Source organism: Aspergillus ibericus (assembly GCF_003184845.1).
Source record: "Aspergillus ibericus CBS 121593 unplaced genomic scaffold BO80scaffold_26, whole genome shotgun sequence".
NCBI classification, from domain to species: Eukaryota; Fungi; Ascomycota; class Eurotiomycetes; order Eurotiales; family Aspergillaceae; genus Aspergillus; species Aspergillus ibericus.
In genome coordinates, this window is record NW_020292124.1 from 1 (window position 1) to 123,265 (window position 123,265).

At 53.5% G+C, this 123,265-nt stretch overlaps 52 protein-coding genes across 52 annotated transcripts; 29 read left to right on the forward strand and 23 right to left on the reverse strand.

Annotated features, from left to right (window-relative positions):
• Window positions 1-227: 227 nt before the first annotated feature.
• On the forward strand, window positions 228-844 carry cwc25 (U2-type spliceosomal complex subunit CWC25; the record flags this gene model as incomplete). Its single annotated transcript, XM_025721536.1, has 2 exons — window positions 228-341; window positions 509-844. 2 exons carry the CDS (start codon window positions 228-230, stop codon window positions 842-844), a joined length of 450 nt encoding a protein of 149 aa, XP_025574057.1.
• Window positions 845-1,100: 256 nt separating this feature from the next.
• On the reverse strand, window positions 1,101-3,444 carry BO80DRAFT_358280 (putative AP-2 adaptor complex subunit beta; the record flags this gene model as incomplete). Its single annotated transcript, XM_025715876.1, has 5 exons — window positions 1,101-2,136; window positions 2,181-2,609; window positions 2,656-3,020; window positions 3,072-3,147; window positions 3,197-3,444. 5 exons carry the CDS (start codon window positions 3,442-3,444, stop codon window positions 1,101-1,103), a joined length of 2,154 nt encoding a protein of 717 aa, XP_025574058.1.
• A 719-nt stretch (window positions 3,445-4,163) lies between these two features.
• On the forward strand, window positions 4,164-5,180 carry BO80DRAFT_113588 (ER membrane protein complex subunit 4). The gene is made up of 3 exons (XM_025713437.1): window positions 4,164-4,414; window positions 4,487-4,839; window positions 4,901-5,180. The coding sequence occupies exons 1-3, from the start codon at window positions 4,283-4,285 to the stop codon at window positions 4,974-4,976; spliced, it is 561 nt and encodes a 186-aa protein (XP_025574059.1). The 5' UTR covers window positions 4,164-4,282; the 3' UTR covers window positions 4,977-5,180.
• On the reverse strand, window positions 4,997-7,083 carry bna5-1 (kynureninase). The gene is made up of 4 exons (XM_025716946.1): window positions 6,777-7,083; window positions 6,372-6,715; window positions 5,833-6,316; window positions 4,997-5,781 (listed from the first exon to the last, which is right to left on the reverse strand). The coding sequence occupies exons 1-4, from the start codon at window positions 6,961-6,963 to the stop codon at window positions 5,339-5,341; spliced, it is 1,458 nt and encodes a 485-aa protein (XP_025574060.1). The 5' UTR covers window positions 6,964-7,083; the 3' UTR covers window positions 4,997-5,338.
• A 2,244-nt stretch (window positions 7,084-9,327) lies between these two features.
• On the reverse strand, window positions 9,328-10,897 carry BO80DRAFT_358460 (putative eukaryotic translation initiation factor 3 subunit EifCl; the record flags this gene model as incomplete). Its single annotated transcript, XM_025715884.1, has 2 exons — window positions 9,328-10,449; window positions 10,589-10,897. 2 exons carry the CDS (start codon window positions 10,895-10,897, stop codon window positions 9,328-9,330), a joined length of 1,431 nt encoding a protein of 476 aa, XP_025574061.1.
• Window positions 10,898-11,443: 546 nt separating this feature from the next.
• Window positions 11,444-12,636, reverse strand: BO80DRAFT_426108 (Tvp18 family protein). The gene is made up of 5 exons (XM_025719678.1): window positions 12,518-12,636; window positions 12,430-12,445; window positions 12,082-12,177; window positions 11,691-12,028; window positions 11,444-11,577 (listed from the first exon to the last, which is right to left on the reverse strand). Exons 1-4 carry the CDS (start codon window positions 12,552-12,554, stop codon window positions 11,728-11,730), a joined length of 450 nt encoding a protein of 149 aa, XP_025574062.1. The 5' UTR covers window positions 12,555-12,636; the 3' UTR covers window positions 11,444-11,577; window positions 11,691-11,727.
• Window positions 12,637-12,954: 318 nt separating this feature from the next.
• BO80DRAFT_358182 (uncharacterized protein) lies at window positions 12,955-14,472 on the forward strand (the record flags this gene model as incomplete). Its single annotated transcript, XM_025715872.1, has 4 exons — window positions 12,955-12,997; window positions 13,065-13,113; window positions 13,165-14,212; window positions 14,278-14,472. 4 exons carry the CDS (start codon window positions 12,955-12,957, stop codon window positions 14,470-14,472), a joined length of 1,335 nt encoding a protein of 444 aa, XP_025574063.1.
• A 93-nt stretch (window positions 14,473-14,565) lies between these two features.
• Window positions 14,566-15,797, reverse strand: BO80DRAFT_113402 (uncharacterized protein). The gene is made up of 2 exons (XM_025713436.1): window positions 15,595-15,797; window positions 14,566-15,521 (listed from the first exon to the last, which is right to left on the reverse strand). Exons 1-2 carry the CDS (start codon window positions 15,693-15,695, stop codon window positions 14,660-14,662), a joined length of 963 nt encoding a protein of 320 aa, XP_025574064.1. The 5' UTR covers window positions 15,696-15,797; the 3' UTR covers window positions 14,566-14,659.
• Window positions 15,798-16,148: 351 nt separating this feature from the next.
• Window positions 16,149-17,114, forward strand: BO80DRAFT_465763 (hemolysin III family protein; the record flags this gene model as incomplete). The annotated part of the gene is made up of 1 exon (XM_025722745.1): window positions 16,149-17,114. The coding sequence occupies one exon, from the start codon at window positions 16,149-16,151 to the stop codon at window positions 17,112-17,114; it is 966 nt and encodes a 321-aa protein (XP_025574065.1).
• A 1,068-nt stretch (window positions 17,115-18,182) lies between these two features.
• On the forward strand, window positions 18,183-20,966 carry BO80DRAFT_358388 (3-oxoacyl-reductase; the record flags this gene model as incomplete). Its single annotated transcript, XM_025715877.1, has 6 exons — window positions 18,183-18,518; window positions 18,569-19,305; window positions 19,630-19,811; window positions 20,008-20,195; window positions 20,340-20,491; window positions 20,591-20,966. 6 exons carry the CDS (start codon window positions 18,183-18,185, stop codon window positions 20,964-20,966), a joined length of 1,971 nt encoding a protein of 656 aa, XP_025574066.1.
• Window positions 20,967-22,334: 1,368 nt separating this feature from the next.
• BO80DRAFT_358234 (serine/threonine-protein kinase) lies at window positions 22,335-23,631 on the reverse strand (the record flags this gene model as incomplete). The annotated part of the gene is made up of 2 exons (XM_025715874.1): window positions 22,335-22,978; window positions 23,043-23,631. 2 exons carry the CDS (start codon window positions 23,629-23,631, stop codon window positions 22,335-22,337), a joined length of 1,233 nt encoding a protein of 410 aa, XP_025574067.1.
• A 5,643-nt stretch (window positions 23,632-29,274) lies between these two features.
• Window positions 29,275-31,437, reverse strand: BO80DRAFT_426117 (putative serine/threonine protein kinase (Prp4)). Its single transcript, XM_025719679.1, has 4 exons — window positions 31,308-31,437; window positions 31,191-31,231; window positions 30,921-31,138; window positions 29,275-30,841 (listed from the first exon to the last, which is right to left on the reverse strand). The coding sequence occupies exons 3-4, from the start codon at window positions 31,006-31,008 to the stop codon at window positions 29,367-29,369; spliced, it is 1,563 nt and encodes a 520-aa protein (XP_025574068.1). The 5' UTR covers window positions 31,009-31,138; window positions 31,191-31,231; window positions 31,308-31,437; the 3' UTR covers window positions 29,275-29,366.
• Window positions 31,438-32,534: 1,097 nt separating this feature from the next.
• On the forward strand, window positions 32,535-32,866 carry BO80DRAFT_446080 (translation machinery-associated protein 7; the record flags this gene model as incomplete). Its single annotated transcript, XM_025721537.1, has 3 exons — window positions 32,535-32,556; window positions 32,616-32,705; window positions 32,772-32,866. 3 exons carry the CDS (start codon window positions 32,535-32,537, stop codon window positions 32,864-32,866), a joined length of 207 nt encoding a protein of 68 aa, XP_025574069.1.
• A 73-nt stretch (window positions 32,867-32,939) lies between these two features.
• On the reverse strand, window positions 32,940-35,490 carry BO80DRAFT_409366 (uncharacterized protein). Its single transcript, XM_025717883.1, has 2 exons — window positions 35,051-35,490; window positions 32,940-34,991 (listed from the first exon to the last, which is right to left on the reverse strand). Exons 1-2 carry the CDS (start codon window positions 35,215-35,217, stop codon window positions 33,422-33,424), a joined length of 1,737 nt encoding a protein of 578 aa, XP_025574070.1. The 5' UTR covers window positions 35,218-35,490; the 3' UTR covers window positions 32,940-33,421.
• On the reverse strand, window positions 35,477-35,984 carry BO80DRAFT_494475 (uncharacterized protein; the record flags this gene model as incomplete). The annotated part of the gene is made up of 2 exons (XM_025723878.1): window positions 35,649-35,984; window positions 35,477-35,560 (listed from the first exon to the last, which is right to left on the reverse strand). Coding segments are annotated over exons 1-2 (258 nt in total), but the record flags the coding sequence as incomplete, so codon positions are not given.
• A 58-nt stretch (window positions 35,985-36,042) lies between these two features.
• Window positions 36,043-37,427, forward strand: BO80DRAFT_426119 (cytochrome b5-like heme/steroid binding domain-containing protein). The gene is made up of 4 exons (XM_025719680.1): window positions 36,043-36,398; window positions 36,455-36,482; window positions 36,558-36,795; window positions 36,886-37,427. Exons 1-4 carry the CDS (start codon window positions 36,386-36,388, stop codon window positions 37,114-37,116), a joined length of 510 nt encoding a protein of 169 aa, XP_025574072.1. The 5' UTR covers window positions 36,043-36,385; the 3' UTR covers window positions 37,117-37,427.
• ish1 (double-strand break repair enhancer MSC1) lies at window positions 37,367-39,915 on the reverse strand. Its single transcript, XM_025719681.1, has 6 exons — window positions 39,568-39,915; window positions 39,378-39,512; window positions 39,244-39,294; window positions 39,027-39,174; window positions 38,180-38,971; window positions 37,367-38,120 (listed from the first exon to the last, which is right to left on the reverse strand). The coding sequence occupies exons 2-6, from the start codon at window positions 39,460-39,462 to the stop codon at window positions 37,580-37,582; spliced, it is 1,617 nt and encodes a 538-aa protein (XP_025574073.1). The 5' UTR covers window positions 39,463-39,512; window positions 39,568-39,915; the 3' UTR covers window positions 37,367-37,579.
• Window positions 39,916-40,093: 178 nt separating this feature from the next.
• BO80DRAFT_409375 (PQ-loop repeat-containing protein) lies at window positions 40,094-41,768 on the forward strand. Its single transcript, XM_025717884.1, has 3 exons — window positions 40,094-40,466; window positions 40,531-40,788; window positions 40,862-41,768. The coding sequence occupies exons 1-3, from the start codon at window positions 40,399-40,401 to the stop codon at window positions 41,424-41,426; spliced, it is 891 nt and encodes a 296-aa protein (XP_025574074.1). The 5' UTR covers window positions 40,094-40,398; the 3' UTR covers window positions 41,427-41,768.
• Window positions 41,609-42,948, reverse strand: BO80DRAFT_426122 (nuclear transport factor 2 family protein). Its single transcript, XM_025719682.1, has 6 exons — window positions 42,886-42,948; window positions 42,700-42,717; window positions 42,477-42,541; window positions 42,336-42,407; window positions 42,163-42,261; window positions 41,609-42,062 (listed from the first exon to the last, which is right to left on the reverse strand). Exons 1-6 carry the CDS (start codon window positions 42,890-42,892, stop codon window positions 41,952-41,954), a joined length of 372 nt encoding a protein of 123 aa, XP_025574075.1. The 5' UTR covers window positions 42,893-42,948; the 3' UTR covers window positions 41,609-41,951.
• A 189-nt stretch (window positions 42,949-43,137) lies between these two features.
• On the reverse strand, window positions 43,138-45,762 carry BO80DRAFT_426124 (SWAP/Surp domain-containing protein). Its single transcript, XM_025719683.1, has one exon. It carries the CDS (start codon window positions 45,708-45,710, stop codon window positions 43,263-43,265), a length of 2,448 nt encoding a protein of 815 aa, XP_025574076.1. The 5' UTR covers window positions 45,711-45,762; the 3' UTR covers window positions 43,138-43,262.
• A 1,270-nt stretch (window positions 45,763-47,032) lies between these two features.
• BO80DRAFT_426126 (terpene synthase family protein) lies at window positions 47,033-49,221 on the reverse strand. The gene is made up of 9 exons (XM_025719684.1): window positions 48,931-49,221; window positions 48,700-48,823; window positions 48,623-48,641; window positions 48,385-48,573; window positions 48,177-48,333; window positions 48,013-48,102; window positions 47,885-47,918; window positions 47,588-47,814; window positions 47,033-47,516 (listed from the first exon to the last, which is right to left on the reverse strand). The coding sequence occupies exons 1-9, from the start codon at window positions 49,080-49,082 to the stop codon at window positions 47,435-47,437; spliced, it is 1,074 nt and encodes a 357-aa protein (XP_025574077.1). The 5' UTR covers window positions 49,083-49,221; the 3' UTR covers window positions 47,033-47,434.
• An 803-nt stretch (window positions 49,222-50,024) lies between these two features.
• Window positions 50,025-51,356, forward strand: BO80DRAFT_446088 (uncharacterized protein; the record flags this gene model as incomplete). Its single annotated transcript, XM_025721538.1, has 5 exons — window positions 50,025-50,189; window positions 50,273-50,518; window positions 50,585-50,717; window positions 50,783-50,968; window positions 51,037-51,356. The coding sequence occupies 5 exons, from the start codon at window positions 50,025-50,027 to the stop codon at window positions 51,354-51,356; spliced, it is 1,050 nt and encodes a 349-aa protein (XP_025574078.1).
• BO80DRAFT_426131 (alpha/beta hydrolase) lies at window positions 51,060-52,389 on the reverse strand. Its single transcript, XM_025719685.1, has one exon. It carries the CDS (start codon window positions 52,319-52,321, stop codon window positions 51,560-51,562), a length of 762 nt encoding a protein of 253 aa, XP_025574079.1. The 5' UTR covers window positions 52,322-52,389; the 3' UTR covers window positions 51,060-51,559.
• A 494-nt stretch (window positions 52,390-52,883) lies between these two features.
• BO80DRAFT_358129 (cytochrome P450) lies at window positions 52,884-54,953 on the forward strand (the record flags this gene model as incomplete). Its single annotated transcript, XM_025715870.1, has 8 exons — window positions 52,884-53,100; window positions 53,161-53,243; window positions 53,303-53,354; window positions 53,417-53,826; window positions 53,922-54,254; window positions 54,344-54,454; window positions 54,548-54,714; window positions 54,782-54,953. 8 exons carry the CDS (start codon window positions 52,884-52,886, stop codon window positions 54,951-54,953), a joined length of 1,545 nt encoding a protein of 514 aa, XP_025574080.1.
• BO80DRAFT_114419 (class I SAM-dependent methyltransferase) lies at window positions 54,892-56,622 on the forward strand. The gene is made up of 5 exons (XM_025713438.1): window positions 54,892-55,259; window positions 55,325-55,376; window positions 55,440-55,464; window positions 55,533-56,334; window positions 56,385-56,622. The coding sequence occupies exons 1-5, from the start codon at window positions 55,222-55,224 to the stop codon at window positions 56,419-56,421; spliced, it is 954 nt and encodes a 317-aa protein (XP_025574081.1). The 5' UTR covers window positions 54,892-55,221; the 3' UTR covers window positions 56,422-56,622.
• A 1,000-nt stretch (window positions 56,623-57,622) lies between these two features.
• Window positions 57,623-58,762, forward strand: BO80DRAFT_465779 (uncharacterized protein; the record flags this gene model as incomplete). Its single annotated transcript, XM_025722746.1, has 4 exons — window positions 57,623-57,683; window positions 57,781-57,982; window positions 58,046-58,271; window positions 58,352-58,762. The coding sequence occupies 4 exons, from the start codon at window positions 57,623-57,625 to the stop codon at window positions 58,553-58,555; spliced, it is 693 nt and encodes a 230-aa protein (XP_025574082.1). The 3' UTR covers window positions 58,556-58,762.
• Window positions 58,763-60,128: 1,366 nt separating this feature from the next.
• BO80DRAFT_494480 (uncharacterized protein) lies at window positions 60,129-61,259 on the forward strand (the record flags this gene model as incomplete). Its single annotated transcript, XM_025723879.1, has 1 exon — window positions 60,129-61,259. The coding sequence occupies one exon, from the start codon at window positions 60,129-60,131 to the stop codon at window positions 61,257-61,259; it is 1,131 nt and encodes a 376-aa protein (XP_025574083.1).
• A 1,828-nt stretch (window positions 61,260-63,087) lies between these two features.
• Window positions 63,088-65,661, forward strand: BO80DRAFT_114858 (uncharacterized protein). The gene has a single exon (XM_025713439.1). The coding sequence runs from the start codon at window positions 63,235-63,237 to the stop codon at window positions 65,344-65,346; it is 2,112 nt and encodes a 703-aa protein (XP_025574084.1). The 5' UTR covers window positions 63,088-63,234; the 3' UTR covers window positions 65,347-65,661.
• Window positions 65,662-65,978: 317 nt separating this feature from the next.
• On the forward strand, window positions 65,979-66,411 carry BO80DRAFT_435748 (uncharacterized protein; the record flags this gene model as incomplete). The annotated part of the gene is made up of 2 exons (XM_025720922.1): window positions 65,979-66,153; window positions 66,206-66,411. The coding sequence occupies 2 exons, from the start codon at window positions 65,979-65,981 to the stop codon at window positions 66,409-66,411; spliced, it is 381 nt and encodes a 126-aa protein (XP_025574085.1).
• Window positions 66,412-66,700: 289 nt separating this feature from the next.
• Window positions 66,701-67,815, forward strand: BO80DRAFT_384386 (dolichyl-phosphate beta-D-mannosyltransferase). Its single transcript, XM_025716947.1, has 2 exons — window positions 66,701-66,899; window positions 66,975-67,815. Exons 1-2 carry the CDS (start codon window positions 66,796-66,798, stop codon window positions 67,606-67,608), a joined length of 738 nt encoding a protein of 245 aa, XP_025574086.1. The 5' UTR covers window positions 66,701-66,795; the 3' UTR covers window positions 67,609-67,815.
• Window positions 67,755-68,797, reverse strand: BO80DRAFT_409398 (uncharacterized protein; the record flags this gene model as incomplete). The annotated part of the gene is made up of 2 exons (XM_025717885.1): window positions 67,755-68,720; window positions 68,768-68,797. 2 exons carry the CDS (start codon window positions 68,795-68,797, stop codon window positions 67,755-67,757), a joined length of 996 nt encoding a protein of 331 aa, XP_025574087.1.
• Window positions 68,798-69,305: 508 nt separating this feature from the next.
• BO80DRAFT_384393 (transcription factor TFIIIC subunit TFC6) lies at window positions 69,306-71,824 on the forward strand. The gene is made up of 2 exons (XM_025716948.1): window positions 69,306-70,856; window positions 70,901-71,824. Exons 1-2 carry the CDS (start codon window positions 69,458-69,460, stop codon window positions 71,749-71,751), a joined length of 2,250 nt encoding a protein of 749 aa, XP_025574088.1. The 5' UTR covers window positions 69,306-69,457; the 3' UTR covers window positions 71,752-71,824.
• A 1,599-nt stretch (window positions 71,825-73,423) lies between these two features.
• BO80DRAFT_456184 (uncharacterized protein) lies at window positions 73,424-74,393 on the forward strand (the record flags this gene model as incomplete). Its single annotated transcript, XM_025722154.1, has 4 exons — window positions 73,424-73,442; window positions 73,530-73,759; window positions 73,919-74,100; window positions 74,159-74,393. 4 exons carry the CDS (start codon window positions 73,424-73,426, stop codon window positions 74,391-74,393), a joined length of 666 nt encoding a protein of 221 aa, XP_025574089.1.
• Window positions 74,394-74,559: 166 nt separating this feature from the next.
• On the forward strand, window positions 74,560-75,087 carry BO80DRAFT_114945 (uncharacterized protein). Its single transcript, XM_025713440.1, has 2 exons — window positions 74,560-74,756; window positions 74,815-75,087. Exons 1-2 carry the CDS (start codon window positions 74,725-74,727, stop codon window positions 75,044-75,046), a joined length of 264 nt encoding a protein of 87 aa, XP_025574090.1. The 5' UTR covers window positions 74,560-74,724; the 3' UTR covers window positions 75,047-75,087.
• A 3,478-nt stretch (window positions 75,088-78,565) lies between these two features.
• BO80DRAFT_446100 (uncharacterized protein) lies at window positions 78,566-79,669 on the forward strand (the record flags this gene model as incomplete). The annotated part of the gene is made up of 1 exon (XM_025721539.1): window positions 78,566-79,669. The coding sequence occupies one exon, from the start codon at window positions 78,566-78,568 to the stop codon at window positions 79,667-79,669; it is 1,104 nt and encodes a 367-aa protein (XP_025574091.1).
• Window positions 79,670-80,106: 437 nt separating this feature from the next.
• On the forward strand, window positions 80,107-83,627 carry BO80DRAFT_114989 (vacuolar protein sorting-associated protein 35). Its single transcript, XM_025713441.1, has 5 exons — window positions 80,107-80,546; window positions 80,619-81,256; window positions 81,309-82,258; window positions 82,308-82,856; window positions 82,911-83,627. The coding sequence occupies exons 1-5, from the start codon at window positions 80,410-80,412 to the stop codon at window positions 83,226-83,228; spliced, it is 2,592 nt and encodes an 863-aa protein (XP_025574092.1). The 5' UTR covers window positions 80,107-80,409; the 3' UTR covers window positions 83,229-83,627.
• A 673-nt stretch (window positions 83,628-84,300) lies between these two features.
• On the reverse strand, window positions 84,301-88,533 carry BO80DRAFT_115050 (putative stress response protein Nst1). The gene is made up of 4 exons (XM_025713442.1): window positions 87,203-88,533; window positions 85,278-87,134; window positions 85,110-85,223; window positions 84,301-85,053 (listed from the first exon to the last, which is right to left on the reverse strand). The coding sequence occupies exons 1-4, from the start codon at window positions 88,332-88,334 to the stop codon at window positions 84,584-84,586; spliced, it is 3,573 nt and encodes a 1,190-aa protein (XP_025574093.1). The 5' UTR covers window positions 88,335-88,533; the 3' UTR covers window positions 84,301-84,583.
• Window positions 88,534-88,859: 326 nt separating this feature from the next.
• Window positions 88,860-89,269, forward strand: BO80DRAFT_426143 (uncharacterized protein). The gene has a single exon (XM_025719686.1). The coding sequence runs from the start codon at window positions 88,885-88,887 to the stop codon at window positions 89,158-89,160; it is 276 nt and encodes a 91-aa protein (XP_025574094.1). The 5' UTR covers window positions 88,860-88,884; the 3' UTR covers window positions 89,161-89,269.
• Window positions 89,270-90,458: 1,189 nt separating this feature from the next.
• On the reverse strand, window positions 90,459-92,652 carry BO80DRAFT_115056 (acetyl-CoA synthetase-like protein). Its single transcript, XM_025713443.1, has 3 exons — window positions 92,070-92,652; window positions 91,598-92,014; window positions 90,459-91,546 (listed from the first exon to the last, which is right to left on the reverse strand). The coding sequence occupies exons 1-3, from the start codon at window positions 92,388-92,390 to the stop codon at window positions 90,539-90,541; spliced, it is 1,746 nt and encodes a 581-aa protein (XP_025574095.1). The 5' UTR covers window positions 92,391-92,652; the 3' UTR covers window positions 90,459-90,538.
• Window positions 92,653-94,992: 2,340 nt separating this feature from the next.
• Window positions 94,993-97,381, reverse strand: BO80DRAFT_494488 (amino acid transporter). Its single transcript, XM_025723880.1, has 7 exons — window positions 96,814-97,381; window positions 96,725-96,756; window positions 96,627-96,666; window positions 96,427-96,565; window positions 95,552-96,370; window positions 95,219-95,497; window positions 94,993-95,165 (listed from the first exon to the last, which is right to left on the reverse strand). Exons 1-7 carry the CDS (start codon window positions 96,981-96,983, stop codon window positions 95,004-95,006), a joined length of 1,641 nt encoding a protein of 546 aa, XP_025574096.1. The 5' UTR covers window positions 96,984-97,381; the 3' UTR covers window positions 94,993-95,003.
• Window positions 97,362-98,386, forward strand: BO80DRAFT_426147 (haloacid dehalogenase-like hydrolase). The gene is made up of 2 exons (XM_025719687.1): window positions 97,362-98,026; window positions 98,095-98,386. The coding sequence occupies exons 1-2, from the start codon at window positions 97,431-97,433 to the stop codon at window positions 98,219-98,221; spliced, it is 723 nt and encodes a 240-aa protein (XP_025574097.1). The 5' UTR covers window positions 97,362-97,430; the 3' UTR covers window positions 98,222-98,386.
• A 723-nt stretch (window positions 98,387-99,109) lies between these two features.
• Window positions 99,110-100,577, forward strand: BO80DRAFT_426148 (FAD-dependent oxidoreductase). The gene is made up of 2 exons (XM_025719688.1): window positions 99,110-99,131; window positions 99,181-100,577. Exons 1-2 carry the CDS (start codon window positions 99,114-99,116, stop codon window positions 100,423-100,425), a joined length of 1,263 nt encoding a protein of 420 aa, XP_025574098.1. The 5' UTR covers window positions 99,110-99,113; the 3' UTR covers window positions 100,426-100,577.
• Window positions 100,578-101,981: 1,404 nt separating this feature from the next.
• rho2 (putative Rho GTPase Rho 2) lies at window positions 101,982-102,908 on the forward strand (the record flags this gene model as incomplete). The annotated part of the gene is made up of 4 exons (XM_025715879.1): window positions 101,982-102,016; window positions 102,160-102,238; window positions 102,379-102,570; window positions 102,621-102,908. 4 exons carry the CDS (start codon window positions 101,982-101,984, stop codon window positions 102,906-102,908), a joined length of 594 nt encoding a protein of 197 aa, XP_025574099.1.
• Window positions 102,909-103,450: 542 nt separating this feature from the next.
• BO80DRAFT_446108 (mitochondrial 54S ribosomal protein mL40) lies at window positions 103,451-104,099 on the reverse strand (the record flags this gene model as incomplete). The annotated part of the gene is made up of 2 exons (XM_025721540.1): window positions 103,451-103,785; window positions 103,904-104,099. The coding sequence occupies 2 exons, from the start codon at window positions 104,097-104,099 to the stop codon at window positions 103,451-103,453; spliced, it is 531 nt and encodes a 176-aa protein (XP_025574100.1).
• Window positions 104,100-104,324: 225 nt separating this feature from the next.
• Window positions 104,325-106,143, reverse strand: BO80DRAFT_426151 (RING finger domain protein). The gene has a single exon (XM_025719689.1). It carries the CDS (start codon window positions 105,946-105,948, stop codon window positions 104,497-104,499), a length of 1,452 nt encoding a protein of 483 aa, XP_025574101.1. The 5' UTR covers window positions 105,949-106,143; the 3' UTR covers window positions 104,325-104,496.
• Window positions 106,144-106,902: 759 nt separating this feature from the next.
• BO80DRAFT_446110 (acetolactate synthase catalytic subunit) lies at window positions 106,903-109,261 on the reverse strand (the record flags this gene model as incomplete). The annotated part of the gene is made up of 5 exons (XM_025721541.1): window positions 106,903-106,961; window positions 107,023-108,708; window positions 108,780-108,847; window positions 108,918-109,016; window positions 109,095-109,261. The coding sequence occupies 5 exons, from the start codon at window positions 109,259-109,261 to the stop codon at window positions 106,903-106,905; spliced, it is 2,079 nt and encodes a 692-aa protein (XP_025574102.1).
• A 1,827-nt stretch (window positions 109,262-111,088) lies between these two features.
• BO80DRAFT_465797 (galactokinase galE) lies at window positions 111,089-113,412 on the forward strand. The gene is made up of 3 exons (XM_025722747.1): window positions 111,089-112,188; window positions 112,250-113,131; window positions 113,185-113,412. The coding sequence occupies exons 1-3, from the start codon at window positions 111,533-111,535 to the stop codon at window positions 113,219-113,221; spliced, it is 1,575 nt and encodes a 524-aa protein (XP_025574103.1). The 5' UTR covers window positions 111,089-111,532; the 3' UTR covers window positions 113,222-113,412.
• A 16-nt stretch (window positions 113,413-113,428) lies between these two features.
• BO80DRAFT_115544 (uncharacterized protein) lies at window positions 113,429-115,039 on the reverse strand. The gene has a single exon (XM_025713444.1). It carries the CDS (start codon window positions 114,898-114,900, stop codon window positions 113,689-113,691), a length of 1,212 nt encoding a protein of 403 aa, XP_025574104.1. The 5' UTR covers window positions 114,901-115,039; the 3' UTR covers window positions 113,429-113,688.
• Window positions 115,040-115,233: 194 nt separating this feature from the next.
• Window positions 115,234-118,467, forward strand: BO80DRAFT_409439 (Mcm10/DnaG-type zinc finger protein). The gene is made up of 2 exons (XM_025717886.1): window positions 115,234-115,496; window positions 115,570-118,467. Coding segments are annotated over exons 1-2 (2,418 nt in total). The 5' UTR covers window positions 115,234-115,495; the 3' UTR covers window positions 117,987-118,467.
• A 442-nt stretch (window positions 118,468-118,909) lies between these two features.
• On the reverse strand, window positions 118,910-120,732 carry BO80DRAFT_115578 (uncharacterized protein). The gene is made up of 2 exons (XM_025713445.1): window positions 119,854-120,732; window positions 118,910-119,795 (listed from the first exon to the last, which is right to left on the reverse strand). Exons 1-2 carry the CDS (start codon window positions 120,600-120,602, stop codon window positions 119,192-119,194), a joined length of 1,353 nt encoding a protein of 450 aa, XP_025574106.1. The 5' UTR covers window positions 120,603-120,732; the 3' UTR covers window positions 118,910-119,191.
• A 370-nt stretch (window positions 120,733-121,102) lies between these two features.
• Window positions 121,103-122,299, forward strand: BO80DRAFT_384435 (DASH complex subunit DUO1). Its single transcript, XM_025716949.1, has 2 exons — window positions 121,103-121,661; window positions 121,732-122,299. The coding sequence occupies exons 1-2, from the start codon at window positions 121,365-121,367 to the stop codon at window positions 122,200-122,202; spliced, it is 768 nt and encodes a 255-aa protein (XP_025574107.1). The 5' UTR covers window positions 121,103-121,364; the 3' UTR covers window positions 122,203-122,299.
• Window positions 122,300-122,512: 213 nt separating this feature from the next.
• Window positions 122,513-123,258, forward strand: BO80DRAFT_358431 (uncharacterized protein; the record flags this gene model as incomplete). The annotated part of the gene is made up of 4 exons (XM_025715881.1): window positions 122,513-122,880; window positions 122,941-122,983; window positions 123,037-123,139; window positions 123,188-123,258. The coding sequence occupies 4 exons, from the start codon at window positions 122,513-122,515 to the stop codon at window positions 123,256-123,258; spliced, it is 585 nt and encodes a 194-aa protein (XP_025574108.1).
• Window positions 123,259-123,265: the final 7 nt, after the last annotated feature.

Below are 123,265 nucleotides of genomic sequence, written 5' to 3' on the forward strand. Positions count from 1 at the left end.
GAGGGAGAGGGAGAGGGATGGGCATGGACATAGGGAGAGGAGGAGTCATCGGGATAGAGAGTCCAGGCGGTATCGGTCGAGGTCGCCTGAGGAGAGGAGGGAGAGGAGGGAGAGGAGTCATCGGGATGACAGGGATAGAGATAGGGACAGAGAGAGGAGGAGTGATCGCGATCGCCGGGACAGAGACAGAGAGGGTGACAGGCACAGGGACAGGGACAGAGACAGAGATGACAAAGAGTACCGGTCCAGACATCGGGATCGTGAAGAACGCCATGATCGGTCCAACCGTCGGGGATCACTACAGGACCGCTCGCCGTCTCCTCGCCACTACTCGGACAGACGTCGGGATGATCGGAGAGACAATGATGGATACAGAGACACACGAGACAGAGATACGCGGGACAGAGATACGCGGGACAGAGATACGCGGGACAGAGATACGCGGGACAGAGATACGCGGGACAGAGACACACGGGACGACCGCCGAGACCGACCTCGCTATCACCAGGACCGGAGGGATTACCGTCCCCGAGACTCGTACAACCGCGACAGAGCCCCGCCCGCCAGCAGCGAAGACGCAGAGCAGAAGCGCAAGGCACAGGAAGAAGAGCGCCAGCGGAAGCTAGCAGAGATGCAGTCGAACGCAAGCGAGATGGAGGATGCTCGACGACAGCGCATTGCGGAAGTCACTGCCCTGGAGGAGAAGCAGCTCGAAGAAGATGAGAAACACCGTTCCGACAAGGGTCGCTTTGTGGGTGGTCTCCATCGACAACTGCAGGAAGACGGTCTGGATGATCGCATCAAGCGCAGTCGTGGTGGATTGGCCCGGCTGGATGAGGATTAAACCGACGTGATATGCCGGTGCTCTGGAAGCACTCTCTACAGCTCGTATTGCATGATGGCAGTTCCTCCGTGATTAACAAATTGATGTACCCATATACCAACCAGTGTCTTTTAGTCAGCCCAACAATGCAATAATTACCTGCAACTAATAGAAACAAGAATAAAACACAACTAAAGAAGTATCACCCTGCCTGCGAATGATGGACCGCTCCAGATATTAAGAAAGGTAATCTATGACAGAAGAACAGAAGGAACTATTACAGCAACAACAACTCGCCGGTAGCCGCTCCACCCGCCAGCTGCGGCTGATACACCTGCTGCTGGTTCTGGTTGACGACATACTGCGTCTGCAACGCGCCGCCGCCGCCAGACCCGTCTTCGCGACCGCCCAGGTCCAGCGCAGCCATCTGCTGGCTACCGACGCTGTTGAAGTAGCTGTCGGCCGCGTTGACGGCCGCGTTCATGTCGCCGGGTGCAGCCGTGGGCGGGAATGCGCTGGCCGCCATGGCGGCGGTCGGGCTGTTGGACTGCGACGGCGCCGGGAACTGCCAGGCCGCGGTGCTGGGGTCCTCCTGGGGCTTCTGCAGCGCGGGGCTGTACTGTAACCGTCTGGTGCGCGCCGAGCGGAAGACCTGCTGGACGGGCTTCAGGTAGACAGTGGCGAGGGTGCCGACGTTGAGACATAGCTCCTCCAGGGTGCGGGCGTCGAGTTTCTCGCTTTCGGCACTGATGGGGGGTTTCTCGCCCATTACAATCTGTTTGGCTGTCGCCGGGTCGGTGGACAGCAGACGCCAGTACATGTAGCCTCTGTCGCGGAGGTCCGGGTCGTCGGTTTCCTCGGTACACCATTTCAGCACCTGAGGCACCAGTTGTTGGCCCTTGGTTGGACGTTGGATGAAGAACTTGACGGTGGCGGTGAGAAGAGCCAGTTGCACTTCGACCGTCTCGTCGTGGAAGGTGGCCAGGTAGTCTTGGAGCAGTCCATCGGAGTTCTCGATGCGGTCGGCATACTGTCCGATGATCCAGATGATGGCAGCCTTGGCTTCCGGCTCGTCGAGCTCATCAATGTTCTGGATCACGTTGCCGATGATGTTCTCGTATTGGTTGGGGTACTTGCGGAAGATGTTACGGATGACAACCGTCGCCTCTTGTACAATGTAGGGGATCTTTGCGTTGACCAGGTCCAGGAGGGTATCGATGCACTGTTTTGCGGCGGATTCAATCTTGATGGCGAGCTTTCCGATGGCGCGCACAGCTTTACGCACGAAGTGAACATCGATTTCCGTCGCATATCTGGCTCCGTTAGTGGTTTTTTACGAAAGGTGTGCGGCACATACTCTCTGAGTTCTGCCAGGACCACGGAAATGTTCTCCTCGGTGGTCAGCATGAAGATCAACTCCAGCTTGGTCACTTTGACATAGATCGGGTCGTTGTAGTTGCAGAAGAAGCAGCGGATATCGTTCCGGAGAACCTCTGGTCTCTTCTGCAGTATGAGAATCGCATTTCGAAGTGCCAGATACTGGACCTCTGGTGGCTTGGAGAGAAGGGTGACAAGTGGAGGAGATAGCTTCTTCGCGAGAGAGGTGACATGTCTCTCGTCGGCAATGTAGTTCATGAGGTAGAGGATAACGCGGATCGCAGTCAGGACGACCGCAGAATTGGAATGCGACAGGCGAGGGGCTATTCGTTCAGCCAGCAGCAGAGCTTCTGCGGAATCTTGAGGGACGTAGGACATCAAAGCCTCGAGGATATAAGACTGGCCCCATCTGTGGACGTCAGTGACTGGCATCAGACAGAGACAGGGACCCATACTCAGAGCAGTCTGGCAAGATCGAAACCAGCTTCGAGGCGCTAGTGTAGTCGATAGTCAGCGAGATCGACTCACTGCGACCCCAGATGTCCACCAAGGAGGCAAGGACGCTAGACACCACCGTCGGGTTCTCGTCCTTGAGCATGCTGTTCAGCCGATCAATCAGATCCGACGCCTCAACCATCTTCTTATCGTGCTCGTAGAGCTTCGCGACGCAGAAAGCGGCAGTCTTGCGAACATAGGGATCCATATCGCTCATCAGTCGCTTGACGGGCTGGACCGTCGCCTCGACAAACTCGCGGACATGGATGTAGGAGATAGTCCGTAGCGCCAGGGCACGCACGAGGGGGTTGGAGTCATCCATATCCTAGGTCGTCGGATTAGCTGGCTAACCTCCAAAGGTAGGAGCCGTGCTCACATCAATGAGAATCGGCAGCGCCTTGAGCGCAATCTCGGGTTTCAGCCGCGAATAGTTGACCAAGAACAAAAAGCACCTAGAGACGATCAGCCACCACGCAACGAGATACGATGTCTCGGGCATACATCTTCTTGATCTCCAAGCTGGGCAGGTTCATACAGCCGATCACATCCGGAAACAAAGCGACCATATCATTATTGCTCATGGTCATGTTGGCGACGATTTTCTTGAGCGCGATCTTCTTGGCCGAGTGATTTTTGTCTTTCTTCCCACCGCTGTTCAACTCCTGTCGCAACTCGGCGACTTTGCCCTGTTTGGAACGAGAAAATGGTGAGCCATATTGCGCTGTATAGGGAACTACGCTGAGGAACATGGTGTAGTTATGGATTATGGGATCGGCCAGGAGGGGGAGGGGAAACCCAGTAGCATGGCGACCAAGCCCCCCGCAGATGGAAGACAAAGGCAATGCTCGCTCAGGTGAACAAGGAAAGGATGGCATGAGGGGAAGCGCGGGAAGATAAGCACACGCCAGAGGCATTGCTTGCCATGGAGATGAGCCAATAACCCCGACGGACGTACCCTGGCGAACAACTTCGCATCTCCCCCGCTGGAACTCATGATGGCGGATCACAATCACTGGCGACAATCCAATCTTCGATCTTCACCTCTCCGTTCGTAGTTGTCACGCCGAATCGTAGGAAATCGGTCCCAAGACGCCAAGGGGGCCGTTCGCGGCAGTCGAAGAGCTTCAAGGGGGAATCGGATCTTAGCTGGCTGGTTGGTCTCCTGCTCCGAAGCTTCTATGCAGCGGAGGGGAAGCCTAGGCATGTTAGCGTCTGGTCAGGGGATTCAGGGAACTGGAAGCGCCCGGCGGGCGAGATGGTGCCAACCTGGTCTCATTCACGGACGCGCAAAGTCCTCAATCGACTTGGGAAATCACCGGGAAATTCCAGCAGATGTCGACCACTTTTAAGACACCGACGGGTGTTCGAGGGTCCGCAGGTGAGAATCAGGAGTGGATCGGGCGCCGCCGACTCCGCGCTTGTGGAGAAATCCCATCCATTCCGGCCGGATCATCGTCACTCTAATCGCTCCCTCGTCGTCCCCGTCCACAAGCTCCAGCTTGCAGCACGACTTTCCTCTACTTCTCTTCCTTTCATACAGACGGACCTAAGGGATAAATTTGGGGGTCCTATCTACCGTCAGTCATTATGACTTCGTTGCCTCCCCCTCCGCCGCCGCAATGGGTCGTGCGGATGAACACCCCCATGCCACGCCCATCCAAAGAGGCTGCCAGCATCCCTGATCCTCCAGGCTTCTCCAGGAAAGCTACTGGCAAGAACGTATGCTTCCATCTCACCTCTTTTACCTCACCATGTATACCCCTTACTAACCCGATAACCCAACCTATCCAGCAACGTGCCCAACAAGCAGCCGCAGCCTCCACCCCAGCCAAACCTGTCGAGACCGATACCCTGAAACTCAAGAAAGCATGGGAAATCGCCCTAGCGCCCTCGAAGCAAATCCCCATGAACGCGATCATGATGTACATGTCCGGAAACAGCCTACAGATCTTCAGCATCATGATGGTGTTCATGCTGTTCAAGGGCCCCATCCAGGGCCTGATCAACACCAACACCGTGTTCGCCAAGTTCGATACCGAAGGCACGCGCGCGAAACTGCTGGGCGTCAAGGCTATTTACGTTGTGATGCAGCTGGTGTTATTGTGTTTGGGCATCTGGAAGGTTAATGCGATGGGACTCTTGCCGTATGTTATCTGTCTTACTCGTGACATACGGTTGTTCTTGGCTAACGTTGCGCTGCGATAGGACTACGAGATCGGATTGGCTGGCTTGGGAGTCGGAACGGCAACCGTTGGAGCGGGCTTACTTTGCTTTTGGTTGATCGGCATGAGCGTCCGATGCGGTGTCAATTGAGAGAGATGCAGAATGAAACTATAACCACTATAGATGAAGTCATCATGCCAATTGTACAAAATATTGCGTGGTTCGAGATCAAGCCAGTGCTAATGTTATGTTTCGGTAGCGCATAGGGGCCAATCTGTGGCCCATCATGTTATGTGCTGATTCAGATCCCAAAACTGCTAGTCAGTATATGGGCATTATATGAGGGTCTTGATTAACGTGGGCGTATGTGCACCCGCCAATAAACCGAAAGGTAGATGATTCCATATATGCAACGCGACATGTACCGAAATATCCAGTCCGAACATGTCTGGCAATCCAAGCAAAGTAATTGCCTCGTGGTTACTTCCGGGCCTCCAAGGCCTTTTGGCAGGCTTCGAAGAAAATTTTACAGAATTCCCAAACCTCCGTGTACGTATTGTACAAAGGTGCGGGCGCAACTCTGATAACGTCTGGCTTCCTTTCGTCGATGATAACCCCGTGCTCTTCCAGGGTCTCCAGGACATTATCCAAGAGACCAGGTTCCAAGAGCAGACTGAGCTGCGCACCACGCTCTGCTGGGTTCGAGGGCGTGATAATGGAGAAAGGTCTTACCCCAGAGGGAAAGTCGACAGGGTAGTTGAGCAGGAGATGCTCTAAGTATCCCGTGGCGCTCAAAGACTTTTGGCGGATCTCGGTCATTGATGTCCGGTTGAACAGCTCGAGGGACGCCACCACCGCATTCATATCCAGAACGGAAGGATTCGATAGCTGGAATCCTGCGGCACCCGACTGCGGGAAGAAGTCTGCGATGGTCATTAGTGGATGGCCAAGGGGAACAGAAATGGGCAGCCTACTGTTGTTCATAAGGAAGCGAGTCTTCTTGTCGCCTCCCCACCAGCCCGAAAGTCGCGGGCGAAAGGGCTCTTCATCGGTGCCAACCTTGTCCATATCCACTCGGCCATGTCTTTCATGGACAAACAGGCCTGCCATACCGCCAGGGCCACTGTTCAGGTATTTATAGTTGCACCATGCAGCAAAATCTACATTCCAATCGTGCAATCGCAGGTCGACATTCCCTGCTGCATGAGCACAATCCCAGCCAACGAGGATTCCCTTGGATTGGGCGTGTGCAGTGATCTTTTTAATATCGAAGTACTGCCCAGTGTAGAATTGGATTCCCGAGAGGAGCACAAGGGCCGTGCTGGATGCATGCTCGTCGATAACCTGAAGGATTTGCTCCGTTCGCAAGATCGGCTTCTTGCGGTCCTCCGGCTCAATGAGAACCATGGCATCCTCGGGGCGAAGGTTGTGGTGTCTAATCTGAGACTCGACGGCATACTGCGTTCAATCGAATTAGCAATGATCTCGTAGGGACATCGAAATCGAAACCCACATGGTCACTTGGGAACGCCTTTCCTTCTAAGATGATCTTGTATCTTTCCTTCGTCGGGCAGTAGAAGCTTGCCATCAGAAAATGTAAATTCGCCGTCAGCGTGCCCATCACTGCCACTTCACTCTCCAGGGCTCCCACAATGGGCGCCATGAGCTTTGCGCCAGCATCATCAACGTCAACAAAGGGCGGGAGCAATTGGTCTTCATGTGGGAGGAAATGTCCCGTTACGCCTTTGATGGCCCATGTCCGTAAATATTGTTCAATGTACTTGCGGGTGCTGCGAGGTTGAACACCCAGTGAGTTTCCACAAAGGTATATACATCTGGGGTCAGACTCTTCATCGGCTGAGCCGGAGCGCAACTAGTTAGTAAAGATGACACACCATAACGACGCAATGGCACGTACAGCCGTCTGTAGCCAAAGTCTTCCTCTTCAGATCGGTTTTAGATGGAATGATGAACTCTCGACGGAAGTGGCGCAAAGGGTCCCGTGCATCGAGAGACTCTGCATATTCCTTGGTAAAGGCATTGCTATCAAGTTTGTAGGAAGGCGGGGTGCTGACGCCCAGTTCATGTGCCTGCTGCGAACTCATGATTCCGTGGGCTTTCTTGAGATGACGGGGGTACTATATACTCGTGAGCAGGTTATATCCAAGATCAACGTCTACGAAACAACAATTTATGTATGACAAGGAAGAAAAAGAGAAGCTAGTCTACGAGTACATCAGCCAGGAAATGCCGGTTCCCCGCGATTGATATCTCGGGCGGACTGGATTCTGCCGCTGCTTGCCGGCACCCGATCGACCAATGGCGTCATGCCGAACCCTCTGACTAACGGCAATACTTGGCTTGCTCCGATATATAATCAATCCGGTCGTCGAAACCCGCGCAATAGCCTGAGCCCAGTTGCCTCCCTCGAACAGATATCCTCGCAAGGCTTCCAGTGACGACAACTATGTCCCGTCCGATCCTCTCGACAGCCGCCCGGCGGCTCTCTCGCCCCCATTCTCCTCGCGCCGCGGTTTCTGCATTTTCGCCGGCGACGCCGACACTGAGCTTCTCCGCATCGTTCTGCGACTCGGTCTGCCAACGATCGACCCTCCGTCCGAGTTTCCTTTGCCCGCGAGCCAGCTCCTCTCAGCGATCCGTATTCCGGTTCGATGCTTTCGGACATCGCGCCGCCTTTTCCTCCTCCGCCATCCGCTCAGACGCCAAGGTCCTACAAAACCCGAGAGTTGACGAAGATGGGAAGGAGTTATTGATCAACATCTCGTCTCGGGCTGCCGAAGTACGTTGAAACACATTCTTTTGTCTGCATGCATATACCGTTTGTTGTTAGTTGGGTTTGAAGACGACAGCGAAGGGCGCTGTTCGGAACTGTGGCAACGGCTTGAGTCGGAGGCGCTTTGATAATGAATGATCCGGAAGCACGGGCTAGCCCTGCCACTATAAGAGCCGTGAAGATCGTTTGTCTAGCACATACGACCACAGGGTGTGGAGAACAGGGCTTCCCGTCCGCTCAGCCGTACTTAAGCCACACGCCGGGAGGTTAGTAGTTGGGTGGGTGACCACCAGCGAATCCCTTCTGTTGTATGTTTTTGGCTTTTTTTCCCTTCCTATTTACCGTTCATGTTCTCCTTTCTTGCCTGAATATCTTATTTCCAGGCACTATTTCCCCCCTTCAATTGTCGCCTTACGAAACATAAACCCCGGGGTATATACTAACACCCAAACAGCGTCTCCGGGAAATCACAGACCCGACTTCATCTCCCTCAATCACCAAGGAAGAGAACCCCTACCACCACCTCCGAATCACCGTCACCAGCGGTGGTTGCCACGGCTTCCAGTATATGATGTCCCTGGAAGCAGCCTCCAAGATCGACCCGGAAGAAGATACCGTGTTCGCCGCAGAGGACGCCGAATCCTCGGGCCCTGGCGAAGCCAAAGTGGTCATGGACGAGCCGTCCCTGGAGCTCTTGTCCGGTAGTACAGTGGACTACACCATGGAGTTGATTGGAAGTCAGTTCAAGATTGTCGATAATCCCCGAGCTACAAGTAACTGTGGCTGTGGGACTAGCTTTGATGTTAAGGATTGATTGGTTGAAATCATTGGAATTGATTGACCTAGCGAGGGGTATGAATTTGGGTAGTACCTCTTTCTTCCTTGCATTTGCATCATCCTTGAACCTATGTACATGTGTATTATACTAGAATATGAGATATAGAGTAATGCTATACCCCCTTCTCAAAGGTATCCTATTTCTCACTCTAAATGGGCCTTAAGGAGGCTGAAAGTAGATAGTGTAAGTCATCATCTATTTCATCATGCGAATTCTACACCCTTGTCTGTCCTGCTAGCTAAATGCTTCCTGTTCCGTGCAAACCCCACCCCCCAGCTCGATGCACAGACCAGACCAGGTGTCGAACAGTTAAGCAAAATCAAACATAAGCATAATGGGATACGCCTTTGAACAACAAACAAATCATCCTCAGAAACAGAAAAAGTTCTTTTTGTCGACTCCCAACCCGTCCGTAACCAGGACGGTGGTTTTCACCCCTGAGAGTGATGAGAAGAAGCATGGACAAGCAAAAACAAGATATGGAAGAGGAGAAGAGAAATAAATAGATAGATAAATAAAAAATCATAATCTTTGTCGGGTGGGGGAAAAGGGGGAGCGGGAGGGAAATGAATGGAGATGGACTCTATTCAATATACACAACTTTTTTGGCTGGCCGTTGTTGGGAATCCCCCGACCCCTTTCCCATTTGATGATCATATCTCCCAGGACCACATTCCTTTTTCCTCGTTCCGTTTCTGTGCACTTCGTGTGCCTTCGTGGGTCCCTCGCTGAGACTGATTACCCTCGTGGGTCTAGTTACAGACCGGACGCATACCCCATGTTCGAGGCATGGGATGTGTGTCGGACACAGAAGGGGTCGGTTTAGCATACTCGGACTTAGTAGACACGAGCAAGGTTGCGGAGGTACCAGTCCACCAGGCGGCGTCCGGCCTTGGTCTCGCTCACGTGGATGAGGTCGTTCTCCAGAGCGTAGTCGAGGTCGTTGGCGTTGACCGGCTCGCCCTCCAGAAGGCCACCCTCAACCCAGCGCACCTGACGGCTGCGCTGCTTGTTGATCAGGAGCCAGGAGCGAAGCTTCTCGGGCTCAACCTCCAGGAAGCCAGCCAGCTTCTTCAGGTCCATGGTGGTGTAGAGCTTCAGGTAAGAGCGGATGGTGGGGTTGTACAGGGTGTTCTTGACCTCGTCCATGAAGATGGCGGTGTGGTGGTCGACGGGGTCGATGTTAACAGCCGGGTTGTCGAAGTCGGGGGGAGTGGGGCTGATGAACTTGGGGCAGGCCGAGCGGAAGAGCTCCTCGAACAGAGGAAGGGCCTCGGGGCCACCGTGCTGCAAGCGGTTGAGCTGCTCGCCGTACTTCTCACGCAGAGCCGAGTGGATGGTGTCGTCCAGGCGGGTGGGGTGGAGAGCAACACAGATGGCGATGAGGGCGTACATCTGGTCGTTCTTCTTGGCAATGGCGTCGTAGCTGTTGCCGCCCTTCTGGAAGTTCTTGGTGCGGGAAACGTAGACCAGGATGTGGCTGAACATGCGGATGGCATCGGCATAGCGGCGCATCATCATGTAGGAGAAACCGACATAGTAGTAGGTGGTGAAGTGGGCCGCCATGACACGGGCGAACATGGCCTTCTTGTTCATCTCGATGTCGTCAAGGGTCTTGAGGGCCAGGCTGAAGTCACCCAACAGACAGTGGACACGGAGGAGTCCGATGATGGAGAAGTATCCCAGCATCTTGTAGAGAGGGCGAGAGCCATACTCTCCAGCAACCGCCAAGGGGTCCTCACCACGCTTGATGGCAGCCAATTGCTCGTTGATCTGCGACCGCTGGATGAGGGAGTAAAGGACGTTGAGAACGGAGTAGCAACCCCAGGTGTTCGGGTTCTCGCGGAGGAGCTGTGCCTCTTCCTCGTTGGAGCCGCTGCGGGCGACACGGTTGCGGTAGCGACAGAAGGACTCGAACTGATAGATGAACTCATCGATGACATCCCAGGCCCAGTAGTACTAGTCAGATGAAACAGGTGGATTAGCACAGTGTATCAAACCACGGAGATTCACCGCACACGTTGCAGACGAGGTAGCGACGTGTGCATCAAGTGCAACAGCCTCTGCCCCGGCGCCTGCTAGTCGAAGATATACATACAGAAGGAACCTCCAGCTCAACCGGTCCATCCGAGTTCAAGATGTAGTGGAACAGACTGCAGTAGTTGTCGTAGCTTGCGAACTTGGTCTCGAGGGTAGCCTGGTACTCAAGCGGGGTCGCGGCAGCAGCAAGCTGTGCCTGGAGGTCCTGCGTCTGGGAACCAGCTCCAAGGGATGTCGTCCTGTCCAACTCGCTCATGCCATCATCGAAGTTGACCTGCTCGCGGTAGTCGTTCACGAGAGCTTCCTCCTCCACATCGGACTCGTCGCCCAGGTTGGGGTGCGCGTTTTGGCGCTCTTCGTAGGACATTTTGCAATAGAAGAACGTCTGTCGACGAGTAGGAAATTATCCGGCAAGCGGTCGGCGAGGGTGGGTGGGGAGGAGAGGGGGCACGTCGTCTGGCGTAACGACTCGGCGTCGGCGTGTGGGATTTCGATTGTTTCGGCGGAGTCGAATTTTGAGGGTTTTCGCTTGGATGAGTTGTGCTTATCTTATCTGCGTATAACGGACATGCTGAGTCAGCTATGCCGACGGTTCGGGCAGTCTTATGGACTGTGACCTATCTGCTTCGACAACCCCGCACTCTTGTTCTTCTTCTGAAGTCACAGTGACCAAAGGTGACGAACTCTATACTCAAACTTAGGCAAACAGTCCAGTTCATTCGTCGCCAGGATGCTAACAGGGTATTCGCTGGTGTGAAATGGTAAATATTACATGATTCATCTAAACCTCATTGCGACAGTTTTGAGCAAGCCTCAGGAAGTGCAAAAGCAGGACGGATAATACGGCACAAAGAATGAAACCAAAGAAACACAATAACAAAGGCATCGGCAGCGCGAATCCTAGCGGGCCCCATTCCCTCAAACAGCATGCTATACGAGTACAAGAATCTGCTCGGCAGCGTCAAGAACAGCAAAGTCGGTTCATTATCATGGCGCATCCAGCGCAGAGATGGCTCATCCCGTCTCTTTCTTGTTTTCTCTTTTCGCCTGTATGCTAATGGATTAGCATGACAAGGACAGTGTTTGCTGCCTTTGATGACCCAAGTGCAACATGCCAAGAATGGCAACTGCGATGGCTGGGTGGCAGGCGGATCGCGTACCTCGAGCCTCATCGCTCATATCCTAAGATAAACAGCCTTAAACGATCATCTGCGCAAGACCTTGGCCACCCAAAGTCTTGCTGCCGACAAATTCTTGGCTCTTGAGACCCGCTAGCGCGTAGAACAGAGCGGCGAGGAGCAGGAAAACGGCAGCGGCGATCAAACTGGTGGCCGATTTGATAAGGCTGAGCCATTGCACAACACTCATCACGCCATACATTGCAGCGCGCATCCAGTTCGTGGTGAATTTGCGGATAAAGGCATCGAACTTGGGGGACGTAGGGCAGATTCTTAGGAGGAATGGCACTTCAGCAAAGATGAGGATTAAGCCCGAGATCCTGCGAATGTGAGCTTTGAGTCCAGGGTATAGATATTTAAGTGGGTAACCCACAGGCACAGGACACTGAAGATGATGATCACGGCGTCGAACGAAAAGATGTTGGCGATACCGAGAGCCAGGCACAAAACGATGCATATCACGCCCGTCCTGGTGAAGCCGGTTAGCAGCGTTCGTCAGCCCATGAATATCCTTCCAAAATTGTCGGGGTCGTCCGGAATATATGCGCAACAGTCCGAAATGTACGTGGAGTTCGAGGCGGCTATTGAAGCATGCCTGTCGGAGACAGCGCCAAGCGCTTTGTTGGTCCAGGCAGCCATGATATTTTCGCAGGTGTGTTGTGAAGTCGCATAATCGGAGAGCGACGATAGACAAACAAAAAGAAGGGAAAGAGTCACAAACCATTGTCCGTAGATACCTAAGTGATGAGGGGTTAGCTCTCCCTTGCTTCGTGTACTAATTCAAGGGTCTTGTAAACAAGGGTCCGTACTGAAGTTTCTCGAGCGGAGTTCCTCGGCGAGAGTCATGGTGTAGAACGAGGGCGGAGGCTATTCGATATAGGTCCGTCGAGAGGGTTCAGTCCGGGGTATGTAAAGTAGCTGTGATGCGACGTTGAGTATAACCTTTATATAAAAGCAAAAAGTCTCGTGGTGGTGATTCTGTAGCTCCTGTCTACTACCAGGCGGAGTAAATGCGATTGACGGTTGAATGGGGCCAGTTTGTCTGTCCGGGCCGATCCACTCACCGCCCGTGGCAAAATATCGTTCCGCCTTTCAAGTCGGGGGTCCCGCATTATTGCATTCATGCAAGCAACTCCCCGGGATGTTAGATAGAGGAGACCCTGAGCCGGAGCGCTAAACAGATGCTTCCATATATCTCCGACTTCGACCATTACCAATAACCTTTATACTCTCTGTCGTTGCAACGATGGAGGCCCCAGCGTCCAAACACACCCGCAATATCTCTAGATGTAAGGAGCATTGATTTGATGCTTGTATCATCGGCAATCCGAAGAGTACGCGGCTGATACTTCCTAGCTTCACGGCCTCGTAGCTCGACCAAGGGCCCTCTAGACCAGCCAGATGAGTGAGCAGCGGGATCTGCTTGATCATCGAGTGGTATGCTAATGGTTATCAGCCCACTCGGCTCCGGAGCAGTGAACACGTCGGCGTCCCCGACGTCAAGTACAGCAGAGGATGGTGGATTCACAGGTGCATCCTTCAACAACCTGGACCCCTTGGGACCTGACGAACTACCACCAACCCTGGAGAAGGACCTAGGCTACCTGCTCCGGTACGACGTCTACCACTCCCTCTCTCAGATAGAGATACCACATGCGCTACGTTCTGAGTTCCTTGCTCCAACGTCAGACGAATCTCTTTCTACGAGCCTAGCTACTCTCGAGAGGCTTCTAGCTGAGGGCCACTTTCTGCTAGCAGCGTACTTGTGTGGAACTATTCTGACATCCTCTCTGATCTCACCCACTGACATCAAACGGATCTTTTCTCTTTTCTACACTCGACTAGCATGCCTGCAATTGTCGGGGAATACCATCATTGCAGCGCAAGAATCCAAGGCGCTCGAGGATCTAAGCTCCGCGTTCTATTATGTAGAACCAATTTCCGAACCGTCGGAGAACCACACAAGCTATCCTCGTCACATCGTACCGTGGCCCTTACGCGTCCTAGCCATTCGGCTCCAAAGCATTGGATTCGGCGACTCGCGCAGGGGTATTGGCGGACTCTACGAAATTGGCTTGGAAGCGCGAAGGGAGATTTTGCGGCCAGATTTGGCTCCTCATGAACGAAATATATGGAGAGAGCGACTGTCTGACCTCGGAATGAGGAATGTGAACGCGCTGATTGAGATGGGAGACCTCGATGCCGCCAGAAGGTCGCTCGGTATTTTGCGCATGTCCGAGCCGGAAAGTGAGACCACTACGATGAGAAAAGCCCTACTTCTGCTCCTGATTGGCGATCTCGACGCTGCGAGGCAGTTGTGTGGCGGAGCAAGCGATGCTGGAAATACCGTGTTCAGTCCGCTTCTCAGTATGGCTGATGGACGGTACGACGATGCAGTGGTGGAATGGCGCGCCCTGATTGGCAATGAGAACCAAAGACCTGATGAGGCCATGATCTCGCAGAACCTAGCAGTGTGTTTGCTGTACACCGGTAGGTTAAATGAGGTAAGTCAAATTCCACAGCGCCAACCGTTGAGCTCTTGCTAAAACATCCTGCCAATGGACAACAGGCACGTGAGGTTCTTGAGTCATTGGTGCAGGCAAACCACTCATTCTCAAGCCTGGTGTTCAACCTCTCCACTGTCTACGAGCTATGCTCTGACAAATCCGCCAAGCTGAAGACCGATCTTGTAGAAACGGTGGCCAAGCAACCAGTCACTGGAGCCACCAATCTTGATCGGCCTAATGGTGATTTCAAACTCTGAGCAATGGAACCTACACCTCTGGTCGCGAGGAGATCCTTGTTCCGAAGTCCACACGCTATTTTAAGAATGTCTGTCGGGTCGTCATACTAGCATACCTTCTATCTACCTAGAAAAACGCCATGCTCCTCTAATGCCCTTTTAAGCGCCAAATAACGATACAACGATGATGATGTCAGATCAACACCCATCACGGATGCTCCTTGATGGGTGCAAGGTTCGTTTGGGGTTTTTGCTTTGGCTTCCGGATGATAATTCTATTGCCTTCTTTCTCCCAACCCAGGTTCTCCGCCTCTACCAGGTTCTCCCATGTCCAACTCCTGGTGCCGGTGCAACCTTCGGTAATCCACCTGGCATCAGTACTGAGATAAGCTTTGCCGACTGCCTTGAGAGCATGTCTTCTGACGCGGTCTTCAGCCCAGTTCATGACGGCGCGCACCCGAGAATCTACCCCGTTCCGGATTTGCCAGAACACAACCCAATTGTCATGTGCCAGGGCATTCAGAACACGGTCTATGATCGATGACTGGAAGCCGTACCGCTTGCGCGCGCACGAACGTAGCTGATAAGCAGCAACCATGTCCTCTTGTCGACAGGCGTAATCGAGGATCCAGTATGAAATGAGGTCGTTCAAGTCGGAGTCAGGTAATGGGCAAGAAGGGGTGTGTAATTTCTCTAGGGTATAGCGAAAGGAAGGAAAGTATGACGGGGGATGTCGGGCTTGGATTGCGATCTGAATGGACAAGATATGGACTTGCTGGGAGAAAGATATCGGGATCGTGGAACCCGTGGCCAAAACCGCCTCTCGCAACTTGCGGAGGGAAAGAAGGATTGTCGACAGCTCTGTGGATGGTGGTGGGCTGCCATCGCCTGTCGGCTTATTGGTTGGGGAGGGAAAAGAGACCGGTGGATTGCTGGTTGCATCGCTCGAAGCGCTCTTGGGAAGTGACATTAATGCCGCATCCAAGTCCTTGAAATGGCGGGCGCAGAATTCCATATATTGGGTAACAATCTTATCAAAGTAGTCTTTCTGAACCTTGTGATCTAGTAATCTGCGAGCGTCAGCGCTGCCGCAGGTGACCACCTCCCCACTCGGCGATGGGGGTCAGAAGGCCGTGGGCATACTTTCGATCGCCTTTGGATACAAACCCCACGAGGTCCAAAGAGTCGGCCACGGGCTTTAACCGATCGCCCAGTCCTTTTTCCAGCTTTGCATGGCTAGCCATGAGGGGTAGACCTTGAGTCGCCAGAGAGTGAATGAAGGTTATTGCGTCATGGTTGAGATGAAGCTATCCAAACTCCCAAGGGACCGATCGGCTGCGGGGGTCCCGTCGGGGAAGTGCCGCCGGTATGTCTACTTTGCAGTGTTTGTTGCGTTTGCTGCACTGGGTTTCCCCAACGAGCCAAAATGTCCCAAACGGGGAATGGGGATGCTCCGCGGAATCCCAACACTCTTTTCTTTTCTGTGCCAACAGGTCGAGTCGTCGGCGCTTGGGGGCTGCCTTGCTTTTGGTTCTCTTGCGTGGGAGTTCATCACTCTTTGGCCTTGATCTGCGGTCCTCCCCTCGTCATCCCCGCCAGGACGAGCCCGACAACGGAGCACTACGACCGTCCAGCAGCCATCTGCTCACCGGAGATCTGGGATCTGTCATCCTATCTGCATGCTGCATGTGAGGAATATGTCCACTCGCCAGCGTCACCCCACCCAAGGCCATGAGAAGGACCTGGGCACCAGTCAGCCGGCTGCTGTGGCAGCTGCGGTGCTGGAGCAGCCCCCCAACGTCCTCAGAAAGCTTCTTCACTGGGACGACCTGCCGCATTGGCAACGCGACAACCGGCACATCCACACCGGGTACCGGCCAGCTTCGTTCTCTTACTTGGTCTCCTTGCAGTCCTTGACATACCTTCACAATGAAACGGTCAACATCTATACGCACCTGCTGCCGTCCCTGCTGGCCGTCCCAGCGGCTGGGCTCCTCTATCGGGCACTAGCTCCGCGGTATGAGAGTGCTAGCCAGGCGGACCTGGTTGCCTTTGGCTGCTTCTTCGCCGGGGCGGCGTTCTGCCTGGGCATGTCTGCTACCTACCATACCATCTCGAACCATTCCCCTCTCGTGGCGCGCATCGGAAACACGTTTGACTATGTTGGGATCGTAGGGCTTATCGTGGGCAGCTTTGTCCCTAGTGTCTACTTTGGATTCTACTGTATGCCCGATCTGCAACGGTTGTATTGGACGATGATCTGCACCATTGGTCTTGGCTGCATCCTGGTTTCGATCTTCCCTCATTTCCGGACGCCTCGGTGGCGGCCATTCCGTGCGGCCATGTTTGTCGGCATGGGTCTGTCAGCGGTGTTCCCCGTGATCCACGGCTTACGCCTGTACGGACTGGAGCAGATGACACGCCAAATCGGGCTCGGCTGGCTGCTCCTCCAAGGTTTTCTGTACATATTGGGAGCAGCGATTTATGCGGCCCGGGTCCCGGAGCGGTTGCGACCAGGCCGCTTCGATCTCTGGGGGAGCTCCCACCAGATCTTTCATGTGCTGGTGGTCTGCGCCGCCATCGCTCATCTGACCGGGCTGCTGAAGGCGTTTGATTACAGACACAGCGGCACTGCAGACAGCTGTCGGGGGAGCATGCAGTGATTCGCCCGCGCGGTTTCTTGGGGGATCGCACAGGCAAGCAGTCCTGTGGGGGGGGACTCCCCCCTAACCATTCACCACCTGTAGCCATAACCTAATCGTGCCCGCGAGTAATAGAGATGACATGATGATGATGCTGACGCCCTCACGGCTGATACGAGACCATGTCTAACCCTGGGATTCCACATGCTGACCATTGCAACATGGACCAATGGGCTGCTGGGGGACAGAAGAAAGGGAGAAGGGCCCGCGAAAAACCAAAATTCCAATTAGGGGAGACCCGCCCAGGATACAATGATCATAAATAATAGCCTGGGTCTGGTCTGGCGACAGCACCAGCCGTTCACCGCTTGCCTGGGCATTGCAAACCGGGCAGGCGAATAAGGGTGCGTTCCCGCATCGGTTTTACAGCTCACATGGTGTGCTGGCCTGCATACCGATAGAATCACCCTAGACGGCGCGCTGCCCTCCTCATTGGATGCTACGTCAGACACAATGGTCTTGCATTGCCGTGGCTCATTCAAATGAGCATTAGAGTTGGTCGGCCTGGTGGCCCCCCCCACTGGGCTTGACGACGATGTTGCACCTGAGCTTATTCTTCCAGGCTTCTTACGTTGGAGCAGGCCCGGCGGCACTGGCTGAGGTGGGCAGCCCCTATCAGAGGCCGGTTGGCAGTAGCCAAGCACTCTGGCATTTGCCATTTCTGACAAGTAAGATGGGGGTCAGTTGGACTATGCTGAAGAGCTGCCAGAGCGGACTGGCCACGGCTCCCATGCGAGGTGGATCAGATGAAATCTTAGGGTGGCACAACGGCTGACTTCATCTGCGCTTGCCGTCGGTTCATGAATCCCCGATACGAGCCCTGCATGCCAGCGCGATGGTTTGCTATATAAGATTGTGCTGGGCGGCGGCCCCGATGAAGGGGCTCTTGGAATATCTTTTCTCTCTGATTTTCACGTCGGTGGCTGTAGGATCCCCTTGGACCCTGAATGTGCGAGGTGCTACTGTCGACTACCCAGGCCTTTGCTCGAACCATATACTATACATACCCATATACTACTATATACCTAAATGCTTGCCGAATCCGAACACACGGTCAGCAGTGGAGATCCTCCCAAACTCCGGGCGGCTTGCGAGAATTGCAGGCAGTCCAAGGTAAAATGCAATCTCTCGGGGAAGGACACCTGCATTCGCTGTCTGCGCCACGGACTGCCATGTCGATATCGCGTCGCCAATCGATCGGGAAAGCCCAAGGGGAGCAAGAACCGGGCCACGCTGCGGAAGCTTGGGCAGTTGCAAGACGACAAGAAACCCACGATACCCACCACCGGGTGGACAGATCCTGCCGGGAAAGGGCAACCTCCTCCTCGGGTCAACTATGATGCAGACCACGGTGTCGATGCAACGGTACGTTCCGTCCTTCTGGCCGCTGAGGGCCCGTCTCTAACAGGCTATAGAGTCCGCAAGACACAAGTCCAACTAGTCAATCCAACAGCCCCGATAGCCATGGGGCGAGTATGGCCGACACGGCCTTACTGACCGACCCTGCTCTGGAATATCCTCCCCTCGGGGAGACGTTGCCATCTGCCGCGCCAATGTTCAACCCGGCTTCCATGTCGCCGACGTTTCTGCAGAAGGAATTTATCACCAAGGGGCTCACCAGCTGCCCACTCGCCGTGCACATTCCCAACGCCTTGCAGCCCTGTGAATGCGGCAGCGCACTCATCTTCCATGTGGGCCGGTTGCGGCACATGCTGGTGGACAGCATCCATCTGCGGCTGGACCAGATGTTACAGGGGATCCAGATTGCATTGTCCGCATGTCGAAACTTTCTGCGGTGCCGTAGTTGCCACAAGAACAACACCAACCTGCTGTTCTCGACGTCCATCCTGGAGACTACGCTGCAGCTCTTTGAGTACTGTATCACGTATGAGTTCTCGTCCCCGTCGGCCGGTGATCATAGCATGATTGTCGGGTATGGCGAGTACGAGATGAGTGCGGAGGAGACGCGACGGGTCCGGCGGTTCCTCGTCCGAGGCCGGCTGCTGCAGGGCAAGGAGGTGCTGGGGCTGCTGAAGGAAACGGTGGAGATGAGCCGACGGATGAGTCCGGAGCTACCAGATCTCCATGGAACGAACGGACTGGAGGGAGACTGGCTGCAGACGATCCTGGTGGGATATGAAACGATGGTGGAGTCGTGGTTGCACGCGATGTCGGATAGTATGTGCAGTACGTAGATACCCGGATGCTGATAATGATTACTTATTTTATCTGTGGTGAGATGTAGATGTGTCATCCAGATAATCGGTAGTTAGTTAGTTACCTGATCCTCGGAACTGCTACCTTGACCGATCTTAATCATGATCGCCAGGTACATCCATCCATACCTTGACCCGAGCTCGGCAAACACGAGCCTCGGCACTTCTCACTCACTTCAACTACATCCTCTCCTCCCTGCCGAGATCCCTCTCTTCATTCTTATATCTCATCTCTCATCCCCAACAGCCTGAACACAAAGACAAAGACAAATACAGAAAATGGACCGCCTCTCCCAAATCACCTCACACCTCAACTTCCCCCACGGCCTCCTAGCCAACCAAGTGGCCATCATCACCGGCGCGGGCCAAGGCATTGGGGCCGAAACCGCCCGGTTATTCGCCAACGAGGGGGCCAAAGTTATTATTGCGGATATTGATGCTGGTGAGTCCCCTGCGTTATGCCTATTCCTTCATCTATTCAATTTCCATTCCTGTTACAGGAATAATCATACGAATCATACACACCTCCCTCATCCCCTAACAATATCATACACATACGTTACTATACTATTCTATACCATATTATACTATACAACACCAACCATATACACCCCCAACTCAAAACTAACAATAAACAGAGAAAGCCACCGCCACCGCAACCACCATCAACACCACCCACCCAAACCGCGCCCTCGCCGTCCCCGGCGACATCCTCTCCGACAGCTACATCACCGAGCTCGTCCAGAAAGCGGCCGACTTTGGCAATGGCAAGATTCACATCATTGTGAATAATGCCGGGTTTACCTGGGATGGGGTTATCCATAAGGTATTTTAATCTATATGCCACCTTCTGTTTGGTTGAGCTCTTCCCCACCATCACTTTGCTTTGTATATCCGGATATTAAGTACAGGAGTATATAATTGAAGTATATACGCTAACATACGACGACGATGATAATGGGGAAAACAGATGACAGACAAACAATGGGCCACGATGCTCGCAATCCACAACACCGCCCCATTTCAACTCATCCGTGCGGCCGCAAAGTACTTTCGTGTGAAGGATGGGGAACCCCGTGTGGTCATTAATATTAGTTCTACGAGTGGGGTTCATGGGAATGCGTATGTCGTTTTCCCCTCCTCCTCCTTATTTCCTTCCCCCTATCCTTCTACACTCTCCCTCATTACACATCTTCATATACACTACTAATAACTACATAGCGGCCAAATTAACTACGCCGTCGCCAAAGCCGGCATCATCGGCCTCACCAAAACCATCGCCAAAGAATGGGGTCCGGCGTTTGGGGTCCGCGCCAACACCATTGCCTTTGGGTTCGTGAGCACTCGTCTGACGGCAGCCAAGGAGGATGGGGCGTTCATTACCACCCCGGACGGGACCAAGGTCGCTCTGGGGATTCCGGGGAAGCAGTTGGCTGGGCGGAAGGGGGATGCGCAGACCCAGGCGTATCCGGATATTCCGCTCGGACGGCCAGCGTCTCCGGAGGAGGCGGCGCGGGCGGTGCTGGGGGTGGCGAGTCCGTTGTTTTCCTATGTGAGTGGGGAGACGATTCGGGTGACGGGGGGGAGGAATATGTAAGTGACTAGGTTATATGATTCGTTGGATCATTTGATTCGTCAAAGGTAGTATTGGTTTATTGAATGCGATATCTGAAGTCGCATTCAGGTGGTGGTATAGTGGTAGTACATCAAACTATAATACAGGAGGTCGTCATCAATAGCCTCGCCGGAAACAAGGCTGCGTATCATATCCCGCCCGTCCCATCGACCAGGCTGGCCATGTCACGCCAGGAGAACTGCAAGACGGACATCCGGACTGGTCGAGGCCTGCCTGCTGAACGCCTGGTGGCTGCCCCTCGACAGCTGGCCCCATCAGGGGCTGGCTGGAGCGCCGGCTGACGGTTGCATTGTGCGTCCATCCGGTGGAGCGCCTGGACTGCTACAGAATAGCATAGCAGGGACAGACGGCGGCTCGCCAGTGGCCAACGGGGCCGGAGTCACTCGGCCCCAGCAGCCTTACTGGATAAGCGTGTCAGAAACCCAGTCAGATACCGGCAAAGGAAAAAACATCGTCTAGTCCTCATCTCTATTGCAGATATCGTATCCAAGGCGGCCACCGAGCAGGTCGCACGAGCACTCCAGGCCGTCACGGCCAGACAGGCGCCCCGCAGTGGTGGGCAGGCCGCCGTCCATCCCCTCAGTTCCATCAGGAGATTCCGTCCGAAATCAAAAACTATTTATCGACAGATTATGTAAAGAAGAAGTAAAGAAGTAGAAGAAGAGAAGCGTCCTCACGACTCAGGTATCATCCCAAAAGAGCGACCCAGCGTGCCATCCAACTCCTAGCGGGAACTCGACAATCCAAATGCAATGCTTCATCTCAGCTCCGGGGTATTTTTCTTTTCTTCTTTCAAACCAATGGTCGAAGGAAAACGCCGCCAACACCAGTATGACACCGAACACACAAGTATATCACCAAAAACCACGAAATCCTCCCAAAAGTGGTAACATATTAATAGTAACAAGCCTCGGTTTCTGCCCGTCCAATGGGATTGGACGCGCCGGCGACCCGGCAGAAACCCGTTTTCAAAGGGGCAATTTATGCCCGTGGCTGAGCTCCAGTGGATGTCAATCCGGGGTATAATGTCCAAACTCCAGGGAATGGAAACCAACTGTAAAGAGAGGGTAAAAAATAAAAAAAATAAAAAGGCGTATGTCCAGAAAGATATCGATCTCCTCGGCTTCCCTCCTGCGGAAATAATACAATGTCGCTGGAATTATGCAAGGCGGAGATGATCCAAAATGGGTGTATGAAAAGATCCAAATCCAGTGGTGTGTAATGTTGAAATAATTGCCGTTAATCGTAGACCTGCGTTAAAGTGGCTGTTTTTGCTTGTTTGTTTGCTTTTTCCTTTCCTTGGGGGGTGGTTTGACCCGGTCGGCCCATTCAGCAGACGGGAATTGGGATGGTAAAGGGGGCATGGGGAAAGAGGTGCGGCTCCGGGAGGTCACCGCAGGGAAGGGGATCCGGAAGGAAGTCATCCTTGCAGTCCAGCTCGGGATCCAGTCCCACCGAAGACATCGACGACACACTGTCGAGGTCGGGATAGCCTTGGGTGAAGGACGAGGCATCCGAGACGGCAGAATCCGAGAAATCGGAGTATTGGGATGACCCAGAAGAGACGGAGGAGGTTTGAGTGTGGAAAGTATCCACGGGGACGGACACCGGGACGGGACCGTTGACATAGTCAACGGGCACCGGTCCGGGGGCAGACCAAGGGGTGATGGGGTTCATAGTAAACCGCGGGCACTCCAGGATCAACTGGCGAAGCTCCGGGATGGTAATCCGCTTGGAGGGGTCGCACTCAAAGATGCGGTTGAGGATACAGATCATCTCATCCGACAGCGGCAGGATGGACTTCAGGAAGTAAGGGTCCTTCAGATAAGCTCGGAACGTGGAGTCCTCAATCGAGGCACGTTTCCAGGGGTTGCGACCGCAGGTCAGATTGACCAGGATAACGCCAAGGCTCCAGACATCATTGGGTGCCGACTCATAGAACGACATGGGTCGGGGATTGGGTTGCTGGCATTCTTTTGGATTCGCACGTCGTCAGCAAATGTTTCAGCAAAGGGGTGTGGTATGGGGCTCACGTACCGGGCGACATGTAGAATGTGGACCCGCAACCGAAATCCGACGTAAGGTAGTCCGTGGTGGCCAGGCCAAAGTCGGCGAGCTTGACCGTCAAGCCCTGGTCCGTTACCAAGATGTTCTCCGGCTTGAGGTCCCGGTGGTAGATTCCCAAAGAGTGGCAGAAGTGGACTGCATCCAGGATCTGAAGGAAAACCCGCTTGACCAAGGGATCATTGCCCACGAAATTGCCCTTTTCCGTGATGCTCGAGAATAGGTCGCCCTCGGGACAGAACTCAATGACCACATAGGTGCAGTCGACCGAGTCCATGATGCGAACCAAGGAAACCACATTGGGGTGTTGACTGGCCAGATGGTGTAGCTTGATCTCCCGCTGCTGGAACTTGAGCTGCCGGGGATCCAGCCCGGTCTTGTTGAGGGCCTTGACAGCATACAGAACATTGGTATGAATGTCGACGGCCGTGTACACCACTCCGTAGGCTCCGACGCCTAGGATGCTGGTGAGTTCTAGACGGTTGGCCAAAAGGAATCCTAGACGGTCTTCTGGAGCATAGCAGCGGGCGATGGGCGGAGATGGCGGCGGAGTGGGGGGCATGGGGGGAAACATGCCGTACAAGGGAGAAGGGGGTAGCATGAGCATGAGGAAGGTTGGGAGGATGTGGTGATGAATTAAGACTCGAGCACACCGGCAAGAGTCTCCGGGAGAGGGATCAAGAAGGGGGACTGGAATGGAATGGTTCTTCTTGTCAACGGCTGTAAGGGGTCGATATAAATCCTGGGGTCCAAAATCCGGTGGCGGGTTTTAGGAAGGCCTGTACGGAAGAGAAGAGCCGGGAGCACAAAAGGAGGGTCGCCTGTCTTGTTCCTTTTTCACTTGATTCAGGGAGCCATTGAAGGAATGCAGTTGGTCAACTGGGAAGCAATCAAATCCTAGGGAATGTCCTTTGGTTGTGGTGGTTGGTAGTGGAGTCGGTGGTTTGTGATGATGGTGATGCTGATGGCGAGGATTATTTTTGGCTTATGGGGAGAGTCCAGGGAAGTTGCACAGCCAGGGATGGATGCACAGTCCAGGGAAGCAGTCAGATGGGGGCCAGTGACCGGTTAATATGGCCGTGGGGGGGGAGGTATAAAGGGGCGGGTTGCAGTGAAGGATGGGATAGGGGGGTGGTGGAGGGCAGCCAAATGGTATATATGCAAAGGCCGGGCAACTATAGAAGCAGCAGCAGCAGCAGCAGCGCAGAAAAGAAAAGCAACCAAACGCAAAGCGAAGCAGGAAGGAAGACGATCGATGAGTTGACGGGCGACTCGTCGGAGGAAAGAAACGGATCAAACAGGCCAAGCGGACGGGGACAGGAGAACAGGAAGGAGCAGGAGGAGGGGAGGAGAAGGAAAGTATAGGGAAGAGGTAAAAATAAGTAAAAATAAGATTAATATGATTCTGGCGATGATGGACGGCCGATAAGAGAAGAGGTGGAGAGGAGCGAGTGGAGGATGGGAGGGCGAAAAATAGGGATCCCAGAAAATCACCACCCAAATTAAAAAAAAATGCCAAAATAAATAAATAACAAAAAGTCAATAATAAATAATCCTCCCTAATATTAATAATAATCACCACAATAATAACACCTAATCATCAGCATCATCAGCATCATCATCCATTCCAACTGCCGCTAAGCCTGGGACCACTCGTGGCCAGAGCCACCCTCCCTCCTCCGACCGTCTCTTACCTCAGAGGCTGCAGCCGTCCAAGTCGAATCATCGCCTCAAACAGCCCGACCACTCAGAACCCCCCGATGCCTCCCCGTCGCCCAGTGTACTCATAATCCCCTATGTAACTTCCCCGTTACATCTTCAGCCTGCAGCGGGATCCGCCACCGGATTGGCCGAGACGCGACACGGTGGAGTGGACCTCCCCACCAGGCTAACATGTATGATGCTTAGACTAGTTTAGGGTCCAGCTACAAATAGGAAAGGAATGGAACGGACCAACCCCACCGACCGACAAGGCCGCGGCCTCAACAAAACCCAGAAGGCGAACAGGACAACCACCCGCGTAAGCTGATCAAAGTGGGTGGAAGCCTGGGAGGATCCATGAATCAATCATCCATCACACCCACTGGGTCCTGGGGCCTGGCTAGGAACGGCCACCACCGCCCACCAACCCACGATCAAACTGGGGGGGACAGTCCGAGTCCACGGTCTGGCAAGGCGAAACCTCCTTACTACCAACTAGTCGAGTGGATCTTCACGACGGAGGGGGAGGGGAGCCAAATGGGCACGAGTGCGTGGAGGGAAACTCTCGCACCCCCTTTAGTAGGGGTCACAAGGCCGGGCACGGCGGGCAGACTTGGACGCCCGGGACCGTAGACCTGCTTTTGCTCTGCTTTACACAACTCTGTGCTGAATGGAAGTTGATCAATGGTACGGAGTAATCAATCAGTCAATCAATCAATCGAGCCATCCAGGAGGAAAAAGAAGGCTCCGCGCAGACCCGATGGCGACGGCCAATGCCGCCGCCGTCGTGGCTGTACCGGTTTTAGTGCTGCTCTCCAGTTTTACGGGCCCTCTCAGACAGTCAGACTGGGCTTGGATCGACGAGGAGAGAAAGTTGAATTGCCAGGAGGCGGTGTGGGTGTGACAGGTCTTTCGGGTGCAGATGGCCCCACCCACACTGCATCCAGGCTGGCCCGGGCGGATTCCCCCCATTGGTTGCAAGCGGACGCGCAGGGAAGATAAATCCGCCCCCCGTGGGTGTGATTGGAGAGTCATCTGAGCAGGCACGCCTGGATGGGCGGCATTTTCCTTCGTCAAGAACCGCCCGATAGGTCCTGGCCGGCTGGTCCGGGGGCCTGGTCGCCTTCCAGACTTCCAGCCGCTGGGACTGGAAGAAGGAAGGGGCGCACAAATGAGCTCATGGCACAACCCCCCCGGCGATTGTATCAGCGCCCGGATGCCTTGTTGGGTGGTAGCAATGAGGCTGGAGGGAGAAATGACTGGTTGAGGGGTTCCTTTGCCCCACCGTCCGTGTCTGAAGTTCTGAACTCTGAATGCAGGACGGGAGGGAAGGATGATGGTCAGTCGCCCGGTCTGATTATGGTTTCTGGAGTTGTGACAGGGCACGACCGATCCCCAGTCTCCAGGATCTCCTACCCAGAGGTACCAACCACTGTGTCATACTATGTCGTAGTAATCCACCACCCGTTCGGAGTACGGAGCACAACGCGCTGGATCTTCGGTGAGTGAAACCTGAGGACACCACCGGGGTTCAGCCGGAAAGAAAGTCAGCGGTGGCTCATGGCTTGGAGGCGTGTACACTTTCTACACAGTTCCCGAGGCTGTAGTATAGGGGAGTGGTCGTCTGTACTGCCAGCTCACGACTCCACCACAGACATGCCTACAGTTGGTTACTCGAAATGGTGATGCTGGGACAAAGTTTGAGGAGGCCACCATTGTTAATCTGCCCATGGGAGTCCAGGGCCTCATGGACCAGCTCTGACTAACAAGGGCGGGTGGTGGAGGAGGATTCGCAGCCGAAACGAATGGATGTCTATACGAAACATCGAACCAAACGGAGCAGGCTGGATGGGGCGCGTCCCCAAAATGACGAGCATGTCTGCCTGAGACCTGAGTCCTTCAGTTCCTCGCCTTGCCTCGCAGCCAACGGTGCAACCGTTTGCCAGTGCCATACACAGTACTAAGGTTAGACCCCATAGGTAGACCCCATAGGTAGAGAGGCTGGAGCATGGACACTCTGGACAGACCTCACCGTCTTTTTCCCGTTGGCAATGAGGATAGCCCCCGAGGAAGATATCCAACACAGCGACTCTGTCCCAGACTAAGGTTAAGGGACCAGCGACAACATCCGTTCCAGCAGGCGCCTTCTGAATCATCCCGTACACGACAAGAACAACGATCCAGGGATTCGACCCGATGCGAACGACCGACCGACCAGCGACCCTGCTGGCTGCTGGTCGCTGCCAGTGCAACCGAACTCAATAAAGTGAGGCAAGGGCGCCGGGGCCAATGACGGCCCAGTTCGTCCGCTTCGAGAATATCGGATGACAGCCATGGCGCGTACTGATTGGCTGCTCTGCTGCCACGTTTGCTGTCCGAGGGGTGGGCGGTGGGGACTCGGGCAGCCAGGCCCGCTGACCATTGGTTGGCGGGAACGCATTGTCCATGTTGCCATGCATGGGCGCGTCGACGAATCGAGGCTGGTGCACGGACTTGCCTCCTTTCTTTCCTACTTTCATATGCTTTCCACCTTAGTTGTATACACTACTCCGGGAACAGGACACCCTCCAGCTGCATCATGCACTATATAAAGCAATCCGATCCACCAGCCCCATCACCACTGAACCAAAGACATTGTTCAGACAACCGTACTCCATAGTCAAACAACTCTCTACCCAGGTGAACAACATCATCATACTTAAGAACATAGTAGATAGTCAAACTGTACCACCTCGGAGAATTCACAATTGGCCCCATCAACAAATATCCAGCCTACTTCAATCAATCTTAGGTGTCTTTCGCTTCGCCCTATTCTATTAACCGCCCAAACGCCAGCCTCATACGTACTATGTACTATCTACGACCTATGACCTATGCATATCGGGAATTGCTTTTGACAGTTGCCCCTCTCGGCAGCCAATGGCGCCGGGCACTGAGATTGGGATCTGCGGTGACTGAATATGTATTGGACGGGTAGGAGATGATATCAGCTGAGGGTCTTGCCTATTAGGTATATTGATTACCTATATACCTGGTGCCCACTAGATAGATGCCGAGGTACATATTTGCCTACTTACTACTCCGTATATGGTACTGTGGAAGTAACTGCAGGCGGCTCATGTACGGAGTACAGCGTGGCTATGTACATGTATGGAGTACATAGGATACCGTGTACTATGTAGAGAAGAATTGCGTGGGTTGCGGGTTGTGGGCTGTGCTGTACAGACACATATTATACTTTTAAGAATGGAGTACATGTATGTCGGTATGTATGTAGGTGATGGGGAGAGGTATGTATGCTATGCATATTTGCCTTATTCACCGTATCCATTCTACCACAGTAGTATGTATATCCACTTGTTCAGCCATTCATAGGTGTTCTACTCCGTACATACTTTGTACTGCGTATATTTACTGGTAAGCAACTGAAGAGGGAATATAACATCACTCAAAGTAGACAGCATAATATTTGTGACACAAAAGTAGAGAGAAGGCCCAGTAAACATCCTCACCTAGCCAGTCACTTGTTGTTATCACAATTATGAACGCAAGAACATATCATAACATCAATCACATGCACATATACCTGTAAATACTTTCATAAATTATCCCCATTCGACTAAGAACAACATAACAAGGCAGGTATGTACTATAGTAGACAGATAGAACAATGTACATTTAATCAAACAACCCATCTATCCCCTACCCACACCCTTACTCGAAGATGGTACATAGCACCGCAAAGTATGATGATCCAAACAAATACACCATTCAAGGAATGATTCCATGATATCATTAATCCTCCGAATTATCGCACCCTATACTAATCACATTACTATGTAGCACATATAAAGTATCCTATTCGCAATTCGCAATTACTAGGATGAGTATAGATCACCCATCCACCCCGCCTTGCTTTCCTTCATCGCACTCCTACACAGTACGGACTAGGTAACACAGAAGGAGATCTATACCAGCGATGGAATCCTAATGATGATGTTAAATTGAAGGCGAATCTGCTCCCATCTAACGATGATCAGTGCTCCACTTCCACATCACAACCACAATCTGTGCAGAGTCAAAGAATCAAGGCTGGCTGTTAGTGACTCACTCCAGCCCATTCCTCACACGCTAGTGGCTAGATCTTGTGCCGCAAATGTAGGCAATAAAGAGAGATAGGGCTGGATACACGGAGTGGAGTGGTATGGAGTGGAGTAGGGTAAAGTAAAAGCGAGTGGCTGCCTAGAGCCTCATCATCATGACCTGCTGATCGAGCAATGGATGGACTTCTAGAAAGGCATGGATCGATCGGGCTGTCAAGTCGCCTCCCGAGCGCGGTGGACCACGGACCCGGGTGAGAACGCCCCGTTTGCCACTGCGCGCGCCCCGGAAGGAAGCTCGGTCGGATGAATCCGCCGCCCTTTGTTGTTCGAGGGTTCGAGTCATTCTGTCATACGCTACCAGTGGCGAAAACTACTAGTACGGACTACGGAGGAGTCTACCGTGGCTGTGCATACCTGATTCATATCGTGAAAGCGAGGCAGTCCTACTATGACATAATATGTACAACGAGTGGCCGCAAGGAAGCTTCATCCATCATACCTTGGGCCGGCACAGAAAGGGATGTTTCAACGCCTCCGTCGGGGTGCACCGCTTCTCTGGGTTGAGACTCAAGCACCGGTCCAACAGATCCACAAACTGGGCCAGCTCTTTCGCCTCACTGTCCGTCATGCCCCGGGTCTCCTTGCCTCCCATCAGCCGGGTCTTCAGATCCCGCGTCGGCTTCTTGAAGTCTAGCACCCGCGTGACTGACCGCCCGGTGATCTTGTCCTCTTCCATGCTGAGGAAGTTGAGCATGTCATCGAAGTGCATTGGCGTCAGCGACCCGCGCCGCAGAAGTTTGGGCGGGTATTTGCCACGGCATTCCATGATGGAACGTAGCATCTGGTTGTTGTTCCGCCCCGTAAACAAGATCTTGCCCGTGTACAGCTCGAACAAGGTGCATCCAATCGACCACACATCGATCGCGTGATCATATGGAATGCCCAAAATGATCTCCGGCGCCCGGTAGAACCGACTTACGAGATACGGCGTGATCTCGTTCTCCGTCGCCGGAGACGCGGATCCCAGGTCGCAGACCTTGAGAATGTTGCGCTGCTCATTGACCAGAAGATTATCCGGCTTCAGGTCAGCGTGGAGGATGTTACACTTCCGGAGTAAGCTGAGCCCGAGGAAGATCTGCTGGGCGTAGGCCCGGATAGCCCGCAAGTTCAAACCAACATCGCGTCCGAATTTCTTCAAGACCTCACGCAGGTTCATGCTCAGATTCTCAAAGACCATGCAGAGATGTCCTTTGTGGTCGAAATGCCGCTCAAACTTGATCACGTGCTTCTTGTCATCCGGGTCGGCCTCGTGAAGCTGCTCCAGGATGCCAATCTCCTTCATGCCGGCCTTTTTCATCGTATCATTCTGTCGGATGATTTTGATCGCAACCAAGCCGCCAGTCTTGGAGTCGGTGGCGCGTACTACCGATGAAAACATGCCCTTGCCAAGGTTCTGCTGGACATGGTATCGCCCGTTAATCAACTCACCGAGCCGCACATTGTAATAGCCTTCCGGATCATCCCAGTTGTCCATCATGCTGATGTCGAGCTCCTTCGGCTGCGGGACAGCCGACTTGGCCGATGCATGCGTCGGCTGCGCGGTGTCCTGTGTGTCTTCAGCGAACATATCGTCGTCGTCATCTTCCGCGAACATGTCGTATGGGTCCTTCGCTTTAGGCTCGGGGGGTTGGACTGCGTCAGGCATCAGGATGTCCTGGCGGGAAGTCTGCGTTTCATCATAGGACGCTGCAGACAGCTCCTCGTTCACACCGCCAGTACCATGCCTCTTCTTTTCCGCTTTCATGTCCAAAGTAGGGTCGTAGTCAGCTGCAGATGGTTCGTCTTTATCTACACCGTTCACCGGCGCGTCGTTGTTCATTAGATCAGCATCTTTGCCTATTTTGAAGTCGGTGAACGACTCCCCTGGACTATCAGCAGGTGTCTGGGGTGCCGACAGCGGCGCTGCTTCTGTTAATGAACATGGTATTAGCCTCCAAACTAGTACAACGAGCTATGACTCCTTAGACTAACGAGGCGGCAAGCTTACCAGAAACAGCGCTGGTCGACGCAGCGGTATCAACGCTCGGGGTGGACGAATCTTGGCTGCCCCCAATGTGTAGCGCCTGCAGCCGCATCGGGGTGGCCTGGCCTCGGTATTTGGCCCGGATTGCCTCGCGCCGTTTGCGGCGGGCCTCTAATTGGGCTGCTTCGTCAACGGGCTCGGCGGGGATGTGCTCTTCTGGTGTCTCGGGTATTTCATTCACACTGGAAACGTCATTAGCTTGACATTGAAACCCAACATAGACTAACGACATACTTATCACCACGGGGATGAGAGGTTGCAGAAGCTGGCTGCACCTGAGGTTTTTGAGTTTCAGCATCTTGTTTAACACCTGGAGCGACGACTGGGGTGTTCCCTCGCTCGCTCACTGACTGTTCAATAGAAGGCCTCCTCCTGTGATTCCGTGAGGCAGTACTGTCCTCTCTCTGAGATTCCCACTCATCCCCTGAATACTGCTTGGGCTTGCGGACTTCGCGATATGGCGACCGGCTCCGCGTGCGAGCGCGTTTCTCTCTCCGGCGATCCGAGTCGTCACTGTACCGGAGGCCATCGCCATAGTTCTCCTCGCGGTCGTAGTCATGATATGGCCTAGCCCGTCTGTCGGATTGACCTCGTCCGTAGTATCGGCTGTCATCGTATCGGGAGCCGACGCGTCGGGGCGGGTCGTGTCGGTAACGCCGGTCGTCATGGTCATAATCATATTCGCGATCATAATCATAATCATCGTCCCGGCGACGCTTGTAACCTCTGTGGTCTCGGTAGGGAGAACGGGAGCGCGTACGCGATGGCGATCTGGTCCTGGTCCTTGATCGCCGATGGCGTGGCGACCTGCTCAAGGCGGGCGGTGACCGAGTCGCGGATGCAGTACTATCTCTGGTGGGACGGTTAATGTGACTGCCATTAAGAGGAAGTTTCGACGTAGTTGCCTTCGTCTCTGAACCTGATTCGATGATCTCACCCTCTGAAGGGGTCGATGGAGACTTCGACCTGCCTGATGCCATGGCTGCGATGCGATGCACACCAGGAGGGAACCCGGGAGTGAATGAACTAGAAAATGCGGCTGGCTCTTCAAGCAGCTTCAGAGACCGAACAAGTGAGGTCCGGTTAGCAAGAACGTTTCCGATAACGCGTGATTTGGGAGAGTGTTTGAGAAAGTCCAACCGGCTAAAGATGCCACGGCCCTTGCCCTTGACTACTGTCTCAAGAAAGCACGAGACAGATATGTGGTTTTTATGTGGTTTAACGTTCTTGTTTGGGGTAAAAGAGCTCTGGTAGTCCTTTCTGAGTTCAGAAAATAGACCGCGCCTTGTGTGACGATGGAACCGGGATGGGGAGATGAGTGGTGAGTGGGTGAAAGATGGAACGACGGCGGTGGAGGACTGACCTGCTTGGTGGAATGATGGAGGAGAGCCTGAGGTGATGCCGGGCGGTGAGCCCATCGCCGAGAATTTCCCCCCTAACCCCTTCAGCGCTAGTGCCTCCCCGCGGGACAATCGCTGATAAGCAGCCGATTTTTTGCGCCGCCCGATTCTTCCCCTCCTCACGCAGCAACGCCACTTTATCCCCTCTTTCTCCCTCGATCACTTATCTACCTACACAATGGGCGGTGCAAGCAGAGAAGGTAACGGAATTGCTGTGGAAATCTGACCGTGGTCGACAGAGTACTGACCATCTGTACAGGCGGCAAGGTCAAGCCCCTCAAGGCGGCCAAGAAGGAGAAGAAGGAGCTTGATGATGATGACCTCGCCCACCAGGCCAAGCTCAGAGCCGGTATGCCCTCGTGTTTCGCCGATATAGATCTCGTGCTTGCGATGCTAATCAGTCCCGTTTATACAGATGCTAAGGCCAAGAAGGAGATGATGGAGAAGGCCAAGGGCAAGGGCCCCCTGAACACCGGTGCTCAGGGCATCAAGAAGTCGGGCAAGAAATAGTCGGACCATGGGGATCATCAAAGCATGTTCTCACGAGATACAACGAGCTACGATCCACGAACGCAACGTGGAGGATTCGCATTGGCATGGAGCACTATTTTCCTGAGCAACCACTTTTCTTGATACTTATTTCTCTTCAATAATGCACCTTTCGTCATTCACAAGTAACATCCATAAAAGAACAGAACAGAACAGAATACCCATTGGCTTCCATCCTACAACACGCAGAATCATCCATATCATCAATCACCAGCATCGGCTTTAGGATTAAGAGCCTCCCAACAAGCGGAAAGGGTATCATTGCGCACTGCACAGTAAGAAAGAAAGACGCCCCGCCGGCATCGTTAGAAAGAAGTAAACATGAACCTGCTGTATGCTGCGCAGGGGTATTCGCAACGCTGAAAGACACGACCCGGCCACTATCCAGCAGCAGGACATCTGGCCAAACAATAGCGCAAAAGATATAATCATGGCAATGACAAGAGAGGGAAATGGGAAGGAAAGGAAGGCTCAAGTGATACCCAGAAAGAGAGTTCAAGAAGCCATGACTGATGTTCAACTGGTCACCCGTTTGACCCAGAGGCTGGAGCCCCCACCGAACCCAAGATCGTCGCGCTTCTTCCAAGCCCTGAACAGCTTCAGACCAATCTCGTGCTCCTCTCTCTTGATTTCAGCCAGTTCGCTTTCTAGACTGGCCACGGTCCGCTTCACTTCGTCTCTGGCAGCCATGTCGTAAGCCACGGAGCTCGGCTGGATCACTTGAGTTAATTCATAAATTATCGTATTGACATTCGCTTTGCGGCGCGCCAGGGTGTCTCTGCGAGCTTCCAGCGTCTCGATGCGGTTCTGAACTTGTTCCTGCGGCGTAACTTGTAGTTGATCCTTGGGCGGTTCGGCTTCAGGGGCCTGAGAAGGCGTGGGCTTCCTGGTGGGCTTCTTCCCAGGCGCAACAACGCTAGGTACCGGGCGTTTTCGAGACATGATTGATGGAAGATGTTCGGTGGACTGAGATGCGGCATCTATGCTACCGCGCGCGCTGCCGATGGAGCTGCCTGTTTCCGTGGGCTCATAAGTAGTTGCACTGAACCGGCTCGCCGGCTCTTCGGCCAAATCATCGGTGGTTAATTTTAGATCAGCCAACGATGACTTCCAGTCCGGCTCTGGAAAATCAACACGAGGTGGCTCAGCAGTGCTAATGCTAGTGGTCAGAGCGGGTCCCTCGGGTGTTCGTGTTCGGAGGTTATCCCTGCTTGTCGCGTGTTTAACCTTCTCCGAAGCCTTTGGTCTGGGGTCACCAGCTGTGATAGTGGTCACGACAGTCGGAACGAAAGCGCAGGCAGCAGCATAATCGGGAGTCGCGCCGTTCATTTCTCTCAACCTATCATTACTTCGCGCCATGTGCACACGTGGTGGAGATTTAGCTCTCGGTCTTTCCTGGATGGGGGTCACTATCGGAGATCGTCCACTAGGTCCCTTCCAAGGCTCGCGCAAGCCGGGTGGAAGCGTATTTTCCGTTTTCGATAGCCGCGTGCGTGGTTCCGATGGTTTCTTTTTGGCATTGAGATGGTCCTTGCCCCAGCCAAAGATGTTTGCACTGTGGGACGATGGAGGCTTTGCTGTGATCTCCGTGCGAAAAGAAACACTGCCAGGGGTATTCTGACCAGGTCTGCTCAAGTCGCCAGGCGACAGTTCGCCTGAGAAGTCGTCCCATCTGGTCGTGTGACCTCTTGAGGACTTTGGCGTTTGTAACCGGTCTGCCTGAGAGTCGGCGCGTTTGCGCAAGACGGGCAACTGACTGGCAAACTTGGTGTTTTCCTTGTTCTCCATTGACCCGGCGCTTAGATCGTAGGTGAATTCGTCCTCTATTGGCGAAACACGCGAGCTGTCGCGACTCGCTGGTGGGCGACCGAAGGAAATGAGCGAGTCCGGAGGTGAAATGCTGGCACTCTCAGGTCGGCCTAGGTCGTGACCAAAGGTGGCTGGTTCCAGGAGATAATTATGTGACAAACTGATAGAGCGATGGTGATACGGGTCACCACTCGCAATGTCCAGAGCATGGGAGGAGGCGACCCGTCGACCCGTGTCGGGGTGTTGTGCAGGAAGGAGCGAGTCCGTAGTAGGGTTGCTGGAACGAGTCAGAGAGCCCAGTGATAGTCACTTTAAAGAAAAGAAGGAACGACTGACCGTGCGATTGCCGGGCGAGTCCTGGAATGTGCCAGGTTGTCAGTGCTCTGGCTGCCACGAGCGGGGGACAGAGAGCGGTAGGCACTATCATCCAAGGTCATGTCGATCAGGGTGGGATTCCCGATCACCGGCTTGCGCGAGCGATGGAAAGACATTTTCCCCCACATCTTGTCTACACAGTATGGATTTTGCGCGTAAAGTCTGTAGCCAAAGTTCCCCAGGTAAGTATCAACCCCGCGAGGCTAGACTTGGAGTCGAATTGTCCGGAATGTGACCGGTCTTAGCACATACCTCAAAAGGAATTTCTAGAAAGGAATGAAAGGGCCAAGCAAGGAGTGACACAAAAACCGTTGATGATTAACATAAAAAAGCAATTCGGTGAAGATGTAGGTGCGCTTCATGCAGCTGACATGCCAGCACGTCATTCGAATGAAGCAAAGATGGATCAAGCTCAACAAGACAAGAGAAGGGGAGAGAAAGAAGGAGACCAGCTGATGGGGTGAGCGGGTACTAATTAAAAGCGGTGGTCAGTTGTGATAACAACTACAGGCACTGAACGAAGGACAAAGCGGAGGAAAATAATAGGAAGAAAGCTCACGGCCAACGGCAATCGGCCCCTCCTCAAACAAACCGGTTTGCCTGCAGGAGGCAGAGAAGAGAATAATGAATGGATGAATGAATGAATGAATGGAGCAGAATGGATCCGAATGGGCACAAGGAGAAACCAACTGACAGCAGCACCCGGCGCCGGGGGGTCCTGTTTCAGAATCATTCGGTTAGTTCACGACGGGCCTCCATTCTAATTTTAACGGTCCCATGGTCGAGAGCAGTCCAAACTCCATCGCAATTAGAGAATCCCCATGTTTGCGGTCTTAATTATAGTAGCAATTAGCAATTAAATCGCTATCCTCCGTCGCACGATCTGACACTTCCGAGTGGTTCGGCGCAGTTCTGTTTGATCGTTTGATGATCCTTCTCTTTGGGTTAATCATCCGAGTGTAACTCACTAATTATCAGCAAACTAGGACGGACTACGGAGAACTCCATAGTAAACATAAAAGGGACGGAGTAAACAAACCTCCATCAGACTGGATACCTGACCATCCAGGCATTCACGGCACGTGCCGATAAACCTCCCGTACCGGTATCTGTACCGTACCGACCGCGTCTCCGCACGCATTGGCCCTATTCTGATTGGCCAACCTCCTCAACGTCGTCATAATCGCGATTTCCGCCGTCTCGCCGACATCAGCGTCATCATCTTAATTTCATCTCAACCTCCCAGGTACTTCTGTCTACAACATCACCCATTCACATAACAACTATTCAACCACCATGTCCTCTCCAGGTACGCCGATTCCTCCTCACGCCTAAGCTTCAAACTAACATCTATTCACCCTAAAGACTCAGCGGTCCCGCCGCCCGCCGAAGTGTCAGTTCCCACCACCTACCTACCTACCAACTTCGACTCACCCCCCCCAAATCAACCCCTACTAACCCCCTCCAGCATGACAATCGCCTCCCCAATCAACCTCATCCTCCTCTCCCTCTTCGTCATCCTCGTCTACCTCCAACTCCGCCCCAAAGCCCCCGTCAGCCTCCCCAAGGGCCCCGCCCCGGTCGTCTTCCGCACCTTCACCCCAACCACCCTCCTCCCCTACAACGGCGAAGGAAACCAACCCGTCTACCTCGCTGTCCGGGGCCGTGTCTTTGACGTGACTCCGGGGAAGAACTTCTACGGACCAGTATGCCCCCGCCCCTTCCCCGTCCAGTATCCCAAACATAGCGGAAAGGCAAGGAAATTAGAACAAACTAACATGGGAAATAATGTACAGGGCGGACCGTACGAGAACTTCGCTGGTCGGGACGCATCCCGTGGTCTGGCTTGTCAGAGCTTCGATGAGGAGATGCTCACGAAGGATCTTAAGGCGCCGTTAGATGATCTGAAGGATCTGGATGCCGATCAGTTGGAGAACCTGCAGTCTTGGGAGGAGCGGTTCTCTGAGAAGTATTTGGTTGTGGGGAAATTGGTGGCGGAGGGGGATCCCGAGGCGGCGAGTGCGTGAGGTGGATTGTTGAGATTGTGTATGGTTGGAGTGTGTGTGGGAAGTGGATTGATTGAGTAGGGTAGATGTATGGAGTAGGTTTGAGGATATTGATATGGTTGACCTGTGAGTGGGATGGTCACGTGTGTTTACTGTTCTAAAAGCGTGATGGTGAATGAGACATGCCTTGGTGGGACAATATGTTTAGGAACGGGATCTTCGGTATTGGGACCCCGCTTATAGCTTGCCAGATTTCAGGACAGGTGTACCATTGGACAATTATAATGGATGGTTTGGAATTTCTCAAAGACTAATACATTAAACCAGAGTTCAGCCTCCCCTGTCCAGCTTTTGCACCTCGCAACTAGAAACAAGTATCATAGACCGTCTCAACCGCATAGTGCAGTTATTATGTGATGTCATAAAGTCGTATCCCACGAACAACGCCCAGCCGGCAACATGAACATCAAGAAATCAGATTGAGTTATAGCTCGACACGGAGGCTCTCGGCCGTATCGGAACCCTTGGCCTGCGCCTTCTCGGCGGCTTCCTGGCCTTTAGCCTGAGCTTTCTCAGCAGCCTCTTGGCCCTTGGCCTTGGCCTTTTCAGCGGCTTCCTGGCCCTGGGCTCTACCACTGGACGCGCCAATCTTCAACTGATCCAGAACCCACTGGCTGACATCTTGCAACTTAGCAAAGATTGTACCCTGAGGGCTTGAGGTGCCGTATCGGAAGTACTGGGCGTTCCGGCGAGCTGCCGCGCGGAGTTCGTTGATGCCAGAGCCCTGGTAGACTGGGATGCCGTACGAGTCAAGATACGACTTGAGGTCCGAATGAGTCCAGGTGTCAAATGCGGAATCCTTGGCTGCGTCGGTGGCCTGCGCCATGTAGGAGGTAGCAGATGCAAGATTTGTTCCTCCAGACTTAGAGGCCTTGGCGTAGGTGTCCTGGGCTTGCTTCACAAGCTCGTCGCGGGTAATATCCGCGCGATGAGAAGCCTTGGCGTTCATGGATGACAGATACTTCCTAGAATAATGTTAGTTCACAACTTCAAGAGATGCGATAGCTGGTAGGTCTGGTCTTACTTCAGGTGCTCGGTATCCCAGGTATCAAAGGTCCAGGCAGTCCAGCCAGTGGCTGCCTTGTGGGCGTTGAGCCTCACCTTAGCGAGCAGCTCATCGCGCTTGCTGCTCTGAGGCACAGGAACCCCGCGGGCATCAAGGAAGGCCTTCAGACGCGAATCGGACCAGGTGTCAACTGCCGCATCAAATGATTCCTGGGCCTTGAGCTGCGCGTCATCGGTGGCTTGGGCGTATTGGTTACCTGCCCTAGATGTAGCGGCACCGATGATTTCAGTAGCGGTGGAGGAAACGGTGGCAGAAGCCTCAGACGCCTGGCTGACCAGAGAAGCGCGATGCTTTCTAGCTAGAGCCACCAGCTCGTTGCGTCTAGAACCTTGCGGCACCTTGACACCATGCTCATCGAGGAACTTCTTCAAGTCGGAATCAGACCAAGCTTTGAACAGAGCATCACTCAGAGTAGCCTGCGCAGCTTCTGCGGAGGCAGACGCGGAGGCGGCGATGTTCTTCGCATGCAAACTAGCCAATCGAGCATTTCGGCGTACGGATGCAATAAGCCTGTCCCGCGTTGTGGGCTGCGGGACTGGCCAGCCACGCTCATCAAGCCATTCCTTCAAATCAGACTCGCTCCATTGCTCATAAACCCAGTTACCAGGGTAAGCAACAGCCTCCCCAAGCTTGTGGGCGATCGTCTCGTAGTTCTCACGGGCAGTCTTCAGAAGAACATCACGCTTGCGTGGCTGAGGAGCAGGGACGCCATGGCGATCGAGGAATGCCTTCAACTGAGAGTCGGACCACCTGTTCAGATGTTAGCACGTGCGCGGTTCATTAGATCTAGCTTGCATTCACTCACGTGTCGAAGAGCCATTCTTTGGCATTATGCCAGTGATCAGTGGAGTGCTCAGCAGCATGTCCCAAGGGCTTCTGCACTTTGGTATCCCAATTGGACTTCACTAGGGTCTCGAGATCTTTGCGATCGGCGGGAGAAGGGTAGGGAATGTCTAAAGGATTTGTCAATGCTATGCATCGAGGACGCCGGGGGGGGGGGGGGGGGGGGCTTTCTATCGTACCATGATCGGAAAGCCACCGTTCTAACTCCGTTTCATGCCATTTATTGTAGACTAAGGTGTGTTAGTGAGTGACGCAACTCTGAAGAAGACCAAATGAAATGACATCAATTGTAGAAGGTATAGAGTAAACATACCAGCTTTGCTGAACCAGCTAGATGCTCCAACCGCCTCAGCGGTTGCCAGAGCAAACACCAAGCACGAAGCCAAATGTAGCTTCATCCTGGCGAGATATAGAACCTATGTTGAGCCGCTGCGGTTATTGTTCACTTCTCTCCGATGTTAGCTCGTTTAGCTCTAGCTCCCGGCTCTAGTATGGCAACTCACAATAGCAGGTTATGATAATCTGGAGAAATTAAGCAGGAGAGATTAAGAAGCAGACATCCCGGGATGAAGATATTTATTGGTGACCGTAGAAGGGAATCAGGGAGGCGGCGCGGGATGAGCATCGAGTGACGTATTGCTGGGAGAGAGCTGGCCATCGGCCGTTCTGGCGTCATCGATGATTGAGTGGCCCATGGTCTTCCCCGCTGGATTGTGTAAGCGTAGTAGTACTAACTACTAAGGTTTCCCCGCTGCCGCGTGAATGGACACGACCTACTCGCTGCCCGAGTGCTTTGTCCTCCCGGCCTGGGTCAGGTAAAAGATGCAAGACCCAGAGAATGTTCGGAGGATGCCGCGACATGTCGAGTTATTCGACTGGAAGGATCCCCCCAATGGCAACCCCGATGCAAGGCACATGATCTACCGCTAACTCTTTAGGGCGAGCGGGCCCGCCTTGCCGGTTTGGGCGATGCGGAGACGGCGATAAGGAGAGCCAACAACAACAACGCCGGCCAGCCCATCCCCAATCCATAATCCTCCGGCACCATCAATCCAGCCGTGACAAGTCATCTCATTCATCCACTCGTCTTCGGGTCCAATCAACGCGCGCGTGTGTTGGTATGAGAATGTTGTTTTAGAATCCAATAACCCACTGCTGTCTCTGGCCTCCTCCGCCTGTTCTTAACCGCCCCCTATGCACGGGGCATAAAAGTCCAGCTGTGCTCGACGACCCCGTTCGCAGAATAATTGACTCTGCTTATCTGTCTGGAACAGTATCTCTGTCTGGTGACAGAATTACCTCGATATAGACATTACTCTGTACGCAGTCTCGACATGGATTCCTTGAACCCGCAGTGCGAGCATCTGGCCTCGCCCGAGTATAAGAACTTTATCCTGTCCATGTATGCTGCCTTTTCCTGACTCTGAAGGTCATCAAGCAAGTCGCACAAGCATTAACCAGAGCAGTCTCATCGTTTTTGGGATCCTCCTCTCTTACACCCCCCAGCATGTTCGCATCATCACGATGAAGAGCTCCTTCGGCATCTCACCGTACTTCGTCCTCCTTGGAACAACGTCCGGTTCATCCGCCCTGGCAAATGTCATCTCGCAAGAGCAGAGTCTACAAGACATGGCGTGCTGCAGGGTCGTCAATGGTATGGGCTGTTTTTCAGGGATACTGGGTATCCTGCAGGTTGGGACGCAGTGCCTCTGTTTCTTCATCATGTAAGCTTCCCTAACGACCAGGCCACCACCACGCAGCCGTTTGAAACTAACCTGAAATCCTCCTCGCCAACAGCCTGTTTCTCTTCGTTCTGTTCTTCCCCAGAAATACTTCCCATCTTCCGAAAAACAGCCCAACCTATCGCACCGCCCTAATTGTAGCCGGTGTCTGCATCGTCCACGCTCTAGTTATGCTCATCACCACCATTGCAGTCGGCTACACCCGGGCATCTTCGCTCCAGCAATGGTCCAATTTTTGTGGCATTCTGTCCGCCCTCCTTGCCTCAATCCAATACTTCCCTCAGATCTACACCACCCTTCGACTGCGCTGCGTGGGAAGTCTCAGCATTCCGATGATGTGCATCCAGACCCCCGGCAGTCTCGTCTGGGCAGGCAGTCTAGCTGCCCGACTGGGTCCGAAGGGCTGGAGTACCTGGGGTGTCTTGATCGTGACGGCTTGCCTGCAGGGCACGCTTCTATGCTTGGGAGTCTTCTTCGAATTCCTGGGACCCAACCGGGGTCACACCCACGAGCATGACAAGGACGCCACTGCAAATGGTTCCGTGGAGGAGCACGGACAACATGAGGACTTTGATCAGGATCAGCCTTCTGAAGAGACCCCGTTGCTCCGAGACCAGTGACATCTATTCCGTTATCAGGGGGGTTGACAATCAGCATTCATTTCCAGATGCTGTGTTCGGTTAAATTGCAATGCTGCAGATGGATGCATATGATAGTTCCGCATGATCTGTGCTGTTTCAACGCCTTGTATACCTACCTCCCTTCCTAGACTATACTTCTTGGCTACAATATGACAACGGCTGCTGGAGCAGCTATTCAAAACAGACACATCCACTTGGCCCAAGACTAAGAAAATGGAGTAGCAAGATAGATGTTTTCTCTAATCCAGGGGTAAATGACGGCTCAAATCCACGACAGGGATCAGACTAAATTGAAGCAAGAGAAATATGTATATATAGAGCAAGAGAAAGAAAAAGAAAGTCTCTCACAGAAAATGGGGTAAACGACAGACGACAACAACCAAAAGCATGTCAATCCTCTTGAATTCATTATCTTCATCTCACAAACTGCCTACTCTAGGCCCATCGGCCCAACCAATCATCGCTCCTTCATCACACTAAACCTCAGTATCCGTCACAATGCATTTAACCCAGGATCAGGCGGAAGATGTCGTTGAAGACGAAGTAGCTGCCAGCACCATCGGGCTTGAGAGTGAAGGTCTGGGTGTAGTTCATGGGGCGCTGCTCCTCGTCGATCTGAAATAGAAAAGAACCCAGTTAGTCCCAAATAATAATACATTCAGGAAGAAGCATCTCCCAAAACAGGTATATTGTACTAAGATGGACGGAGACATACCAGAAGAGCACCGGTGACCATGACAATAATGCTGTTCTCAATGGAGGGCTGAGCATCCAGAGTGGAGATCTGGTGCTGGACCTTCTGGAAGGCAAGGCTCTGTATGGTTGGATCGCAGGTGTCAGTCAAGGAATCTGGTTCGATTTGATGCTGCGTTGTGGCAGAGGACTAACCAGCAACTTCTCCATGATGGGCTGGACACCCAGGTGGGAAGAGGTCTCGAAGGTGAGCATGGACTCATTGCGCTGTGATGGAGATGCGTTAGTTAGTGGTGGTGGATGTAGGGATTGCGGGGTGGTGGTAGTCAAGCGTACGTAGAGACCGGCCAGCTGCTCACGGTTGCTGTCGAAAGTATTGTAGTAGAACTGCACAAACTGCTCTGTTCGGATCGTTATAGGTTAGATTGAGGATGGTTTGGGTCCGATTGGGCATCTAGGATGCCAGGATGTGGGATGGGGGGGTTGACTATGCGACGGCGCATGAAGTCATCCCCTACTCCACGGGGGGTGGTCGGTCGGGGAGGGAAGTGACACGTACGAGCGATGTTCGAAAAGTCTGGGTGTAAGAGGCATTGCGTTAGCGTTTATCATGTCAATTGTGTGAGGATATCGGTGTGTGGTTGCCGTCGAGGGGGCCCAAGAGCCTCACGGAGGGGCAGCAAAACAACAGATGGGAGGGGCAGGCGTCGCATAGGTGAGAGCGATGGCGCAAGAGGGTACTTACCGGCCATTTTGACGGTTGTGGGATTTGCGGGTCTAAAGGAGATAGAGACAGCGGAGAAGAGGCAGTGGAAGTGGGATAGATAGGAAGGGAAGAGTTGAGGTTGACATCAACATCAAAAGTATTTCCGTCGCGAGGGGAATTGTGGGGCTCCCGGCGTGTCAGTGCCTTAACCTGTAAGGCAGCGAGCCTGTCACTTTTCTGACTCGGAGGGTGAATAATCAGGAGGATCCTTCAGGAGACTACGCCATTAATGCCGCATGGTTCATGGCTTCAATTCTGGGCTCGCTTAAAATCCGCATTATATGACAACGAAGTTGTACCCAGACATCATTATAATATAGATAGATCGTTTAACATCACCCTCCAATTCCATGCCCTCAATCCGAGTCCGAGTCCGCAAACATGTCTTCTGCTCTAGGTCGGGGTTTGCGGGCTGGGGGGTGAGGTTCTGGTTGGGCGGAGGGCTCGGCTGGTTTCTCAGGCTGCTCCTTCAGGCCACTATCCTCCTCGGGGGGTTCCTCTTCCAATGGCTCCCCATCCGGCCCTTCCAGGTCACTGTCTTCCATTGGCTCCCCATCGATATCGCTCATGGATTCTCCATCAAAGTCTTCGGCCCCTGCAGACGCAACATTCTCCTGGTCGATATCCATCCGATGAGGATCGGTTTCCGGAGCTCGTCCGGGGTCAAACTTCCCGGAGGAAGCATCTTCATCAACTGTCTTCCAACGGCTCTTGTTCTTAGAAAACGCACTCGCAGCCCGTTCGGCCTCGGCCTTCTCCCTCTCCTCCTGCAGTTCCGCTTCCGTGAGTGGTGGCTTCTCAAAGATCTGGAAGAAGTGCTCCTGGCTTGATTGCGGGAACACACACCAGCCTTCCCACAGATGCAGAAGAGAGCCAACGCTGCGTTTCCACTTTTCGGCCCTCAGTCGTCCCCACCTCAAGTCTTTTTCGAGTCTCCCGAGATGCTCAAATACCTGGTGTATCTTCAAGGCAGACTCAAAAAGCTGCCGGTAACGCCACGCATGGCGCACGCCGCTCGTGGCAGAAGAGGAAAGGATATCTGATACAAGGTAGAGGCCAACTAATTTGGCAGAAGATAGATCCAGAGTCTCTTTCATGGATGCCCGCCCTTCCTCGGCCGGGTTGTCGTTGGCCAGGTCTCCTGCTTGTTCTCGTCGAGCAAGACCTTTCTCTGCTTCGCGATCGGGATTAGCACCAGTGTAGGCGAAGGGATTGATGATGTTCGACACGATCATTTCCACGACTTCATCGGCTCCTGCACCCGCATGCTCGATGGCGAAAGCAGTAACTCGTGCAACGTCACCTTTCCGCAGCTTGGCATGCGTAGTCGGAAGTCGAGCAAGTAAATGGGTCAGCTTGGCCTTCTGCAATGGATTCATGTAGCCTAGCCCCTCTTTGTTTGCACCAGGCCCCTCGGCTGGCGGTGCCCCTCCCAGATTTCGTCTTTCATCCTCATAATCGGACATCTCCTCGTCGGAAGAGTCGTAGTCATCATCCGTCACAAACTCGTCCATGCGGGTTGTATATTCGAATTTAATATGCGCCTCCGGCGGAACCCAGTTTGCACCACCCTCGAAGATAGTCGATGGAGTCGGAGGCCTGCCTCGTCGGCTAGTAACAGGGCGGCTGTTCGTGAGGATTTCCCATAGTTTCCACCGGTAGTACACCCCACCAGCACTTCTGGCATTCCATAACCATGCCCATTTTTCGTCTTTTTGAACCACTGGTCTGCTCATCAGTAGTGCCTCGAACTCTGGGCCATGATTCAATAGATTCTCCAGAGTTTTATGGATCAGCTTTAGCTGTTTCAGGTCTGACGGTGCTTTCACCTCAACCTGTGTGGAAGGACCACCCCTCCCGTGTGCCGGTCCATACGATGATGGTGGCGCAAATCCCCCACGATGCAGCCCTGGTGGCGGAGCGCGATTCAGCCGCCCTGGGATATCAGGCGCTACCGACTTGGCGCCAAAAGGGAGAGAGCATGCCGAAGACAGGCCGACAGTGACCGGCATCGTCGAACCAATAGCGGCGGAGGAGAGGTGTCTCGAGATCGTCAAGTAATATCCCCATCCTAGGTATCTGTTCTGAAGAGCGCTAACCGTGCTATCAATGTCGGAAGCCGCAGATTCGTTTGCCAGAGTCACAATGGCGGCTACCGATTTCCGGTCGGTTATAGGCTGGCCCGGGGGGCGCAGGATCTTGACATTGTCCACAGTCAGCACGGATGGTATGAGAGACTTCAGCACCGAGGGCGATGTTCCCGGAGGGAGGGATGCTAGGTATAGCGTAGGTTTAGCAGCAGCTCTTTCAGCCTCTTTCGCATCACCGGCTCCTTCGTCTTCATCATCTGAAGCACGGAAAGCTGACGCCGCCGCAGCCGAACTGGGCGCGGCGTTATCAAAGCCCAGTATCCCTTGTGTTGTATCCCGAGTCCGGTGCTGTGAATGGGACCCTTCGTGGGTGCGCTTTCGAGAAATTGACGGCGGCGGAGGACCCAGAGTGCCGGGGCCACTCATGCGCGGGCCAGAGCTTGTAAAATGGCGTCTTCCAGGGCCTCCTCCAAAACCCGGGGTCTTGGGCGGAAACTTGTTCAATCTTCCATCACCGGAATGACGATCGGGGCCGTGGGAATCATCTTCAAACGACTTGACGAAGTCCTCATAAACCGCGGCGGTCTCGGCTTGCTCTCGGGCACGTTTGGCTTCGGCTTCGGCTTTCTGGCGTTCAAAGAGCGATTTCTTGGGGATTGCAGACAGTTTGGCCGATATGTCCGGGAAGCCTTTGGGCTTCGACTCGTCCGACATGGCGACCAAGCTTCAGCGGCAAGAAGCCTTCTGTTGGAGGGGTGAATATGAGAGAAGCGATCGGGGGAAGCTGGTCGGTCGGACTGGGCGCGGAGGCGGAGATAGAGCGGTTGCGGCCTGAGGCAGTCGTGCGTCACGGATCCATCCCTACTTGGACCCCCGTCTCCTGTCACTTGCACCTGCAGGTCTCCTACAAAGTATTGTTTGAACGGCACGAACTCTTTGTCGGATTCATAACATAGCTCATTTAAGTTAACCCCATTGATCTATTCGTCAGTAAATATCCTTGCCATGGTGCATATAGTTAGTGCTGTCAATCTCAGCATCATTTGATCAACTGCAACACTACCAGTAGGCTACAAATCTACTGCTTCAGAGCGAATTCTCGAGTTTGTGCATCGAGGAGAAGAAATTAAGCATCGAATAGGGTGAATCCAACATTAGTGCCAGCCCGATAGTAGCCTGTTCTCCCATGCCACTGTCACGGCTGGACCAACCCCCCGCCCCTTCCTTCTCTGACCTTATGGTTCAGCATTTTCAAGTCGAATGGTATCGCGTATATCTCAGCTGCCTCTTTCTAATGGCAAGCATGCCAGCCTTAATCTTATCAAGACACTCCCTCGCTGACTGGTAATATGAGGTGACAGGTGTCTCCGGAGTCAGTCAAACTTTTGACTCAACCTCACCCAGCATGACAGAAAGAACTCGCACTCCGAGCGGCGCCAGTCCAATCCGCAGCATCTCCGGCATTGGCGGCTGGGCTGCCTTCGAGCTAATGCATGTACTCCTTTGTGTGATTAAGACAGGTCCTGGAACATCAATGAGGTATCAGGCCCGATACATACGTACCTAACCAGGCCACATAGACTGTTGCAGCTATCGAGGTGTTTCCACTACATGCCTGATGCTTCCACTAGCAGCGGATTAAACCTGCTAGAGACGTTCACGTCGTATACCTCCTTTGCCTCTGGAATTGACACATCCAGCATGGGAGCAACTAGCATCACACCAGCGTCGTTTAGCAACACGTCCAGCCGACTTCTGCTTTAAATCAAGGGCATTCGACGCAGTCTGCGATCAACTTAGGGGATGTTATCTCTTGCGGCAGATTATCAACAACACCTCTCCTCAGTGATTTGGCTTTGATGGGAATGCGCGGCGTAGCGAAGACATAAAAGCCGCGCTCAAGAAATACGAGGGCCAGCGCAGCAACGCCTTCTTCGCTGCACCAGTTGTCAATGCTGTCCTCTTTGATAACATTGTTCGGAGCTCTCAATACCTCGACTTCGGCTAAGTACTGAAGAAAGTTTATGCACAGGCCGGTGAGGGATGGCACTAACCTGTACAACCCAGAACCATGGTTCATACAGGTCCGGGACCTGTATCGAGATCGGTCTGTCTGGAATGACACTGGACAGTCCCGGCGCTTTTTCTACTACTCCTGGCCACCAGTCACTCCCGAGAGATTGCACTATGCGTGGCCTCGCTCCTGGTAGTCAACCAAGAGGAACAAGGTATTTTACATCCTTTGTCAAGCCTCATCAATTGCGTGCCATGGCATAGATGACTTTGTTGAAGGGGTGGAAGTGAGTCTTCGACTTAGCCATCTGATAAATCAAATTAAACCAGAGAAAAGCAACGTATATGTGCTAAAGTTGGAATCACTTGACACGCCAAATATCTTGGAGTAGGGATGTGCTTCACACTACTCCATCCCCCACCTCCTAATCGTCGCTTCCACCTAGTACAATTATTACATTGTCCGGTTCTGACTCCTGATGAACTCCATATCTCCCGGTGGAAAGACTGCAAGAGATATATCCGTCATAAGCAAGGGATCCAAAGGGGAAACTGGCATATTGAACGCATTCGCTCACCTCCATGTCAAGTTGCCAGTGCAATAATACTTGCACCCATCGATGAAAATCTCGAGGCCCTTGAGCACGTCCAAGTCTGTCGAATATCGTATTCGGAGCCTCTTGGCCGTAGCATCAAGCTCGGTGATGGTGTGCCGAATGCCGGCCACGATATGGTCGACTGCCTTCTGCACTGATCCATATTTGGCGTACAGGATGGGTACTAGGCTCTCGGCACCTCCTTGGGCCTATGCACCGGGTCAGGTGTTGCTGCTCTCGCACTTTTATAAAGGAGTTATGGTGGTAGGTATAACTTACAATTTCCTTTTTAACCGACAGTAAGTCGTTAACACTATATATTGATTGCCATTGTGTTAGCTGCCTCTACTGCGCGGTCGTTGCCTTCTGGTCAAGGGACTTATGCAAGTGACAGAGGGACAACCTACTTGCAGATGTTCACATTGACCAGGTCCCATAGCGCGACAAAGTCTGCATCTTTGGTGACATAGGATGGGAGATCGGTGGAATGGCAGAACCTGCCGGGCCTTTAGCTCAACACTATCCAACTATGCAGTCTACATGAGAAAAAATGATGGGGTGGGGATCACACTGGTTGATGGCGAGCACCACTCGCACTGCGCTCGTACCGAGACGATAGCGGGAGAATTCGTCTATCGTCACCAGATATTCTCCCAAGCGCAGACGCTGTTCCGTTTCCGATTTTTCCATGAAAAAGCAGAATTCCTCTACAAAGGTTTGCCGTTGTTCTGTGGTCCGCATAAGTAAGGCTCTACCTCCGGTGAGAAGGGAAACCATACCGTAGGTGCAAGACTCTCGCAACGAGTCTCCAATGAAGTCGAAGCTGCTAATCACTTCATTACTGCTAATCATGGTAATCTTGGAATCATCAAGACCGAGTCGGTTCCGGACAAAAGCGAGAGTCTCCGCCCGATACTCCTGTGCCATATCGAAATGGTTTGCAAGGCTTCCCACGTCCGAGTCGAGCTCTAAACGAGATTATCAGATGCATCGAGAAGGGAAAGCAGAAAGGTTTACCATCGTCCCACATGAAAAGCTTCTTGCACGTTAAACCAATGCCAGTAAGATGCCCGGAGCACAAGGAAATGTCTCACCCACAGAGAAAGATAGGTAGCAACCAGAAGTTGCCTATATCCAGCACACGGCCACCATGTAGCGCCAAAGAGTCCATAATCGCCACCGAGCAGCTTGCGCAACTTGGGGTGGTGCGGGAAGCGACTACCGTTCGTCTCAGTATGAATCGCAGTCGGCATGCACCGGGCTAGGGGGTAGAGTCGATTGACCGTGCTAATTGACAGTGGGCGAGGGGAGTGACAGGGGTATACCTTGTCAGCATAAGTGCGACATCCTGGCGGGCTTGATCCAAATAAGGGTTCACTTTAAAAGGCCAATTGGCAAAGGCTGAGCGAAGCCCGCGGATGGTGAAAGTCTGATTATGGAGACTCTTGATAACTTCGGTCCGAGAGATGGGCGCCATTCTTTTGTCAGTCTAAACGACTCAAAGGATAGATCCCTCGCCGGGTGTATCGAGAGGCAGATAACCCGATGATGCTTCGAGCTCATCGAGGGCCATTTCATATACCGTCCGGAAGGTCCGAAGTGGGCTGGCGCATTTTCATTATCGATTGGCGAAACCAGCAAATGACGCAGACAAGAAATTATGCCTTTTTGAGCAATATGCGTCGCTTTCTTGGTGGGCAGAAATTAACTTACGTGAGATTACCGCGGTTCCCGGAAATCCGAGGGACTGGCTTCAAGAATGCAACTATTGTAAGCAGCCACTGCTGCTCCTGAACGACCTGGGGGAGGTGATTGGCCACGATCGCCATCAGTCCGCCAGGTACGGGACCTACAATCTGGTTTTTTTTATTCTCAAACCCGCCCAGTATATGTGAGCATGGTGGGGGCGATTCTGGACATCAAAGCATTAGGCACACTCCGGGATCATGCGGGACAACCCTAAAGGGGCCGGCCCGGCAGTGAGCCTGGGTTAGGATAACCCCTCATTCCATGTCAGCCTGCTGAGCCTGGAACACAGGCACCTATCCATGGGGCCACAGGCTCTCTCGGATGCAGAGTCGGAACTCGGAAATTAATTCTGAATATTCAAATCCTGACTGAGCGGGATGCAGGGCGGCGGCGTCAACGCATGGTGCGTGCATGGGGCAGTGTCACTGGTCCCAACTGCATGCCGAGCCCTACTCCGTACGGAGTAACTGATAGGCTTCATGAGGGAAACTAACCTACGAGTAAGGGCAGAACATCTTCTCATAAGCCTAAAAGCCTTGTGCATAGCGGCCAGTGGGGGCTAAGTAGCCAGCCAGTGCAATACTCCCTATATCACCAGCAACCTATTACTCCTTTTAATTGTCCGTAACACCAGCACTGTCTTCCTTCTCATGACTGATCAACCATAGTTATGGCTTCACCAGATTACTACGGCGGCCACGGGCCGGGCATTGTCGGAGTCAGCGTCTCATTATGTTGCGTAGCAACAATCCTCCTCGCCTTGCGCTACTACACCTTTTTCTATGTGGTCCGAAACAAAGGTGCCGCGGCGCTGCTATGGGCCACTGTTGCGTGGGTATGATTGTCTCTATCTACTATCTATCACTACCGGCATATCCAGTCTGTGTGGGTACCGGCTAACGTGGCGTGAGGATATAGGCCCTTGGGATCCCGAGTGTCATCCTGTACTGCCTCTCCGCATCCTACGGTCTTGGAAACCACATCACCATCGTCTACGATGCGCCAAAGCTTACCACGGCTTTGCTCTTCGAGTGGATCGCTGCCAACACCATCTGCTTTTCCGTTTGGTTCGCCAAACTCTCCACGGCGATCTATATTCTCGAGGTTCAGGGCCACACGAACAAAATTGGCAAGTGGCTTCTGATCGTCACGCTTAGCGTCAATGTAAGCCACTGCCCTCGCGACTCAACTACCACGCACGATTCGGACAGTGACTGACCGCCGACACAGCTCATTTGTTACGTCGGCACGATTCCGATCATCTTCACGCAGTGCACTCCAGCCGACAAGCTCTGGGATCAAACTAAGCCGGGCAACTGTAATGGGGTGTACCGTGCGTTTGTTTGGGCCACCTTCACCGGCGGTACGCATGATCCCACTTTTCCCCTTGTCTCTGGGATGCCTGAGTTCTAACACACATGGGCACAGCGTGGGGAAGTATGACGGATCTGATTCTCGCTTTCTACCCCAGCGTGATCATCTGGAATCTTCAGCTTCGGCTCAAGTTGAAGCTCATCATCTCCATCCTGATGGGCTTGGGTGTGGTCACCGCGGTGTGCAGTCTGATCAAGACCATCGAATTTGGTCGATTGGAAGCGGTTAAGGATTCTACCTGTCAGCATCTCCCTATCTTTCCCTCCAGCTACCTGAGCGCCTCGCTAACTATTTCACCCGTCTTGCAGACGAAATTGCACCACTGATGATCTACGGTATGACGGAGATGTGGGTGGTGCTGATCGCATCCAGTGCCGCCCCACTGTGGCCCCTCGTCCGTCGGTCCATTCAGTCCACCACATCCACCAGCCCACGGTCAGGGCCGAGTCCCTTCAACGCGTTATATAGCGTCTCGCGCAGCAGATTTTCCAAAACGAGCGGTCGGTCTAAGTACGGTCACACGTATTCGGAAGCCCTAAGAAGCATCGATGGCGATAGCCAAGATGGCATTGTCCCGACGGAGGGGATCATGTTGACTCGATCGTTGACCGTCAAGCATGATGCATGATCACGTTGGCGGAGTGTACTATGTAGGTGCCTAGTATTAGTAATATGCAGTAGCGCTTTCTTTTCCTTGGATTGGCAGTAGGAAGGTGCCGCCTGGTATCGACTTGACATGACGCTAGTTCAATCCTTCGTTCGTCCTCTCTCTTCTAGCTAGTCCTCTTTCCCGATCACAGCCTTTCAGAATCCCTCCACCATCCAATCACCTCACAACTCACTTGCCGCTTTCTGCACAATCCAAAACAACTCCTCCGGCTTACTCAAGAAAGGACAGTGACCGGAATCAACGGTCTCTGTGACAATCTTCCCCCCTGCATTGACCGCATCTTGCACCATGCTCTTCTGCAGCGGAAGCTTAATGGCCAGATCCTGGGTCGCATGGATATACAAGGTCGGGAGGTCTTTCCAGGGGGCCCCCGTGACTGCCCCCGAAGCCGCAGCCCAGTTATGAGTGACATTATCCTTGGCCAGGTCCTCAGCCCTGGCAGGTTCGATATCGTTGTAGAAGGAAGCCGGGGCATTTGTGGCAAACACGGTTCCATCACCATTATTGCCCAATTCCACGTCACATTGAAACCCGTACTTCTCAATCACGCCGGGAAGCGAGTCTCCCGGTTGGACGAGCCAGGCGCTTAGAAGAATAAGGCTGACTATGCCATTGGTGTTGGTGTTCTCGCTTGCATATAGATCCCGGGTGATGGCCTCGCTTGCGACCACGCCGCCGTACGAGTGAGCCAGGACGAGAATCGTGTGGCCGGCATTGAGGAGGTCTTGCGTGGCGCGGCGAACGGCCTCGACGTCCTCGGTTAGGCTTGCGGTGGGGGGACGCGCATCCTTGCAGGACGGGAGGCGCGGGCAGGACACTGTGAACCCGGCCCCCGACAGACGAGCGCTGAAATCATCCCAGGCTGGCGGGAGAAAATAGCCCCCATGGACGATAAGAATGGCGGTAGGTGTCTGGTGGGTCATTCTGAGATGTACGGAAGGAGAAAGACTGGGTTGAGGAGGGGACTGAGGAGAACAGCGAGAGAAAATCGAGGAGAATGTAGTAGGGAATCCGCGGGCAAAGAAGTAGCGTGGCAAGCTTATCTCCGGTTGCTCCGGGCTGACACCCTGAGCGCCGTGCTGACGCCGTGGGGGCCATGCAGAAAGTGAGCACTACTGCAGTGTAACATGGCCCGGGTTCAGCCAACAATGGCAGAGATCCGCAACGGCGACAGGGGGCACGGGATGGCGTATGCGCAGGGCGCAACTAAGGATCAGACCCTGCACGAGGTATACTAGGATCCTCTATGGAGTAATCGGACGACTCCTCGCGCCGAGGCCGGGGGGGGCGGATGCCCCTCTCAGGTTGTCTGCTTGGTGACCACGAGGAATGAACAGCCCACTACTGCATGGTCATCCAGGTTGGGGGCCAAACCCATTTACTATCCGTCTATTCACCAAGCGATAGGGATTTATAGCGTCGGAGCCAACGGCAATCCTGGACGCCCCAGGATGCTGAGTACGCCTTTGTCTTCAGTCTGCCAGTATGGCGGTTGCTCCCTTCCTGGTCCTTTGGTTCGTGGTCAGCTTCGTGCTCTACCAGGTATGGCTAGTGATCTATCGACTCTGTTTTCATCCCCTGGCCAAATTTCCAGGGCCCAAATTGGTTGCCACGACGTTTTGGTGGGAATGTATTCAGGATCTGTTTGCCGGGCAGGGCGGGGAATTCATGAACCAGGTGGAAGCCATGCATGATCGATACGGTAAGTGACTCGGACGATCCGCCTGGCGTACTGGAGGCACCCCTAAGCTTTTCATCCAAGGCCCTATCGTGCGGGTGACACCAGATGAAGTCCATATCAAGGACCCGGAATGGGCCACCGTCCTCTATGCTGGTCCTGGGCACGTATGCCTCCGTCCCCAAGAAGCTGCCTCCTCTGGGACTGACTACGACTCGGCCAATAGATCCGTGATAAAGACCCCTCCCTAGCGCATGCAGCAGGAACAGCAGATGGAAGTGAGTATTTGGAGATCCCTGGGACCGATAAAACCAAGACAACTGGGGTTGACGTAGGCCAGCCTTTGGGACAGTGTCACACGACATTCATCGACGACGTCGCGCCCCCGTCAGTTCATATTTCTCCAAGTCCTCTGTTGCCAAACACCTGTTCGACAAGATCTGGCAGCGATCCGAGCATATGTGCGATGTACTCCGAGAGCATCACCGTCGGGGAACTGTCGTGAGCGGCCGAGCCACCTTCCTGGGCTGGTCCAATGACAGTCTGCGAGAGTGTTCGTTTGGCGAGCGTCTCGACCTACTTGATGATCCGGCCAAGGCGATGGCTTTTGATGATGTCTTCAAGGCCTTTGCGGCGGTTTATCCCATTCTGAAACAGTGCGAATGGATGATTCCGTTCGCCCTGCAATTGCCTATCGCTCCTTTCAGGTATATCTACAAGCCGCTGGCGACGCTTCTGACGGTACATGTGGTATGTTCTCTTCCAGCTCGGTAATTTCTTGATCTAATCAGGCCGTGGGTGGACAATTCTAGAATATGATTGACCTGGCCAAGCAACATCGCAAGGAATATCTATCACAAAATTCCCCGCTAGGCTACCAGGGTCCGAAGGACCAGTTTGGAGCAACGCAAGTCTCCCAGCGCCAGCATACCCTCTTCCATGCTCTCACGGCTAGTAGTCTCCCCGAAGACGAGAAGCGACCGACAAGGATGGCACACGAGGGGTTTGAGATCCTTCTCGCTGGTAGTGACACTACGGCGCGCACAATGGGCATTGCCGCGTATCATGTCATGGCGAATGCCCCAATCAAGCAACGGCTACTTGAGGAACTGAAAACCGTCATGCCAGATCCGGAAGATACTGTGGAGTTGAAGGTCTTGGAGAGTCTGCCGTTTCTGGTGAGTCTGGCACCCAGGACGGAAACGCGATGGGGAGAAGAGAAAGCTGGCTGCTTGACGACCATTGGCAATTGACTGATGCTTTTCAGAATGCAGTGATAAAAGAGTCGCTTCGGATTGGCAAAGTCACGGATCATCGTCTCAGCCTGGTTGCACCATATGAGACCCTCCAGTACAAAGAGTGGACTATCCCAGCCGGGGTGAGTTTCCCTCCCTCCGTGTCAAGGCAACAGCAGATGAAGAGATTGGGCTATAACTGGATTCCGGGCTAACCTTGTCTTACTTCGATTTAGACCCGAGTTTCAATGACCCCAACGCGAAATTCCTACGATGAAAAGTATTTCCCAGACCCATATAGATTCGCTCCGGAACGCTGGCTCCAGTCCGAAGATCAAGTTGCCGCCATGAACCGGGTATTCATGCCTTTTGCACATGGCCGACGAGGCTGCTTGGGGATGCAGTATGTTAAGCGCAATTTCTTATCACAAGGTTACCAACATCCTTCAACATTGTGCTGACCTTCGTAGCTTTGCCCAGGCCGAGCTTCGAGCGGGACTTGCGTGTGTGTTTCGACGGTTCGACTTCGAACTTGTCGACACCATTCGTGAGCGGGACATTGATCATTCATGGGCTCATATCGCGGGGGAGCCAGATAAGAGGGGCAAAGGGTTACGGTTTCGCGTCACTAGGGCGTACTAGAGCTCTTTGAAAATCAATGGTTAAATCAATAATATAGAATAGAGCGAATCCTTCGGCGTAAGCGGCGAGTAGCGATCAAGTTAGGGGGCAGTCTAGCAGCCTAGTAGCGTCAGTCAGCGCTAAGATGCCATGCATGGGATGCATAAGGTAGCAGGCCAGACGTCAGGCGGGGCAGTGCCAATGGATTGAATATAAAAGGGCCTTCAATGTCCGAGTAAGTTCATCCCACTTGCAACGGTAATCCTCCACGTGCGTCCACTTTCCCAACATGGCTTCCGACATGGCTACCTGCCCTCCTGTCGTCCGGTGAGAGCAACCCAAATTTCTTCCCAGCTATTCTTCTGATCCCGTCATTAATCTGACTCCCTTAGTGATGCCATTTCGGATGACGCGAGAGAGCGAGCATACCCCTTGCCTAATAATGTGAGCACCCTCAGTACTGGATGAATGCAAGACCTTGACTGACAGGGAACAAACAACCCACAGACCAGCTGCGAAATCCAACGCCTCGGTACGTCTCGGGGCAGATCTTATCTTTGCTAGTTAAAGTATCCTCCTACTGACTATGCCTCTTGGCAGATGGTCAACATGCCGTCTTCGCCATTCGCACTCGAAAGCTCTATCACGCTCAATTCCCACTCGGCCAATCACCGCCGCGTGTCGTCGATCTTGGATGCGGCACAGGCGTTTGGACCCGACGGTTCGCAAGCACACACCCAGACTCGCACGTACTAGGCATTGATCTCCATCCACCGACCGGAAAAGCTACCGACGGGGGCGACACTCCATCAAACTGTACCTTTGCCGAGGCCGACATGGAAGAAGACTGGTCGTTGTTCCCCGCCCAGGACGGCGAGGCCCCTGCCCCATTCGATTTTGTATACATTCGAATGCTCATGGCAGCTGTGCAAGACTGGCCCGGCCTCTTCAAACGGGCGTACCAAAATCTCCGCCCGGGCGGCAAGATCGAGGTATTTGAAGGTCTAATGGAGATGAATGCCGAGGATGGCAAAAGCACGGCGAGCACATCGGCTGCGATCCGCTGGTTCGAGCTCGCTCAGCAGTATCTCGCCCTGCACTCCATCAAGTGGGACCTGGCGCGGGATATCCCGCAGCAACTGACTGACGCGGGGTTCGAGGTCACTGAGGATCTAGCGTTCAAGATGAGACTTTACCCGGATAATGCCGATCATGTCGCGCATCGCATTTGGGTCGCGGCGCAGTATGCGTATGACATGGCGGATATGATCTCGGGTATGACGGGGAGGATGAAGAGGGATATGTTGGATGTGATGTCGGCAACGGAGTGGGATGAGTTGGAGCAAGCTGCTCGGAAGGAGCTTCTTGAGGAATCGGGTGTGAGGGGATTTTATACGAACTTGTATGTTTCATCTTCATTCTTCTTTTGCCATTTGCTGATGACGTCTCCAGATATATTCGCGTCGCGCAGAAACCACTTGACAAGTGAAGGCCCTGATTACATCACTTATTGATTTTCCTCACGGTGCCTGCTACTATCCGTCTATTGTCTGCACCAGCGAGGGCATGACTTGAGCTCAGGTACTGCAATTGCTTCCACTGCTTTTGGTTGCCTGGTTAGATGTTGTATTGGGCATTAATTATGTGAACGACTTTATATTTGGCGTATACCTTGGGAATACCAGCTTTGGCGATGTGATTCTCAAGGCAGCTCGATGGAACAGACAGATATATATATGTTACGAGGAGACTCTTAGATCGAAGAACACAGCTATAAGCAACAATTTACGCGAGGTCCCTAGCCCCACACAAAGACGACAGAATTCGTCCATCACCTAGATCTAAGCCAAAATACCATTTGAACCAGACGGTGCAACACCCAGCGCTCTACTATCCTACTATTGACGGGAAGGACAAGCAACCAAGTTCGACAATATTTTCCACCATCCACCGACACAAAGAACACAAACGATATAACGGATTATTATACCCATACGAATTTGCTGCAACATATAATATTACAATTGCATAATAAAACAGATTGAACAAACATACACAACCCCTCAAATCCATTCCCAACATTGAAAAATACGATATGCGTACCCTAATTAAATGTACTATATATTTTAAAGTAACTGAGAGTATTCCAACAAATGGGCCTATGGCGCGTACGACTCCAGATCGTAAGGTTGTCCGATCGAGCCGGGCTGGGCTCATCCCATCTTTTTTGCTTTTTTGCTTTCCACCAGTATTAAATTGTTTTTGCTTCATCTTAGATGCTACAGAGTACAGATACTATCACTGAACTTGGTCCTTGAGAGTTTAATTCGCTTGTGCATGCTATGACCCGCTCCTATTCCTCTTTGCCTATTTTTCCCCTTTCAAGGAGCTATGTTGAGTATACTAGAAACCAGATAGCACGGTCTGCCTTGCCATTGCTGTATAGCTGTTCCTGAGATTAAGAAGCCGTAGAGAAAGGGTACAACGAGCATACTCTGGTAATTGCAATTCTTAGCGGTGGAACCCATGTTGCACCGCAACACCCCCAACTCGCAGGAACAACCCTCCTTTGCCTGCATCCACCGCCCCGCCCCCCCGGCCTTATTCCCTAGTAGACCCCATACAGCCCATCAGTTCCTCCACAAACCCTCCAACCCAGCACCATCTCCTCTCACAACTTTAATCCCACCATGAGTGACCAACCAACCCGACCCCTGGCCAACCCGCGAAACCTACCGCACCGCCCTCCGAGTAATCCGAGACCAAATCATCACCACGCTGCAAACCGACCAGATCGACGAGTCCCAGGCCAGCCACGCAGGCATCCAACAGCTCACTCTATCCCTAGAACCCGAAGAACCCAACGCCCCCCTCTTCTTCCACCCCTTCCAAGAGACTCTCGAGCCAGCAGACAAACCAGACTACCCAACCCACAAGCCAACCTGGGAAGAGTATCAAAACATACGAGCCCTGCATATCTATATCCAGAACTCCCTGACTCGCGTAACCCAGAGAGGCTATCCAAGTCCCATAGGCATCACCTATAAAGCGTACGCCTCCCCCATCAAATGCCCGGTACCTTTTCAGTTTAGTGCTAACGAAGTATGATCCAGCTGGGGCGACTTCAACTTCGAAGCACTCTTCGAGCCCCATTACTTCTGGCATGTCTCGCTCACATGTCGTACCCCGATGGACATCCACCTTCCGCATATGAAATGTCTCCTGGCGAATGATATCCCGGGTGATGACCAACTCACGCGGGGCGAGTTGATCTGTACTGTGAATCTTATGGTGGGTCGGTTGCATACGAGACATCTTCGGCCGCATGTGGTGGCTCCGGTATGTGCTACTGTCCAGCATCTCGAACCAAAGGCCCAAGGCATTCTATATTTCGTGAACTAATGTTGTGGGATCGGTAGGTCATGTTATTCTCCCTCCTGGGACCACAGCATCTTCGGGTTTTGGAGGCGTATTATAATGGGGTCAATCTGGTGGTGCAGAAAACGAGGCTGTATGATATGATGGAGTATGATGAGGGACTTATGGATTTGCTTATGAAGTGGTGGGTGGGGCATGCGGTTGGGGAGACGGAGTTGATTACTCGGGATATTCTTGTTTCGTGACTTATTTATCTTATGTTGTCATGCGTTCATGTGTGAGCTTACGGCGACGATCATATTTGTATCCTTTTTTTTGGGCGCTTGGTAGGGCCAGTTGGGTTCATTGCTTTGTGGGATGATATCAAAGGGACTGGATTACAGTCCGAGGGAATGCGAATTAGATTCGAAGAAGCCTTATCAAGGATGAATAGGGATTCTGTGTTGACATGCAAGAGTCAATACTGCCTAGTTGTACTTTTTTGGTTCGCTGGGAAGTCGTCCTACTGTTTTCAAGTACTTATTGCAAATCGTATATTGCATTCAGACAGCCTGTCACTCATCCACCCAACCCAGACTGGAGAATGGGAGGAAAAGCAGATACCAACCCGCATTTAACGGAAATAAGCTGTCAGAGAGGGGTAGGAGCAGATACTGACATTATCGGAAATAGTCGCAGCATTCGACGTGCGGAGTGAGTAGATAGAGGGATACTCCTCGATGAGACCGGGATTTACCCCATACGTTATAAGCTATGAAATCGGAATATCATGTAGGAGGAGAAAGCATTGCTTCTGCACTTGTGAATATACCCTTTCTCAGGGCAACAGCACAGCTCACAGCCAGTGCATGTCATCCTGGCGAATCTGGTACTTAGGACGGTGCGATCTATCACATCCCTAATTACCGTATGTTGCTAACTACTGATAGAATGTATGATAGCACGGGATAATTGCATGGTTTTGGCACTCGCAACTGGGACATTCAGTGTGCGTTCTGGACATCTCAGAAACAGGCTGGGTCGGTTACGAATATTGGGCTAGTGGTCTCTGGATCTAGGACCCAGAGATTGATGTCAGATGGCTACTAGTAGCCTTATGGCCATCTAGGCCTGTTCCACCATGCAGTGTCGAGGCCTCACTGGTCGGCTAGAATTCACGATCCTGTTTGGGGGTGGACCGAGGGCAGGTCTGGCCAACGTGCAGGGCTAGGAGAACTGGCGGGCTCCGTCGTACTGACTACTCCACAGCCGCCCAGGGCAATTCAGAACGGTGGGCCACTTGGGGCTAGATGATGGTGCGCTTCGATTTCATTGATGTGGCTGGATTTGTCGGTGTTCAGCAAATTGCAGTATGACTGGTGAATGGCAGTCTCCACCATCGATCCACCGCTTCTTTGTACCATAGTATTTCTCTGCCACGATCCATGAATGGTCAATTGTCAGTCTGCACAACGGACATTGCCTTTTCACCAATTATATCAAAGCGCAGAAACGGGAGATCCCGCTTAATAAGCATCGCTTCCCGATAACCGATACAAAGTTGTCGATCATAACCATTGTCTTCTGCACATCAACAAGACGATTTCCAGGGATGATGGGATCATGGGATTTGCATTAAGGCAGCACACGCTATTGCCTGGTATGCGAACAAAAAGACGGTGGATGCTACCAGGCGTCCTGATGTACGTCGTTTCCTATGCCCCGGGAATCGCATCCATGCAAGAATCATCAAGCTATAAATGCCGGTGCGATCCCTGCTGCAAGCTTGGGTCCCCGGTGAGTCTGCTGGGGAGGTCATAGGTCTATCGTCAAGCTGTCATGGGCAACTGTATATCTTTGCGACGGCGGCGATCACCACAGGCCGAACAGCCCCCCCAAACCCCGGGACATCTGGATAGGCTCCCCCCGGAGGTCTTCAACAACATCGCCAGGTATCTTGATCGGACAGACTACCATAGTCTGTACTGCTGCTCGGAAAAGATGGCCGAATTGGTGAAACCGTGGATCCGTGCTTCTCTGTCTGCCAGGCAGCACATCGGGCAGACCTCCAGTGAGAACGAATATATGCATATGCTGGCGACCAATCCGGACACCGCGTACTTGCCCACGTCTTTGCATGTAATGGTGCCCTATGTCGGGGACAATGCTGCGCACAGGGTGAGTGAAGGCCGCCTCTCTTATGACCCGGAGGCTCTCCACCGAACTCCCCAGATGGGGGCATTGCGGCAGGACTTGAAAGATCTAGTCAACTGCAAAGAACTTCGTTTCACATTTGTCAGAGCAGACCAGCGAGCAGACCCGAAATTGAACAACAAGGCCCTCTATATCGAAGATGCGTTATATGCAGTTCTTGCGGATTCCACCGCGCAGGTGGAGAAACTCACACTGGACAGCAGAGTGGTCAAATCGTGGGAGTGTGGGAAGTCGTCCATGCACAAAAGTCTCGATAAGGCATGGACTCATCTGAAGTCGCTTAAGGTCACAGAAGCACTTTCTTCTGATTTCTCCAAAGGCACCGCTCTTTCACATATCCTGCAGCACGCCCCGGAACTTCGAAGCCTCTCTCTGAACAGCCTAGCCGATGACCCGAAACAACGTTCAAAGATCTTCAATTTAGCTAGCTCAGCTAGCATCAAAACTAATAAGCTCGAAAGACTCGTACTTGCCTACCTCACAGTGGAGTTGGAGGATCTGCTGATGTGGCTGACACGTTTTGGCAGCACGTTGAGAACGCTGGAGCTTCGCTCAGTTCGCCTGGCACACGGAAGCTGGGTGGATGCCATCCAGAACATCCAAGACAAGTGCACCGACTTGCAGAAAGTCATCGTGCAGCATCCACAGGGTAGTGATCGGAGTCGGGAGCCCTTAATAGACGCGAGATGCTCCGGACCAGAGATCCGCTCCGGGCTGGAACGGCTTAAGCGCAGGGCAGTCAAAGCTGGTATCTAACTAGCTGGCAGCGAAAACGTGCCTGTCAAAGTTTCCTAGTCAAACGTGCCAATCATCAGGCCATTTAATATTCCCTATGTCCTTGTTTTGATGCAACTGCGAGCGTCCATGGATCGATCCTAGATTGTTATCTCGATCTGTGAATGTAAGCTATTCACTCGGTTTTCTTCCTTACTTTCCCCATCTCTGCTTTTCTTTGATTTACCCATTTTTCGCTTTCAACCAAAATTCATCTGGTTCCTGACAGGGCTGGCCCATGCCTTGGGTCGCTCCGTCCAAACCATCACACCATGTATCCGATAAGACACCGTTCATGGTACCGAGATAGTCTACCAATGCACTGACCATTGAACGCCACGAGGTCCATCGACCATCATTCGTATGACGGGCGTAGAACGCAAACGGCGACGGGATAACCTCTCATTCCAATGACATAGCACGCGGGCTTGTCGACGTCGGCAATCCTACCGCATGATGCGCGGATCGTCGTTGCGCACATCCCGATCAAGGGATTGCGCCCGCCTTTCCGGATTCGGGCAGATAGAGTTTTTTTCTAACCTCGACTAGTTCGCCGGGTTCCACCGGGCAGCACCTCGCGATCCCTTCTTCAGGCCCGTCCCCAGTAGTGGCCGCTAGTCTGGTTGGTCGTGGCCTTTTCTGGTCGCGTTTTTGCCTCCATCTTAGCCTCCCTCATGGAGGTTGTCCGAATTCGAGGCGATTTTTACCCGATCGAGGCAAAGTAGCTGTGGGCTTCCCTGTCTTCGGGTCGGGTTTTAGCTTTTCTGGCAGTTGGTGTGACGGGGAGGATGGGGATCTGAAGGGACCAGCGAGGAAGCATATTGGATGGAAGAAGATAGAAGCGCCCACGAAGACGAGCAGCTCCATCGATGGGGATGAACCGTGAAGTCAGCCATGCTGCCAAGGAACGGGGGGTTTCCGGAGTACACCGACCATCGCCTCTGCTGCAGCGCTGCAGGCGCCTCTGACGACGATGGGGGTGGTGTGGTGTTTCAGGCCGTTGCTTTGCACTTAGCTGGAGTTGCTTGGGCTGGCTGTCACATCTCTAGCCTCTGGCCTCTAGTCTCTGGATTAGTCTCGCGGTTGTTTGTCGGGAATTTGCCTTATCATCCTGAATGGGGTCATTGAAGAAGAAACGACCCCGGCGTTTCATACCGGTCAGTCTTTTTTGATCCTTCTCGCATGGACTTTTCGCATGGCCTGTGTAGATGTTCTAGGCTTGTAATCCACACGGCAGACAGGAGTTACCCCGTATGTACTCCGTACAGAGGACTAAAATACAACCGTAGTGGCGAGGCGCAGCAGCTAAATGCCACAAATAGAACATCGACCTCCCCGATGGGTTTGATTTTGGGGAACGTACGTAGCATGGATGGATTCAGATAGATACTAGTATGAGGGATGATGACAGTCACATCACAGTCCATAAGAATTGATAACTAATCTTATTCTCTTGCATCAGAAGATCCTACATTCTTAAGCAGGCCACCCACTTTTTGTGGTGATTTCCCACTTCCCACTTCCTGTCCGCGCTAAACCCGGTTCGGTCAGGACTCGGTGGCCCTGGCGTCTTCCTGAGGCAACCACGCAGTCACTCGCTCGGCTCTTCTTCCCCTTCCCTTCTCCTCTTTCGACTAACAATCCCTCCCTCTCATTCAACATCCTCTCCTCCTCCTCCACTCACTCACCACCACCACCAACTGCCGCCTTTCTCACCCATCCAACTCGACACCGTATCCTGCTACCCTCATCCCATCCTTTTTTATTTCATCTCCTCGGGGTTGTCGTTTCTTCTAATCATTCTTTCCCCTACATTCTCTCCTTCCCCTGTCACTCTTTCCTCGGTCTCTCCCTCGCTCTATTCCCGACCCGGTCTCAGTCGACTCAGGTGACTGGCCCGATTTCTTGGAGAGATTGATTGAATCAGACAGGTAGCCCGACAGGGCTGTACAACGCCATGTCTGGGCGTCTATCATCCGACCATTCTCGCTCCTTCTCGCAGTCCTCGCGACCCTCGTCCCAACAAATCGATCCGATGCATCATCGTTCAATGTCGGCTCGCTCCTCCAATCCCAATGTCTTCTCCGACGAATATTCCCTAGAACCTATCGATTCCGAACAATCCACTCTCACCCCTCGCAGTCCATCCATCTCCTCGAGTGCCTCCTCCAACACCCTCCGTGGGTCGGGACCCCAACAGCAGCCCAAGACCTACAACACTATTTCCCCAACTGATGCCGAGCTGAATGAGGATCCCTTCGGTGATGAGGCTCGGGTCTCATTCGATGAGACGCCCCACCGATCCAGTCTCCCCCCGAAGGGACTGGATTTAACGCATCGCAACTCGGTCGCGTCCACAGCTCCTTCCATCACCGGTCGCAGCCAAAGTACGTCTTCGCGTTTCTCCATGCCCGTCCGGGCGTTGAGCCCCTACACCGGGGCCACCGGTCCCAGCCATCCATATGCGATGTACCCGCAGGTCGGCGTTAGTCGCTCTCCCAGTGTGGCCACCACGTCGACGTTACGGCCGATGGACCGACCGTTGGAAGATACGAGTGCACCGCAGCATCCATATGCCATGTACTCGCAGAATGTGGTGGCGGAGGAGGACGGGCTCGATAACTCGATGGTACCCCTTGGCTTTCCCGGACACAACCAACAAGCTTACCAGCGACCGCCTAACCGGGCGGATGACGACCTTGGCGACTTGATCGGACCGGACGGCCACACCGAACAGCTTCCACCTTACTCTCGTTATCCCGAAAATGCTGTTCCCAAAGTGGAAGGCACTTTTGCGACCGTCAATGATGCTGGCATCATGCAGGATGAAGCCATCCACCAGGAGCGTGCTGGACCACCAATGTCGGAGACTTCCTCGAATACACTAGTGGCGGAGAATGCGGCAAGTAGAGAAGGGAACCGAGGGCTAGAAGAGCCCCCGGTCACTGGGGTTATGGCATTTGAAGAAAAGTTGAAGAGCAAGGGCAAGAAAAAGGCCTGCTGTGGCCTTCCGGTCTGGACGCTGGTCTTGGTGGGAGTAGTTATGCTTGTGGGAGGATGCATTGGAGGTATCATTGGCGGCGTCTTGGGGGCCCGAAAGGCGGCCGAACAAGAACACACCTCGCCAAGCCGTCCGCATATCGTGACGGTGACGGAAACTCCCCGGATGGATGCGACTCCGGTTACGGCTACGCCCACCAATCTGCTTACGCTTCCTACTGGCCAATTCGCAATTCCTGCCTCTCCTAAGAATCAGTCGAAATTCTGTGTGGCCGATTCGGACTATCGGGTGTCGTGGGGCTGCCTCAATTCGGGCAAGATCCCCGTCGTTGTTGGTGGCACGGACGAGCAACGCAACATCACGTTCGAAGACTCGTACGACTCGGCCTATACGTCGTCGCTCACTTACGGTGCCCAGCAACCCGTCTTTTCTAACCCCACCCAAAACCTGACCATGATGATGGACTCCAATGACCTCAGTTTTGGCCCGGCTTTGACCTTTATGACCTTCTACGACAAGCTGGTCATTGTGCCGCAGGATAGCTTCCCGTCGAGCTCGTCCTCGAAACGGGACTATGTGACCGAAGACGAAGTGGTGAAGAGCATGCTGAGCCGCAAGGATACGGCCCAGGCTGGGGATAAGCCATGGTTCTGTTGGTGGAACAGTACGGTGATGGAATTCTTCCTGTACATCAATGAGACGACCAAAGAGTACCAGTACAGCAGCAGCTCTATTGTGACGACGACTACTTCTTATGCGGCCCAAGCCACGCAAGGGAGCTCGAGTTCATACTCTCAGTCCAAGAGGGACTCTAGCATCCCGGACTACCCCCGCCGAATCAAGATGGAGGAGAAGCGCGACAATCCATCGGCGGCGAATCCGTACTGCCAGCAGATGCAGGTTCTGGATGATGGCCAAGTGGGCCCGATATCCCAAGAGACGGTGCAGATCAAGGTGGTTCAACCCACGCCGACGACGACGATCGAAGCCGCCACCGGGACATCGCAGACGTATACGGCCAAGGCCGAATATGAAAGTGTCTGCTACTGCGTCTCCTTGACCGACTGATGCGAGACCAATGGAACGAGAGCGTCTTTTTTTACGTGGCTTGCGACCACGGCGTCGGCGTTAACCCTGTGGTGGGAACGATTTCTTTTCTCGACTCACGTGCATACGAATGATTGTCTGGACTTGGTCTATTCTTGGGTATGAAGGCTTCCGGTACTGTTTGCTGAGTACGGCGTGCATCTCTGTATTGAACCCGATATTTGGGTGGCTTTTTGGTTGGACTGCTTTGATCGTAGTCCGTGGCGTTTGGACTATACAGTGCGGGTTAGGCCCGCACCTTGTGGACATTTCCTTGTTGTTTTTTTCTGGCGGCCATCAATGGGATGGCGTTTGGCATTTCGACATGTTCTGGCAATATTGTCCGAATCTACTGCTCTGAGGCGATCCGCCGCGATAATATATTCTGGGGTTCCAATGATGGTCTCGCGGGGCGAGGATGGCGGCACCCGTAAATTCTAAGAACTGGGGCGGTGCGATGACCGGTTGGCAACGTCATTGCATGGCCTCCCTATATAGGTGCAGCCTGCCCATCTGTCTTTTGCTCCATCTATGATTACCTACTAGACTGAATATTAGTGCTACACCAAGTACAATCCGACCCATTATCTTCGATTGCAGTATCTAAATACACTATGAGCGCACTTCTCCGTAGCCGACTCGCGGCGAGAGCCACGCCGGTGATGCGCCCGGTAGTCTACCCGCGCGGGCGTTTCTTCGCCCACAGCTCCTACGGCGGCGAAGGCGAAACGGATCCTCAGCAACCCAACAATCCGCGCAACACCCCGACCCGCGACATCGAGCACCCAGGTACTTACTTGCCTCCTGATCTCTTTCGGAATGAATGCTGATCGCGATGCAGGCCCGCCCCCTCCCGATACGAGCTCGTCCACGCCCGCCAACGATAAAGGCCGCCAGGAACCATCGAACAAAGCCCGACCGACGCTCGGAGACGAGGACAAGTACGTGGATCGCGATGGCAAGACGACGAAGGATGCGCCGCAGGACGTGAAGCAGCATAATGAGGAGTTGTCGAAGCGATATGATCATCCCCAGGAGCATGCTTAGGATTCGCTGGATTTATACTTATGTTGGTTATGGGGTTAGTGTAATTGTAACTGTTCATGATAATGATAAATCGTTTTCATTTAAATCTATAAAGACTACACATACAGACGGACTATGGAGTATAGGTAGAGAGTCCGTGCATGGACGAGACTAGTGACTCGTTAGTAGCAGCGAGCAGCGAGCGAGCAGCGTCTAGACTAACCACAGGCCACGTTACATACGCCCGCGGATCTCCCGCGTCACCACCACCAACCTACCTCACCTCTTCACCTCCTGATTCTGGTCCGGACTCTTGTCTGTCTCACGCTCGCTATCCCACCACCCACCAACTTGACCATTCCAACTCAATCCACTCTCTTACCCCTCCCTCCAGCGATCATCACCATGGGCGCCCCCGAAAACAAATACTCGGTCATTCTCCCGACCTACAATGAGCGCAAGAACCTCCCCATCATCGTCTGGTTATTGGAGCGGACCTTTCGCGAGAAGTACACCCCCCCCCCCCATACCCCCATACCATCCACCACAAACACCACCACTAACACGATAATAACCTGAATTAGCAACCTAAACTGGGAAATCATCATCGTCGACGACGGCAGCCCCGACGGCACCCTCGACATCGCCAAACAACTGCAAACGCACTACGGCCCCAAACACATCCTTCTACACCCCCGAGCCGGCAAACTCGGTCTCGGCACGGCCTACATCCACGGCCTCCAATTCACAACCGGCAACTACATCATCATCATGGACGCGGACTTCTCTCACCACCCGAAATTCATCCCCGAGATGATTCGCATCCAGGCCGAATCGGACGCCGATATCGTGACGGGGACGCGGTACGCGAGTCTCGATGGGGTGAAGGGGGGCGTGTATGGGTGGGATTTGTTTCGGAAGTTTACGTCGCGGACGGCGAATCTCATTGCGGATGTGATGCTCATGCCTGGGGTTAGTGATTTGACGGGGAGTTTTCGGTTGTATAAGAAAAGTGTGCTGGAGAAGGTGATTCATAGTACGCAGAGTAAGGGGTATAGTTTTCAGATGGAGATGATGGTTCGGGCGAAGGCGATGGGGTACAAGGTTAGGGAGTGTCCGATTACGTTTGTGGATCGGGTGTTTGGGGAGAGTAAGTTGGGGGGGCATGAGATTGTGGAGTATTTGAAGGGGGTGGTGACACTTTGGTTGAAGGTTTGATGGGGGGGTTCCTTGTGATGTTGGTGGTGGTGGTGGTGGTGGTGGTGATGGGGATGGGTTATGGGTTATGGGATGGATGGATGGATGGATGGGTGTGTTATACCCCCGGTTTCTTTCGTGTCTTCAGAATGTATATTACTCTGCAATCATGTTTTATTTGTTTGCTCGCACCGCCCCAAGTATCCCCTCACTCGCTCCACCAATTCCGCCTGTCCAACATCCTGCACATTATGCGTCGCCCCCGGAATCACCGCACTCCCCTGCGCATCCCACTTGATCTCGCCCGCCCCCGTATTCGTCGCATTCTCCCACCGCTTCAACATCAACGGCATATCCAACTCCGGCGTCGCATACTCATCATTCCCCGAATACAGCGTCATCAACCGATACCCCAATAACCCTCGTTCCCCGACCACCCCAAACGTCTCCAACAATCTCTGATCCGACAAATCCGAACTGAACAAATCATCCTGGCGCGGATGCTGCGGACTATCCGGACTCGCGAGACTCAAAAACCGCCACGCATTCATCGGCGTCTCGGGATCAAATCCCACCGTGCCGGTCAAATTCAACGGCAAGAGTGTCCTGGGTTCCGTAATCCGCGCCATGCTCACCAGCTGCTCGTACGCGCCTATCGTCTCCGCATTCGTCAACGCTAGCTGCAGACCCTGGCGATCGGACATGGGCGCTTGCATGATAGCGCCGTCGACGCGGGGCCGGGTGATGTACTTGAGGCCATTGACGTCAGGGTTGTAGGCTACTGGGTTGGAAGCGGAGAGGTAGTGCAGGACGTCTTGGGAGCCGGTGGAGTGGCCCATGATGACGATCTTGGCGTTAGGCCCTTTGAGTTTTCGGACGTAGTTGACGCATTGTGCGATTTCTTCGACGTCGCGGTCGAGACTGTTCACGCCCCAACCCTGGTAGGAGGTTGTGAGGAGCACGTTGAAGATGCTCCAGGTGTTGGTGGGGTCGGAGGTGAGATTTGAGGCGAGGGTTTGCACGTAGGGGACGGTGAGGAGGCCGTCGGTCAACCCGCCGACGAAGAGGAGGGCGTTGGCGGAGTGGGGGGTTGTGTTGGGGGTGGTGAATTCGAAGGCGACGAGCCCGGGGGCCTGATGAGGTTAGTAGGTGGGTTGGTAGAGGTGACGGAGGGACTTACGTATTGGTGGAGGATGCCGGGGTTGGCCATGGTGGTGGTAGTTTCGTTGCGTTTGTGAAGGGAGACGGAGTCTGGGGTGTAAGAGGTGGAGGACTGCTTGGAGTCGCGAGTTAGATGGGATGTTGAAGTATGACTATCAGTTGCGATAGATTGGAGGGAATGCGCAGGCCGGCCCACTGCCGCATCGGCGGGGTCTATCGTCGCTAGCACGAATAGTAGCACTAGGCGGAGAGACAAGCAAGAGAAAATCCGCTGAATAGCCATTGCAAGCGGATGTAGGCAGGTGTGCAGCTATCATGAAGCTGGTGGGCTGCCGACTTTATACAGCTCTGTTTGTCGATCTGCTACTCCTTGCGTGGTGTAGCATCGCCATGCCAATCAATAGTGCTCGATAGTACCGTAACATTTAGTATCATTCGGTATCGTCGGGTGGGGCATCGATGCCTTGGTGCCAGACGCCAAGCCCCTTGCCCCGATCGGGGAAATAGCATAGCTCCAGTCTCCATTAATCTTTCAGCTTCAATCTCCGCGGTTTGGACCTCGCGTATCGATTTGCCGAAAAGTTTGACACCATCGCGAGCAGCATGGCCAATAGCTAGCGCACGATTGTCATCCGCACCCATCCATCAGCTGAGCCCGATTAATGCGCCATGCCACGACATCTCCACCGGATACCGCATTAGTCTAACCATGCCTCGCCCACGCAGATCCAATCGCGCCTCCGGTGCCAGGACGAAATACATCCATGATCCCTTCGAGGCGGCCGGATTTCTTAGCGATGAAGAGGAGACATCAGCCGCAGCCCCGCAGCCCAAAAAGGGCAAGGGAGAGGCCAAGCAAGTCGCCGCGGACGACTCGGACGATGATTTCAACATGGACGACGCCAATGAAGACGACGACGATGACGACTACAATGATAATGATGTGGAAATGGCCATCGAGAACGAGGATGAGGATGAGGAAGAAGCAGACTATGACGATGCTTCAGTGCTAGAAGTCGACGAGGGTCGTCGGCGCAAACAGCCCGCTACTACCGCTACGCCAAAGCCGATCAAGAAACGAAAACCGGATGGGAGTCTGGCGGTGCCGGGCGAGGAAACGCACTCGCGAGGGTCGTGGAATCCCCTCGAACATGTCGGGAAAGGGGTCCATTTGCGCGTGACGTTTGGGACGGATGAGAGGGATATCCTGTCGATTATAAGTGCGAGGGATCGGTGGTATCGGGGCGGTGATTCGACCTTTCCGACTCGGTCGTCGTTGGATAAGTCGCATGAGATGCCGGATTACGGCTATGGGAAGTCGTTTGGCTTGGATCCCGAGGATGTGAAACGGGAGAGTTCCCGTGGCTGGGACTGGTACTATGCAGAGGATGTGGGCCAGCGGTTCAGGAAGAGGCAGCGGGTTGAGAAAATTGATGAGCGTAAGGCTCGTCCGACTTACTTTCCTAGGCCTAGAGGGGACCATACCATCCTCATTGGACCGGTGGACGACCAGAAGGTGTTTTCCCTGGCCCAGCATGATGTGCTCGATTTCGGCGAGGCATGGGAAGAGGATGCGTCTAAACCTCTGAAACAGGAGAAGCAGGATGGGAAGCGGGCGGGTACGAAATCGGAGGGCAGGAAGAAGCGAAAACGAGAGGGTTGGGTGCTTAACATAGGGAGCAAAGTCCAGTGCATGGCGTGGGTTCCGAATCAGACTGGCCTCACGCAGTACCTGTCGGTCGTGGCTCCGATACTACCGGACCAGAAAGAACAGTATCCAGATCCGTACAAGGACCAAGGAGCCCCTGCATTCAGACCATCTGCGCCTTATCCCTCGGCCCTGCAGATTTGGGCATTCAAGGCCGAAAGGGCCGAGTCTCTGACCCAGACGATCGATATGACCTTCACGCCGCGACTACGCCTCGCTCTATGTACCGACTGGGGTGATCTGAGACGAATAGCCTGGTGCCCGATGCCCCGAGACCCGCGGGAGGAAGACGACTACGACGCGCAAAAGAACATCGGCCTGTTAGCAGGTATCTGGTCCGATGGCTGGGTGCGGGTCGTCGACGTCAAGCTGGGTCGTGATCCAAACCAGACCGAATTCTGTAAGTTGAACCAAGCGACGCCAGAGACCGTACTGACTGCTCAGACAAACTGCACTCCCCCGTCTTCGAAGCAAAGCCGCCCTCGACCGTATGCACATCCGTGACATGGCTCTCTCCAAGCGACATCGCTGTTGGCTGCGCCAACGGATTCGTCGCCATCTGGAGCATCGTCCCGTCGAAATCCTCGCCCGCACAGCCCACCCCCTACTTCTACCACCAACTACACTCCACCTGGATCCTCAACCTCGCCTCCGCCTACCCAACCCACCCTTACATCATCAGCACCACGTCCATGGACGGCGAAACCCGACTGACCTCCATCATCGACCACCAAAAAGACACCGTCAGCGCCAACCGCATGCGCGTGGGCACCCCTCATCTCTCCTACTCGCCAATCCTGCACTCCTTCGTCTCCAGCGACGAAAACGACTTTGCGCGTCTCCTCGCCGTCCGCCGCTTCTTCACCTCCACCGCCGTCGCCCGCCTCCCCAGCATGATCTCCGCCATCAGCACCTGCAGCTTCTGGCACCCCAGCATCCTGGTCGGCTGCACCGGCGGCACCGTGCAAGCCACGAATCCCCTCCGCCGCATGATGCACGCCAAGGAGAAACAATGGCAACAGACCTGGTTCCAGCACGAATGGGCGCGCAGCCCGGATGACCAAGGCCCGGGCACCAGTCGGTTCCACGACGGATACCGCGCCGAGCACACCAGTCTGGTGCGCAATTTGGCCAGCGATCCTAAATTGGTCAATGGAACAGCGGTGATCACTGTCTACGACGAGGAGACCCACGTCACTGTGCTCTCGTGGAATCCGAACCAGTTGTGCGCTGGATGGGCTGCCGCGGGGATGGGCTGTGGGTTGGTCCGGGTTGAGGATTTGGCGTTGTCGTGATGTTACACAGTGTACTGTATATACCTTTTTTCTCTTTTATCCAATGATAGTGTGAGTCATAGGCCACTGGTTGCAAAATTAGACATTTGTTCGACCGCTGAAAGCATTACGTAGACAGGACGGGGTCTGAATATCATGCATACATACATGCATGCTTAGTCCGTTGATCAGCGGAGATCTTGCCATGGGCGTGCAGGATGCAGTCCATGTTTCTTCTTTCGACCCCCAAATTCGAACAGAGGAAATAAGAACGCAACATCCTACCCATCTATTGCCTACTACTGGATCTAGACCACACCACTGCACCTACAATCCCGGGTGAGTGATGGCCAGTCTTTTTTTTATTGCCTAGGATGATGATAGCGTAATAAGATATTATGACACAAAAGAAAAGTTTTTTTCTGGTCATGAGAATCTTTTGTCTACCCAAGTTTCTCTGTCAGATCATAGGTGGTCATGTTATTTAGTCACGTGATGAGACATCTGAGGCTGAGGCCTCACATCTAGGGGCGCACCATTCAAATAAAAGATATAGCGTAGGTCATAATAACATCCTGGTGTTTTATCCCAGATATTAATTTCAAGGCCAAGATTGTTGGCTTTCATTGGGTGATTCGTTTCGGGGATTACTCCAGCATACGCTGACTGATGACAGATCAGACAATCTTTGCCGCTTGAGTTTAATCTGGGCTCAGATACTCCGATCTTCCCTTTGAGTAGATTTTACACTTGTTCAGTTTACTTAAAGAACCCATTGTGAGCTACTGAACATTTCCTGTGAGGTCTTCTACTTAGCTAACTTATTCTCACCTCTACTAGTCTCAGACAGTTGCAGGAAGTTAATGCAGAATTTGCTCCCGCTCTGTTCACTCCAGACTTAGTACCACTGAGTGCCTTGAAGCAGGAGATCTTACTCCAACTCTTCAGCATAGCGCTGTCCGTGTTTCAGGACTTGTAGACTTCAGCGAACTGTGGACTAAGTCGTGTCGTGCTTTTCACTACTTGGCAGATTTGGAGATCTTTTTCAGCTCCGGATATCTTACATGAAGTTTCAAGGCTTGATCTCAAGTGGAACCCACGGCCTTTTCGTCACACAGTACACCCCCCATGTTCTCTAGGCCTTGGTGAGTTGATGTTGCGCGCGCTGAGGAATTTAAAGTCAAGCGCTATCATTTCTGAGCCGCACACGAGTATCCCCGCAGAGAGTTAATGCCATCAATGGAATGCTGTCGAATTGCGAAACATCCAGCACCGTACCAATTGAAAAATGTAATATCAGCTCACGAAGAGCCTCACAGTCGTCAGCAAGCCGTGGGCGCACGGTGGTGACTTATACCTTTTTTTTTAAACTATTAGCACAGTTTGAATTTGCCTTAAGAAGCGGAACAGTCTAGCCGCTAGGAGAAACTACTAGGGAGCACTGTAATGTGGGTCGCGGCCGTGGAGAATAGTTAGGGACTGGGGTGATCACCAAGCGTATCTTGCGTTTTGCAGACCCCTGGATTATACCGCTGGAATCGACAGATGTCTTGAACTGATATGCCCTCCCTCGTCCACCCGCTTCAGTGGCCGGTATGGTGGTCGTCGCTGTGGCGCCATATTTCAGGATTTTGCGAGGCCGTCTTCCGATCATGGAAAAGGCTGCTCAATAACTTATACCTTCGGTCGGATAATGAACATACTAGTGTACGGTGCGTCCTGACCAAGTGAAACCCGATCTGAAGGTTAACGTATCATCCAGACCGCCGGCCCACCTCCTGCGAACAATTCACACATAGTTATCACCACTAAACATCGCCCGGTCCTCGAGCAGTTTGAGAACCAAAAGCTTTTAAAGATTGGAATCTTCGCTGAAGTCTATCTTGTGGATGGAAAGATAATCAGCAAGGCACCTCGCAGTGGAAGAGAGGAAGATATCCAGCCAGTTGTCCGTGAAGCCAACATTTATACGATTTTAGGCAACCACCCCCGAATTGCTGAATGCCTCTCTCCAGGGAGGCAAGACTATGTGGATATTCAATACCATCCTTTGGGTGATTTGGCTAGCTACCTCCAGACGAACACGATCACACCCGATCTCCAATCTAAATAGTTCCAACAGATCATCGAGGCAGTCGTTATGATCCATAGCCGTCATATTATCCATTCAGATTTGGCATTATGACAGTTTTTCGTCGATGATGACTTCAACGTCCGCCTGGGTGATTTCAACTCTTCCCAGTACCCTGGACATCCAGCCTTAGGCTATGAAAAGGCATCTCATTGCTTACCGAGAGATTACGAGATGCCAAACACGATTTTGTCAGATATCTTTGCGCTGGGCTCTACGTTGTATGAATTTACCACCGGGTTTATTTCCGTATCATGAGCTTTATCCGGTCGAGCCTGCAGATGTTTTGCATTCTAGCGATCCTGCGGTCATTCGAGCGCGAATTCAACGGCAGCATCATGCCGATGCCGAAGTTGAGGCTCGATATGGGAAACGACAGTTCCCTGACGTATCTCACGCCTTTGGGGGAGATGTTATTCTGGGGTGCTGGAAGGGAGACTTCACTACGGCAGAACAAGCTCTTGTCTCATGCATACTAACAGACCGGTGGAAGAAGACTGTGTTGGTGCCGCCTGAGGATGAGCCCGCCTAGCTCCAGTATGGTCTTTGTATACTATATAACGCGCCGTGAGTTTGAAATAGGTGAGTAACGGTGCTTCAAAGATACCTAGAAAAAAATGAACACGGCCATCTTATTCTTAGATGGCGGGCGGGCACAGTCGCTTGGCAAATGTTCAAACCGTGCCTCAAATTGTGCCACCATGTACCAATTCGCCGTCTTGGGCATCCGTGGTGAAGCTTAGGCAACCAAGCCGAGTACAGACGAGGCAGCAACGCAGATACGGATCTTACGCAAGGCACACCTGCATGTCACTTGAAGATACGGATTACGAGCGCGAATAAAGTCAACATCATTAAGATCAATGAGAAATCGTCCTACCAAGCAAAGAATCTTGTAATTCTACATTGAGTCAAGCCCTTAAAACAGGCCCTATCACTGATTGCCCTGACAGGACTATTGCCATGTTTCTTGTCCCGGATCACTCGGGATCGTGCCACCCTATTCAGGCTTTTAAGGGACCTTGTCCATGGTGTCCGACCTGCTCGGACGGACACTGGATACCACAATCAGGAACGCTGACCCACTCCAGCTTGCACGGCCATGGCCTCTACGCTTTTGCAGTTCTACTCCATCCCTGGCTAGATGATGCCTGGGGGCTTCACGGTATTGTCTTCTTTTCATGACATGGATACGACCACTTTCACTGAACTGACCCCCAATGTCTAGGTTCAACTTGGGATGGAGTGCTGATCTCAGAAAGCTCCAGCCCCAGTTGCAGCAGGCGGTCCAGGACACGATCGTCGGTGAACTTACTGATCTGATAGCCAGTTTGGATATCAGCATGAAGTGAGCTTTATATCATCCGGAGATGATATAAATCAAAAATACCCTTGGTAGACTAATCTGCATACCGGTTTGACTGATACGTGAGTAATCACGAGCTGATTGACTGAGGTGATCTACTCTATGTCCATTTTCCTCCTCTACACACACACACACACACACACACACACACCAAGCAAGAAAGAGACAAAACACCAGAGCATATCCTTCCCCCCTATCTACCCCCGGAAATATTCTTACGCGTCCCACCCTGCACCATGCACCATGTACCCTGCACCAAATGCAAGCTAGCCACGAACTCATCCTATCCACTGCATCTCCTCGGCTGTGGCTGTAGCCGCTCACCCCCGTCACACCGCAGCCCGAGCCCGACACGTTGAGGTATTCCTTGGGATCGACACACTGGTGTGGCGCTTGCATGGTCGATCAATGAGCCGGCGAGGATGCGTGCGTGCTAAGGAAGAGTTTTATTGGATGGGGTTGGGGGGGGGGGACCAAGTACTACACTAATATTACTTAGATTAGGTAGGTAGGTACTTACTTAGATGAGTTTTAGGTGGTGATTTAAGCGCTGTAACTGGGGTGGTTTGCGATGGAGAAGATCGAATAAATGGGGTCTGTGTGATATAGATATGTAGGTGTATGAAAAATTGGGGGGTAGGGTATATATGTATATGTATGTGCACGCATCTTCTGGGTGATTCGAAAGATACTATGATTAGGCACTATGAATATGTTAGAGTAAATTTAGCTCATTTGGCTTGCTCTTAGATTAGAATCGAGTAGATATCACCAACTTAGGCTCTTATGTGAAGGTATTTCCGAAAGACGTGATACCATCTCAGCATCATTCGGATCTCTTGGCTTGAGAGACAATAAAATAACTACAAATAAAACGATCCAACAGATTGTAAAACAGCACTGTGCAATTTTGATCGCCTTATCGACTTCAGACGGGTCTGTGGAAGGAAGGCGTGCAAAGTCTCTTCGAGGGTCGAGAACTCGAGGTGCCTAAAAATATCATTTGTCCTTGCTTCCGAGCCTAGGGCATAACTAACTAGCCCGAGGTCGATCATTCGCTGAAGAGAGGCCGTTGCGCATTTCCCTTGGATCTTTAGCTCACCCTGGCTCAGGTATTCACCGAAATAGAACACTCTGTTGCCCCAAGTTTCTCCGCGACGGAGGGCTGAGAACCTGTCAGACCGTCTGAGTGTTCCTTGAAGGTGTCTATGATATCTAGGTCTTTGATGAAGGTGTTGTCCGGGAAGCCACGAGTGTCAAGAACAAGTAGTAGTATTTTACTTAGGTCCGGCTTACTCCCGATCTTCCCATGTCGATACAAGCAGTACTGCAGTGCAAAAAGCAAGAGCTGGTCAGCTCGTGAAGTTGCATTAATCATCAGACATCCAATTGAGATGTTCGTGTACAAGAGCTGCGGCCTTCGTCTGGTTAAGGCTGAAGGTATCTTCTGGATGATTGTTTTCTGACTTTATTAGATCTCAAGGACTGACAACAGACGTAGTCGTGCTTCCGACACCGTCTGGTGCGACGAGACGGAAGAGGTATGTAGGGGTAGGGTGGCTGGGGACAGATTTCAAGTCAACTTTTGGTACGGGGTTGGGCAAAGCCACTGTGGGTACGTCGTCGGGTGTTGTGGACGCCATCTTGATGTCGAGATCAGCGTACCCTGGTGGATCAACTGTCTGAAGAGTGGAGAAGATGAGAGCTGCCTAGATGTGAGAGGCGGGCTGTCCAAGGTTCAATCTTGGCTTGTTTACATCGAATCACAAGGCTGGAAGTCTAGTTTCACGAAGGCAGTGCATGTTCAGAGAGTGATTGGATCGTCGGGCACAGAAATTCACGTGCTGTTTCCATAAAAGCGGCGGCACAAGAGCTCGGAGGAAAACAGTTCAGACACGGTGCGAATTAATAGAAGCAATTACCTAGCAATGCAAACAGGCCGTTAGGTCGAAGGAGGCTGTTGCATCCAGCTGGACGCGTACACGTTATGCCCATTGCGGTAATAGAATGCATATTCTTCCTATGCATACGGAGTACTCCGTAGTAGATATCGGGAGGTTCGAAACCTGAGTTGGCATCCGTTTAGATCTGGCAGATAATAGGCGACGGCAACGGGATCCTGTAGACCCTGCTTGACTGTGCGACGCGGCGTGTGATGTGATGTGATATCCCACGATGCTGCCGATCTCCTGCAAGGATGGTGCTTGGTTAGTTGTCCTGGTTGAGATCCAGTCCGCTCATAGTACGTGAACCGTCTTGGTTTGGGATAAGCCTTCGGTGGTTGCTCGGCTGCTGAGTGGTGCAACAACTGCATCCGATTGACTGGATTTAGTGTTGTTGATAGACCATGTTTCTCTCTCGTGATACCGTACGTGCAGTTGAGATAAGGTGTAGTAATGAAGGTAGCACACACCGCTGACTTGGTAATGCCCCGAGCTGCGAAATGGTGGGTTGGTTCTTGGATATGACGTACCCAAAGGAGATCTGCGTTCGAGGCTCAGATATTGCGTGATCCAGGCAGATGAAAGAGGTCGAAGTTGCTGGAGGGAGTTCTCGGTAGAGAGTATATCCAGATAGTCGATAGTCGATACGGAGTAGTTGATAGTCAATCGAGGAGGAGGTGGTGGTGGTGGTGGTGGTGGTGGTGGTGGTCAAGCCAATCAAGGCAGCCGCCACAGCCAGAAGTGGGCCCCCAGCCACACTGACAGGCCAATCCGGGTCCGTGACGGGATCCCTGATTCCCGGCTTAATTTAGAGCGAGCGTCAACTTTTCAGAGGTTGAACTCCACGAACGGAGTACCTTTCCTCCATCCCACCCCCCATTGGACTCGCAAATCATGTTGCCTGGCCAGGCTATAATTGGAACAATGCACTAAACAACAGCCAGGGTCCTTGCCGTGCTGGACGGCGGCGATCTCCAGGTTCTAGCTCGCTTCTGCCAACCCAACGTGGCTGGCACGGGCTCCATCGGCCCATCCCAGCCTCCTTTGACAGCATCGTGCTGTACCAGCCTGCACCTTTTCTTCCCGACGATGGGTCTTTGTGCCGTGTATGATGGCATATACATATGTCGGAGCCGTGTAGATCTTCCTTGCCCGTCGTCATTCTTTTTCCTAGGCGCCAACTTTGTTTCCATGGCTTGGTTGGTCGGTGTGATGTTTCGCTGTGAGAATCGACATCATAAATTGAGAGCGCCTCTCTGCTGCTGTCCCAGTTTCAAACTCCTCTAGTCGGATTAACAAGTATCAACGGCTTTGCATTCAGGTTTGATCTGATAGAATATCTGACTTTTTTTCTTTCCTTCTTCTGCCCTGCCTTCCCTTACATCCAGCATCATCATGCATCCCGCTGCGCTCCTCCTTGCTCTCTCCCTCTCTGTCCACGCAGTCCCTATCCTCAATTCTCGTGGGAACGACACCTTCGAACGCCGGGATGTTCCCTACAAAGTTGTCAACGTCGCAGGCCCCTCCACCCCTCTTGTCGAAACAATCACCGCGACCAATCCCCCGGCCACCATCACGGTCACTGAATACCCCTCATCCACACCTACTGTCGTGCCTGGTCCTTCCTACTCATCCTGGACCGTTGGACCGGCTGTGAGCGATGCTCCTCTTGAGCGCCGTGAGACCAACAGCACCAAGAGAGCGTTCCGTCGATTTGGTACATCCATCACCGATGCCACCACCAACAGCACAGAAAGCCATGCGATTGTCGCACGCAGCAACGACACCGTCCCGGATCTGGGTGAGCATACTGCAACCCCTGATCGTCGGTCTGACTCGCGCAATGAGACGGACTACGCTCTGCATGCCCGTAGCAACTCCACTTCCGAGGTCTTCGCCCGGGGCAATGATACCATTTCGAAGCTGATGGCTCGTCACGACGCATCTGAGACCAGCAATACCACTTCCGAGGTTTTTGCCCGAGGAAACGACACCATCTCCAAGCTGATGGCTCGTCAGCCTGCCACTCACGAATCCGAGGCCCTCAACAGTACTTCTGGGGTTGTTGCTCGCAGCAACGAAACTGTTTCCAAGATCCCAGCTGGTGGTGTCGATGTTGCACAGCGTGACCTGAACACCAGCAAGGTTATCTCCCACCCAAGTAGGGACTTGAACGGAACGGCTTTTCAGGCTCGAGAGCTGAATGCTACTCACAATGATGCTGCTGCCGGTACCATTATCAAGCGTGTTGACAACACCACCGATGCAGCTTCCAAGATTTACGCTAGGAGCTCCAATGACACCGTCCTTCAGTCCCGACAGACTCTCGATGCCGCTGTTGACGCTGCTTCTGATTTCAAGCACGAAAATACCACCAAGCTTGCTACCAAGCCCATGGCTCGGGCCCTGACAGAGGCTGAGAAAGCCGCGATTCCGCGTATGGCCAGGAGCTCAAATGAGACCGCCTCGCAGGCGGAGGACGAGGGAGTCGTTGCATAAATGCTCCCGCGCATCTCCACTCCTTACTATTTTTCTGCATCAAAAGGATGTTTCCAACGACGCTTACGGAACAGCGGACGAATCTAATGGACAGAGAGCAAGCAGTTTTCTCTTTACAAACAATTTCGGTTTATCACGACATGCATGACTGCGGTGATGAGCAATGTGGTCATGAAAACATGCATCTATGGGGCGTTTGTCTTATTTCCCTCCTTTTCCTTGCTTTTTCAGCTTTCCTTTGCTTCTAATTTTCTTGGCGATTTCATGATTTTATTTCAGAATGGGTGCTTTATTTGGTGGGGGGTAATGGGTTCTATTTCAGTTCGGGTACATATTAGCTAGATTGTGGTTCTTTTTGGATATTATATCAGATAGATCAGGTTGAATGGATTTCTATAGTTCGGCCGGAGTCAAGAGCGAGAGCCTCGTGCCCGTGACGTACGGGCCGGGATTACATAACCGCGCCCAGCCCCAGGCCGACCTGGCGTTCTGATCGCATGTCCGCATTCACATTAACATTTCCCTGCCACTTTCCCTTGTCCTTCTTGTCCCTTCTTTCTCTCCTGTCTATGGACCAGGAGCTGTCGGATTCTTCGCTCGCCCTTCCAGCGCATCGTCTGTCCCTGCTGCCCCCCTTCTTGCCTCCCCCTCTGGACCCCTCCCCCTTTCCGACCAGGTGTTTACCGCCCGATTCAAGCCACTGAGTCCGACTCCCCTCACATCATCCCATCACATCCACCATGGCCACCCCGGTAGCGGCCCCCGAAGACCAGAGTCGTCTCCTTGAGGAGGCATTGGGAGTCGTGCGGCAACAGTCGCAGATGATGCGGAAATGCCTCGAAACGCCTGGAAAATTAATGGATGCCTTGAAATGCGGGTGAGTGGGAGCTTCGCAGGCAGCAGTGGAATTGGGGCCGAGATAACTGACGTCTGCCGCCAATTGCCCCAGGTCCACCTTGGTCTCCGAGCTCCGAACCCCTAGCCTCGGCCCCAAGCAATACTACGAACTGTACATGGCCGTCTTCGATGCCCTGCGACATCTCTCCGTCTACCTGAAAGAAAACCACCCCGTCAACCACCTGGCGGATCTGTACGAACTCGTTCAATATGCCGGCAATATCATCCCGCGACTCTATCTCATGATCACCGTGGGTACGGTATACATGTCGGTGGAGGATGCTCCGGTGAAAGAGATCATGAAGGACATGATGGAGATGAGTCGGGGCGTGCAGCATCCCATTCGCGGGTTGTTCCTCCGGTACTACCTGTCCGGACAGGCTAGAGATCATCTGCCTACGGGGTCTAGCGATGGTCCGGAGGGCAACTTGCAGGATTCAATCAACTTCGTTCTGACGAATTTCGTCGAGATGAACAAGCTGTGGGTGAGGCTCCAGCACCAGGGCCCTTCGCGCGAGCGAGAGAAGCGGATGCAGGAGCGTCGGGAACTCGAATTGCTTGTTGGTAGCAATGTCGTGCGACTCAGTCAATTGGTCGATCTAGAGGGGTACAAATCCGGCATACTACAGGCGCTGCTGGAGCAGGTCGTTCAATGCCGGGATGTGTTGGCGCAGGAGTATTTACTAGAAGGTCAGTGCCAAATTGCCTCGTTGCCGGTATGGGATGCTGACCGAGAATATAGTGATTACCAAGGTGTTCCCCGATGAGTTCCACCTGCATACTCTCGATCTCCTGCTCTCCGCAATTGCTCGACTCAACCCGCATGTGGACTTGAAGAAGATCGTGATTGGATTGATGGACCGTTTGTCGGCTTACGCCGCTCGCGAGACCGAATCGTCCGCCGACCCAGATGCAAGGAAACAGAGAGAAGAGGATGCTGTCACCAAGCTCCTTGGGAACCTCACGGTATCCGAAGAAACGAAGGAGGACACAACTGAAGAAGCAACACAAGAGAATGGCGCGGAGCAGCCTTCGAAGGAGAATGCCGAAGCCACGACTGAAAGCGAGCCCAAGGCCAATGGCGACAGTAAGGCTGGCATTCCTGTCGATGTCAAGTTGTATGACATCTTCTATGAGCAAGTGGTCAACTTGATCAAGAGCCGCGGCCTCCCTATCCAAGACACAATGGCGCTTCTTGTTTCGCTTGTGAATCTGGCACTCAACACCTATCCGGATCGCCTGGAATTTGTCGACCAGATCCTTGACTTTGCGACCAAAGAGACTGCAGCGTACACGGATCACGCCGACCTGCACTCCGCCCCTACACAGCAGAACCTCCTGCATCTCCTCACTGCACCTCTCCGTTCCTACGCCTCCATCTTCACAGCCCTAGCCTTGCCTCACTACATCCCGCTTCTGACCTCGCAATCCTACACCACCCGGCGATCTGTCGCAGGCGAAATCGCGCGCAGTCTTCTCAAGAACCGAACACTCATCGCCACTACCGAGAATCTCGATCGTGTCCTGCAAGCCCTGAGGGTCTTGATCAAGGAGGGCACACAGCAGTCTATGGGCTATCCTGGGCTGCAGTCTCAGCGCCGGGGTGAGACCGACGAAACCATCGAGGAGCAAGGATGGCTTGCACGGTTGGTTCATCTGGTCCAGGCACCAGAAAACGATACTCAATTGAAGGTAATTGCCCCTTCCGTATGCCACGTCCTTGGCTAACCCTGCTGTCCAGCTACTCCAAGCAACCCGGAAGGCCTACCTCGACGGCAATGAGCGAATCCGATACACAACACCAGCCCTGGTCACAGCTTCGATACGCCTGGCACGCAAACTTAAGGCCCGCGAGCATTACGACGACAACTGGCAGTCGCAGTCTTCGGCGCTTTACCGGTTCATGCACCAGTGTGTCAACAACCTCTACCAGCGTGTGAACCCCGGCTGCGCTGATCTGTCCCTGCGCCTGTTCGTGATGTGCGGAGAAGTTGCCGACCAAACGGGCTTCGAAGAGTTCAGCTACGAGTTCTTCGCGCAAGCCTTCACCATCTACGAGGACTCCATCAGTGATTCGCGCGCCCAATTCCAGGCCGTCTGTGTCATTGCAGGAGCCCTGCATGGCACTCGCGGATTCTCCAAGGAGAACTACGACACCCTCATCACCAAGGCCGCCCTGCACGGAAGCAAGCTCCTCAAGAAGCCCGACCAATGTCGCGCTGTATACCTAGCCAGCCACCTCTGGTGGGTGGTTGAGAACCCGCAACGAGGCGAGGAAGACCCCAAGAACGTACGTCTACACCCTCTGATACACTCTCATTTTTTGCGCCCTAACACCGAATAGCTCTACCGCGACGGCAAGCGCGTCCTTGAATGCCTGCAACGTGCTCTCCGCGTCGCTGACGCCTGCATGGACACCGCAGTCTCCGTAGAACTCTTCGTCGAGATCCTCAACCGCTACGTCTACTACTTCGACCAACAGAACGAAACCGTCACCACCAAGTACCTCAACGGTCTCATCGAGCTCATTCACTCGAACCTGCAGACCGACGAAAACGAGCCCAATCCCAGCCTGGAGGGCCCGAAGCGTCACTTCCAGCGCACCCTGGACTACATCCGAACCCGAGATTTCGAAGGTGTAATCACCGATCCCAGACAGTGATGCACGACCAACCCAACCCTTCTATATGAATGAGCGATGTTTCCAACCCTGTATCCCACTCTTCTTGCTTCTTTCCCATTCCCCATTTCTTCCAGCCTCGTGCGTGTAAGATTCCCTTTTCCATCCTTTTCTTTTCCTTTCCTTTCCTTTATGAATGAACCCCTGACCTGTCTTGTTCCATCTTCTTGAATCGAGTATATCAATCAGTGTATCATCATCATACCCTGTCTCTTTCTTTTTCTTTCTTTCTTTCTTCTCCAGCTATTAGGAGGAAATTTGAATTCCGATAGAAAGTTACCCATTCTATTTTTACTTTATCTTGAACTCAAACCAACCTATCTCTATTAGACACTTAGCTTAGAGCCATGCACTAGGATGAACCGTAGGCCGAAATAGAAATGACGAATTCTTATAGTGAGATTCCATTACGGTATTGGATCTATACCACATCTGTGTAAGAGAGCCAATCTGATACCAACCGGACAGGAAGACCGTATGTCAGGATGTATGTATGTAAGTCCGTATGTATCCCTCTCCGAAGGATCAGGCCACTCTTCACAGTACCGGTATTCGTATCAGACGAGGAAAAACACAAGTGAAAAAGATATCTAAACTAGATAGCTCATACCTTGCAAGACCCCTGGGTATGCATACACACATACTCACACATATACACACCCCGAACCCCAAAACACCCAGACCTACGAAAAAACTACACAGCCACACACAAATCTACGACCAAGACAATCAACCCAAAGTGAACAGACAAAGCAATCAGATAGATATATAGATCAATACCCCAGGATAGGTGGGGAAGATCTTGATCCGATTCGATCATGCAATTGTTAAACATGGGAGTCCAACGAACATGAATGGGAAATGTGGTGATCATGATGATGATGAAGATGAAGATGATGATGACGATGTGTGCTCCATGGGAATCGCTACATAAGAGGTTTCAAGACACCTTGATGGTGGGAGCGTGCGCGTGCAAAAGGAGGAAGAAGAAGAAACGACATAACGTACATGACATGATTTATGTCCGTCAATGAGAAGGCAGAAAGAGGAAGATGGCAATGGAACTCGAACATGGAGAGAGCCAGGAAACATGGAACCTATCAGACGCAGAAGAGGAGGATAGGATATGAGGGGCCAGGTCGCGGTAGCGCGTAGGCAGATATTCGGATGAAGAATGAGCATAAGACGAGGAAGAAGACGAGTAAAATGGCCCCACGGCATGATGGGACGCTGGGATGGATGGGAAGATTGAAGGGAAAGGATGGGTACTGGAGTAGAGGAGATGCGTCCGTTCTCAGGCGTGGGGGAAGAAAGTGTCATAAGTGATAGGTCTGTGGCTAGAAGCCCGTAGGAGAAGAGAACTGCCGTAGTACTGAAGGAGTTGACGTGCCGATCCCGCCAAACGCTGGCAGACTGCTGCTGGGGACGGGGCTGCCGATTTCACCGGGAACAATGCTACCTCTGTGGCCTGAGGAGGCACTGTTGGTATCGGGCTCGAACTTGACATATTCACCCGTCTCGTCACTCTTGATCGAGAACGATCCGCCTCCGTTTTGGGTGTTGCCTTCCGTGTCACAGATGTCCAGCATTTCCTTCAGGGAGATGGGGGACTCAGTGGCCGGCCGTAGCTGGTCAACCTGCCGGAGGACAACTTTCACATCGTGGTATCCGCTTGCTCCCTTGGACGGGCTCATCGTGTTGAGTTGCTTGCAGGCCTGGATGACCAGAAGTCGTATCGTCACGGGCCGGGAGGCGTGAGCACGATGGTGACCTCCTGGGGCGAATGCGTTGGTGGACCAGCCACTCCCTAGAAGTGTCGTCAGTTGATAGCACGGAGAAGACCGATGTCGAGGGAGAACTGACCAGGTCCGGCTCCCCATGTCGGAGCGCTGGGGAAGGGAGAGGCACCGAAGGGAAGTTGCGCACCCCATGTGTTGCTCCCGATGCTTTGCCCGATGGGGAAACCACTGTGCTTCGCTGTGGGGAAGCTGTCAGCGCCTGCCAGGGATGACCACTTGTCAGGGAACTCACCAAGAGGGTCTGTGAACAAGGACGTGCCTGCAAAGCTAGCTCGGGCCGGACCAGGCAAGGACCCCGGAGCAGTCGCGCCAGGGAGAGACTGGGAGAGATTGGAGGTGAAGGGAACATCAGTGTCATCCAGAAGAGCACTGCTACCCAGATGCGCACTCAGGTCATCCACATCGCGCCGCCCGGGGCGGTTGTTCTGGTCTTGTTGGGTGCTTGACGGACGTTTGATAGGGCTGGGCCGGGCGATCGGGAATGCATGCGCGTCAAGAGGGGACCGCTCAAACGAGCTGGACGGCTGCCTGGAATGCGCATGGGACAGTCCACTTGGCTGTGCAGAGAAGACGTTGGCTATGGGCTGGTGGTGGAATGACAGGCCGTGTCCTGGATCGAGCGGGAAGCCCCTTCCGGGTGGAATCGGACGAGTTCCGTTCATGCCTGGAAGCACAGGGAGACCATTTGGCGCCGGGAACCCTCGCAGCTGGTTCATCAGAGGCCCGGAATGAGGCGGGTAGGAGGGCAACTCATGACCAATGGGTGGACGTGAGACCAGACCCAGCCCAGGCGGATTGGACGGGGAGAACCCAGGGGGATGAGATCTGTTCAATGCGCCCAGGGGAGACAATGGTGTCGATGGCTGTGGGTGGTGAAGTAACGGCGGCTGCCCATGGCCTTGCTTTGAGGTGACGCTCGATGCGCCAGACGACTGGGAAGGCGCCATCGATCGCGGAGAAATTGAGACCTGCGATGGCTCCGTGCTGGCCGGCTGGGACCGTGGAGACGACGTGTGGGAGCCCTGCTGGGATGGTTGCCGCGGTCTGGCAGGAGTCGGAGCCTTGGGGACGACAGGCGTAGCGACTTGAAAGTGCGGCGACTGGAAATGTGCCAGAAGGCCCTGGGCGTGGTGATGCAGATTGGCGGGGATAGGAACCGGCCCTGCATGCGATACTCGTTTTTGCCCGTCGTGCTCAGGCTTGGTGGCGGCCTCGCGATCTCTCCGGTTCTGCTCATCCCTGGCCTTGCGCTCTCGCTCGCGTTCCTCTTTTTGCCGTGCTTCCTCTCGTCGCTTCTTCTCTAGCTCCTTCTGCTCACGCTGCCTTCTTTCAAGCTCCGCTTGTCGCTCTCTCTCTTCACGCAGTCGTTTTTGCTTCTCGGCCTCTTTGCGAACCCGCTCCGCTTCCTGGGCCTTTCGCTCGGCCTCGCGCTTCTTTCTTTGCTCTTCCCGTTTCTTCTTCTGCTCTTCCAGCTTCTTCTCTTGCTCGGCTTTGGCTGCAGCCTCCTCGGCCGCCTTCTCCGCCTCCTTCCGCGCCTTCTCTTCCTCTTTGGCCTGCTTCTGAAGCTTCTTCCTGTCCTTTCGCTTCTGCGCTTCACGAGCCTTCTTGGCATTTCGTTGTTCATTCCGCGTTTGTTCCTCCATGAGCTCTTCGATCAGCTTCTGCTGGCGTTGCTCGGCGACCTTTTCCCGATAGGCTGTCAAGACGCGCTGTTCGAACATCCGGGCCGCAAAGATTTGGAACATGCGCCGACCTTCCTCCATGCGTTGCTCTTCCGTCATGGCGTCCTGCAGAAACGTGTCAGCTTGCACGGCATCACCACCCGGCCAGTTCCCGGAGCTGACCATTTCATCTTCCTCATATTCTTCATCCTCCTGACTATCGTAGTCCTCATCCTCCTCCTCATCATAATCATCATCATCAAGGGGACCGTGATTATGACCGCTATGGAGGGATTGGTGGGCTGCAGCAATCCCGTATTGGGTATCCTCTTCCCGCTGCATTCGACGCTCAGCTAATTGCTCCATCATGTCAATGAAATGTTTCCCGTCGTTCTTTAACAGATCGTCCGCAACGGTTAGGATGCCATCTACCAGCGGAGGAACCAAGTTAGTATGAACTCAGAACGAGGGTGAACCAGCTGAGGGCTCCACCTACCTTTGACAGTTAGACTATTTCCAAAGGCGAAGAAATCCGCACGGGCGGCTCGGGTTTCTTCATCTTCATATTCGTCGTCATCGCTGTATGGCTCATCATCCTCCTCATCCTCCTCATCGTAGTCTTCTTCTTCTTCCAGGTCTTCATCGTCTTCCTGCACCTCATGGATCCGGCCCCGAGAGGGGTGAAATTGACCTTGTGTCCGTGTATGCTGACCGGGCGACCGTAGAGGCGGGTGGTATAGACGAGGAGGCGGGATCATCGGCGGGCCCTTCTCGAACGAGCCATGGTTGTTGTTCGCGTATTGCTCCAGCTCCTCGTAGTAAGCATCATACAGCACCTCCAATTCCTCTTCGATCGCAGTCCGCTTCCTCCCACACACGGTACAGCTGCACGAGTGTTTCTGCTGCTCCTTCATCTTTTTCAAGACCGCATCCTTTTCGACCTTGACCAGCTGTCGTCGCTCCTCCTCACCCAGCTCGAGCCAGAACGTCTTGATGTTCTCGCGCTCTTCTTGCGTGGACGTATTCCAGATGCTGCGGTCCTTGCTAGATTTCAGAATCGTATGAGGTCCGAGATGCGGCGGTAACGGCGGGGGCAGAGGGTGTGACATGGAGACCGAGGGAGTGGACAGCGGGGTGGAGCTTTCATCGCCCAGCGGTTGGGAGCCTGTCTGACCCTTTTTGCCTTTTTTCTTCTTGGATTTCGAAGTCGTGGATGCTGGATGGCCGGGTTGCCCGTTGGACCGATCCGGAGGATGGGTTTGTCCATGCGTCGCGTCATGTGTCTGCTCGTAGTGCGTGTCGCCGTTGGGAGCGACCTCCTCGATATCATGATCGTCGGATCCAGGACTCTCCGGCGTGGTAGGGCTTAAACCGTTCGGTGAGGTGATCTCCGCGGCGGCATGTCCATTTCCGACCTTACGATCCGCTGCCAAGCGGGCCGCCTGTTTTTGTCTGCGTTTTTGCTTCTTGCGGTTTACCGACATGGGCTTGGAGTCTGATAAGGGAAGTTGGGCGCGGTCGTTGGGCGCATGGGCCTCGCCATTTGTGGTGTGTGCAGGGATGGAGGTCGACGCAAGATCGGACATGGTGGAACCGGGATTCGGCCTAGGCGTTTGCGGCGGAGCCATCGAGGGCGTGTCTTATGAGGCTAAGACACTGATGAGCTGGGAGGATGAAGGGGGCGGGATTCTCAGTCTCCTAGGTTCTTCCGACCCAAACACCATGCTAGGGAAGCGTTCCGGAGGAAAAAGTCAGCAAGACGCCCGGCGGAGGAGGTAGCCAGGTAGGAGAAGCACAGGAAGCTCACCGGACAGCGGACGGGCGAAGAAGGGGAGATATAAGTTGAAAGACTGAGAGAGGGCCGTAAACGCCGGCGTCGGGTGAATCACTTGAGGCAAGCGAAAGGCTGCGAGTGGAGGCGCCCAGGTGAATTGAGGGATCCCAGCGTCGACAAACGGGGAACGAGGGCGGAGAGGGGTGGAAAGGACCCGGGACCGCACGACCGAGAGGGGGGGGGCTTTGGCGTTCAATCCCAGGCGATCGGGGGGTGACCAGATGAGACGAGGCCGAGGTGGCGTAGCGGGGAATAGGACCGATCCGAGTCGAAGGAGCGTCGGCGACACGCGCAGGCAGTGTGAGATCGACTGAGAGGGCTGGAGATGATGGATTTGGATGGTGATGGATCTTGACGCCGGGCGTTGGGCTCTGGATGGTTGCCGTGCCGCTGGCCGCAACTGGATTAGCCGCCGCAAGCGAGGTGCCACGCATTGCATTCACCTCTACTACTTCATTTCTCTCCTCTTGCTGCTCTCTTTCCCCTCTTCTTCTTCTTCTTCCTCCTCCATTCATGATGCTGCAATCACGCGCCCCCCGATCATTCCCCGGCGTAAGCGCCTCGCCAGCCAGGAGCGTCCAGTCAAGGGGGCGCACTTTGCCGACCACCTTCCCAGCTAGCGGAACCTCACTGGCTTGGCCTCATTGCTCGCTCGGTCGCTAGCTATGGTCCAACCTGCAGCAACTCGGACGGCCGTCGGCTTTGGCTGCCTTCACGGGTCATGTCGGTGTTGAGCGCTATGTGTCCGCCCACGGGGAAGGCCGGGGGGGGGGGACGCTATAGCGCTCCCCTCCTGCGGGGTCTCAAAGAGGGGGGATCTCATGATCGACGCTGCCTGGCTACAACCCCATTCAAACATGATGTTGGCTGACTCTCCGGGACTCAGCCCATCACATAAATCTGATCTCTAGCTGGGTGAAAGAGAACTGACCATGTGTTGTTGAGATGTTGCATTAACCCCATGGCCCCCCCCCCGGACAGAGACATGGGCCCATCCAGCACTGCTGGCGATCGCCGTCTTTTAAGTACAGAGGGATCTCCAGCCTCTGTATCCAAGCTCAGGTTAATGTGATACCTCGGAGATGCCAGGCATCGCTGTACGACTTTCATCTCTCGCTGTGTCACCTTGCCGTGCAGGAAGCTCCGGGTATGACAGGGTTACAGTAAAAGTGGAAGATGCAGGAGATCTAAGTTAATCATGAACGTACAATGCTTGGACAACCCAACAACGAGCAAAACAGATTCACTCCCTTTAAGCTCCCTTCATGGAAAACATGGTGCGAGGGAACGTTGTAGGTCTCGAACCAGGTAAGATACCTACAAAAGCACATACATCAGGCCCATCTAGGTTTTACTGCACGGACCAGTGAAGATGGCCAAGTGGTTCAAATAGTAGCAACGTGGCTAAGCTCTAGCTAAGGCAAGCGATCAAGGAAATAGGGAAGACAGAATAGAATGTAGTGCAAACTGTGACTTTCCTGGCTGACCCTACTGTGTTGCAGCCAAATCATGGTCTGTGCCGTTTCCCTCCGACCTCAGCTCTGGCTGATACGCCTGCAAAGTGTCCGCCAATGCACCAATGAGAAGCTCCAACTAGCACACATCGGGCAGCCTATTGGAGGACTCGGTTAGGTGTCGGCGCATGCCCGCAAGCCATCTAAAACATGACCAGAAGACTCGACCAAAACGCCCAAGTGGGTTCCTCCAGTCGGCGAGGCTTCCGGTTCCTGGTGCTCATAGTTGTCACTAGACTTAATACGGACCTGGCACGGCGTTGGTTATCCTCCTTCCTGGTCATGGCTCCCCTGAACGGCTTGATCACGAACGTGTGTTGGTGAGCCATGCCGCCCCAAGATGCCTCTGGTAATGGCTGGCTAGATGGCATGCATTGAAATCGGCAGTGTATTGCAAATCCTTCAGTCTCAATCCGAAGCGTTCATAACAGTAATAATTCGTCTCTCGTTCAACCTGCAAAAAGCTTTTCGTAGTATGGGACATCTAGGTCGCAGCCAGAAGTTGATCTTCGCGCATTCCCACCTCCGTTCGGTCACCGGAGTATTCCTGTTCATCGCCGCTGGATTCTTCATCCTCTTCCTTGAAGATTGCAGAAATGAGATCAATATACAAGGACTCGGTCGGCTTTCTCATGACTGTCCCCTTAGGGGTCCGGAAAAAGCCGAGTTGGGGTGGGCATAGGATGATCCGCGACCGGCGGATTTGCGCATAGTCTGAGGCAACCGAATTGGCTTCGACGACAGACGGCCAGATAGCATCCAGCAGGTCTTCTTTGCCCATCTCCGTGTAAGAGCTTTGCCGGGGCTCAACGAGGAGGATTGGCTCTGGGCGACCATTCCCCACGATCAAAGCCCCGACCACATGAGGATTCCCTCGTAGGATGGTCTCCATGGGAATCGGCCACACCTTGAGTTTGTTTTCCAGCATAATGATATCCTCGGTACGGGAGTGGAAGCGCCACAGCCCGGGTTTTGTGGGATGAGGCATGAATAGATCTTTCGTGCGCCACGTGCGCACATTGGGATAATTATGAGCAAACGACAGATGCGAGCGAGACTTTTCGTTTGGGTGCAGCACCAGCTCATACACACCATCACCTACAGCCTGCATCTCGTATTCCTCACATTTGTTGAACTCAAGGTATTCCCATTCCCCGGGCTGAGGAATGAGCACCTGGATATGACAAGTCTCCATAGACCCATACATTTGGCGCACGTCAGTGACTCGGCTCAGCTTATGCCCAACCCTAGGGGCCAGTGCCCCTCCACCGAAAAGGATGAAATCAAGACGTCGTGCCTGGTCATAGGCTCCCGGCTCGAGCACCCACTGCTCTATCATGAATGGGGGAGCGTAGATAGCTCGGATCTGCGGCTGTTGTTGCAAAATCGCGCTCAGCAGGGACCCGCTCGGTGGGACAGAAAGAGGTCCCATGACAAAAGCGGCCGTATGTGAAAAGAGGGGCATAAGAGTGTAGGCATGGAGCCCGGCTAGCTGCCCAATCCATGAGTTTGTGAATCTCTAAGAGTGCATATGGCAACTTACGTGGTGAGGGGGAAAGGGCGAGTAGAAACGTCCGGGTGGGGAGAAGTTGAACTGGTCCGCATTCTGCGCACGCCGCCCCTCTGGGACAGGCAGAAATGTGTCCCTGTCGGCGCAGGATAGAGTACCGTGGGTGTAATTCACCAGCTTTGGCTGACCTGTCGTGCCGGAGGTGTGCAGAATCAGGCAACGTTTGTCCTGGAGGTCGGAAAACGAGCCCGCCCAGTGAAATGGAGGGGCCCGAGACTTTAAGAGCTCGGCCAATGCCGGTAGCTGTAAGACTGGCATAAATGGGTCGAATTGTTGCAGACTCTCTGCGACTGGGCACTCGGAATCCGCGTAGAGAAGCCCATGGACATCTGCCTCCTGCAACAGGCCTAGATTCTGAATCGCAGTGTTTTGGACAGAGACGAACATCGCCTGTATGGATCAATCAGTGTGCGAGCATTGTCTGTGGAGGAGCATGGCCACATACTGTCCATCCGCATTTCATGAGCGCTAGCAGCAGGATTGGGTAGCGGAGGTCAGGAGGGCCGATATAAGCCAGGGTTGTCTTTTTGGAGACTCCGTCAAAGGCGCGGTCAACCCACCCAGCCATATGATTCACCGCCGTCGCCAACATTCTCATGTTGATATCGCGGAAGCCATCTGCAACATTCCTTGACTTGGGAATGGCGGCAAATACGCGATCAGGCTCCTCATGGGCGAAGTAGTCGACGATGTCGGGCAGCAGGCGCTGCCCTCTGAACTCCTCCCCGCCTCGAACCCACGACTCCGTGCCATTGCAAGCAGCCATTCTGAGAACGGGTAAAGGCAGTCTAGTGTCCGAGTGGTGGGAGTTAGAGGATGTCGGACCGGTGTCCGAGACCGTAATGGAGGACGAGGGAAGGGATGCGTTTATGATATGGCCACCCGGGAGGATTGCCGTGGGGGGGCTATTAATTCAACACTTGAGGGGGGTAGGCAATTAGTACACCATCTGCAGAAGAGCTTAGGTCAAGCAAATGCCACAGCCCGAATGCAAGCAAGCACCTTTCCACCCCCTCGTGGGGATCCCATAAGTCTGCACTAAGCTGGTCTTTGGATAAAGGACCGACAGCTGGACGACCCGTGCCTGCACCATACACGCCTAAGCCCGTGGGCCGGGACCAGGAACAGAAGAGGGCCAACCTGTGCCGTGCAGAATTGGTAACTAACCGGGCAATGGTTGTACGGGTTGTGTAATGAATGGGATTAGCGGACCGCAGGAAGGTTCAGTTGGTGTCACTCTTCACTAGCCCTCCGAGTGGGCTCGCTCGGAAAAGGCCGCTGTTCCGCGCCCATGACGACTGGCGGGCCGGTTGGCACTTGCACCGGTGATTCCCAGTCCATCCTGCGTTTGTTTAGGGGCCCCCGTTGTGCGGTCGTCGACGAGGGATTTGATTCTGTTCCCGCCGGCTTATCGTATGACATGAAAATATGCATACTCCCTGATCCCTATCTTCCCTGCACCATGTGGCGCGTGGGTGGCCGGCGTGCTCGTGGGACTCCGCAACTCGTCTCGACTATTTCGTTAGTGGAATGATAGAAAAGGACTAGAGAATGCCGATCAGCCTGGCCCAACTGCGCCCGTGGAATTGAAGTAGTCTGCTCCACAATTGCATCTGTGATTGTCCTTTCCAGATCATTTCCGCCCCGGTGTATCTTACACAGAGGTTGGCACGTTCCGGCGGCTGGCCCAGATGGAATTTGAGATTGACGTCTTGACGGGCCGGCTCACCATGGTTTGTGGGTGGAGGCCGCTGAATTCCTGCGACCTCATTGCTCGAGCCACGACACAGGATTCATTTCTCAGCCGATACAGGAAATCCTGAACATCCCATGACTTCATTGACCGGTCGCTTCCTTCCTGAACCGTCTGACCAGTCTCAATTTTGATGTTTTGTTTGTGCCGTCGTCTTTAGGACCTGCGCTTGGAAATAAGCGGTGACGGTTTCAGCGGATGCCGAAGGAAGCGATGCCCAGAGATTAAGGATCTCCATAAAAACTCCGTGGAGGCCGCCTGACGAGACCACCATTGGGAGATGCGAAATGGAGAGCCCGTTGGGTCTCCAGTCCGATCGATGCGTTGATTCGTAGAGCGGGCAATGGCGCACCCTCTTGCGCCCGAGAAAGCGACGGCGTGCAGAATAGCCTAGCAGGAGTCGTCAGAACCCCCCAAAATGATGGCTAAAAGATGGCCCTAGTAAACTTCCACTCCGTAACGGCTGCCAAACGCCCCGATGGTTTCAAGGCGGGTGGCTGCGAGAGCTTATTTGCAGCGCTTTCCCCAGCAATCACCATCCGTAGCGTATGGAAGGAGGCAGCCATATTATGAAGGGTCCACCGTCCAGCAACTGGGATTATCATCCGATCTTTGAAGCATCTGCAGTGACAGGTGTCACATCGAGTTCCATGTGTACGGACTGCATCGTGGTCGCGTCGTCAGCAGCGGACTGATAGGGGGCTGTTGAAACGAGAACGTTAGACTTGGTGCCTGGAAAGGGAGGGGCATGGCCAGACCTGGAGTTTATTTCCTGATTGACCAAGCAATGGTCTAGGCCGTTATCAGAAAGTGATTAAGCTATTCTCAGCCAGTAGATCTGTATTCGTTGCCTGAAGCATAAGTGAAAGTATGTGACGCGGCCTATTCACACCCTGCTCGTATCTAGAGTCTCTGTGTATCGAATAAAAACAAGGAAAAAGGATACCAAGAGTCCTTCTGAGACCTTCTGAGACCTTCTGAGACACTCAAATATTAATGATGGAATCGTCAGCATGCGTGGCAGATCTTGCGATAGCATCCACACACTATCCCTCCATGGGCGCGTTGGGTTGACATCAGGATCACGGCTGCAACAGATCAACTGTTAGACCGATAAAGGCTCGGAAGCCACCTGCCAGGCGACGCAGCTGAAATCAGCCACGCAGGGTCGGAGAAACCCTTATTGCAAGAACAGGTGCAACCCTTGTTCGGTCGTTGACACCAAGTAGATAGTGCTCCGTAGCCACCGAGACTATGCAGGGAAGCTGCGCCGCCCGTGGTACTGCTTAAGCCAGTAGTATGAGAGGTGAGATAAGATGATTGTATGGAGTTTCAATGAAGAAACTGGCGAGAAATAAATACGAGAAGATGGAGATGGTTGCGCTGGGTTTATGTCTTGGCTTTGGGGTGTTCCTTTGTGCGACGCCTCTCCCCACCCCGTCGAATATAAATAGTAGCCGGAGCGGGCTTCACTTTACGAAATGTGAGCGGAGACACCTGCAAGTCTCATGAGATTGGGTATTTAATGAGGACGTTATCTAGGTGTAAATGCTCAAGTATTTCTTGACCGCCAGTCTCCGGTTTCTTGTCTCTTTACGTGAACCAATACAGCCGAGTCGCTCGAGCTCAACCAAAAACCAGATCCTTGATGGACTGTCCGATCTTTTTGTCTGTCCGGCTTTGGGTCTCGTAGCCAACGGTCGCCCTGGCCCGGTCCTCTTCATCAAAAACATGAGCCGCCGTGAAGTCCATATCTATCGGACGAACTAGCTTGGAGCGGAAGTAGATCTAGTTGAACGGTCAGTCCCTACCCCAAGTCTACCCGAGAAATAAAAACTCACTTTGTAGCCGAAATAATCCAGGAAGAATAACGGGGCAGCTATGTACGATGAGAACCAGGACTTTGCAGACCCCTGCTCGCCGAAGGGGAAGCACGCCAAGTAGAACTCGCAGCCTGCGATGAAAAGAACCACCAGGAGGCCCAGGTATTGGGAGTAAGGAGCCGTCCGGTCTCGGAAGGGAAGCGTCCGTGTGCTGATGCCTTGCGCGGCAAGGCCCCGCCGGAATCGGATATGGGAGATGAAGATGCTGGACCATTGGAAGAGGGCTGAGACAGACACCTAGGAGCAGAGTCAGATATAGGGCAACGACACTTGCATCGGGTAGATCCGTACCAGAGAAGAGAACCAGTTGTATACGGTAGCCCCCGTGGCGTTACAGTTCAGATAGCACAAGGCCCCTCCGAGGACAGTGCTGATGGTCAGAGAAACATATGGTCTGCCAGCAGAGTCCTTCCGACCAAAGAAAGGGTGCAGAATAGCCATGTCGGACAATGCAGCAAGACTGCGACTAGCAATGTATGCACTGGTGATTCCACAACTGATCACCGTCAGGAAGATGAACCCATTGATGATATGTGCTAGCCACATCACGCCGGCCCGCTCAATGGCGATGACAAATGGACTCCCCATTGTGCCACTGCCATTGATGAGGTTATCATCGTTGTAAGGAACGCACATGCCCACAAGCCAGATGTTGACCACAAAGAACGAAAACATACGCCAGAAGACTGGGTACACTGTCTTTCTGATGGTCCGACGAGGATCCTTGGCCTCTCCAGCGATGACTGCGATGTGCTCGCCGCCACCAAAGCTGAACAGTGCTTGGACAAATGCCTTGGAGATCCCTTTGATACCATTGTTGAATGCACCGGGATTGCGCCAGTAGCGGAATTCGATCGCACCATGCGTGCCTGGGATGCCCCCCGAAGTCATGATGATCATGAAGAAGATCATGACGACGATTGCCAGGCACTTGGTAAACGACATGATATACTCAACATGGCCGTAGATCCGAACGCCAAATGCATTGGCCGCGGCAATGACAACCAGGAAAATGGTGATATATGCTGCAAGAGGGATAACCTCCGTCTGCGGCCAGAATTCAAGCACGGAGACCGCCGCGGTAATTTCGGCGGGAATGCAAAGCACCCACTGTTGGCAATCATCAGTTAGACATCCATCCTTTCGAGTTGAGACGAGCTGCCTACCGAGAACCAAAAGTTGATGCCGACCGCAAACCCGAAGGCGGGCTCCACGTACTCGATACACTGTCTGATAAATCCGCCATGGACCGGTTTAAATGTTGTCATCTCTCCGATGGAGGTATATTGCACATATACCACGAGCCTAACAAGGACAGAGCAATGGTCAACGAATGCATACTTGTCACGTACTTGGGTAGGCATACGCAGTAATCGTGTATGCAACGGCGATCCCACCAGGTCCAGCTACACACGGTGGTTAGCGGCGTAAGCTTCTTCGTAGCTTGCCCTCAGAGATTCATACCATACTTCAAGGCAGTGCCTGTACCGACCCATCTGGACGGATAGGAGCAGTCAGTAAGTGGTTGGTCAGGTATAGAGAGGCGGTCCTACAAGCCGGTCCCGACGCCAGCACCAAAGGTCATCATCATGATCTGACGACGACCGAGCGATCGGTGATAGCCAACATCTTCACTTGCTCCCAAGAGCTCACTTTCTCCCTTGATGACATCGGTGTTTTCGGGATCGACAACGGTGAGGGTATCGGTCACTTTCTTCGTCATAGTTACGATCGGTTACTCTCTCTTTCTCTTTTGCGTACGTGGCTGTCGAGGAGGGGATTTAGGCGGCACTTTATAAGTTGATTCCGGTGAGCGTAGTGAGGATCTGATGGCAATATCATTGGCCATGTTGGCCGTCCTATCTGAAAGACAGCAGCAGGATGGTCATCCTGCTGCGGAGATAAGCTAGACTGTGATAATGGCAGCGGCGTTAATAGCGAGTTGTAGATAATCGTGCGGAGTAGTCCGAGTCTCCTCTTTTTCTCCGTATGAGGAAAAGCTGAGGGCAAAGAGGAGCAAGAGTGGGGTGGCTGGTCATCTGCTGAATGACACATGTCGGCCAGTCCGGAGTCGGGTGTATAAAGCGAGCATTTGCCCATAAAGTTTCGATCATCCAACACAATTATTCCTCTAACTCTGCTTAGCTGGCCCCTACATCTGATCAACACTATGACTGGCAGCAAGAACGTGGTGTTCGACATTGTCGGCACCCTGGTGTCGTATGACGTCCTCTTCGATGCGATTGACACCCAACTGGGCGACCGTCTCCGTGCAGAGGGCATCAAGCCGTCTCTGCTAGGATACACCTGGATCGAGGTTGCGGAACGAGAGTACACCTATTTGAGCCTGTCGGGCCAGTATAAGCCGTTTGCAACCTGTTTCGAGCTACTATTTTACCGGATGCTCCATATGGCCGGCATCGAGAACCCAAGAAGCTTTGCCACGGACAGCGATCTTGCCTTTATCATGAGAGAGTACGCAAAGCTAGGACTGCGTCCCGGAGCGATCGAGTGCGTCACCAAGCTGCGTGATGCTGGGTTCACTGTCTGGGCGCTGACAGCGGGGGACATCGCGAGAGTGGGGGGATATTTTGCCAACGCTGGTCTTGCCTGGCCTGCAGAGAACCTGAAATCTTGCGATACGCAGGGTGTGGGCAAGCCCGACTTGCAGGTATACCAACCGCTCCTGGAGCAGTTGTCTGAGAATGGGCAGCCCTGGTTCGCTGCTGGCCATATGTGGGACGTTTCGGCGGCTCGCCGTGCGGGGTGAGTGCAGATGCGCTAAGTGACTTGTTATCACGGAGATACGGGAACGACTGACACTAGGTACATAGATACAAAGGGGCATACTGCTCCATCTGGGAGAAAGAGCCCATCGTGGAGTTATTTGGAGAGATGGAAGTCATGGCTGACACGCTTCCCGAGATGGCCGACAGGATCATTGCCGCGGAAAGTGCCTGAGTAGGAGATCACGACGGATAGCTTCGAGGCAGGTGATAGGCATGTTGACTTGAGCTTGGGCAGTGGAGCAGCGCGTCAAGCTAGAGATAACTATGTTAAGTCGCTAGTTCATAGGCAGACATCGCCGACTAATCTTATCTGTCCCTCTGCGGATGTTTCTCCCTCTTAAGGGCATGATTTTCTCCTGGTTTTCCATAGAGATGATAAGCAATAGCATCAAAGGCCCGCATCCCGATAAGAGCAATGTATCCTCATCAGTGTGAATGGGTGTAGATGCGAGTGCGGTGCGGAGTATTGGTTCCCTCTTAGCCGAATATACTATGTAATTCTTCATGCATTCTGTCACTACGGCAGGCAATGCGGTGTGGATGAAGCATCAAACCCTGGTGTACTAGTAGACCGTTATAGTATGATCAAGTCTGTAGGCAGCATTCCGTACATGACTGCGATATGGGTGGAACAATATCTTGCAGTATCTGGCCTGGCTCAATCATGGAGAAACGGTCGGGCACCCGCGGTAGTTGAATCTGATTGGATGATGTTCGGCCCCGACTAAATCACGTGGTAGGTGCAATTCTAAACTGAACAGTGTCAGTCAAAGCAGCTGGATAGGATGTTCCTTGATCGCCTTGAGGTCGGCGGGGCTTGCCACTTGTCGGATCGGTATCGCCTTGGATCAGGTACGAGTCACGAGAGTCGAAACAGGAACCACAGGAACGGCGGTCGCCCCCCAGCATTATGTCCCTGCCTAAACCTAATCAGGAAATTCCCTCCACGGACATCCGCGGAGCCTAAACCCGATTCTTTTGGATATTGTTGGCGAGAATGGACTATAAGATGGCTTTTCGCGCTGGTCAACCATCGGTTCTCCAGACACAAGCCCTCATACAAGATGCCTGCTCAAAAGAAGGTTCGTTCAACTTCCTCGTCATAAGGCTTTGGCTAATATAACCACTTAGGCCATTATCATCGGAGCAGGCCCTGCCGGCCTGGCTGCCGCACTCCAGCTGCATCGCAACAACAACATCGCCATCACAGTGTATGAACTACGCCCGGAACCGACTACAATGGGTGGCGCCATTGGAATCTTTCCAAATGGTATGCGTCTGCTTCATCGAATGGGCCTTTATGAGGCCCTTCTCGCACGCGGATCCTGCGTCACCCACATGGAGATCCATTCACTGCAGAACGGTGACATCGCCAAGGTCGACATGGCTTCCTGGGCCCACCAGCAGACGGGCTTCGGATATCTGCGCATTTGCCGGAGAGATCTCCAGGATGTTCTTCTCACCGCCGTTGCTGAAGAACGTATCCCTGTCTCCTACAATAAGCGTATCGTCTCAGTCACCGAGTCACCAACCAATGTCACTGTGACCTTCTCTGACGGATCGACTGACACTGCCGATATGCTGATCGGATGCGATGGCCTTCACTCTAGTGTCCGTCGACTGCATGTTGACCCGTCCATTGTGCCCGAGTACTCTGGCATCGCCGGAACCCAATCCATCATCCAGTCCAGCAACCTTCCGGATGCGCTCAGAACACAAGCAAACGCCTTTATGACCTGTAATGGGCTACTGGTAACAATGCCCTGCTCCGCATCTGGGGACAAGCTCTTTTGGTTCTTCTCGCGGGAAACGCCCATTCCTCACTCAGAATCTGGCAATGCACGAGACGGGTGGGAGGAGCGGCGCCAGCGAGAGGTTGCGGAGTATAAAGATACTATTCATAATATCCTCGACACGGGCAAGGGCGAGTGGCGCGAGACGCTAACAGAACTGGTAAACCGGACGAAATTTATTGGCTTTTATCCTGTCTTCCGGCTCCCCCTGGGCGGAAAGTGGTCGACCTCTCGAACGGTATTGCTTGGAGATGCAGCGCATGCCATGCAGCCTCATGCGGGTCAGGGAGTGTCCATGGCTTTGGAAGATGTGTTTCTGCTTTCGCGGCTACTGCGCGACCCCGAACGGAGTCTGGATGATGTCTTTGCCCAGTATGAGGCAATCCGGAGACCGCGCATCATGGCGATCTCCACTTTGGCGACCAAGAATGGGAAGGCGCGGAGAGATGTCAGCCCATGGAAATTGAGGATGAAGGAGTACATGGCGTGGGCTACCTATGGACTATATAACCGATTGGGGTTGGAGTCCTGGGGGATCAGGCAGCAGCATCTGGTCTATGATATTGATGAGGTTATGATCTGAATGCTGGAGTGTGCTGGAGATTTGTTCACCAGAGTGTAAATAATTGGTGGATGACCGGGGGGGAGGGAGGTTTTCGGGGATCTCCGTTTGTTTCATTACCTTAATGCAGCTAGAAGCAATGTCTCAGAGTAAATGATTTTTTGACCAGCTGGAAGCTCTGGAAATAGATAGCGTAGCTCAAGTCTAGAATCTAGCCGGAACTCTAGAGGGTATAAGAAGCCGTGCTATAGACGCCCAGGAGGAAGTAGAACGAGGCGGGCGGACAAGAACCGACACCTCAGGACGCAGGGATGGATGCAGAAAGATGTCATGTCATGCATGGACCGGAGTTGAGGACCTGCTCAGCCATAGTGAGTCCGACCCCTGAAGTGGCTGTCAGCCAGGATTTAGGGCGCGCTGGTTAGTCCGGGAGGAGCAACACCCCAGAATCCAGATAGGGAGAGATGGGGAAAGAAGGACTGGACGACAAGCTTGTTGACGGTTGAGAATTGAGCCTGCCAGGTCAGTAGTAGTACAGTGGAGTCCACATGTCTCTGATCAACAACGGGCGTGGGAAGAATTTAAAAAAAGGTGCCCTGACTCGCACAGTCTCTTCTCGCGCACCATTGCTCCCCTCACCTCAATTAACCACGACCAATGGAACCGGACTTGCCCATCCTTCGGGGTTCTTGCAGCCAGAGCATCCGAGTCTATAAATATCGCTTCTGGGGAGCCGGGTCCAATGGTAAGCAGCGCATGCCCCTGGTCCTGGCTCGATCCCCCTCCCCTGGACCAACAGGCTCTCCACCCTCATAATAGTAACAGCGACTATCGCGAAATAACCACCGTCTAGCCTGCAACGTCTGAGACAAATCTCTAACCTTAGTAACAAGTGGCCGTGCGGTGACGATTCTTCAGCTGTGCCCTCCACTGGGTCGATCCCATCCTTTTCCTTGATTACTATGGAAGTCATTAGTGTGCAGTGGGATTGGTTGTGGTCGCGGTGCTGGGCGGCCCTATGCTATTCGATGGAGTTCCTGGCCATTCGCTGAGAAGGGGGGATGATGCCATATATAATAATGTGATGCCTGATGATTCCCCCTCATGGACTCTGCGGTGCAGCGGCCCAGTGGTTGTTTACTTTGTGCCTTGCTCATCCGTACCACTCCAGTATCTACTGTACTCCATACCGTAACCACGGTTCTGCCTGTCGTAAGTAACCCCGTCAGCCTCACCCGCGCGACCGCCTTCCAGAAGGACTGGCCTCCTCCCCTCCCCAAAAAGACCCCGATTATCCCAGCTGCTCCTCCATTCCCCGGCTCTGCATCATTCCTCTTGCCTCCTCACCTGTATCTCTTAATCTGAGGGGGAGGGGCATCTTTACCATCCAATTTCTTCCCCTCCTTCCACCGTCGCCCTGCACTAATCGCCCCATCCAGCCAGCCTTGCCTGCTGCCTGATTCTTACTTCGTTCCGGGTTCCGCCAGGGCTCGTCAGCGCCCTCGCATTGCTTCGCCCATTCGTTCCCTCTCGCCGCATCGCTCCAGGGATCTCGAGATCCTACCCGGTCATCGAAAATGGCCCAGCAACAGAACGACAATGTGATGCGAAGGTACGTCCCGCCAGGTCGCCGCCCGGGCTACAGAGGCCATCATGTTATCTCCCACCGATCACTGCTTCCGTTATCAGCCCACCCGCTGTCCCTCACCAGGCGCTCGTCCGAGACGAATGGGTACAGGTCTGACATGCATGCAGGAAGTTGGTTATCATCGGAGACGGTGCCTGCGGGAAGACCAGTCTGCTCAGTGTCTTCACCCTGGGTTACTTTCCAACTGTGAGTCTTCCATTGCGCGATGAGGGTTTAATGACCAAGGTTCTGAGCTAATATGATTTTGATGTGTAGCATTATGTCCGTAACTATCACCTTTTCGCTACCCACCCCGTGCATGTGTCTGACTGTCGCCGCGTTACCAGGTCCCCACGGTATTTGAGAACTATGTGACGGATTGCCGAGTGGATGGCCGTTCGGTCCAATTGGCTCTATGGGATACTGCCGGTCAGGAAGATTACGAGCGACTCCGCCCACTAGCCTATTCCAAGGCGCATGTGATCCTGATTGGATTCTCCGTGGACACGCCCGATTCGCTTGAGAACGTCAAACATAAGGTTCGTCTGACCACCTTGGCCCTGCCAGCTGTGCTGACCGGCTCGTCTAGTGGATTGAAGAAGCCAACGAACGATGTCCGGGTGTCCCGATTATCCTCGTCGGCCTGAAAAAAGATCTGCGGGAAGATCCTCTGGCGGTCGAGGAGATGAGAAAGAAGTCATTGAAGTTCGTGACGTCGAAAGAAGGCAGCGACATCTCCACGCAGATCGGAGCCCGCAAGTATCTAGAATGCTCGTCGTTAACCGGCGAGGGCGTCGACGATGTGTTCGAGGCGGCGACGCGTGCGGCGCTCCTGACGTTCGATAAGCGCAAGAGCTCGTGCTGCATTGTGCTATGACGGAAGATAACGACTTGCGATTATATATGTCGCCGACTCTGATGGTATTTCAGCGATTTTGCATGCCAGCCACGACGGTTCATTTCGCTCTGCGGTTATTGCGCATGTTGCCACGCGTCGCACGCGTGGGCCAGTCTGTTGAATTGGATTTGAAAAAAAGGGGGACGGGTGGTCGACGGACGTTGATCGATATATCTTGCATTTGCGGCGTTTGGGAGGGCCTCTTCTTTGTGGAATCTTGCCTGGCATGTTCAACGATACCCTTGGTCCGGATGCTGCCGAGTCTCTCCTTGGGTTGGAACGTGCGATGTCTGTCCTTACCTTGATGTGTTCTACTGTTACTGCCTAGCGGTGTATTTCTTATTCCCTGTATGCTGAAATTGTATCATTCTGTACTGGTAATGTAGGCCATCACCATCATCATCACCACCACCAAAGTAAAGAACAGAACCATATATTATACATCCAACCATAAATACATACAAGCAGCACAATCATCCCCCGTCTTCCCCCCCCAACCTTTGAAAAGATAGTAATGAAATCTAATCCCTCTTCCACTCAAAATTCCACCCCTCCCTCGCCGGCCCCTCCGTCTGCAACCGCGCATACTCAATCGGAACCAAATCCCTAAACACGCCCGTCTTAATCATACTCTTCCGAAACAACTTCCCACCATCACCGGCCCCCGTACGCAATTCCTCACACGCGGCTTGCATGGACTGCCACTGGCGCTGGAGTTCGAGCTCGTGGGCCCGACGCTGATTCGCTTGGTAGAGGTTCCAGGCGCGGTGGATCGTCCAGTGCCGGAGGAAACGCGTGCGGGAGAAGCGGAGGGGCCGGGGCGTGAGGGGGTGGTGGAGGAAGTAGCGGATTAATACTATATTTTTGCTCTGTTAGGATGGGATGGGAGTTGGAATTGGGATTGGGGTTGAAATGGGAGGGGAAGGGGAAGGGATTGGGAGAGGGAAGGGTCAATTGGGAGGCGGGAGACGTACGAATCCGACGATCGCCTCTATAGCCACTTTCTTTTCTTTTCGAGAGGGCGGAGGTGGTGGAGAAGGAGCGCGGAGAGGTAGGAGTAGAAGTGGAAGAGAGGATTTCGTTGGTGAGGGTTGGGCGGACGGGGGCGCGGGTGATGGGGATGCGGAAGACGTTGGCCAGGGAGGCCAGGACGGGGGAAAGAGGGCGCATGTTGGTATTTGGTGGTTCCCGTGGCCCTGGGTGGTGGTTGAGTGAGAGTGGTGAGTGTAGGGTGTAGGTGGAGGTGTAGGTAGGGCCTGGAGAAGTTCGGGGAGAATGGAAGAGACTCGGAGCGGAACTTTGATTATCAGCCGCGCGCTAAGAATAAGCGCGCTTACTCCAGAGTAGAGAGTATATTTCACTACGGATTTTGAATTATTTCTACTGTTTATTCTCTGCGATGAGATCTTTTGTGTTATTTTCAGTATGCTGCATACCACTCGGTTGCTTTACCGATGGATCATCGCTCATATCAAACGCAAACCAGCAAAGAGTGTATCTCAGTACCATCCGATCAATCAGAATAACGCCAGAAATGCATCGTTACACTGCGCTCATAACCAATCCATCACTCCTTACTAGTCACCCGCTTCTTCGATCGATCGTAGTTCAACACCTTGCGTCGTCGGTGGGTTTGTGCCAATTTCCACCGGCAGTACAAGACCAACGCATCCTTCAAAAGCACAAACGCACAACCTCCAACCACACTCCGGCCCCAACGGGTCTGCAGCAGCCCCGGCTTGGCCTTGCTCAGCGTCGATGGTGTCGTCCACGATGTCGGTAATACATACTTCAACAGGCCACCCATCGAGGCAGAAATGGCCGGGAACGCAAGCGCCCCGAGGATGATGTCGGCCAAACTGCTTGTGTCGTGGATCAAGTCATCCCTCCGAGCCAGGCCCAAGGCTTGCCCGTTTCCTCCATCCTGGTTCTGCCCTTGTCCCTCACCCTGCGCGTTTCCGCCGTTGAACCCGAGCAACCCTTGTGGTCCGTCGTCGCCGCCCATCCCAACCTGTAGTTCCAAATCAATCTCCATCAGCAGTCCGTTGTCATTGGGCGGGTCCGGCTCAGGGTGTTCTGGCGGCGCATTATCATCGAATTCGTTGATATCCGACTGGCGCGGCTGCACCTCTGCAATCCATTTCCTCTCCAGCTTGCCAAACATTCTCTCGTAAAGGGTGCCATAAAAGCTCTTCAGGTACGGAAGAGCAGCAAACGTCACTGCCGCACTGGGCGGCCAAAGATCCAATTCCAGCTCCTGTCCGGGTTGGTGCGTAGCGAAAAACATGACGGGGATGGCAGGAAGAAGCCCATCTGCGTACCGGGTGCGCGAGAAGATCAACACCAGGGGTATAAGAGGCAACCCGAGGTTGAGGCCTGAATTCCATGCCCCGTCTGCTGTCTCCTCCAAGATCATTCTAGCTTCCTCGGTTCCAAACACAAAGTACATCGAATAAACGCCATGTGCACAGCACCCCGCCCAGACGGTGCCGCCCAGAGTGAAGACCATGCCCGGGAGGACCAGTCGGCCAGCGAGGCGCTCAAACAACCGCACGATATCCACGATATAGCTGCGTGGGCGCGACACAACAATCTCCGACTTGCATTGCGGGCACACCATCTTCGCAATATGGCCGTTGCGCCTCCGAGATCGGGGATTCTCGAGATCGGCGAGCCAGTCGAGCAGGCAAGCTTCGTGGGCCGTCAAGGCGCAAGGACACGGTGAGCGCCATTGTGAATTGAGGGGCGACTCCTCTGTCTCATCTGTATAGCAAATCCAACACCGGCGCGGCTCGTAACTGGACGAATCGACGGTGGGCGGGCTGGTAGTAGTCGGGGATCCATGAGTGGCTGTATCGGAGGGGCCGTTGAGTAAGACGGTGTCATGATCCTCAGCCGATCCAGCCGACGAAGCGCGACTTATCACGCTCCCAGACACCTCGTTCTGGGGGGTAGATGGGGTATTATGGTCGGATGGCTGTGGCCTGCCGGAGGCCGGGTAACCTGGGACCGAGGCCATGATGTGGTGGAAGGAAGAGAGAGTGGATACAACGGTGGTAGAGGCACTGGTCGGGGCTAAGGGAACAAGCGCAGCATCATGTGTGGACGGAAAGGTAAGACGGTGGGAGAGAGCTGGAGGCGAGAACGGAGGGGAGAGTGACAGCCCTACTAGGCAGCTCCGACGTCTGCACTGCACCAGCAGCAGCACTCGATGTAATCCCTCACTAGTCTCAGATTAGTGCTTCGGATACGAACCGCGGCTGTTCGGCGGCGAAAAACAGGCGGGCGGCCGCCGGTTGGGGGATTGTCACGTGAGACTGGAGGGTCCAACCAGAGACCTCAGCCATCACCTCACTTGGCCCCATCATGGCGGATGCAGCTTTAAGACAGACTATAGAGATAGTACACATTTTCGAGTCCGGTAGCACGCCAGCGCGGAGCACTAGTAGAGATAAGCTAATTTACCATACGCATGCCCCGGTCAGCACTAGCGATCACACCAGCAGATTCCCCTTTTCAATGCCTCATGATATTTCCAAGGTCACACAAAGATTACAGCAACATAAGGATTATATACAGCTGGGCCCCACAACCACCAACGAGGCAACTTTTCGGGTGAGCCACAATGCAATCAACAGCATGCCAAAACGTGGAAAAAGGAAAAAGGGTAAAGACGATCCAGCCCAGCGTCAGATCCGAATCAGAAGAAGCCCGCCCCGGTCCACGTGGCCAGGTACAGGTCTCAGTGGAGCCCACTGTAGAATGCTATGCGCTTCCCTGCATCTTTCAGTACAGTGCTCCCTGATAGGAGGGGGACGACTGGAGCCAGTCTCCGGGGCGCGGACCGGCACCCGCTAGCGTTTTAGAACCTGCCAGAAACGCCATGGATATCAAGAGATAAGAAATGGGTGGGCACTTTTGCAGCTATCAAATAACAGGCATGGCAACTCATCGCTAGCGTCAGCGGCGTTGCTTAGACGATGCCGGGAACCTTGCGCTTCCTCATCAGAGCCTTCCTCTCTTGTTCCTTGGCTAAATCACAAACTCATATTAGCATTTACTCACCAAGCAGGGGGAGATGAGCGCAACATACCTTCGTCATAAACAAGGAACTCGTGCAGGGCACAGCCAGCGGGCACCATGGGGAGTACAGGCACCTTGCGGTCAGTGAACACTTCCAGAAGAGCAGGGCCATCGTGCTCAATCAGCCACTTCAGCTTCTCCTCAACCTCCGAAGGCTTGGTGCACCGGTCTGCGGCAACACCCATGGCCTGGGCCATGGGAACGAAGTCGGGGTTCTTCTGGTGAGTGTGCGAGTAACGGTCCTCGTAGAACAGGTTCTGCCACTGGGTCACCATACCCTGTTCCTCGTTGTTCAACAGGAGAACCTTGACACCAATGTTGAACTGAGCAGCAGTGGTGAGCTCGGTGAGGGTCATGTTGAAGGAGGCATCACCATCGATATCAATGACAAGGGCCTCGGGGCGAGCGACCTTGGCACCAATAGCAGCCGGGAGACCGTATCCCATGGTTCCAAGACCACCAGAGGTGATCATGGTGCGAGGGTGGCGCCAGCGGAAGTGCTGCGCAGCCCACATCTGGTGCTGACCGACACCAGTCGTGATGACAGTGCGGTCCTTCATGTGTGCGGTGAGGTCGCTGAGCTTCTCAATCAAGGCCTGGGGCTTGATGGGTCCCTCGGCGGTTTGCTTCTCGTAAAGGGAGAAGGGGAAACGAGCCTTCCAGTCGTTGATCTGCTCGAACCACTCCTTACGCTCAGGCACCGCCTCAAGGTGGGGAAGGAGGAGACGGATGTTTTCGGCGCAGTCACCCTCAACAGCCTCGTTGGCCTGGACGACCTTGTTGATGTTCTTGGGCATGATCTCGAAGTGGACGATACCACCACGGTTCTCGGCCGCGGCCAGCTTGGCCTGGGGGGCGAACTTGGAGATGTTTCCGGTCACACGGTCGTCGAAGCGAGCACCGATAGCGATGATCAGATCGGCTTCCTGCATGGCCATGTTGGCATACGCAGATCCGTGCATACCCAGCATGTGCAGCGCCTTGGAATCCAGCTCATCGAATCCACCCAGACCCTGGAGGGTGGTGGTGACAGGGATGCAGGCCTTATCGGCCAGCTCCTTCAGGATCTGAGGGCCATCGGGGCGAGCGAGAAGACCCTGACCGACATACAGGATGGGCTTCTTGGACATGTTCACGAGGCGGGCGACACGGTTGATGGTACCCTTGAGCTGCTGCATGCTCAATTCGCGGGCGGCCATGGTCGCAGCGCTGGGGAGGGAGGGGAGGGTGCTGTTCATCGGAATGGGTTTACGGAGGATACCGGCGGTGATGTCTTTCGGCAGGTCGACAAGGACAGGTCCGGGACGGCCGCTGGTGGCAATCTCGAAAGCCTCCTGGATGCGACGGGGGAGTTCGGCGACCGACTTGACCATCACGTTCCACTTCGTGCAAGCCCGGGAGATACCGATGACATCGGCTTCCTGGAAAGAATCGGTACCGATCAAGCTGGTGGGCACCTGACCGCAGAAGACGACCATGGGAGTACCGTCGGAAAGGGCATCCTGCATGGGGGTGATAACGTTGGTGGCTCCGGGGCCGGAAGTGACGAGGACCACACCGGGCTTTCCTGAGGCACGGGCGTAACCCTCGGCCATGTGACCGGCACCCTGCTCATGTCTAGGGAGAACGAACTCGAAGTGCTTGGAGTTGTAGATGGCATCGAAGACGGGGAGAATGGCGCCTCCGGGGTAACCGACTAGAGGTGGTGGGTCAACCTTACCGTCTTGAGGGACCGGTAAATCGAGGGAAAAAGGTAGCGTGACTCACAGACATGCTTGACGCCAAGACGAAGCATCATCTCATGGAAGATTTCACCACCACTGAGTCCGACGAAACTGTTTACGCTCCAAGAACCATGTCAGCTCTATTCCAGTCAGCCATGGGAATCGTAATAGGGCCGCGTACGAGTCGTCCAGTTCGGGGACCTGGCGATTTTGGAGTGGCGACACCTCATTGCGGTGAGGTTCCTGGTTGAAAGCAGGGCTCGGGACCGGTCTTGAGTTTCTGAGCGATTGGCACACATGTTAGCATCCGATCATGATGGCCAGAGGCGGGTTGGATGCTGCCGGCCGGGATACTCACGAGGCAGTAGCTGTTGCGGTGCTCTGCGACCTCTTCTGAGCAGCAAAGCGGTGGGGCGAGGCGGTCGCAGCCACGGAAGTCGTGGTAAAAGTTCTTCTGCCGGAGGCGAGGTATCTCTGATAGTGCAGAGTGCGCAGAGCGCCTTGGGTAGGTCTCATAGGCATCATCTTGACGGCGGATGACTGCCAGGCCTGTAGAATGGGAAAGGGGAGTGCTCACAACGGGAAAAAGAACGGGACCAGGAAAGTGAGCAAGAAGATCCGTTCCTTAAGGCAGGAGCGAAGACTCAGACTTCGGGGACGGTTATGGTTGCACGCTAGCCCGCCCCGGCCTAGTCCCGTTGGAGTCGAATAATCTGGGCCCTCCCATTGGCCCCGGCCCGCCCACTGCTCCGATCATCGGCGTCCGGACGCGAAAACCATCACCTGATTGGAGTGCCAGTCACTCGGCTGGCCTTCTTCACCAGAGCAACCCCGGGCAACATTCAATAAAACAGGCGAGGGATGCGGATGATGGTGAGCTCGCGTTGCACATGCAAACATTTCTCCATCCATTGGAGCAGTGCAGGCTCCTGGTCAAGGCTTCAATTGCTTCACCATCCGAGATCTAACCAGCCGGTCAAGCGCTGACGCTTTTCCCATCCCCATCGTAATCAATGCCCTTATCCTTTCGCAAGTTGCAATTGGGGCTTATTGCTCACTACAGTAATCAATTACCGGAGAGTAAGCCCTACAGTGATCTGGATCTCTACAGCCCTTACTGGGGGCAACCGCCGTTTAATGATGACGATCACGGGCCTTTTGGCCGTTTTTATAGCCCACCCGCAGGCAAATGCCCGAATATAGCTCAATGCGTTGCGATCACATGCAGGTATCCGGCATAGAAAAAGCATGCACATGGATTGCTAGTTCAGCAATTCTCCGTGGAGGGGTTGTTTGTTGGCACTTAGCCACCGCATCGTCGAGACAGTGGGAGATATATTCCTTCTCAGTAACCATACCATACCTCTACTTGGTCAAACCTACGAGGTATGGAACATGAAAGCGATCTCGAATACGAGTGTTCGCAACCACAAAGATTCGTATATTGCCCAACTGCTTACTGTGCAAGCTCTAAGCTGATGAAATTGGCTACCTGCAATTAGTCTGACCTTGCGTCAGACATGCAGAGTTCCAGCCACAGCAACAATGTGCATGGGAACCGCGATGCCACCCAGTCTGCTCGTACTCCGTACCCCGGCTGTACTTTTGACACCGACCGAATAAGAGCCCTTGTAGGTGCAGGGTACTCTGTAGAGTGACTGTATATGCCCCTCCGCAAGAGCATAAGCTGTAAAGCGTCTGAGTATTTCCAACTTTCACTGTAGGAGAAATGCTCCGGATGGTCGAATCCTTCAGAAGCAAACATTAAGCGCGATTAGTCTCCTGCATGGGCTCTTCCGAGATCGGAACCCCAAACACATTATGAGGTAAATCTTGGAGATGGAAGCAAATCAGTTATCGAACATTGACCGCTCCTTGCTGGGTTGGGTGTCCAACTATCCATCAAGAACGTTTAAGTCAACTGATCCCCAGTCATGCGATAACGTTCGGTACGAGAAAATCGATACCCCGCATTTCCATGGTGTCAGTCTTAGCTTTATCGGTCGACCAGACTAACGATAAACCCCAGTAAATTGACTAGATTAGGGCAAATATTTTCATTGAGGTGCTTAGGTACTATCGGTCGGTGACTCAATGGGCTGTTATACGGAGTACAACCGGCCCAGCTTCTGTGTCCACCCGGACGCGTTCAGGACCGAGGCCATCTGGGTTCGGCTAAATTGGGTGGCTTGCGGGATTATTGAGCGGAAGGTCAATTGGTGCAATTAAGCAGTCTCTGTCAATAAAATTCCCAGCTATGACGTGGTGGGAACACAAGAGGCCAAACATAAAACGTAGGGAAGACGAGAACGAATTGACTTGCAGTTGACAGACCAGATGGGTTTCCCGACCGAAGAACGTCCAGGACATCCCGAATCAGCCGAAACCACGGGGTCGGTTGAAAAGCCTGGAGACTGGAGACCGGAGAACGGAGAACGGAGAAGTGAACCAGTCGGAGACGCCTGGCTAACGACTGGTGTCATTTCCGGGCCTCCACTCTTCCCCGGCTCTCAGGCAATCACGGGCTGCCCATGCCATGCCATCCCGCCCGTGACTTGCTTCCATCCGGAACCGATCAGGGTCTCTGCGGAGCACCATCAGCTCGAATTTTCCCTCTCCTATTGATTTCTTCCGGTAGAGTTAGTGGTTCAGGAACACCGACGGTGCCTTGTTTTATTTAATATCGGCTGACTGCTTCTTTCTTCTCTCTCCTGCCCCTTCCCCTCCTCTTGTTTCCTCCCTCCGCCTGGCCTGTCATCCGTGTTTTTCTTTTTCTTGTTGCATCTTTACCCCGCCATGGCAACCCCGCAGGAACTCGTCCCCCAGACGGAATCCATCGCTGAGGTCTACGCAACCGACGACGCTTCGGTCACCTCGATTGCCCCTCAGCACCAGGATCGATTCAATAATCTGGTCGCCCAGTTTACCAAGTCGTACAACCATCGCCCGGATTTCGTGGCCCGCAGTCCCGGTCGCGTCAACATCATCGGCGAGCACATCGACTACAACCTGTATGATGTCCTTCCCACCGCCGTGAGCGTGGACGTGATCATCGCTGTAAAAGTCATCCCCTCCACAGGCTCTGAGTCGGTTGTAAAGATTTCCAATGTTAACCCTGAAAAATTCCCTACCCGCGAGTTCACCGTGCCTCACGACACGGACATTGAGATCGACCCAAAGAAGCATGAATGGGTCAACTACTTCAAGGCCGGGCTTCTGGGAGCCCTGAAATTTCTGCGCAAGCACAATGCAGATGGTTCTTTCGTCCCCGCTAGTATCGAAGTCCTCCTGGATGGTAACGTGCCTCCGGGTGGTGGTATCTCTAGCAGTGCCGCGTTCGTGTGCGCCAGTGCCTTGGCAGTCATGAAGGCCAACAACCATGATGTCTCAAAACAGGATCTGCTTGATCTGGCTGTGGTTTCTGAGCGCGCAGTTGGTGTCTACTCGGGAGGGTAAGCTATCATTTACCACCCTACATACTTATTTGAGTTGGTCTAACTCTGTTACTGCTAGAATGGACCAAGCCGCTTCCATTTTCTCTCGTCGAGGATACTTGCTGTATACCCAGTTCTACCCTAACTTCTCCGTTCAGCATGTTCCTATCCCCAAGGCAGATGAGGAAATTACTTTCCTCATGGCGCAGAGCTTCGTCACCTCTAACAAGGCTGAGACCGCCCCTCGTCATTACAACCTTCGCGTCGCTGAGTGCACGCTCGCCGCTGTGGTCCTGGCTGCCAGAAATGGACTGACCCTCCCCAAGGACAACAGTTCTCTCGGCTTCAGTCTTCGTAACTTCCACAATGCGCTGATGAGCAAAGAGGGCCGCTTGGGAGATCCCCTGGAGTACCAGATTGATTCTGTGATCCAGAGTACCATGGAGATCCTGACGCAAGAACAAGGATACACTCGCGAGGAGATTGCCACGCTCCTTAATATTACAGTCCCTGAGCTCGAAGCTAAGTATCTCTCTTCGTTCCCTGTCCAAGCAGACCGCTTCCTCCTCCGGCAGCGCGCCCTGCATTGCTTCACCGAGGCTCGTCGGGTGCTGGACTTCAAGGCGTGCCTCGCTAAGGCGACGAATCTCGACGAGAGACGTATCCAGTATCTGGGCCAACTTCTGAATGAATCCCAGACCTCGTGCCGCAACCTTTACGAGTGCAGCGCTCCGGAAGTGGACGAGATCTGCGACATTGCACGCCGGGCGGGTACCTTGGGTAGCCGCCTGACCGGCGCTGGATGGGGCGGTTGCACCGTTCACATGCTTCCTCAGTCCAAGGTTGAGGCTGTTACCAAGGCCTTGAAGGAAGAGTACTACCTGAAGAGGTTCCCGGACATCAGTGAGGAGAAATTGACCGAAGCGATGGTCATCAGTAAGCCCTCTAACGGCTCGTTCCTGTATGTCCCTGCTGCCTCGAATCGGTACACTGCATGATGCTAACATACAACAGGGTCACGGGCGCAGCCATTGCCCAGGTCGAGGTCTAAGGTGGGTTTTCTTGGATATAATGTTTCATCTAGTCGGCATGATGGTCTTGGATCTAGCGTTGGTTTATTCTCCTGCAGACTGCAAACACAGATTCAAAGTTCTGTGTTCATTGGAAACCCATGCACTTGTGTATAACGTGAAGTATCTGTACAAATGGGACTATTTTCTCGGTGACCACCGATGTGCTCTGAGTATATCTTACCTCTATAAGCATGAAGGCAGTAACGTCTACAGCCATCATGTCCATCACTGGACTCCTGGTAGCAAAAGGCTTGGGTGCCACGCCAATTGCCTTTAACTTGCCTTTAAGAGGTGCAGTATTCCCGGACCGATGCCCGTCCATACAGGGTCAGCTCTAGTCGAGACCCAACAGCGTCTGCAGACCCAAAATTCGCCAGCCATCGGGACTGGCAGCGACCAATGCTGCAACAGTATCCGCGCATCCCAACGCAAAACCGCAGTAACTCTAAGTCTTCTTCTTCACAGCCGCCTTCCCAAAGAAATCACTCATCTTCTTCATGCCCGTCGTATTCACCTTCTTCAAGTCGCGCACTCCCCTCGACTCGCCCGCCTTCTTCTTCTTCTCCTCTTCTTCCTGCCTCCGCTTCTTCTCCGCTCGCGTTTCAGCCGCCTCCTGATCCTCCGCACTCCGCTTCCGGCTGAAATCCCCTAGCGAGCGAGACGCGAGCGCCTCCGCGCGCAACTTCGCCACAACATCCAAGTGATCCCGCATCGGCTTAAAATCCCTCGGAGTCTCCGGCGCAGCCAGCAATTCATCCATCCGGGCACTCATCTCCTTCGACAGATAACATTCCTTCATAAACGCCAACGCCGTAGATATCCTCAATAGATCCGCAACGCCATCCGGCGCGGTTAATCCCTCAGGAACTTGCTCCGTCGTCGTAGACTCGTCCGCGGCCTTCTTTTTCTCCAGCTCGGCCTCACCCTCAGCCTCATTCTCCTTATTCTCGCCCCCAGCAGCAACATCCTCCCTCTTCACCGCCATCAACGGCGTCGCAAGCGCCTGTTTCACAAACCGCTCCTCCAAACTCGGCGGCAAGCCCATCGAAACCATCCTATCCGCCTTCGAAACCAGCTCCGTGAGCAATTTCATCTCATTAAACCGGAACATCTTCTCATCGCCAGCTTCGACGAAGTCGCAAATAGCAGCGGTGCGGTCATGGAGCGTCGCGCGGAAGGTGTCATCGTAGAGGACATGGCGGAAGTGGGCGGGGAGCTCGTCCTGCGAGTCGATGATGTCGTCGAGGGGTTGGAATAGGGTTTTGGTTTTCTGGGGTGCGGAGAGGAGGGGGACGAGGAAGAAGAGGATGTCAATGGGGGTGGCGACGAGGAGTTCGGCTTTTTTGGAGATGTGGGCTTGTGGATTTGTGTTGGGTTTGGTGGGTGCGAAGAGTGTGCTTCGGGGGGTGTGGGGTGGGGAGGCGATTACGGTGAATTCGTAGACGCCGAGGTTGGGGCTGAAGAAGTAGCGTGTTGGTGCGTTGGTTCGGGGGTTGGGGAGGGTGAGGAAGCGGGCGTCGGAGCTGGCGGAGGAGGGGAGGATGAAGGTCTTGAGGGGTGTGGTTTGGGTTGGTGCTCGTGCTGGTGTTGAGGTCTGTTCGGAGCTGGATTGGGGTTCGGGTTGCTCCGAGGGAGCGGCTGAGCGGCGGGTTCGCATTGTGATGGGAGGAGAGGTGGATGGTGGTGCTGGAGGGTTGAGTGGTTGATTATAGGCAGGTCATTGGGGTCAATTGGCGAAGCTCGAGGTGTATGAATCGTTACCGGGGTCTCATGTCAAGGGATAAAGTGAGTTTCGCTGTGATGAGTGGAATAATTGCAATGATCGGAACGCGTCTTTTCGCCAGTTGAACGCGACACGCGCTGGCCAATCAGGACTGTGGCAGGCCCGAACCAGTCAGCGGGCAGGCAGGCATGGGCCTCAGGCCGCGGGCGAGAAGGAAACTAAAGGCTAAAGGCGCTTGCAGACTTGCAGCTCACTTCATTCCCTTGCGTTTCATCGCATGCAGGCTGACGGTCCCGGTGCCCCCTTTATTTCGTCGCCAGAGTCTTGCACGTCAGGTGGATGAGTTGTTGCTGGCCGTATCCCGATCCCAGAGCCCCAGAGCAACAGCTTTCCCCGCATCCCTTCGTCAGGCGAATATGGCAAGGGTAGTACGATCGAGGGAATAACGTAACCGGATCGGAATTTGACTGCTACATTTTTCGACCGGACCAGAACAGAATTGATTCAGCGCATGCGGTGACAAGCAGTAAGTGAGTGTCTTTTGCTACTCTCGAGATTTTTCTGCGCCAATGGCATGCAATGACTGACGTGAGGCTGTTACAGTGGCCGAAATCTCATGGCCGCCAAAGTCCCCTCGGGAGGCCCTCTTGAGTACCCCGAATGGTCGCAAGAGGTATGAAGACATGCAGCGTCGGCGCGAAAACCTGGGCTCGCCTCTGAAACGCTCCCTCACGACTCCTGACTTACGATCCAAGGCATCACAACTTCTAAGCGATGGGCTGGATGATGGCGAGGAGGACGAGGATGAAGAAACACTACAATTGAAGCTGGCTGCCATTGAGGCCCGACTCAAGCTCAAGCAACTGCAGAAGAGCCGCGCGAAAACGGGGACGCCAAATCCTGACAGGCACGACGGAGAGGTCTTCGCTAGACCCGCTTCAGTAATCGGTTCCTCACAGGCCCATGACCAGTTGATGAGCAACATGAACGAACACCGGACGAGTAGTGATGCCCAGCACGATGACGTACAGGTTCCTTTGTCACCGACAAGACGTCCTGCTCCGCCAACAGACCCCGTGTCTCCGCGGAGGTATGTGTTGGGCATCGATAAAGGCCTCAGAAGCAGGGATGTATCGTTGAGGCGCCCACCAAGCTCAAAGGGAGCAGGTCAGCCAGCAAGTAGGCCGGGGACGCGAGATGGTTTAGTCTCTCATTCTGGCAATCTTTTGCAGGCAATAACCGTGGGTGAACGCAATCGTCCTAAGAGTTTCAGTGAACGAATGGCCGAGAGTCGATCCGTTGAGGTATCTCGAAGAGAACGAGCAGCGCGGGCAGAGCAGATACAGGCAAATCGAAGCTCTGCATTCCAGATTGACAAGGCCGAGGTGGAGGCCTTCAAGGCAGCCGCTGAGGCAAGGAAAGACGCCCCAAAATCACCGACGAGAACTCGACAAACCGAAAGCTTTAGTCGAGACGACGTTCTACGATCATACAATAACCTCAAACCGTCGCTGAAAAGGAGTCAAAGCCAGATCACCCCAAGCGTGCGGAAACATGATGAAAATGAACCCAAAGACTCCAGGCCGTACTTTCACCGACGAAACCAGAAGTCTGAGTCAGAAGTGCCTGGCAGCTCTCAGCACAGTGCTACTGATGAGTCCCAAGGCGAGAAGAGCGGTGACTCCTCCAAATTCGAGGCCTTCTCTTCCTTGCACCTGTCAAACCGCATCTTACCCCATTCGTTCTTAACTCGAACTCTGGAAGACAAGAAGGCTCTCCGGATTCCCGATCTGCTTCGTACAGTGAAGGCACCTGACTTTGAGCTGCCGGAGGACATCGACACGGACTTTGTGGTCTTCGGTATCGTCGCGTCGAAATCCGAGCCTAGGCAAATCAAACAACCCGGCAATGCGACCAAGAAGGAGGTTGATCCATTCGACGACGGCACGAACAACAGTAGCCAATACATGGTGATTACCCTTACAGACTTGAAGTGGACGATCGATCTCTTTCTTTTCGATACAGCCTTTCCACGCTACTACAGAATCTCTGAAGGGATACTCATTGCCATCTTAAACCCTACCATCATGCCACCACCTAAGAACAAGATAGACACCAACAAATTCAGTCTCGCCATCTCTTCATCCGACGATAAGATCCTAGAGGTTGGTTACGCGCAAGACATCGGGTTCTGCAAGGCCGTCAGGAAGGACGGCAAGACATGCCACTCGTGGGTCGATGGCCGGAAGACAGAATTTTGCGACTTCCATGTCGACTTGCAAGTCCGTCGAACACAGGCACATCGGATGGGCGTGAATGGCGGCACAGGCATGTATGGGCCCGGTGGCCGATCAGGCTCTCGGACCGGCTTCTACAGCGGGGACAAGAAAGGCCGTCCGCAGAACGGATTGAAGCCGAACGGTGCCAGATACGACTATCAGTCTCAATCCACCTACTACGTTGCACCGGCTCCAAAGTCCCGAGGCAGCGGTCCGTCCTTCCATCACCTCCCGAGTGGCCAATCTGCTGCAAGTCTAATCGATGCGGATAGCGACGACCCGTTTATCGCTGCTGGCATGATGGGCCGTGGTATGGAAAGCAAAGAAGAGCGCTTTCGCAAGCGCCTCGCGGAGAAGCAACGCGAACGCGATATCACACACAGGCTGATCTCCCGTCCTGGAGGCGTCGGGGCTGAGTACCTTCGGTCACGCGATAGCGAAAACGTCTCATCCCCACGTCCCGATGCCAAATCCGAACAGGCAAAGAAAGGCGCCGCGGATCCGCTTCCTGCTCATAATTTGGGCGTCTCGAGCTTCAGAAGGGCAGACACCATAAAGCTGAGCCCATTGAAGCGCGCCCATGACGGCGACAGACCCCGCAGCAGCAGTATCAAAAAGACCCGGTTTATAACATCTCATGGCATCAAGGAAGCCGGACGCGATAGCCTGGGAGGAAAGTCCGACATGGTGCCAATGAACGATGATGATGATGACGACGACGATGAACTAGACATCATCTAAAAGAAAACCTTTTCAGTGTTACGAAACATAGATACCCTCCAGTTGACCGCCAGTGGATCAGTCATTTCACAGAGCGACAACCAGCCCCCTAAGAAAGCCAACAAAGATAAAAAGAACATGTTAACAGGAAGAAATGACACAATCCCACCCACAACATTCACTTAATTCAAACCCCACATCAGGACCTCTCAGAGAGCATTGGAATTCACTCATTTCCCTTCCCTAATCCAACCCAACCCAACCCATAACGAATGAATGAACGCTTGACTTTGACTTCCACCACACATGAACTACCTACCTACCTACTCACTTAAAATATTTCCATCACTCCTTTCTTCCCTTTGCTTAATTCTCTCTGTGTATGAATATTCCCATTTCTTCTCTCCATCCACGTCCCTCCTCTTCTGGCAGACTATGTGTGAGAGAGCAAGTGTATTAGTAACTTTTGTTTATTTATGATATCCATTGAATCTGATTTTAGGAAAGCTTATCCTTGGTGTGTGTGTGATGTTTCTTGCGAGTGCGGGGTTGAGTATCTCAGTGTAGTCGTCGCGATATCAAGCGACTCCTGGTTTCTAGATGATATTTATACTGGTGTTATGAATATACACCATCCCTTACCACGGTTAGTCGTAGAATGAAAAGAAAAATGACATGACAATTTCATATTCATTGGTATCGGGGTAGGTGAGAGTAGTCTCAAGCTAGCTAAGTAACGAAGGTCAGGCTATAATGGACCCGACTAGCCGAAGGGAGCAGAGAACACGCCGATAAAACAAAGAAAGAAAGACATAAATCAGAGGGGTTGACGCAAAATAAGAAAACCAGCAAAACTCCTCCTTATGTGCCAGGTTACCCGATCCGTCCGTCCCATGTAGTAGTCATCAATTCGCGCCTGTTTCCTTGCCGACTGACCGAGTCATGTATGTTCAAGACAAAGATGTTGTCCTTGTAGGTGGTATCAAACAAACGAAAACCGAGGGCAGTCGGACACATTAAAAACCTAAGACAGCCGACCTGAAGTTCAAGGACGCCAGTGAATATCAAATCAGAAAAATAAGAACGCTGTAAACAAAGATGCTCGTCGAGTTTCTTGAAAAGAATCCTTGACGGCAGTATTAGGAAAAGAAAGAACACCCGGCTCCCGACGGCTTCAGGACTCTACCCTTGAGATACACGGTATCCTTGTACATGGGCTCAAGTGTTCACACGGACGACGCGGTAATTTTATTGCTTCGAGACTTCTTGGGAGCGGGGCCACCGGGGCTGCCAGCAGCTTCGGCGTCTCGTTTCTTGGCCTTGGTCCCAGTCACGGCAGGGGTCTGTTTCTTGCGCAGCCAGCCGTCGAAAGGACTAACACGCTTTTTCTTGGTCTCGGAGACTGTGGGCGTGTCGCTATGGTCCGGCCCCTCTCGTTTGGTTCGAGAACGCAATGACCGCATGGTCGCGCCCGGCGATGCAGGGGTTTCGATGGTAGAATGAGGAGGAGGGGTGACTAGTCGCTGCTGCATCTCCATATCGACGGCAGGTTCCTCAGCCTCTTCGGTTTCATCATGGAGTAGATGATCCTCGATATCAGTGGCCGCCTCCTCATCCACGTCACTCAGATGAGTTTCTTGCGGAATCTGTTCCTCTGTAGTGGGGAACAGCACACGAGGCTTGATCGATGAGCGAGTCAGAGGGCGCACATTGTCCGTGATCGACGAATCGATCAGGTCCGGGCGGGCTGCCAACAAGCCCAAGTCATCATCATCTTCACTGTCGCTCTCCAGGTCATCGGTGAACTTGCGGAACATTTTCTTGCCGCGACTGCGAGATATGGTTAGAACATAAGCCAGATATAGGTAGAAAACTGATGGGAACTTACAAAACGTAAACCATGCCATCTTCACGGTCAATCGAGTCGTCGATTTCCTTGTCACGGCGGCTTTCTTTGCGTCTTGGGGCGCGAGTAGCTGTCTTGCTAGCCACGGGTTTCTTGTAGAACGGATTCTCCTCACTTTCGTCGACTTCTGGGATCCGGTCACGAGAGTCGGTGTAAATTTGGATCTCAGACCCACCCCGAGTGCTATCCTCGCTAAAACTGTCCAGCGAGAATCCCGTGTGTTTCTTGGTCTTCTTCTTGGAGCTGGGAGGAGGGAAGAGCACTCGTGCGGCGCTCCCAACATCAGCGACAGCCTTCTTTCGGGGCGTCTTTGCCGGAGTGGGCAGCATTCCGTCGGTCATGGTCGGTCGGAGTGATCGTGGTTGATGACGGATGTAGGAAGGTTCAGGGCCGCTGAAGGGGTCCGAGTCATCTGTGCTGGAGGGGTCCTCGAGTGAATGTGTCGCGAACAACCCGGCGTTTCGGGCCGACCTCTGCTTCCGAAGAGAGCTCTGGACTGAGCTAGGTGGGGATAGGGTCTCTGATTCATTGATGTCGTACTTCTTCGCAGTCTTCGAGCTCGGGAAACTAGGCGGGGGAGTCGTACGAGACTCTCTCTCTCTGGAGGCGCGTTGGCTAGCTAGCCTGGCCGAATATCGCGTCGAATATGGTTCGTATTGATCATATTTGGCTCCAAGTCGCGGAGTAGGGGGCATTCGCAGCGTCGAAGGGGGTGGTGGTGTGGTCGCCATTTTGGAAGATACGTCAACACGCTGATATAGATCCTAGGTGGGCGTCGACAGCCTCAAAAACCGCAGCTCCAAATTGGCAGCAGGCACCAGCTGGCCAAACGGATATGGGTCCAAGAAGTTGGAATATATAAGAGTGGTGGTCGAGGGGACGCAGCTAGGGACGAGTCCAAGGGAGACACAAGGGGAGCAAAACGCGCGACGAGCCACAAGCCGACCGGAGAGCGGGTACCAACAACGTGCTAACCAACGGCGGGAGTAATATGACGGAGCGCGTGGATATCGAATTAGCAGAGCGAAGAGAACGAGACCAATGGCGTGGATGTCATAAACCAAGAAGGCGTAGTGGTAAAAGTGGATGTGGATGTGAGGGAGGAGAACTGGGGAAGGGGAGAGAGACTGAGAAGTGGATGGCCGACCGAAGCGAGGCGCGACGGAATGCCCAGCCACACCTTTTAATCTTCCGCTGCCCGCCGTGCTTTCAGGCCGCCAGCCTGTTAGTCTCGCGTTACTAGCGACATCCGTAACTACCTTTTGTCTCTCCGTCATCCATTTAATCCAGTGGCTGAAATTGCCCCACGATACTTAGCGGTCGATCGGCTTTCTCCCGTCCCTCTCGCCATTGGCTGCTTTCCCTCCGCCAGCTGTTGTTGTTGCTGCGACTTTGGTTCCCTCCAAGTTCCTGATCAAACAAACAACTACCGCTCATTTTCATTGTTTTCTCCGGCCTTTCCCATCATCATCACCACCCACCACCCACGCACCATGACACTCCGTACCACCGCAGAGGAAATGGACAGGCTCCAACTTTCCGACGATGACACAGAAGATCTCTGGAATTCCCCTTCCAAACGCGGAAATAAAAAGCTACATCACAGGGTTGTCAAAGAAGAGAGTTTGTCGCCGGAACCCACCATTCCTCACGACGGAGGCGAAACGTTGTTTGACCGCCAGGAGGCACGGGAGGCTGCGTTGCGCAGTGAACTAGAGAGTGTCCGCAAGATCAACCAGGTTATCGAGGGTCTGCTAGGAAGTCTCGATTGTGCCAAGGGAAACATGGATGTATGTCTATATCCCCCCTTCCTGCTACTGGGTGCTTCCATTGCGATTGCTGACCAGCGATGATCTATAGACCGTCTCGCGAACCCTAGACTCTGCTTCTACATTACTCAATACTTGGACTCGGATCCTCTCCCAAACGGAACACAACCAGCGGCTAATCCTCAATCCCAACTGGCAAGGCGCGGTCCAAGATGTGGCCGAAATGGAGAACGAAGAACTCCTCCGGCAACAGGCTGCAGAAAGACGTGAGCGTGAACTTCAACAGAAAAGGGAGGCTGCTGCCCGAAAGGCTGAAGAGGACCAGCGAAAGAGGACGCTGGCTGCGGGCACCCGCACTACGCGTGGAGCCACTCGCGGAAAGGTAGTGCGTAGCGGTCTGGGAAGGACCCCAAGTGTCTCATACTCAGGGACAAGCTCCTGCACTACGAGAACGACCGCATCGTCAACGGCTGGCAAATCATCAACGACCTCCACGACGCGTAGACCGGCCAGTGGGATTGCGCGGGGTACAGGAATTGCGCGTGGGCGTGGCAGGGCGTAGAGGCGGTGACCAACATGTACAGTACGAGAAAGAACCTCAGACGAAAGCCAATGACAGTGATGATATGATGATACCCAAGATGACGCGCCGAAACGCGAGGCAAAGCAAGGCGAGGCGAGACGGGAAGTAAACACGATCCATCCTCCATCGTTCAATCCACGGCGGGGCAGTTGTCTGCCTGAGGCGACGAACTGCAGCGCCAAGGCGGAGGTACCGATAAAGCTACGGTTGGCCGATAAGCGCGTCTCCCGTGAAACGACGTTGCCTTCTGCTCTCTTGCATTCGTCCGCATCTCCCTCCCCCGCGCAAGATGAACTTTGCTCCCTACCAGGACGAGTCACCCGAGGTCGAACGCGCCTTCTCGCCGTCGCTGGCCGACGCGAATCGCGTCAAGTCCCCCAATGTCCGGTCCCCTCGTGGGTCTCCTCCCGTCCCCGGACTCGCTTCCCCGGGGCTCCCATCTCCCAGTCAGTTCGCTGGTGCTGGCCATATAGATACCAGTGGACATGGAAACACGGGCTTCGGGAATGATGTGGAGAGTGGGCGGTGGAACCTGGGAGCTTTTGACACCAGTCTCCCCATCCGCATGGATGTTGAAGCTATGCTGGCATATCTGCTTCTCCCTCCCGCGGGTGGTGTCTTTCTTCTCCTGGTAGAACACAAGAGTGACTATGTCCGGTAGGCTTTATCCACCAGGCTCAAGAACCTCTTCTCTCTAGACTTTCTGACCTGTTTTAGCTTCCACGCCTGGCAGTCAAGCATGCTTTTCACCGTCATGTTTGTAAGTCACGCCACTCCTCCGGCTGCGTCCATGGCATCTCTAATGCTCTTCAGATTTTCCACTTAATCTTCTCTTGGTCGAGCTTCTTATCCTGGGTACTGTTTATTTGCGATCTCGTAATGATCGGTTTTCTGAGCATGCGTGCCTATCGAGACGGTGAGTGTGGTGGTTGCGCATAAAAAACAATAGCTGATCATATCTTAGTCGACACACTCGAACACTTCGAAGTCCCACTTTTTGGTCGCCTCGCCAATTCTTTCGTTGATGATGAATGAACTCGTC

Coding starts and splice junctions, on each gene's coding strand:
- BO80DRAFT_113588 (XM_025713437.1), top strand. CDS start 4,283: ATGACTTCGTTGCCTCCCCCTCCGCCGCCGCAATGGGTCGTGCGGATG. Junction 4,415..4,486: donor GGAAAGCTACTGGCAAGAAC/GTATGCTTCCAT, acceptor CAACCTATCCAG/CAACGTGCCCAACAAGCAGC. Junction 4,840..4,900: donor AATGCGATGGGACTCTTGCC/GTATGTTATCTG, acceptor GCGCTGCGATAG/GACTACGAGATCGGATTGGC.
- bna5-1 (XM_025716946.1), bottom strand. CDS start 6,963: ATGAGTTCGCAGCAGGCACATGAACTGGGCGTCAGCACCCCGCCTTCC. Junction 6,716..6,776: donor GACTTTGGCTACAGACGGCT/GTACGTGCCATT, acceptor GCTCCGGCTCAG/CCGATGAAGAGTCTGACCCC. Junction 6,317..6,371: donor AGGCGTTCCCAAGTGACCAT/GTGGGTTTCGAT, acceptor GATTGAACGCAG/TATGCCGTCGAGTCTCAGAT.
- BO80DRAFT_426108 (XM_025719678.1), bottom strand. CDS start 12,554: ATGACTCTCGCCGAGGAACTCCGCTCGAGAAACTTCA. Junction 12,029..12,081: donor ATCTTCAGTGTCCTGTGCCT/GTGGGTTACCCA, acceptor TCACATTCGCAG/GATCTCGGGCTTAATCCTCA.
- BO80DRAFT_113402 (XM_025713436.1), bottom strand. CDS start 15,695: ATGGCTAGCCATGCAAAGCTGGAAAAAGGACTGGGCGATCGGTTAAAG. Junction 15,522..15,594: donor GTATCCAAAGGCGATCGAAA/GTATGCCCACGG, acceptor TGACGCTCGCAG/ATTACTAGATCACAAGGTTC.
- BO80DRAFT_426117 (XM_025719679.1), bottom strand. CDS start 31,008: ATGCGGCTGCAGGCGCTACACATTGGGGGCAGCCAAGATTCGTCCACC. Junction 30,842..30,920: donor GTCGACCAGCGCTGTTTCTG/GTAAGCTTGCCG, acceptor GTTCATTAACAG/AAGCAGCGCCGCTGTCGGCA.
- BO80DRAFT_409366 (XM_025717883.1), bottom strand. CDS start 35,217: ATGTGGGGGAAAATGTCTTTCCATCGCTCGCGCAAGCCGGTGATCGGG. Junction 34,992..35,050: donor ACTCGCCCGGCAATCGCACG/GTCAGTCGTTCC, acceptor GACTCGTTCCAG/CAACCCTACTACGGACTCGC.
- BO80DRAFT_426119 (XM_025719680.1), top strand. Junction 36,483..36,557: donor GTCCCGCCGCCCGCCGAAGT/GTCAGTTCCCAC, acceptor AACCCCCTCCAG/CATGACAATCGCCTCCCCAA. Junction 36,796..36,885: donor GGAAGAACTTCTACGGACCA/GTATGCCCCCGC, acceptor AATAATGTACAG/GGCGGACCGTACGAGAACTT.
- ish1 (XM_025719681.1), bottom strand. CDS start 39,462: ATGAAGCTACATTTGGCTTCGTGCTTGGTGTTTGCTCTGGCAACCGCT. Junction 38,972..39,026: donor AAAGAATGGCTCTTCGACAC/GTGAGTGAATGC, acceptor ACATCTGAACAG/GTGGTCCGACTCTCAGTTGA. Junction 38,121..38,179: donor TGGGATACCGAGCACCTGAA/GTAAGACCAGAC, acceptor ACATTATTCTAG/GAAGTATCTGTCATCCATGA.
- BO80DRAFT_409375 (XM_025717884.1), top strand. CDS start 40,399: ATGGATTCCTTGAACCCGCAGTGCGAGCATCTGGCCTCGCCCGAGTAT. Junction 40,467..40,530: donor AAGAACTTTATCCTGTCCAT/GTATGCTGCCTT, acceptor TAACCAGAGCAG/TCTCATCGTTTTTGGGATCC. Junction 40,789..40,861: donor TGCCTCTGTTTCTTCATCAT/GTAAGCTTCCCT, acceptor CCTCGCCAACAG/CCTGTTTCTCTTCGTTCTGT.
- BO80DRAFT_426122 (XM_025719682.1), bottom strand. Junction 42,408..42,476: donor AGCAGCTGGCCGGTCTCTAC/GTACGCTTGACT, acceptor TCTCCATCACAG/CGCAATGAGTCCATGCTCAC. Junction 42,262..42,335: donor CCATCATGGAGAAGTTGCTG/GTTAGTCCTCTG, acceptor CCAACCATACAG/AGCCTTGCCTTCCAGAAGGT.
- BO80DRAFT_426124 (XM_025719683.1), bottom strand. CDS start 45,710: ATGTCGGACGAGTCGAAGCCCAAAGGCTTCCCGGACATATCGGCCAAA.
- BO80DRAFT_426126 (XM_025719684.1), bottom strand. CDS start 49,082: ATGGCGCCCATCTCTCGGACCGAAGTTATCAAGAGTCTCCATAATCAG. Junction 48,334..48,384: donor GCGAGAGTCTTGCACCTACG/GTATGGTTTCCC, acceptor TGCGGACCACAG/AACAACGGCAAACCTTTGTA. Junction 48,103..48,176: donor GTGGTGCTCGCCATCAACCA/GTGTGATCCCCA, acceptor AAGGCCCGGCAG/GTTCTGCCATTCCACCGATC.
- BO80DRAFT_426131 (XM_025719685.1), bottom strand. CDS start 52,321: ATGACCCACCAGACACCTACCGCCATTCTTATCGTCCATGGGGGCTAT.
- BO80DRAFT_114419 (XM_025713438.1), top strand. CDS start 55,222: ATGGCTTCCGACATGGCTACCTGCCCTCCTGTCGTCCG. Junction 55,465..55,532: donor CTGCGAAATCCAACGCCTCG/GTACGTCTCGGG, acceptor GCCTCTTGGCAG/ATGGTCAACATGCCGTCTTC. Junction 56,335..56,384: donor AGGGGATTTTATACGAACTT/GTATGTTTCATC, acceptor TGACGTCTCCAG/ATATATTCGCGTCGCGCAGA.
- BO80DRAFT_114858 (XM_025713439.1), top strand. CDS start 63,235: ATGTCTGGGCGTCTATCATCCGACCATTCTCGCTCCTTCTCGCAGTCC.
- BO80DRAFT_384386 (XM_025716947.1), top strand. CDS start 66,796: ATGGGCGCCCCCGAAAACAAATACTCGGTCATTCTCCCGACCTACAAT. Junction 66,900..66,974: donor GAGCGGACCTTTCGCGAGAA/GTACACCCCCCC, acceptor AACCTGAATTAG/CAACCTAAACTGGGAAATCA.
- BO80DRAFT_384393 (XM_025716948.1), top strand. CDS start 69,458: ATGCCTCGCCCACGCAGATCCAATCGCGCCTCCGGTGCCAGGACGAAA. Junction 70,857..70,900: donor TCCAAACCAGACCGAATTCT/GTAAGTTGAACC, acceptor CTGACTGCTCAG/ACAAACTGCACTCCCCCGTC.
- BO80DRAFT_114945 (XM_025713440.1), top strand. CDS start 74,725: ATGAGAAATCGTCCTACCAAGCAAAGAATCTT. Junction 74,757..74,814: donor CCTACCAAGCAAAGAATCTT/GTAATTCTACAT, acceptor TTGCCCTGACAG/GACTATTGCCATGTTTCTTG.
- BO80DRAFT_114989 (XM_025713441.1), top strand. CDS start 80,410: ATGGCCACCCCGGTAGCGGCCCCCGAAGACCAGAGTCGTCTCCTTGAG. Junction 81,257..81,308: donor GCAGGAGTATTTACTAGAAG/GTCAGTGCCAAA, acceptor CCGAGAATATAG/TGATTACCAAGGTGTTCCCC. Junction 82,857..82,910: donor GCGAGGAAGACCCCAAGAAC/GTACGTCTACAC, acceptor AACACCGAATAG/CTCTACCGCGACGGCAAGCG.
- BO80DRAFT_115050 (XM_025713442.1), bottom strand. CDS start 88,334: ATGGCTCCGCCGCAAACGCCTAGGCCGAATCCCGGTTCCACCATGTCC. Junction 87,135..87,202: donor AAATAGTCTAACTGTCAAAG/GTAGGTGGAGCC, acceptor CTCCGCTGGTAG/ATGGCATCCTAACCGTTGCG. Junction 85,054..85,109: donor GACATGGGGAGCCGGACCTG/GTCAGTTCTCCC, acceptor CGACACTTCTAG/GGAGTGGCTGGTCCACCAAC.
- BO80DRAFT_426143 (XM_025719686.1), top strand. CDS start 88,885: ATGGATCTTGACGCCGGGCGTTGGGCTCTGGATGGTTGCCGTGCCGCT.
- BO80DRAFT_115056 (XM_025713443.1), bottom strand. CDS start 92,390: ATGGCTGCTTGCAATGGCACGGAGTCGTGGGTTCGAGGCGGGGAGGAG. Junction 92,015..92,069: donor TCATGAAATGCGGATGGACA/GTATGTGGCCAT, acceptor TGATCCATACAG/GCGATGTTCGTCTCTGTCCA. Junction 91,547..91,597: donor CGCCCTTTCCCCCTCACCAC/GTAAGTTGCCAT, acceptor TGGATTGGGCAG/CTAGCCGGGCTCCATGCCTA.
- BO80DRAFT_494488 (XM_025723880.1), bottom strand. CDS start 96,983: ATGACGAAGAAAGTGACCGATACCCTCACCGTTGTCGATCCCGAAAAC. Junction 96,371..96,426: donor GCATCAACTTTTGGTTCTCG/GTAGGCAGCTCG, acceptor GATTGCCAACAG/TGGGTGCTTTGCATTCCCGC. Junction 95,166..95,218: donor TGGATTATTTCGGCTACAAA/GTGAGTTTTTAT, acceptor CCGTTCAACTAG/ATCTACTTCCGCTCCAAGCT.
- BO80DRAFT_426147 (XM_025719687.1), top strand. CDS start 97,431: ATGACTGGCAGCAAGAACGTGGTGTTCGACATTGTCGGCACCCTGGTG. Junction 98,027..98,094: donor TCGGCGGCTCGCCGTGCGGG/GTGAGTGCAGAT, acceptor CTAGGTACATAG/ATACAAAGGGGCATACTGCT.
- BO80DRAFT_426151 (XM_025719689.1), bottom strand. CDS start 105,948: ATGGCCTCGGTCCCAGGTTACCCGGCCTCCGGCAGGCCACAGCCATCC.
- BO80DRAFT_465797 (XM_025722747.1), top strand. CDS start 111,533: ATGGCAACCCCGCAGGAACTCGTCCCCCAGACGGAATCCATCGCTGAG. Junction 112,189..112,249: donor GTTGGTGTCTACTCGGGAGG/GTAAGCTATCAT, acceptor TGTTACTGCTAG/AATGGACCAAGCCGCTTCCA. Junction 113,132..113,184: donor CCCTCTAACGGCTCGTTCCT/GTATGTCCCTGC, acceptor AACATACAACAG/GGTCACGGGCGCAGCCATTG.
- BO80DRAFT_115544 (XM_025713444.1), bottom strand. CDS start 114,900: ATGCGAACCCGCCGCTCAGCCGCTCCCTCGGAGCAACCCGAACCCCAA.
- BO80DRAFT_115578 (XM_025713445.1), bottom strand. CDS start 120,602: ATGGCGACCACACCACCACCCCCTTCGACGCTGCGAATGCCCCCTACT. Junction 119,796..119,853: donor GATGGCATGGTTTACGTTTT/GTAAGTTCCCAT, acceptor CATATCTCGCAG/TCGCGGCAAGAAAATGTTCC.
- BO80DRAFT_384435 (XM_025716949.1), top strand. CDS start 121,365: ATGACACTCCGTACCACCGCAGAGGAAATGGACAGGCTCCAACTTTCC. Junction 121,662..121,731: donor GTGCCAAGGGAAACATGGAT/GTATGTCTATAT, acceptor GATGATCTATAG/ACCGTCTCGCGAACCCTAGA.